The following is a 142,621-nucleotide window of genomic DNA, read 5'->3' as shown; positions in this document are numbered from 1 at the left end:
ACAGCCTGCATTTTAAGTTTCTTTTTCTTTAAAACTCTTCCTTTTAATAATAGGAGAGAAATTTCAGCTACAGGAGTGAGACAAGTTCATCTAAATCACAGACTTGAGCTGTCACTCAATGAAATCCAAAACTCCCTCCAGGGTCCAGCAACATCAGTGCTGCAAGGCTCTGACTTTATCAAGTATTTAGCCAGGGACATGGACACACACACAAACACACACGTGCACACAAAGGGCCATTTCATCAAATGCCAGCCATACTGAGAGTCTGTCTCTTGCAGCACATGGCAATTCCTCGCCTGTCTGTGTCCACAATCAATGACTGACACCTCCATCACAAGTCCTCCAAACAACCCACGGGACAAATGCAACATTAATATGGACTGAAGCTGATATTAATGTTGACATTTTTATAACCTCAATTGTTTCAGAGATGTTAAGCCTCTTTTTTTCTTTTGATTATGCTTGAATTTTTAGCCCCTAGGACTGAAAAGATTCAAAACCAATAGACTGTAATGGCAAACTCTCTAGAAATTTACTTACACATAAAAAAAAAATATATGATCAAGCGCTTTTCAGTGGAGACAATATGTCAGCTCATGAGACTTTAATAACAGGTTCTTTAAGTTGGAACTGCGCCTCAGGTCATACCTGCTGACGGCTCTGATCTAGACACTTCTGAAGTACAACGTACACAAATATAATGCAACGCTTTTTCTAAAGATTTCCTGTATTTATGGTTTCGAAATACAAACAATATGCAACAAATGTGATTTAAATAATGTCTACAAGAGAACCAGCAACAGTTAGTGAGAGACAGGCCATTGGTGTGTGAAAAAAAACGACAACCTTTCAATAGTGTGTGGAACCGCCATTTGCATTCCTTGATGCACTGCATCTCCTCCACATAGAATGAATGAGATTACTGATTGAGGCTGCTGGAATGTTTGGCTGGTTGCTTGACTGTTGCTGTCCTCTTAGGTGACCCGCAGCTGTGCGTGCTGTCCGTGAGATCTGTCACACGAGACACACAACTCTGCAGGCTTCATCGACTTCAGCAAAGGACTTACTAACCACTACCACCACCACCACCACCACCACCACCACGCCTGATACGTCACCTACCATCTGCATGAAGTCCATTGTTTAAGTCCGTCCTACACCACTGAGGTGAAGAACTCCTGCTGCTCTAACAGCACACTTCATCAGCTGTGGTACTAGCTTGTCTTAGTCTGTCCCACAGATGCACGTTCTAATCCTGAACTGATGTTATGACATGTTTTCTACAGGCATCTGGAACTGACTTCTAAGACTTCTGATGTTGAAATATGACCATTTGCAGCGGCAGCAATTCGCAGCTTCCTCCACCATTGGGAACACCTTTTTAATTGGCGTCTTGCCATTACACAACGTGTGCAAGAGATGGATGATTGTGGAAAATAAGAAATAAGACCTTTGAAGAAAATCTTACATTCCTTAGTTACACTGAAAATGTCTACAAAAATATAAAAAAAAAAGAGTCTAGTGTTTATATTTTCTTTAGTGTGCATGGGAAAGGAGTTTTCCCAGGAAGCCAGCCCCTTTTCAGACCATTCTTGACCCAGTGACACGGACAGGTCGTCCAGTGTCAGCTCACCCACCAGCAGCCTGGCACAGCCTCAGCTCAGCTGCAAGCTCATCACACCGGTAGAATAAAGACTGAGCAAGAGCGGTCAGCTAGCCGTCTCTAATTCTCAGTGTTGGGGTACGAAGTCTTTTAGTTGCCAATTATTTCTATTAAGTTTGTATTTCTAGACATGTACCCTCTACTCTCAAAAAGCAAATGTTAAAAGTATGTGTCTGCAATGAGAAATGACATGTTGTAATTTTGAAATAAATATTTATATTCTAAAAGAGGGCAAATAACAGCTTGGATGGCTTACCATCTCCCAATTTGAATCAAGTTTCAAGTAGAACAGCTGTCAGGTTTTCTTTCTCCAGGGACTTTCTTTCCTGCCTGGTGATCAAGTCCGTTCACGTCTGCTGGTAACTCGGAGTGAATGATCATTCCACAAACACTCTGGGTTGGATCTACTTGCCAATGGACAGCATAACTGCAGCTAAAAATGTACTCAGATTTTTGTTTTTATCTTTCTCATGGTCTCCCCTGCTGGTCTACAGGCGGGCTGGAACAAGTTGAGTTTTCTCGAGTAGAGTTGTTTCAAGAAGTGTGATATCGTTCGTATTTTTTGAGGGATCACAATTTTGTTAAATTGTTTCTTAACCCATTATCTAATCACCCCAGTCCTATTTCAACCAACACCGGTGGCAGTTCTTTTCCATCAACACCAATTCATGAGTAAACAATCAGGGGTTCCTACTAAAGCTGCAGACAGCAATAACCCTGGGCAAACTGCTTTTTTTGCATATTTGGTGACCCATTTTAGCTTTTTTTTTTTTTCATCTAAGAGCACAGTGCCAACCATGAGCCATGATTAACTTGTGGAGAATTTCCCCTCGCTCACCATCTTCTATCATTGCAACGATGCAATCCAGGAGGGAAAAATTTCACGCTGATTTAACTCATAATGTGGAGAGCTTTGAGTAACCAGCAGAGGAGAGCAACATATCTAGGGTACATCCAATCTGCTGAAAATTAAGAGATTTTGGCCTCTCAAATGTATCTTGTTGATAATTTCTCACCAAATTCACTAAGTATTAAAAATGTTTGACACTTATTTTTAAAAAGCCAAATAGCCGCTGATGACGAACTGATATCCCGCATGGCTTGTCATTCATTTAAATTACAACCACTCGTAACTAACAATTAATGTTTTTATTCAACGTATAGCCTTTGTTTTTATCCATCCGTAAGAAAGCACATCTTTCCTGATCAGGCGTCTGGAATCTCCCCTAACTACATCATTGACAAATACATATTCTTTTCTACTTTTTACCCAAATTATCATCAACTCATGTGAAATATAACTCCACCCTTAGTCAAACACAAAAAGAAGACAGAGAATCTGGTTCAGCAATGGCAACTCACAATAGGTTTTCTTTTTATTTGGCTACATTGAAAAATCATATATCACCGTCCAAAAAACGTGAGAACTACAAGGATACCCTGCCTTCAGACAACCATGTTAACTACCAGCCTGGTAGAAGACAGTTAGAAGGATCTCCAATATTACTTTCATCCAGCTGAATCTAAATTATGTAATAACACATGTCCATATCAGTGGCCTTTGTTTCATGCTGACAGGTTACACACCAATAGCCATCTGTCAAGCTAGCAAAAGCGCCACCGCAGGAGTCTTTTCAGACAATGCACAGGCTGCTTGGCATAACCCCAATCAATACTGAGGGAAGCACAGGCTGCCTGCCTGCACAGCTGAGCAATAAGAACAGGAGTCAGTCAGTCCCACATGCAGCGTCATCATATATCATCCATCCAGGTTTTTCTTCATGTCTCGCTGCCTTTGACAAACTGCCAAGAAGAAATGTTACAGTCCCTTCGCCGTAATTGTCACGGAGGTCCACGCTTTGATCAGGTCATGTGTTTACTACAAAGATCTGTCAAGTCAAACCAAGCGTGCTACTGTCAACCAACCAAGAAACCAATCACATGAAAGGGTAGGGGGCAACATGGAGTGTTAATATGACAACATACTCGTTTAAAGTAAGGGGTTCCTCAAAGGAATACTACATTTTTATGCGGCTTGTGAAGCAGAGAAATGTCTTGGAATAACACAAAGCCTGAGAGAAAAACTGCATACTAAATACTGAAAAATGACATTTGTCAGCAGAACCAACAAGCCTCTTCAGTTACAGTATGAACAGAAACAGCTGAGACCAAGAGTGAGGACAAGAAAGTCCCACATTTGCAGTAATATTGTCCAAAAAAAAAAAAAAAATTAACCAGCGTTGCAAGCAAATGTATTTCTATGTGTTACCCAATCAAATGCGAGCAAGCCAGATTTACTTGCCGCTTCATTTCCCAACCACTCTACTCAATCTTGGGGATGACAGCGACACTTAAAACAAGATGTAGAAGTGTTCCTGCTTTTCCTCAGTGGTGAGCCAAGAAGGAATAATGTGGAACCACTTAGCTATGCACTGATTAAATAGGCCAGCTGTCATTCTCACAGTGAACCATTGGGAGCTGTACTATTAGAACTGCCTCACCAAGCAGCTTGGCCTATAGTTAATATATAATTCCCTTTCAGAACGAACAATGGCAAAGTCATACTGACCTCCAAAACAGAGAGAGAGAGAGAGAGATGAGCAGGATGATGGCCAAAGTTCTGACAAAGACTAAAATAATGAGGAGTAAATGATCAATGCATTTTTATCTCCAGAGATTTTTATGCAAAAACTTGATCAGTTTAAGTGGCAAAAGTTTGCAGATCGCTAACTAAAACTGTGATTTTAAATCAAAAAGGTACGGATGTTTAATGCAGAGAAGTAAAAAGACCTTTAGTTTATAGTTGCATTAAATGAAGCTGGGGACCAAAGCTCCCGAGTGGAAAGTGTATTCATGTGCTCAGACAAAAATAAATCTAAAACCAGCGGTGCAGAAACACATAAACGTGGAAATAATGGTGTTAGCTTAGCTTAGAGTCTCCGGGTGATCGCTCAGGAGAGTTGCACACTCTGACCACCTCTCTCTTACTGCTGCTAACAGGCAAGCAATTTCCGTTTGTGCACTTTTATTTATGAGCAAAGGTGCCCGGGCTGATCATAAACACCACCTGCCCCTAACAGAGAGAGAGACCAAAGAGAGAGATGAAACTCTTTGTTATCCTCCTGATAAAAAAAAAAACTCTCTTCTTTTGCCCATCTCCACAGTATTTCCTTCTTTCTCTTGGCTCTTTCCTATTAACCATCTGCTTTATTTCACTCTAGTAAAGATGCTCAGTCTCCAGTTTTGTCAGCTCAGCTGAGTTGTTTTGCTTTTTTTTTTTTTCTCCTTTTGGTTGGGGGGGGGGGGGGGCAAGCTGAGAAATCAGCTGTTAAATGTGAGGTTAATATCGCCAAATGTTTTATGCCAGAATGAAGAGTGACAACATCTTGCTTGGATGTGCAGCAGTGACAAGAACCACACTTTTTCCTTGTCATATACATTCATTCAAACAGAGATGAGACAAGGCAGTTTTGTTTCTGTTTTTTAAATGCAATGAAAAATACAACGCCCTGCATATAAAACTAAGAAATAAACTGATAAAAGTAAAAAACTTGCCAGGGCCATTAGAGAAGGGTAAAATAAAAGGCAGAGAATTTAAGACACATGGTAAGACTTTATGTAGAAACCTAGACTGCATTTTAATTAGAACCATATTTGTTAGCTTACTGCACTTCAGATGTTTTTCTTGGGTGGAGACTTCGCAAATTACTTGTAGCATGAGTCAAGAGACAAAGTGAAGTGCCTGTATATTTTTGAGGTACCACTGTACAATAAGTCTCCCCTTATAAAGATGAGTAACCATGTGTATTAGCTTGTAATGTGCATGAAATAATGGAATTATACATGATTATGTTTGTTGTTTTGTTTGTTTTTTCCCAGATCAGCAATTTGGTTTCTCATCATTATTTTCTAAATTGTATTTTATCAAATACAAAAGAAAAAAAAACAGCTTACAATCATCATTAAATACAAAACCCCTAGCAGTCGACTTATTTTGCTCTTTAAAAAAGCATTAATAAAACATACCTTCAACTTTCCAAATAGTAACTCTGCATTGAAAGCCAATTAGGGAAAAATCATTTACAATTGTTAATTAATGGTTTAAAAAGTGTTTAAATTGTAATTAATAATGCATTTACGACCCTTAATTAATCCTTTATAAGTGGAGCCATCTTTACTACGACAGACACATGGGCTCCATGAGCTCAATGCATCACTCACTGCTAGCCTGCCCTAAATGTGAGTTGTCAGTCCTGTTGGCGGAGTTCAACACACACCAGTTTAAAAATATGAACCATACACACCCGAGGTTTAGAGCAAAGTGTGTATGCACGTGTGTGTCCTCTCTTCTTGACCTTCAAGAGAAGAAGAAGAAGAATTTCCAACCAAAGCTAGGATGACCAGTCGCTAAAAACATTGTCCAAATGCATTCTGAATCCAACTTTGATTATGAAAGGAAAAGTGCATTGACGAATGGAAAACATTTCTCACGACAGCACATGCTCTCAAGGGTAATTTGCTCGGAAGTCTCAACAGTGATGTGTAGTTTTCAGTAAACAGTCCCGTTTCTTAGTGTTCCCTCGCTTGCGCTCTAGAACCAACACGCTCTGAAATCTCTTTTAAGGAACAGCAACATTCTGATGAAACAGAATTAATGAGACAACACTTGAAATTAGCATTATAAAGTATTTTCTGGTGAGTTCATCACAGAACCCAGGAGAAAGCTAAAAAAAAAAAAAAAAAAACATGTCCCCCAGGCCCTGTTAAATCACTTTTGAGATGCTACAAGAATATCTAAGCTTCAAAACCCCTGATGCTTTTGATTTATGCCTGGCCAGTTGGTTTTTGACAAGAAAAGAAGTGTATAATGAAATAAGCTCAAGAGAGGTCAAGATAGATTCGATTTTAACATTTCTTGGACTAATGGATTGCTTTATTTTGGTTTTATGACGTGAACAAAGGCCATAGACAGAGTGAGGCCTTGAACCCAAACCTTAACTTCCATTTAAAGTTAGTCAATAGTCTTTTCAGTATGTGAATACCAATGTATTCTGTCAATTCACCAGAAGAGCTGACACACATCCATGCTGACAGGCAGCATTCTGAAAATGCCAGCAACACTTCTTCTGGGAGGGAGGCAGTTAAGCCAACGCCTCGGGGTAACAATTATCTTTAGAAATAATGTAAAGGTAATAAAGTTTGTTGCCTGTCGTGGGATAAAAAGGATTCCTGAGCAGGGACATGAGTTGATTTGTATCAAAATATTAATATAAAAGTAATACCACCGAGATCCAACGACAACCAACCAGATGGCTTCCCCGAGGAGCTCATCTGCTCCTGCAGAGGCTAATTTGGCTGGTGCACATCTTCAGGTGCTTTCTGATGAAAGGGTCTTTTCAAGTTGTATTAAACATTAAAGGAAGCGGCACTAAAGGAAGAAGCAATGACTGTATTTTTCATAACTACATTTTTGAGGATCATCTTTCACTCCTACTTCAGGGTGGGTGCTTACTTTACAAGCAGAAGAGGAAACCTGAGTGAGGAATTAAGTTGGTTGGTTGGTGAATAACATGTTCCATTTATTAGTTAAGTTTCTCTATCTTACCCTCTATTTTACAGCAAGAGCTTGGAAATTAACCAAAATGTATCAAAAAGATGTTTTGAACTGCTCACCGATTGAGTTTAGCACATTTGATTCAGTTATTATCCTCCCTTTATTAGTCAAGCGTTGACTGTGAGTACACAGTAAAACACAAAGTAATTGCTAATTTATTGTAATTGATGCTAGAAATACTTTGTCTTTTTCCCCTAAAACATTAGGAACGGAACTACATATTTACGGCAATTTTTCTGTATGATTAACGACAGATGATGAGCAAAGATGAAGAGATTTGAGCAAAACCGGGCCAATGTAAATATCAGCCCGATACCGATATATTTTCAAAACATACCAATGTATGCTAATATTATCTTCCCTGGTTTATGTGCATTTTTGATTCTTTTTTTCTTTTTTTTAATTTATGCATCAAGTTTAACTTCTATGAGGTTTTCGGAGACTTGACTTGCCGTGGAAAAGAACAGCACAGAATATTTTCTAGCAGCAGCAGAAAATAACATAACACAGGAACTATTCGTTTCTCTAATTAGTATTTTCTCACATCTTCCTGTGATGGGTTTTATATCAAATTTTACTGCGTTGGAGTGAACTAATGCAAAGCCTTGATTCCATATCCTGAATATAAAGTGATGTGAGAATCCATTGGTAGGATAACAAAGCCCTTTTATTACCCTGGCTATTCTCTGTGTAAGAGGACAGCGGCATTTATTATTAATACTGTTATGAAACGACTAAAGGAGACGTTTTTCCTACTCTCACTAATAAAGCTGTGGGGCCATTATTAGGCTAGTAAATGGTATGACAAAAGTTTTTGCTGAGGCAGAAATGAGCACACAGTGACCGCTGCCAGTATACAGTCTCGCAGAGTGCTCGTTAGTGCTACTTGGTCAACACAGAAGTATTAAAATTGCGATGACTGTTGCACCCCACCAATCCTGTGCCATCGTGATGTGGCAGCTGCCTCTTTTTTTGCTCTAATGACTCATTCCCTCTTGAATTCAATGAGCCCTATGAGAATTTCTAGCTGAGGTTTTTTTTTTTTAAGAAGAAGAAGAAGAAGAAAATCCAGGCAATGTAAGCTAACCATGATAAACAAGAGACAAAAGGCTCATATAGCATTTGGATTGAAAACAGCATAGCTCATCTAGAAGCTGCAGACACCAATCAAAGCGTTGGTGAAACCTGCTGAAATCATCCATCAGTCAGCATCAGCATCCCTCCGAGCTGCCAGCACTCTGTCCCGCTAATGGAAACAGCTAAAAGGGACACGGTATGTATTTAGTGGGGCACCCTACACATTAAACACAACAATCCAAAGCAGATTCTACTAGAAAATATATGTAATTTACGACATCGCTGACTGAACAGGACTAGGCTGTTCCAGGGGATCCTGAGAAAAATATGTGAATTACCTCCACTGCACTATTATTTTAGGCAGTCAAGTGTGTAACACAGGGAGAGTGTTTAACCATGACTTTATAACTCCCACATTTCACACCATTCTAGTCCATCACAATGAAATATCTCACGCAACTCTCCTGGCTCATCATCGGGGTAGGTTATGAGGTCATTTCCAGTCTTTTATGAGCAACATATCAAAAAGCCCTCTCCACGTTGGGAGTTTCCTGCCTGAATCTGACATGAAACACTCATGTCACTTTGATATCTTTCGAGTGTTTTCTTGCCCAAAAGGCAAAACTGTCCTTAGAGCCAAGTTAGTAACCCTAGAAAGGTAAAAGCAGTCTGATGCCTCTAAGAGTCACATAAAACACCGGTGAACGTCATAGTGATATTAAGGTGTAAACATGCCTTCAGCGCTTGAGATGAATTTTTCTTCCCAAATTCTCATTTTTTGGTGACCTGATGATACCAATTGTTGCCAATCCCCATTTTCTGACTTACAACTACACTTGACGGAATAAAGAAACATTAAAAAAAAAAAAAAAAACTTTTCGTCAATGGAAACATTTCTTATCATTATTAAATCACACGTTGCTCTTCCAGTTTCCCCCAAATTGTACGAAGTTACTGGCTCTTTTCCTACTTCAAAAACAAAAACATCAAAATTAAACTCGCCGTCATGCCCGGGGAAGCAGCGCGCGGTAGCAAGCGACTGGTTAAGAATCGCGAACACAACACTGACCAGCCGTTTATTGTTGATTAAAAATAACTATTTTCAAGTTTAATTTCTGAAAAAAATGATAAAAACTTTCACATAAACACAAACACTGGTCACCAGCCAATACCAGCTGATACCAATACATGGGATACATGGCCGATATCTTGGTGCATCCCTGGAGAAAAGGCTTATGAGTCACATAACAACAATTTACCAGTGGACAATAAGTGGTCTTAAAATCAGTCAATAATTCAATAAAAAATGTAAAATAATTTCAAATGTTTTCTTCTATAATTTAGCTAAATGGCATATTACTTTAAGGTTGCATGATAACATTGACACATCCTCAGTATTGGCTGATATTGGTTACATGTGACATAATGGATATTTAAATCGGCCCAGTTTTTGCTCAACTTTCTTCCGCTTTGATGATGAAACAATAAGATTTCCAAAGGTTTTGTAAATAGAGGGAAAAAAGAGGAAAAAACACACTTTCTTGATAGTTACTCCTTTTTACAAAATGAGAGTTTTTATACATGAAATATCAATAGTGCTCGATATCAGCTTTCAGCCAATTCAGTTGTAAAATATCAGTGTGTTAGATATCAGCAAAAAATACAATACAGGGCATTTACACATAATTGTAAGAAATATTTCATATGTACTCGTTTTAGGCCACTAGTCATGTCAGTTTTACAGGTAGGTAGTCCACGTATTAGCCTGGTTTATTTCCCCCAAAATTAACCCACCATTTCCAGATACTTTCTTCAACTGGACAGATTCGATACTGTTCTCAGGCCTGCGTTTCAACAATTAGGGTAAGTGACGATGTATAAGAAACAACAACAACAACAACAACAACAACAAAAAGAGTTTCCCCATCAACAGACACCTCAATAAACCGTTACAACTGCGTAGCTTACTAGCTAGTTAGTTAGTCGCAGAGAGGCCCAATAACACAGGAAACAGCTCTGTGACTAGGCGCGCCTCTAACAATTCCCAATCCACACACACACACACACACGCACACACGGTCCTCTTCCTCACAAAAGACATGTCACGTAAACTAGCTGGCAACTTCCCTACACACCACATTAGAATAAGTTAAAGCAAAAATTTGACCCAGAAAATGACAAAGAGACACGGCGCGGAGGGGGGAGAGACAACAAGAGCCGGCTAGCTTTCAAATCACAATCCTTCCCAAACTTGTGCAATCTGAGAGCTAGGAGCTAGCGATGGAGCGTGCAAGTTTTCTTACGTACCAACACCATATTTTTCCTTTTTCGTGGGCACCCAGCGAGACATTCTCAGTGTCGGGTCTTCCCAAAGTTGTTGTTCGGCCCGTTAGATAAAGGTCCAGGTGCGACCTGTTGTTACAAAGCGTAGAGTTTTTCTCAGTTTTCTCGGAGCATTGGAGAGCTACTCCGAGCAGCCATTTTCCATCAGTGACAGGACGCTCCGCAAGGGGGAGGAAGGGAACAAGGTTAACTTTTTCCCCCTGCAGGCGTTGACACAGTTAAACTTTCGCTGGTGGTTATAAACACTCATGCGGAATAAACTCTGTATGACTGATTAAACATGTTATATATTTGTTGACTGCAGGGTATTTCACATGTTGAAATGAGACAGGGGATGAGCTAAAGTTGTGAATTTCACATGGCGTCTAATATAACCACTTTTATCGCAAGTTTACTCAAACATTTTTCTTTCATTATTTTATCAAAATTGCACAATTTTGCAGAAATTGCTTTTCTTGCATGTGATATTAAAACGTTATTTTTAAACATACTGCTAAATGTTTATATTTTGTATGCTACTTTACGTTTGTGTTTTTGACTTGAAAAATACGCCTTTCAAAAAATGATCAGTAATTTGAGAGGGTTTTTCTTGATACCCCCCAGCAAGCGGACTCATGATACTTACTTGTTTATCATGTTGCAATATTCTACACAATAATTAGCAATCAGACTTCTTTTTGTTTTGTTTTGTTTTTTCAAATTTTGCAACCAGGCACAAGTAACAGTCATGAACTGGGGAAAAGTTGAGGAATTTGAAAATCATGATATCCTTAAAAACAAACAAACAAACAAACAAAGCCAAAAAATTGGGAGGAAATTATGAAAACTACATATAAATGTGGTTGAATTGATTTAAGCTCACCTCATTAAGCATGTTTTGGTCAATATTGATTTGCTATGTGTTGTATCGAACTGTCTTGTCACTAACTCAATACTCATAGCCGCAGGTAAGGCTGTACCTGTTTATTGAACAGATCTGATGTGTGTGGTTAAGAATATTTTCTCCAAAGTCATTGAAAATTCATGGAACACATGTGAATCTTGAAAGAATTTTCAATTAAAATACACCTGGATCATTTGTGTGTGTGTGTGTGTGTGTGTGTGTGTGTGTGTGTGTGTGTGTGTGTGTATATGCTTTATTTTGTCATATACCAAGCTTGATCCACACTTGCAAAAAAGACACACACAAAACAAATAATAGGAATTCAGTTTAATAGGAATTAAGCATGGAAGTCTACTTATACACAGCACTATGTGATGCCTAGAGGTATGAGGCAATGGCAACATGAAACAAAGACATTAAAAGAGTCAGTAAGAACATGAAGCAACACTAAACTGCTTAAAGTGTAAACAGAAGTTTAGTTTATTGGAAGGTAGTAAACAATGTGTTTTTGGCCTGAGTGCTCATGTAGTTTGTGCCACAGGTGAGGAACATAAAAACTGCATTACCTTGTTGAGTTTTGACCCAAAGAGGTCTTTGTTGAATTTGTTATAATTTTTGAAATATTTTATAGGAAATATGTGTCTTAAAATGAAATAAATTTGCACAAATGCTGTCTCGATGTATTCAACCGTGCACAATATAAATGAGACATCAGTGAAGTAACTTATTTTTGAATGAATATGTGATGTCTTTTGTGGTATGAGCACATCCTGCCTGCTTCAAAACACAGAAGTGATGAGGTCAGCACCAAACGTTCCCTCATTCCTGCCTCAGACTCCTTCAAAGCTGCACTTAAAGGCTCCACCTGGTGAATATTTTTATCTACCTTACTTTATGTATATTGCACTTTTATATGTTTTAAATGCTTCAGCTGTTCCTTTTTCTTTCTTCTATATTGCGCTGTTGTGTTGTGTGTCCTATTTATGGGACAATATTAATCTTTTATAAATGTTACAGTGACCTCCTGGCCTTTGCTCTTACTGACAATTGTTGTATTTAAAGAAGGCCAGCAGAGGGTGCTACTGATTCAAAATATCACAAACACAAACATATCACTCTCAGAAGACCTAACTAGTTTGAACTAATTGTGAAGTTAATATCCAAAACAGCACAGGCAAATGCTGCAGATTGCTTTTACGTCATTTCATGTTCATTCCGCAACACCTCAGCATCTCTTTCTTACCTGTTTAAATTTTTAAAAAAATGTTGGGAATCTTTATATTATAAAATGTTTCAGGGATGGTTAATCCAACGAGAAATACATGAATTAAGTATTAAATCCCCTCCCAGTTTTTGTTTGAAAGTATTTTTGCTGTTTAAATGACTTAAAACATTCAGATAGAAGCCAAGTCTTCTTGATAATATCAATCATGCATTCTGGGACATCATGTGGATTTTACTCGCTTCCTCTAAGAGGACACCACCCTATGTTTTTTTTTTGTTTTTGTTTTTTTAGAAAGTCTTGCAGAAGTCACATGGCTGGAAAAGAAGCTTGAGGATATTCAGGCCTCATCATCAGCCACCAACCACGGGATCTCAGGGACCAGCAACAAGAGGGGGAATTCAGCCACGGGGGGGATTTCAGACGTCACGGCATTAACATGGATAATTTGTTTATTAGCGATGACGTTACTTGTTTGGATGACTAAATCGTGTAATCTTGATTTGCATAGCCCCTAAACAACACATGTACACAGTTTTATCATTAAAAATGTGTAAGATGATTCAGTTTATATCTTGTCAGCATCAACAAGTGTGTGTTTTATTCATCTTCCTCCCTCCATCCCATCTCAGCAACCCCCCCCCCCCTTTATCTTCCCATCACTCTCTCTGCTGCATTGGATGATCAGCCCTTGTGCTCAGTAACGCCTTTGTTTTGCTAAAGCATCCCTCACATTGCTACATGCCTGACTGGAGACAGTACCCGCTAGCACTTAGTTTATTTCAAGACTGAATTTTTCCTTCCAACGGATGTCTGTGGAAAGTCAGCGATGATTTTGTTTCAGAAGATTTATTTTTTGGTGAGTAATGAGTATAAGAGAGTGTCTTTTATCTTGTATTCTTCCCTAGATTATGAGTATTCTTATTAACCTCTCTCCTCCTTGCAGATATTCGGCTGAACAATATTGTCATTAATAAGTCGACTTTAAAGATCATCTATTGTGGTGTGAAACTGGAGAGCTGTGTGTGGTTACCTGAGCTGCAGAGTGATGTCTCTCCGAAGGCCAGCTGCTCACCTACGTAGGCCTCCGAGCTGGAGGAGATCAGGGGACGAGTCATACTGGGAGAACTTAAAACTAGAAGGGGAGAGCGCGTCCCATGTGTCTCGCCCCGCGCGCACACCCCGGCCTCAGAGTGCCATCGAGGGACGCCAGCTGGACAGGTGGTTGGAACACCTGCACGGGATGGAGAGTGACCTACTCAGAGCTCCAGCTCGGGATCAGGTTCCAGTGTTCAGTGATCGGATGTCAGTTTCTGACAAAGAACCAAGTGGACGTGCTTGGAGGGGGACTCCCACCTTCAGTGGATACTCATCTACATGTGGGAGTCCAAGTCAGTGTGAAAGTTCACTAGGCAGTCAGGAGTCCATTCAAACTGGGTTATATTCACCTCCGGAGCGCAGAGAGAGCTGGGAGAGAGCTCATATCATGCAGGCCCCGAGGAAGGAACAGGCACAAATCAGTTGTCTTGCTCCAGTGAAAATTGGTTGGCTGCCAGTTCAGAGAAGAGTGATGATGGTCAATCAGCCTTCAAACCCTAACCAAACATTTCAGGATCACTCTGCAAGCCAGGTAAGACACAAAACACCAGGGGGGCAACACATTCTTTGGTGCTACATCTGATATTTGTCATGAAATCCAGTTAAATCTCTCTGATTTGTTTGGTTGTTTCTCTTTACTCTTATGGGGAATTTATTTTGGAGCACAGAGAATTCTTTTCCCTGAAAACCTTGTACAACAAGCTTGCTCTTTGGTGGTGTTTGGTGATGCTTCATTTTCATTTTATTTATTTTTTTGGAAACTTGCCTTTCGCTTGGATTTTTTTTTTTTTTTGACTCTAAAATCCTCTCCGGGCTGTGTAATTCTTACATGCTACAAAGACAGAGTGAAGACTGCAAGTCTGAACATAAAATGCTGTGTAATGGAGGTGATGGTGCGTGGTGCCGAGCCTGGCTGACTAAAACACGCAGCGCCACAGAGAACCATTTGTAGTCAAGTCTCAGTAACCCAGGGAGAAGGCAAAGTTCCAGCATCCTTTGAAAATAGCTTACTCTGCAGGAACTCCTCACATTCTTCAAAAGGTTTACGACTCATTTGGAACCGCGGCTGCCGAGATTGAGCTTTACGCCTCGAGAGGAAGCAAGTCAATGTATAACAAATTCATTGGGAGTGTTATCCAGTGAAGTGATAATAAGACTTCAAAATCGATTGCTGTGCAACTTGATTCCATTGAAACAGACTAGATTGATTTTCCCCCCATCCTTAAATACTTGTTAAAGACATAATTTAAACATAGAAGATTTTAATGCTGGTTTAAATGGATAAACGTTTCCTTTTTCATTCTAAAACCGCATTTAATTTTTCTTTCAGGTGAAACTGAAACAACCCATCACTCCAACCTTTCAAAAGGGACCGGCGACACTCAATAGGCTCCACGGTTTGTAAAAAAAAAAAAAATCAATAAATAAATAAAAAATTGCAGATCATAAAGTGAGCGATGAATCTAAGAGTAAGCAAATTTAAAAGCATTAAGTAACTGTCTAAGACAGCAGAAACAGTCTTTCTTCAATTGATGTGTGATCAGTGCAAGAACAAACATGGCCACAGGGTAACTGCAGGAGCTGGTTAGCCAGAGGCAGAACAAGAGCTTATTTCAAGGCTGACTTACCACACGCTTTACCTGCTTCTAATCAGGTCCTTGCAGCATTGTTGTCCTTGTCTTCCTTCAAATGCTCTAAACTGACTGATTGGATGATCACCCCCTCCCACACACAAACACACAAACACACACACACACACACACACACACACACGTACACAACACCCCCCCCCCCCAAAAAAAAGAAAAAGCTGGTGGTTACTGCTGTGCCTGTAGGATTGTAGGTGAAAAGAATTGGCTCTATTAGCTTTGAAAATCTGACAGAATGAGATAGAGGGGAGGGAAAAGAGAAAGGTAAAAGGCAGACAGATAAGAAGAGATGCAGACTGATTGGGGGGGGGGGGTGAGGGGGGGCATGATAATCTTTGAACATGACAGTCCAACACTCTGGGGTTTATCAGGAGGTTTGATCCCTCAACCTTGTCCTTGTTTATACATAGATAATCCCAGTAAGACTCAGGCTGCTTGCAGAAATCAAAGTAATCCATTCACAACTGCAAGAACCTCTGATAGGAAGTCCAGGTGTTTAAAGAACCATAATCCGTATTGAGATCATTTGTAGGGCTGGGCAATGCAATCACAACTATTTCAGACTATTATCTCGTCTATGATTAATTTTCAACAGTATATTACACTGTTCTCATAGCTCTCCAACAAGGTTTGCACTGTACGTACTGAACTATCAAAGGCAAAGCAATTACAATAACATTCAATAGTCCACAAGAGGTTCAGAAGTGGTCAGTTTTGGCCAAAATCATTCTCTTCTCTATGGTTAATCTTGATAGTGCTAATTTGTGATTAAAGGGACACATCCCCCAAAAAGTATTTTTCTTTTCAAAAGCTCAGAAAAGGGTATCATGAGCCAACAAAGATGTTTTTTTTCACTGCGTCATCGCTTTGTGTGTGTGTGTGTGTGTGTGTGTGTGTGTGTGTGTGTGTGTGTGACTCCAGAATGCACAAAGAGCCAGCCATGAAGATTTAGCTCGAAGCTAATGTTGACCTTTGTGTGCGCAAGATGTTTATTTGTGACTTAAAAAAAACAAAATCCATTTTTTAGGTAAGTATAAATTTAGTATATGATTTAATAATTGCCCAGCCCTACTCATTTGGACTGTAAGATGGGGCTAACTGCTAGCATTTACCACCCATTACCATTCACTGTGCTAAGCTAACAAGCAGTCAGTTAAAATAGCTGCATTTCCCAACACAATACATTCTGCATCAGCAACCAAATAAATTAGAAAGTCCAACTACAATCATTTTGTAAAAATAATTAACTCCAGCTTTTACTCTATCAAGTTATAACCCCTATTTTTCTATTTTCTCATTTTCTTTTTTCTTTTTTTTAGCAGAACTTTTAATGAGACTTGCTGCAGACACACTTTGCCCTTTCTTACCATAAAAATCTCATTTACAAAAATTTAAACGGCCTTATATTAATGAGCAAATCATGCTAAAAAAAAATGGATATTGTGCTCTGAGGGCCTCCTTGTTTGGACATGCAGGCTAATTTTGTCCCTGCTCACGCTAAGTATTTAGATAAAACTCATGAGGTCATGAGGAGGAGGAAGAGATTGGGAGGGTGGAGACTTCAGAGGGTATGGACTTGTTTCTTTATCTTCCTCTGAGATATTAGGCTCAACTGTTGTTTCACAGAAAATTTGAGTGCAGGCTTGAGTGCAGAAGCACTGCCAGAGGAGATGTAAGTCTTTCAGAAGTGGGGGCACAGGCCAGTCTGGGGCAATTTATCGAAAAAGCAACGAGACATTTAGTGAGTCTGGGAATGGAGCACAATCTTTTGAGGACTAGAATCCCCTCTGAGGACACTTTCTCCCTCCTGCCGTAATCACATTTGCAACGTGAAGCAGTTTTGTCCATTTTCTCCGTTAAAATGGAAAACACTATGAATTATTTCTACAGCATTCAGGGGTTATCCCAAAATGAGAGGCCGTCGCTATGGTAACAGAAGCAGGTGAAAATACAGCCAGGCAGGTAGCCGTAGTTGCAATAGAGTCTGAGTCAGAAGCAGTCAGGGCTGAGAGGCAGACAAGACTCCTGAGGAAGAGAAGTGCCTCTGCGGGTGGGGGGTGGGGGTGGGGGGTAGATTCACTTTACTATGCCACCATCAATTATTGACAGTGACAATATTGCCACAGAGTCCAGACGTGTGTGTGTGTGTGTACATGTGGAAAAGAGAGGGTGTGGGGTATGCGGATCATTTGTTTTGCCTTGATACACAGATGGAGAGGTGGAGAGAAGTCACACCGGTCCGAGCGCTGCAGGTGCGAGGACGTGGCACACACCGGATCAAGGCTCTCCCATTATTAAGCAGGTAACTATGAACATTTCTTGTTGATTTCTATGTGGAATAATAAAATGAAGATGACAATATAACATCAATAGATTGAAATATCATCAGGTTTATGCTCACCGAGGGGAGGGGATCTGGATACTGAGAGCATGCTTAAGATGCTCGTGGGTCACAATAATGAACAAACAAGGGATCTAGTTAGTCAGCAGTGAGAAGAAAAGCCACCCCCCCCCCCCCACTCAAAATCTATTTGCTTATTGTGAATTCTCATGGATGTCTGAGCCTCATTTTGCAGAATGAGTTGTGCTCGTTATGTTCAGGGGACTTAAGATTAGCCAAGCAGCGCCATGATGGCCGGTGTCTGACATAATTGTTGTTGTTGTTGTTGTTGTTGTTGTTTACATCAATCTGATCCATTTTAAAACCCGCAAAAACAGAAACTACTCATCAGAGTCAAACTTTAAAGGGAAGTTAGATTCAGGTGGATTGGTCTCAAGTTTTTGGTTCAGGTAAATCAAACCGCTGCCCCCCTCCCTCCACCGCAGTTGAGATCGCTCAGTCAGAGTGATGATGGAAATAGAGTTGTCTGATCATACGTTATTTTATCTGCTCAAAAGATGAGCAGGATGTGGAACTATAGCATGTTATCTAAACCTGCTACAACACGCAGCTGGAGCGTGTGACGTGGAAATCTGAAGCCTAATTTAAGCTTTTGAAATGAACCATACCTGCACACTCATAGGCGGTGGATTATTCAAGAGTGGGGTGTTATTTAAGTGGAAATTTAGACTTTTTATTTGAACTTCAAACATACCTAGAGGGGATGTTTGTACTCAACCCACAGAAAAAGTCTTTGTCCTTCTGTACACATGACCTCCACCACGGACACATGACCATGTATGTGAAGTGAAATTTAAATCAGTTTTGTTAATTAAAATCAAACAAGCCACTGTATCATTTAACAAGCCATTCCATAAAAGGTTTCATATAATAGAATATGAGGCTGTTGATGTAAAATATGACTTTAACAAGATTCAAACTATTTAATTGCATGCTTGAAGCAACAGTGACAACTGAAGTATCAGGGCAGTTGTCTGTCACATCACAAACTCTGCAGCTTTTCCAACAAGGACATTCTCCAAACACCATCAGAATCCTTTAAAGACGAGAATCCTGCATTTTCTTTTTCCTCTTCACCCTCTCAGTTTCTACTGGGGATAGAGTTTCATTGTTATTCTGTGAGGGATAAATCTCACAGTGTGAAGGATTTGTCTGCTGCTGCATCCATTGCTACTGGGGCATTCACTGTGTGGAGCATGGGGAGAGTCATCTGACTGAAGAACAAACAGCAAGCCCCTGAAGAAAAACGAGGCAGCTGACCCGCTGTTGAAATTAGAAAGGTGTCATGCTGTCAATTAACGTCATCCCCTCTTGAATCTCCTTTATATAGGTGCAAGAAAAACAAGGCTCTCCTGCTTACGAAGCAGACAAGCCTGTATGTTGGCAAGCTCTGAGGAGAACCTGGAACACCAACAGGCTGTCAGCTCACCCTCAGTCCAGTGAACACCCCACAGGGATCTGCTCAGAACCTTACAGGAAGTCCCTGCCCATGAAAACACCCAGCGCACAACCCCATACTCCTCTGCATCGAACAACCTCTGCCGAACCCTGCAGATCTCTGCTCCACGGGAGTACCGAGTCATTCAAATCTCCTCTGCATAGGACAAGTAGTGGCTTAGCGTCGTCACACACAAGCTCGGCTGTGACTACACTCGTCCCTCAGAACAAAGTCGGTTTCTCCTCCATCACTATTTCTTCCAGGAAAGTGAACAGATCTTCCAGTCTGCCCAGTTCAGAAGGGCCTCCCTGTAGCCATTCTACAAAATTCAGGGAATCCCACACTCATGAGACCATGGATCAAAACTCCAGGGGGGTCACAGTGCAGAGGAAAGCCACCATAGTAAAAGTGACAGAGCAAAGGATGATGCCCAGTTCTGGCCAGAGTATAAACAGAGCAGAGACACCGCAGAGCAGCCATGCTTTAGACACAGTTGTCCACAGAAGAAAGGCGACTATTATCAAAGTGACGGAGCAGAGGGAGAGCTATAGTCCATCCAAGGTAAGATCTGGGACAAGACACCCAGAGTACAGACACAGCTATACAGAGGGAGCGTACAAGGAAAACAGCATGTGGAGTCATGGAAACCATTCAGAACACAACACAGTGCCTTCATATCCCCGCTTGAATTCAACAGAAAGGCCAAGTTCTGTCTCAGCGCCAAACGCATCCACTTCAGATCCAGTAAAAAACAGTGGCACACTACACACATCCACACTCAGGCTTTTTGTCAACAACCCCCCTGCTATAGCTGCAGCAGCTCCCTCGGAGCTTTCACCGAAGGCTTTTGGACAAAGATCGAACAGGCCGAACCGACCGTTGAGCTGTTATGGCAATGTGTTTGCACACAGCGAGCCAAGCAAGGAGAATGTGACACCACCAACTGTCAGGAAATGGAGCTGTGGGCTTCCACAGGAGACCACTATCAACCCCATGAACTCGTTGGGTAGTCTCATCAGGCCTGGGACGGCAGTGAAAGAAGCAGGTCAGCAAGTGGCAGACACTGTTAAGCCGAACAGACGCGCGAAAGGAGTGTCGCCCGAGCCAGAGGACACAGCGAAGAGATCACCTCCTTGTCTAACGCTCATCAAAGGTACGTCTGTCTGTCCCACTCCTCTTGTCAGAACACAAGCTCCCTTTGTGTCTCTCACCTCCAATTTTAGTTTTTTTAAAATGGCTTGCAATGTCTAAATATACAATCTTGATCCTTGCGGAGCTCAGGTTTGATATTGTGCTTCATCCTTTCTCTCTCATTGATAAGCGTAATTAGAGTGGCATTGAGGTGATGCTTTATCAGCCGTGAGTGGAATTGACACACCCGATATCTGTGCCAGTGACAAATGGCATCACCGAGATACCTCACGAGCAACTATATCCTCATTTTCACCTTCTTTCACCCCCCCCCATGCATCCCTTTGTATGTTTAATCTATTCCAGGCATCCTTTTCACTGGGAGCACAGGGGAGGAGGAGAAGGGGGAATCACACTCTGCTAAAAATGGGTGAAAATTAAGTATTAGGATGTGTTAGAATCAATTTTGGCATCCGGATACTGCATTGCAGCTGTTTTGTCTTTCACAATATGTTGTTGGGACAATACATGCAGTCACATTTCGGGGAGTTTTTGGAGGGTAAATTCTGGAGCCTGAAATCTTGCTCTTAAAAGTTTAGAACTTCGAGTTGGATTTAAGCTTGCAGTGATTATCTTTATTTTGTAACTGAAGAAGCCTCGGTTTAGCATATAGACTGGAAGGACACAGCCAGCCCGAGTCTTTTCAAAGGTTCTGTTTTTCATTCTGTTGAATGATTTTGCTTCTATCTCGGTTCTAAAGGCAGTCACATCTAAAGGCCTTACTTTAATAGAGCAGGTATGGCTCAAGTCTCCAGTGAATAGCATGACTTCGATAGTTAAAGGTATCGACTGAATTGCTTCAGTACTATTGCAAGACGCTGCATCCATCAGTACCAAGTTTCAGGACCTACATAGTAAATGTCCGAGTTACCCCCCCCACCCCAACCCGTGGCCCTTAACGGATAAGCGGCGTAGAAAATGGATGGACAGATGTTGTAAAATGGGCTTTGAGTGGAAAATGCAGAGGAGCCGAAAACATAAAACTGAGACTTTGAAAACTACGTAAATTGAATCACATTTGGGTAAATTGGTTTAAACTTTTATTATATGAAACAGTTTTTATATTTGTATGTGGATATACCAAGGAGCTGAAAATTAAATTGAGATTTGTGTCAAGAAAAAACAAATCATGATGTAATGTAATTTTCATTGCGTGAATGTGTATTTTAAATAACATTGAAAATTGTATTGTTTGGGAACCAATACCAAGGTAATGGTAAAAGAAAATAAGAAAGTTAAAAAATAAGAAAATTTCTGAGACAACACTGAGCCCTGGTTGTAGGTTAGCGCAATTTTTAGCTTGATTTACACTTTCTCACTGACTAAATGACATACCAAAGTTGCCTTTTGATGTATGTATATATATGTGTGTGTGTGTGTGTGTGTATTTATTTCTTTTACATGATAACTTTTCAATAACTAGCAGTATGTAATAACAAATTTAATGCAAGTCATTTGTGTGTTACAATAACCCTGTTAGCGGGAGGCTATTTATCTCCCTGGTTATGAATCTTAGCATAGTTTAAAAATGAATAAATAAATACAATACAATTCTTTCCTTTTTTATTTTTGACCCCCAAACACAGCCCCCAATCTTGAATCCATGATAAATGCTAGCTAGCACACATACTAGCCAACAACATCTATATTAGCATGTTCATTTTTAAGAGGAGATAAAACTGCTATCTGTTAAAGTTTGCAGTCATTTAAGCTCCATACAGAAGAAAAAACAAAACATCATGATACCAGAAAAACAAACAAACTCTGAATTATAATTTTTGTTTTGTTGAAAACGTCTGTTCAGTGGCAGTAATCCTGCTACTCGAATCCTACTGAGCATGTGCAGAGTAAGTGCCATTCCCCTTGCTTGTTTCTGATTGGAGGAGTTAAACAGTTTACAATGGCCCCTGGTTTCCCCTATTCTCAAGTTTAATTATGTAAAATAGCAGAAACCCTCAAGTTTCAAGTGATTGTTTAGGTTAAACATGAACGTGAGGAGGGAGTTTTCTGCTGAGCCGGAGTGTATCTTCATTCATGATGGCTTTTCTCTGTGTGAAATGATTAATTATTCTTTAATCACTTTCATTAACAGTGTCATCAATTAATTACTGAGGCTCCAGGCAACATCATTTAAATTCAGTATTTAATGCAGTCAACCTCCAAATGAAGCAGGACATTATGAAATGTGATTAAAGTCTGCCTGTGGTGTTCACCTGCCAAAATGGTTACAGTTGTACTCAGTTACACCCAAACCTGTTCCAGATCCTCAGTCTCATCAGTCTCCAGAGGAAGTGCTTGCACTCAACGCGGCCGCCATCATAGCCAACATCAAGCTCCAACGACAGCTAAGCGCAAAGAAAACACCAAACGGCAAAGCTGAGAAGGACTCCACTGCATCGCTGAGGGGAAATACTGGTATTATTACATGTCTCAAATACTGTGATTGTTGAGGACAAAGAAATCATTTTATGGCAGGCACTATACAGGGCAGCTATACAAGTCACGTCAGGCGTAAATGACTAATTTCTCTGCCTTGGTAGTGACAGATGAGGGGAAATGCACGCAGAAGCCACCTCCGGATCGAGCCCAGTGCCACAGCCAGCCTCAAGCTGCATTTATTCCGTTGAGTCTTGACCCCCAAAGGTCAGGTCAGACAGTCTCTCTCCAGGTGAGTTCACATCTTTCTTTCTGTCTTTCTTTTTTAGTTAAAGATTGATAAAAGGTTGGCTGTTCCAGACAAGATTATACATGCCAATTTAGGGGGCATATACTTATTTCTATTATTTTTAGTGCCAGACAAGCAGATAGATTCCCCTCTCTTTATTGAGCCCCAGGCACCCACAGGATGCCTGATTGCTAGTAAGCTTGGCTGTAATAAATGCTAGCAGCTTCTCAAATGTCACCTCTCTCCAAACGCTCGTTACAATCGTGCCTTAACCAATTTTAAAGTTACTGGATGTTTTTAAGGTACATACTTGGAACTACTTTGGCTGCTTCCAAAGCCTGGAGTTCCTCCTCTGCGTGTATTCTGGTTCAAATGGATCAGGAAAAGTCGGTAATGATTAGTTGCAGCAGTCGCTCAAATATTTAGTTTTGTTGCCCCAACTTACACTTGAAGCTTTTGAGGTACAGTGTCAAATCACTACGCCTGGTCAAGAAAGTAGTTCCGTGTGTGTATCTGACTAAAATAACATGCTTGCGTGATTTTCAGCAGTTACAGTCACTCGAACATGCCCTATTAGAAGAGACGAGCACCTAGCTTAGCTAAAGCTAGTAACACACATTTAAAAGTTTCTGATTTATGTCAGGCTTTATTTCTTGGAGAGAAAGAAAATCTAAGTTTACTTAAATCAGAAATTTGGAAGTCAGACTTAAATTTGAAACCAGATTTGGTCAAACAATTGGCAATCAGCACAGAATATAAACTCATTTGCATAACATTTACTGATGTAATAATAAATCAAGTTTCTTAAAGCTTTTGTCTCCCCCTGCTGCCTATAAATAAAAATCCTGGTTCAGGGCACTTCTGCATTGGCTTCACTTTGCAGATGCAGAAAGTCTGTCCTAGATTTACAGAAAGCAAGCTCCAGCAAATATTCTACCAAAAAATATAACTACATTTTTTGTGAGTCGTGTTTAAATTTCCATGTCCTTATAAAATCTGAGGGAGGAAATGATTGACAAGAGGTTGGTTTTTAGTCTCCTCAAGAGATTTGTTGACAAATATATAGAACATCACCCTCATATTCCTGAGATTAGTGTAATCCTGTATGACAATGCTACTTGTGAACTTTTCACAGGCGGCGTGCATTGTTGCGGTGTGCATTTTGTGTCTTTCGAGTGCGTTTTAGAGACTTGGAGAGGATTGAATGAAATAGCAAAGATTAGGAAACTTATTGTGTTGCGGAAATTCAGTTTTGCTTCATTTCCTCATTATTAATTAGCTCTGATCCTCCAAATGCAATGCAGAGTGGTGGTTCTGGCCTTGGGAGTTCTCAACGGGATACCTCAGGGTTATGTTTCGGCAGTGCAGAGATGTTAGGAGTGGGGTTTAAATATTTTGTCAAGCGGAGGAATATTGTCATGTTTTTGGCAGGAAGCACTGCAGAGATCCAGACCACACTTCATCGCTCGTTCCCAGGACAGAGTGCAAAAGCTGGAGCAAAGGGCGCAGGAGAGGAGGGAGCTGGCTAATTCCACCAAGCTGCAGTTGGATGCCGCTCGTAGGCAGAGGAGAGGCCACGGTGGCCGGATTAGGAGCTGTATGAATGGTAACTCCACCAGCAGTCATAGCTATCAGCGGTCATGGTGACCATGCATTTATTAACTCGACCACAGCAGGTCCATATATCTTAATCAAAGTCTGACATATATATGCACAGCGTATATAATCAGGACTTCTGGCTGTAAGCTTAAGCAGGAAAACATGAACAAGAACTAGGGAATATGATGCGAGAGAGGATGTGAGTATAATGTGAAGCACACTGGGCCAAGCTGTGAAGTGAAAGTTACTCAAGGCAGGTAATGAAACAAATGATATTGTTCCTTGTTATAAGCAAGTGCTTTTCTATTGAATAACAAGGTTTCAGAATGATTGCCAGCGATGGACTTTAACGGAAACACTCCTGTGACCTTCAAACGTCACGAGGCTGTGAATGCTCTGAGGAGATTTCATGGGGATTTCAAGTTTTGCAAGAAAGATTTTGTAGTTCTCTCTGCCCTCTACTGGTCATAAGTGGAAGATATACCAGGGGGTTGACAGACTCAGATCACTTTTTAAAAACATGATCATATATCTGTTTTTTCGTTGTTGTTGTTGTTTCTTAAGTAAACTGTGCATGGGAAAGAAAAAAATAGAGATTGAGGGTCTGATTGAAGCAGATTTTTCAAGATTGCACAATCGTTTATTAGCTCAGTAAAACAAAAAAGGGAAAGGATGAAAACAATGATTTACTAGCACTCTTCTGAGTCCTAAACTCCATCCATCCATCTGTTTTCTACCTCTTATCCTGTTAAGGGTCACGGGGGGTGGAGCCTATCCCAGCAGCCTCTGGGGGAGAGGTGGGGTTCACCCTGGACAGGTCACCAGTTCATCACAGGGCCAACACATAGAGACAGACAACCATTCACACTCACAGTCACACCTACGGTCAATTTAGAGTATCAATCAGCCTCGTCCCCTCTTGATGTCTTTGGACTGTGGGAGGAAGCTGGAGAACCAGAGAGAACCCAAGCAGGGACAGGGAGAACATGCAGACCACACAGAAAGACCCTGTGCTGGAGCCAGGGCTTGAACCCAGAACCTTCTTGCTGTGAGGCGACAGTGCTGACCACTGCACCACCGTGCCATCCCTATACATATTGTTAAGCTTCAATTTGCTGTTGTTGTTGTTTTTTTTAATCAATCTTTGGTGTCAATAAAAAAAAATGTATCTGTGTGTTTCCAGATAACCTTTTTAAATCCAGAGACGCGGCCGTCCGAGGGAAAGAGCTCCGATCGAAGCAGTAAGTTCCATGGCGCTCTGTCAGATGATTTGTCTTTGTTGGCAGATTCATTCTTATCTCGTGGATCAGGTCTGCATGTGCAGATAGAAAAGAAAAGAAAAGAAGACATTTTGGTTCAAAATTAGCCGCTGCAGTATCTTTCCAAATGTGCTTCACCATCATATGTGAGGAATCCCAGGGAACATTTGAAAGAACAGGAGGCAATGTGATTACACTCTTAAGTCAAATGACAGAGGTAAATGACTCAGAAGGATCATTATTTCCACATTATTGCAGCTCGCTTGCAGACCTGAAAAAGAAAAAAGAGGAGGAGAAGAAGAAGGAGGTCTGTTTGGGCAACAGACAGCGTGTAGAGCTTTTCAAAAAGGTAAATCCTTAATATCTTTTTTCCCTAAAGAGGAACAAAACATGCACTATTTTTCAAAACCACATAATTTCATCTCTGCACTTTTATCTTTACATTTCCATCGTCCGAGGGCCCGATTTTATTCTATTTATTGTATTTTTTCCATTTATTTTCATTTTATTCTATTTTGAATCATTCGTTTTATTTATAAGCATTTTACTGAATTTGAGAAAGTGCACATTAATCAACTTAACGGCGTCACATCGATGTAAATATACTGAAATGAGCACAATCCCTACATTACATCCGTAAACTTAAGGCAGGCAATTTGTGGGGGAAGAAAACTATCAAATACTGCAAAGACACAAAGAAACATCTATGATGAGATAATAAGCTGATGAGGGAATCCATCTCACATTGGTACGGACACTCTTATGCTCTGTCGGTCTTAACTCCTAAGCACCAGACTTAAATGTAATAAAATGCCCCCCCCCCCAAAAAAAAAGCTCACCGTATTGTTAACAAACACTTGCCTGAGACACTGAGCACATCATTAATTGTGTTTATGACCCACAGGCAATTGAGCAAGTAATAGCACACCTTTCTCCTACAAGCTCAATTAAACTCTGCAAAGGGTGATACGTTTTGCAGTAATGGCCAACGTTAAAAGAGCCTGTAATCATAATAATGCAGCGTTTTCTGTCTTCGCTGCACTGCAGCTGTTTGAGAATAATAGCTTTAAATTATACGCCAACTCCATTAGGGTTAATTGAAAAGACTGGCATTGAGTGGGATGCGCTCGAACTTAAAGGACATTCATACAAAAGCGATAGAAACACACAGTCAGGTGCATCAATGGGACTTCAGAAGTACATAAATCCGCCTGGACGTATTTGGAGGACTTGGGTAGAAAAATAAGTACACAGCAAGAGAAAGGAGGGATACATATTCATCAGCCGACTCAATGGGGTCTTCATCACCTTTACTAAGCCAGTTTGTACAGAGAAATGATCATTTATCCATAAAAAAAACTTGCCGTGACTCTTTCTATCATGTATTATCATATAAATATGTTGTTCTAAATATAAATTAATCGACCGCTTCAGGTGTTTTTTTTTAAATCAGATACTCTACTTAAGGTGTTGTCATTCAAGATAAGGACGTCTGACGATAATAATGATTATTGTCATGTTACAGGAGTTACATCTGTTGCCATTATGACTTTCCTTGTATTCAAGTTAAATATTATTTTGATTTTCACCCAGCTTTTGTTTTTTTTTTAATGTAAAACTGATGAAAAATGCTGATAAAATACATGAATTTGGAGATTTGTGTGAGCAATATCCTCCACTAGAGGGTGCTACTACCAAACATTTGCTATTTCTTCCACTGCATTAACTCCCCTAAAGCTGATCTTAAACACACTCTTTACTCTCAACAAGTGTCACTGTCTTGTTTAACGGTGTGGTCAGTAATAGTGAAGAACAGAGTTAGATTTGCTGTAGTCTCCCTCCAGCTCACCCTCCACCTCCCTTCTCTGACTCTGGAGTGAAACTGTGAAGAGTCTCCTTGTGCCGGGTGTGTGACGCCACTGTTCCTGCTGGAACAAAAGCCCCCTTCAGTGGCAGAGATAGCTACAGTGCAGTGCCACCATTCAGCCGAAATGCAGACGGAGTGGGTGCTCGCACACAGCTGCTCGGCCCACACTGCTGCTGAGGCAGATAACACAAGGAAGAGGGGCCATGACAGGAATCCAGCAGGCCCTGAAATCGGAGCTGGAAACCTGGACAGCAGCAAGCAGGATTTACTTGTTGTTTGATTTGGAGGCTGCAGGAGCGTGTGTGTGATGTCTGTTGTACCTGAACTGCAAAGACTTTAGTGGCTCCTGATCTATAGACATGTGTTTTAGTAATACGAGCGTTTGTTTTCTTGTTGCAGAAGCTGTTGGATCAGATTCTTCAAAGAGGCAACAAGTGAATGATTGAAAACACATGAAATAATGAAAACTGTCACGTAACTGACCGGAAAGGAGAACCTAATCATTAGAATCTTAGTCTTTCTCTCCTCAACCTGTCTTTTATCCCTAATTTGTTTCTCTTATGTACCATCTTGACTTTTTTTTGTGTGTTGTTGACATGATTCAGAACAAAACATCTGTTTTTTCTTAAAAGAGAAATCCATTGGCAAGCTTTCAAAAACCATCAACATTATTTAACATCACTTACTGCACTTTTGAAGGTTCCTCAAAGACCCTTCCTCTCAACTGGACAAAAATTATTGGACAATAAAAAAGTATGTTAACCTGTTTGTGACTCTGCTCTATTTCATAATCCAACAAAAGTGAAGGTCTCCTTTGCTTATTAAACAGGAACAAGGAAAATATAACATTCTGTCCAGTCGAACATTTAATTGATGTGTTGTATGAACCCAGGAAGGAGTGATGTCTTGGTTTCTTTTGGCAGACAGAATAAGACTAACAGGGCCAAATCATGAAAAACGCATTAATTCAACACTTGTACTTCTATATTGTGATATTTGGTGTGCTAATACACAAACTGTGAAATAAGAAAACTAATTCATGCTGATGAGGGCTTGCTTTCTCTGTAAATGTGTGTGTGTGTGTGTGTGTGTGTGTGTGTGTGTGTGTGTGTGTGTGTGTGTGTGTGTGTAAATGTCTGATGACATATGACATATATACTGTATATATATATATATATATATATATATATATGTGTGTGTGTGTTTGTGTGTGTGTGTGTGTGTCTCTTATGTGTCTAGCAACACACAAACTGTGAAGTAACAAAGCCCACTCGTGTTGTATGTGGCCTAGCGTGCTTTGTAATATTGTGATTTGACATGCTGTTCAGATTTTGATGCCCCTCAACGCATCACAAGGAATTGTGTCTGCCCCTCCATTGCGTGCTGGCCTACAGGAGTGTTTTTGTTGCAGGCTGCCTCCGGAAGCGAACTCAGATTCTTATTAAGGGTCGCGACATTTCAACCTGCAAGCCGATCACAACAGTTTCCTTCTGTCATCAGAGACTAACAGAGTTAGCTTCCAGAGCTGTAACTAGATGCTATTTTATCATAAATCCATGCTTATGTTGTGAAATCCGCTATCACCATGCCAATATGAATTTGGTTACAGGGGCATATCATGGACCCTTTAATACATAGAAGTTCTTTGCAACCGATTTAATGTTTCTGGATTCCGATGGTCTTCTGTTTTTTTAATTCAAAGCAAAGGCAAATATTGTTAAATGACCTTGAAGGGTTTGAAAGATAGCCACAGATATGCCGGAGGAAAACAGATGCTTACCTCTGTGATTGGGACTGCAACGTCCCTTCTGTCCTTGTGCTATTCCAAGCCAAGGTGACCATTTGAAATTCCACATTCTGTTTTGTTTGAAAGTGAAAATCGGTTTCATCCTCACACGCACGTACAGAGCGACTGCTTCACATCATTCTAAACCCAGTAATGTATTCTGGGTTATCTTGTTTCACTTGATTGCATGTGCAAGATAAATCACAGATATCCACATGCAGTCACTTTAACATGATGTCATGTGATGTGAAGCCGTGATATAAGACAAGGATCATTCATTATTTCTTTGCACAGTCCCCCATCCAGGACTGTCTTCCTCATTATACCACCGCTAAGCAAAAAGAAGCCTCACAAGGGCTGCCATCATCTAGTGCCAGCTATTAGTTGTAAGATGGAGGAATGTGACCTCTTCTCTCTGGAAATGCCACGTTAATGGACAGTGGCGAATTGAATGGAGTCTTTGTCTCATGACAGACTGGAGCCTGCCATTACAGATTTAGAGCGGTGTGTTTTGATCCGAAGTGAACGTGCTACCCAACAACGATGATGGAACAGGGTATAAATCAAAAGTGAGATGTGTGAATATTTAGTTTTGGAGTGAAGAATCAGCTCTCATGATCGTAATTGCTACACTTCTCATTGTCCTTTGGTGCGCCTCCATCATCCATCTAAATCTACACTGCCAACTCAGATGATTTTTATTGACTTGTAACCTGATTTCGCGTCGATGCATGAGGATGGCGGGAGTATAATATCACATGTGGTTGATCAGTGTTTCTATAATTTGTAATTTCATTAAAATAATACAATTATGAAGCATAATGTATAGCGGGAGAAGTTAATTCCTGTGTCTCTTGTTTTTTTTTTTTAAACTCAGCTTTTTCCCATGTGCAGCGTGAATAGGCCCATAAACATGAATTATTCAGTTAATGTGTCTTAAATTTGAATTTAATGATATGCATTTTATATTTAAGGCGTTCAAAGATCTTATTCATAATCTGGGGAGAAAAAAAAAAGTGTGTGTTTTTCCCCCTCACCAAATTGCACTCTAGTGGTTGCAAAGGTGAGAACTTCCATAAAGTTGTGATTTATTATTGAGCACTATCTGTCCTTGCACAATAACAGAAAGTCCTCTTATACTGCCTGCTCCTTATCGTCTTTCCTCAAGCATCCACTGGTTCTGAGAAAGAGCAAAAGATCAGCTCTTTGTACTATCGGATTTTGTGTTCCAGTCAAATCAGCATGCAGGGAAACACTCCTCTGTCTTTTTTTTCTTCCTTTTATTATTTTTCATTTATATTTGAGCCCGCAAGAAGAGTTTGGAATGGGGGGTGGGGTGTGTGTGGGGGTGGGGGGCTTTTGAGCATCGTGACACAAGGCTGCACTCTGTAGTCTCCAATTCTAAAGGTGCAAGGCAACAATAGGTTTTGCTCCAGCTCCTGTGACTTTAACATAAGCTGTTATATTGAGAGCTTATTATACCTGAAATGCTATTCTTTAATTTCCTACTGTTTGGGGAGGAAGAAAAAAAAATGTGCACAAAGCCGGAATCTCCGCCTGCTTCTCCCTGCACCTTCTTCCAAAACAGAGAACCTACAGCATTCGTGCAGAGCTGTATTGTTAGAGCAGATGGTGTCTTCTAATCTAAATGTGCATGCACAGAGCTGATTGAGAGGCTGACATTTTAAAACGTGAAGAAGGACATTTTTGGTGCAGAGCCAAGTTGAATTAGCCCATTATCTTTTAAACATTTATTATCTCAGTCTTGCTGAATAATAAAATGTCCTTTCTGCAAATGAAGCTTGTTATTGTCCAAGTCTGACTTTGCCGAGTGTTGGAGCATGTGTGCCCCCTGTGAAATAAATTAGTCAAGTTATGCAAAGTACAACAAGAGTAATGCAGGAAATGAAGAGGACGATCTTCAAAACACACCTCGCATCTTTAAAAATTCCTTTAAAATCCCAAAGGTCGCAAAGGTCATCTCGGCTACCCTAATTATTGATAAAACAGCCAACATTCTGAAAATATATAGTTGTAAAAGTTTATTCTTACATTTCTTTTGTGGCTTTATCCTCATTTTATTTAATCTTGTGTTGTCCATGGATGGTGATGGGTAATTTACAACTGATGATCCTCATTAATGAAATCCCAGATAAGCAGGAGTATTTAGCCTGAACACGGATGGCATTAGTGCCACAGCAGAGCCTGAAATGTTCCAGATCAGCCCCAAATGTGGTGTTAGTCTGGTTCTTGCATTTAATCAGATTTCTTTTTAGATCTTCCATTTAGACTGCCTGTAAGACTAACCTGAGGGCTACAAACAAAAATCCCTGCTTTAAGAAAAAACAAACAAGAAAGCATTTGAACATTTGGTGACGTTTTTACTGTGTCCCTGCAGGGCCATTGGTGCTTTATTTTGAAAGGTACTACCGGAAGTTGTATTTCATTCAGCGGTATGACAGGACGCTGCTCGCTGTGTGTGTGGACGGCAGCCAGCCCGTGGTGCCTCTAGGACCCCGCGGAGCGCGTCATTGAAGCACATGGTCCTCGCTCATAAGACAACACTTCTCGCCAGTAATTGCTCGGGAATTGCTGTCATTCTAGCGAGCGACGAAGACAGCAGCAGCTTGTGTGTTTCTCTAGATTTTCACCGCTTGCTCATCATTTCCTTTCACATTCTCACTTTTTTTTTGGGGGAGGGGTGGAAAAAAGAAAGATAGAAAGAAACCCAACTATCTCTGAATGGGGGGAAGTAAAAGGGGCGGAATCAGCTGTTGTCCTCTGGATCTCCTAAAGCTCCTCCGCTTATATACTTGATCATATTTCAGGAAGTCGTGTGTTTCTGGGGGTGTGTGCGTGTGGGGGGGTGTTTGGGGTGGGGGGTGGCGGTGATGGTGGGGTTCATCAGCTGTTGTTGCGGGATGGTTGCGCTGCAGTGAAACAGTTGGCCGGTTCGTCCACGCTTCAGCCGTGCATCATGAACCCCTGGAGCCGGAGTCTGAAGTTTGTGATTTTGACAACACTTCAGGCGTTATACCTGTCTGTATCTACACCTGATCATGTGCTCTCCAGATCTGCTGAAGGTAAGAGGTCAAGATATATTCGACTGGTTCTTTAAATCACTGGATGAAGGTCACATTTTTAATAATATCTGAGGAAAAAGCTTTTATTTTCTAGTAAAAACAGTCAATGCATGTGCCATTTAGCAAAATCTCCTTCATTTAGAGCGCAGCAGACTTTCATCTCCTAAATATTTCCTGCAGATCATCAATATTTCCTGCACAATGAAACATATCCATAGTGAAAAAGGCGCTCTATGATATGATATAAGGTTCCCACTCCTGATCCCCAGAAGTGTGCCTGGTAGATTATGCCTCAAAAGAGAGGAAGCACTTTATAATTGATAAAGATGAGATTCTCTTTGGTAATCAGTTGTAGCACTTCAGGCATTTCTCTGAGCTTTAAGCAATTAAAAGGCTCTTCAGTATTTTAATTATGCATGATTTCAAGGGTTACTTGGGTTTGAACTTTAGCATTACATTTATATCTCCTTATTTTTTTTCCTTCTTTTAAAACTCTGTTTGTGACATTTTGGGAGCAAATGAGAAAGAGTTGCCTCTCAGCTGTCAATGAGGTTGCAACCCTTTGGGCTGGGGCTCACGACATCTCAGTCACCGGTGCCCTGTAGGTGTGATTCAGCAAGGGTAGTGTTTGCAGCAGCAGCAGCAGCAGCAGGAGCAGGAGCAGCGGCGGAGGCGGTGTGCGTGTTCTGCAGGAAACTTTCAACACACTGCCAGTCATCAATGTGCAATCCTGGGAATTAATTAACAGCAAGGTCAAATGTGTGTAAGTGAAACATGAGAAGGCTGTTCATTTATTCATCAACTGTTCGTCGTCATCAGAAGTTTTTGCCTTGGTGCATCTTCTCTCCTGTGGGTTCAGACTTAGTAAAGCCCTGTTGAGCTTGTGTGTGTGTGTGTGTGTGTGTGTGTGTGTGTGAGAGTGAGTGAGAGAGAGAGAGAGAGCCTGATTTGATCTATATTGCAGGGATATTTACCTGCTTCGGGGTGATTTGGGCTGCCTGAGATAAATAAATGGTGAAAGATGCAATATTAATGAAATGCTGCAAAAGTGTTATGCCTGTCTTTATAAATGCTGATTTGTCAGTCGATACGTATGAAGTTGATCAGTGCGGCTAATTTATGATTTTTTTCTCAAGCTTTCTTAGTAAAGAGAATGACAGAAAACGCACAGTTTTCTGTTTTATAGACGCTCGCTGCTATTTTATCTGTACGATGTAGTGCGATCCAGTACAACAATTCTGCTTTTCGTTGTGTTGATGCGACTGTAGACGGATAATAACTCTTTGTCAATGATTGCTGTCGTGGTGCGTGTCGAAGGTTTTTCTAATATTCTGTTCCTGGCCAAAATATTAGAAACATCTGTGGATTTCAACTCTTCTGCAACGCTGAATAATAAACATATTGTTGAATGAATATTTCTCAACACAGAGGTGTTTTTGGGACAAGGATAAGACAAAAAAATAAAAAAATAAATAGAGGATGATTTTATGTCATGGGGGGGGGGGGGGGGGGGCTCCATATCAAGAATTAGGTGTAAATGCGGTAAAGCCAATGTAAATTGTTCAAATTATACCTCAGGATCCTATCAAGGAGTTGCTCCTCTTCTAATTCAGCCAGAAGCAGACAACTTCATTGCTATTGTAGTCAGTTTAATGTAGCAGTATGTTTTTGTCTGGGTCCCTGCACTTCATACATGGAAAGATAAAGGCAGGGAGAGCAGCAGCGGCAGAGACCTCCATACGGTCCTTTGAGAGTCAGCAACTGAAGTGACAGTTGAGTCATGGAAAGGAGGAGCTGGGCAGCAGGATCACGCAGAGGAAGCAGGAAATGTAGGCAGCGTATATGAGGCGACTTGAATGTCATTGGCCACTAGGGGGCATGGAAGTAGAAATCTGGGTCTCCTGAGGTGAGCTATGGAACATCTGATTGTAAGCTAATAAAGCAGGGAGGCTAGCAGAGCTTGACTTCATGGCTTGCCAGGGAGTATTTCGTCTTTGGAAGGAGAGGACAGAACGACACTGGAGGCTTTTCTTGATTGAAAAGATGCCCCCCCCACTGACCGGCCTCTATGTCAATTCATCGATCCGATTGGTTGAAGTTCATCCAATCGGGCGCCTGTTTTTACAGGCGACTTGTTAAACTGTTCTGTAAATCAAACCGTCTGATGCATCAGTTTAATGGGGGATCACATCAAATAGTAGGAATGTAACTAACGAAGAGTCAGATGTCTTTTCCCAACTGGATGATTTATAGACTACAGGAGTCCTTCCTGCACTTCTAGCGCGGGCTTTCATGAGCTTAGTACTCCGTCTCCAGTCACACGGCGCTTTTGTGACTGCTGTCAGGAATCTGAGCAAGCTAAGAAAAGATGGAGCTCCGATGCAACGTCATGTTTGCTTACATATTTCATGACATCGCTCCTTGAGCTTTGTCTTCACTTTTCCTCTCCCTGTCTGTCTTTGTACATGTTTCTGTCCTGGCTGCGGGATCATTTGTGAGTGATTTCCTCTAATGGTTAACACACATCGTGTCAGCCAGTATTTACTAGCCAGCTGCACTGCTTCAGACATGACTCCCTCTGCCTGGAGTGCTGCATGCAGCTTGCGTGCCGCATGCTTAGACAAATGAAAGTTGAGCTGAGAATATATTTTTGGACTGTAGTAAAACATTCCTTTAGCAAACAGTGTCCTCCCCCAGAGAGAAATTATCACCATAATGTGACCCATCTGAAGTCAGAAGCATTTCGAGTCTTTTCAGTATGGATGGATTCAGATCTTCCACGTGAGTCGTTCTGGGTATTTGAGACCCAGGAGGCTGCGAAGAAAAGCTGGCGGATGTGTGTTTCTACGTCAGAATAGATTGATCAACCATTTGCTTTTTCACATCGGGAATATCAATACTAGATGGGGGGGAATAGTTGGACTCACCCTACATGTGTTGCAATCATTTCTTCCAAGCTTGCTTTGGACTCATTTGACCCCCCCCCCCCCCCCCCAACAAAAGTTTAACTCACCAGATGAAACTTGATCTTGGCTCTGGACTTTCTCATTGGACTTTCACACCCCGACAGGTCAGAGTTGAGCTCAGCACGCCTCTCCCACTGGGTCCTCCTTTCATCTGCTCTGAGGGCCCACTTGGCTTAGATATCTCCCTCCTGTGTCAATTCTATCTGGGTTAGTTCATGTTCACCCCATCACCGAAAAATCATTGGAGAGTTCTGAGCGCAGTGTTACTCAGGCTTTTTGCAGTACTTTATGGCTGCGGATAATGAATATCCCGGCTATCACGTGGTTGGACGTACTTAAAAAAAAAAAAATTAAATTTATTGGGTTGGATTTTGAAAAATGCCCTGTTTGTAGCCGTTTGAGGATAGAAGATCTCTGCACGATTTTCAGTTGTAATTAGACATTTGGAGTTGTTTCCCTGGACACTCCTATCTATTTGAATCTCTCCACCTACTCATGAAGGAAATATCATAGATCATAAGAGAAGTGGACTGTGAGCGACCGTGACAACGTCTATCGGTTTGTTGACCAGCATCTTAGAGTTTTGTGTCTTTTGGAGCCGGTAGTGAGCGTGTTTGAGGTAACGGGGGGAGCAAACCTAGGCCACTATGATTGCATTTCAAAGTAGACACACCCTAAAACATACCTTCCTTTATTTGCTGTCTTTTTTTTTTTTTGTACTCTAAATGGGATCAGAATTTAGAAAGTTGAACATTATACTGAGAGCCAGTGTCCTGCAGTTCCTCACAGTTGAGGAGGGGCAGGACAGAGACCAACATCAAGTCCTTCACGTAGGAGTCGTGACCAGCAACAATGGAGGAGCTCTTGGGACGCAGACGAACCTTCTGGTCAAGACATTTCTTTGCCAAAGAAAATCTCATGAACCCATACATTTTGACTTCCGCTGACATTCCGTATTATAGATACTGCGCTGAGCTTTCAAAGTGCTTTTACACACACATGCACACGCACACACATACACACACACACACACACACCCTAACCCCCCTTGGGAACTTTCAGGAGAGCATATGTCGGTTTTTAGCTGGAAAAAAAATGCTTATGTGGGCACACACCTTGGACTTGAAACTAGCAATTAAAGCTAAAGGTTGTTTTCTCTGAATTTTTATAGAATTCTGCTAAAGCTGGTGGGTATCCAGTCCGAGACTTCCTCTTCCTCTTGTCTGTTAGAGTTTGTAACCCGAGGCATGAGAAAGGAGATGAGGCACAATGTGCACAACTTTATTATTTAAAACTATCATGAACAACTACAGTGAAACACTGAATTGTCATTCGAGGATATAGGAGACTACTCAGGATCAGGCTCTGCATTTATCTGCAAATGTCTTCACGAAGTTTAATCAGACCTCACACATAATCCATTTTTTTGTCAAGTGAACATCAATGAGTGGAGTTTGAATGTTGCTAGAATGCTGATTATAATGATTTTCTTGGTCAGGATGTCATAAATCAACTTGACAGTGATTCAAATTTGCAGAGTTAAACAGAAACGAACATTGTTGCTGCGTAGAGATGTTGCCACTTAGTGTGTTCAGATCTCTGACCACCTGATGAATGAAATCCAGTAATCATCTGCTTCTTCCTCTGACACGGTTTCTACCGTCTCATTTAGGAAACATTTGGCACTGCGTTTTCTTAATTGTCTGCAACAACAGTATAAACAGTTGTTCAGTATATACAGGGTCTACACTTCAGCTATTTGTCCGAACACAACACAGATGAGAGTGTGAATCTGCTTTGCAACTTGCGAATTTTATCAGCCCTCACCTTTTATGTAATGATGCCTGCTTTGAGTATCGGTTTAAGATAGAGTTTCAAAAGAACAAGAACCACATGTATTTCAGAATTACTGAATATGCCCTCAATTTCACTCTTCTACTGAGATTTAAAGTATTGAATAATAGGTTTTAGCTCCAGATAATCCATCTTCCACTCTGTCATACAGCATCCGCCCAGATTTCACCTTCCATTTCTGCAAAGAGAAGGGCCGAGCTGCAATATGCTTGGTAATAGGCGGACGTGTGAACTGGGACAAGACAGGTCACCTCCTCCTAACAAATTGGTGCTAAGATGTTCTGCTGCTACAATTGACAGACCTATGATGTAATTTTTTTTTAAGGGAGGCGGAACAAGCAGCACTATAAAAAGAAGCGATTTAAATAGAAATGTAGCAAGATTATTGTGAAATGGTTGCTTTTAGGTTTTCAAATATCGAGTGAAAAAAAGAATCAATTCTTAAAAGTAAAGTCTGCAGTATTGCTAAAGTCTGCAGAAGCTAAGTCCATCCATCCATTTTCTACCACTTATCCTGTTAAGGGTCATGGGGGGGCTGGAGCCTATCCCAGCTGCCTTCGGGGGGGTTCCCCCTGGACAGGTCACCAGTCCATCACAGGGCCAACACATAGAGACAGACAACCATTCACAGTCACAGCCACACCTACGGTCAATTTAGAGTCTGGATTATCCTCGTCCTCTCTTGATGTCTTTGGACTGTGGGAGGAAGCTGGAATACCAGAGAGAACCCACACAGGAACAGGGAGAACATGCAAACTCCACACAGGAAGGTCCCGTGCCCGAGTCAGGGCTCGAACCCGGAACCTTCTTGCTGTGAGGCGACAGTGCTGACCACTGCACCACCGTGCCGCCCCAGAAGTAAAGTCTACAGAATAAAATATAGATTGAGAGTATGTTAATCTTGCTCAATCATCATTTACAGGCCTGTAAACATGTGTGGTGGTGACTTTGTCTGCAGAGATGCTGCCCTTCACCCGTAGTAACAAGTGAATAGCTTGTCCTAGCCACCATGTAGCGTGGCCCAGCCTTCATGTAGCTTGTGCTAACCAGTGGTTAGTTTGTCTTTGCCTGTGTTGCACTGTTAGCGTTTGCCAACTGGCGGTTAGCTTGAAGGTGATTGCTGGGCTTGGCGGGGGTGTCAATGTCTTCAGGGACAGAGGGTTTCTGGTGCCTCTGAGTCTAGGAGGAGAGCCCTTGTTTGAACAAATGTTGCGTTACGAGATACAGTTATTCTAACAACTGTACAGTTAATGTGTGTGTCTTTTGTAGACGTCATTACACCTGCTCAGGGACTACAGATGAAATTAGCCAAGATAGCAACGCTAGCACATTAACAGAAATGTCTTTGCACTTTGATCCACATCGATGAATAATCGAATACAATGCATCACGACAGTTGCTAAACAAGATAAAGCCTATGTTTAGTAATTTTGCATACGGATCATTAAAGATTGAGAGAATCTTGATATTGTTCAATTTGTAATAGGACATTTCAAGAGTCTCTATTTACTGTCACAATGACACACTTTCTTTGGCGTACTGTACATTACTCACTGCAGCAGAAACCTCTGTTTATTTTCCTTTTCTTTTTTACTGCTGTAAATGTATGACAGTCATGTGCTTGCTGTGACAACAGTAACTTCCAGGACACTGTATAGCAAACCCATCATCAGGACAATACGAACAGTTTTTTACTCAGTCGTTCTCCAGAAGCTTCCAGACGTTGACCTTTGCTGAAAAGGCACACAGGCTCCATTCCAAGCGGCGCGTACAGTCCTCACGGCGGGGGAGATTTAACCGTGTCACCCGCCAGCGGCGTAACAACGCTGGTTTCTCGGACGACATTAACCCCCTGCTGAGGCAAGAGGAATTTTTTGCTGCAGGACCATCTATTTCCCATCATGTAATTATGTGCTGACATCCCCATAGTGTGACAGTAAATGAGTTCAGTTTACGTGGTGGGAGAGAGAGAGGGAGAGAGAGTGAGAGAGAGAGAGAGAGAGCACAAAGAGCCATTTACCAGTAGAGGGAGCCTGGTGTTAAATGGTTCGTTTATGACCTTAAATATGCAGCAAAAATAATTAGCCAATAAATTCACCCATTAATAAATCTCATTGCTGTGACTTTGGACACACTGCTACCTTGTTGAGTAGACCTCTCCAGTTTGTGCTGACTCCTATTACCATGATGTCACCTATATTTTCGAAGTGTGTGTTGATTTAATGTCCCCCAACTGGGCGAGATGTTTAATCTGGAGTCAAGCCAAGATTAGCAGGCACTTTTCAACTTTGCTCTGTAATCCCTGCACTCTGCACTGCAGCTCCAGTAACAAACGACAGGGAACAAGGTGAAGATTTGTTGACTAGTTAATTAGCACAACATTAAACCCTGCTTCTCAGATCATTTGTTTTTCTTTCTACTCCTTGTTTCCAATATTTCAGAACTTGTCGCAGAATGGTTTCCAGATCTGGAGGTTGTGAGCTAGAGTTGCTTCTTTTGTCCGACCAACAGCTCCAAGGAATGTTAGCGTTTTACAATCGTCTGACAGCTAGAAAAGGCAATCTATTTAATAATGCTTCTTTATTGAAGCGAGTCTTCTTGGAGGAGTTCTGCGGCCTCTCCTTCACTGATGGAAATCCCGCTCAGAAATTTGTATTCTTGTTTTTTTTTTACTATTCTGGCTACGACCTGCGCGATTGACCTCCAGTTGACCTCATCGGAACCTTGGCTACTAAATCAGTAAATTATTTACATTACATTTAACCATTGTTAACTATGAGATTAACTGTTTGGGGGATTGGATCAAACAATTTATATACCACCATGGGTGTTTGGGATACGAGAACAACAATATTCAAGGTTGGTTTTGTTTTCGATTGATCAATTTATGTGGGGAACCAGAGGGGACAAAAATTCCTTAAACTGCAATTATTCATACGGATGAAAAGTAATCACTTGTGCAGAGCATAGAAGTTATGAAGGGCACTTGTAAAACTATTGTTTGTTTGAATCGTACATTATAAATTGAAATTAATGCATTTGATTTGTCTTCTGTTTAATGTAGTTATATTTCCCACTGTCCTCTCCATCTGTTTAATCACACCCGAACAAATGCCGCGCACACACAACCCACTCTCCTCTGTGTTTTGATTCACCTCCTGCAAGGGAGTGGCGTCAGATTCAGATTATGTTCTCTCTGCAATCAAACTGCGCTAGTTTTTGCTCGGAAATGGACCGAAACTGCCTGGGAAAGGTGGTTTCGATCAGAGCGGTTGTTTTGGTCCAAATCGGACTACGATTGCTGCTATCACAAGCACACGAATGCATCACGCCAGGGATTGATTAAAATGGACTTGATGCTGCATTGTGAAAGCACTCTAAGTTTATTTTCACAGAAACAGTGTGTTCAAGGGATGAAAAAAAACATCTATCAAATCTGTTAACACTCATTTGGTGTAAGTTTATCCCTCTGTTGTAGGATCCAGAATGAAAACCATTTCTCCAAATATATTTGGTTTTACCCTGGGCCAAGATACATCCTTGGTTTAAAAAAAAAAAAGAAAAGAAAAGAAAAGAAAAGAAACGTTGTTTTTTTTTGTAAAGAAAATCTGTGCATAACATTTTTGCATAATCCATCAGACAGACAAACAAACCAAACATAACCTTTTGTCTGAATCAATAATGAAGCAGAGGATAATGACAGATGCAATGAAGGAAAGTCACTTAAGTGCATTGCTTTTGTCTCCAAGGTCACTTCTAAGAATGTCTTCTCGATGGGTGTTTCTAACAATATGTCATTCATCATTCTATTTCCAATCGCCATTCTGTTTAAATTAGTATAATTTGCCTGCTCTGATTGGGGGAGAAATTGAGTTCGTGATATGCCTGTCAATCGCCTTTTATTAAATGAACAATAGCCATAATCATTAACCAAGTTTTCTCTAATGAGCCGATGTTAGAAGCAACTTTTTGGCTCAGAAATATTCCTGGATTGAGTCTGATTAATGCATTCACCAGGGACATAACAAATCTGGACCGCATGCTTTTATCACAAGCCCATTTCCTTTTTGAGGTTTCACTTGTAACTTAAGAGTGTTCACACGTGTCAAACAATACTGGAGTGATCTCAAGTGTGTCCCGTCCGCACTTATTTCTCGCACCATGCAAATGAGTTTGCTTGTCTCCTTCAAGCTGCCAGAGGTGCTGTTTCTCATCTTAAATCTGACGTAGTTTCAATACTCGGGCAAGTTTCAGTTAAAATGTGTCCTCGTATGACTTTGAGGAGCTGGTGTTCACATACGTGTGCGTCCCATTTCCAAGTGCACTTGTTGGGGGGGGGGGGGGCACGGCCTCATCAAGAGCGTAGATGAAAAGAACAGCATAAGCAAAGATGGAATACATTACTGCATAGATACCTGTCAATAGGTGTGTTGTGGTTGTGGGGTTTAATAGAGCTGCTGATTTGTATTGGTGGAACCAAATGGGTTAGAGGGAGGCTGTAATCATGAAAGGGCAGTGAGAAAGGATTTTTTTTTTTTTTTTTTTTTTGGATACCTGAAGCATTTGGGAGGGCCATACGTTTCTCAGGGCCAGCAGATTGCAGGTTGGGAGAAGGAATTAATGTGGCAGTGCTGATAAAACCAGGAAATGATTCTCTGTAAATACCATCAAGAGCTGCAGCACTGATACAGGGTTCTAGGGAGAAGGATGGCGAGGGGGTCTCGTGTTGAAAACTGGCAGAGTTTGGCTCTAAAGTGAATGAAATTTGTCCTGCTGCTGTTGAACCAACTATCATCTCTTCCTTGTCCTCTCGACTCACCATAATTTGTGGGGATATTCCTCTGATTGGTTGTTTAGAAATGTGACACATATGTTCTTCTCGAGGTGGCGTGGCTCAGAGGTAAAAATGTCATGAAAACCGACATTTGGAACCTCTCATTGAATCTCACTGAGAACGGCTGGATTGTTTCATCCTTTCCCTTTTAACAGTTCAGCGTATTTATGTACAGTACGGAGCTAATCAGAGTACCAGCCAGTGTAAAAAGGTGTTCAAAATAAAAGTTCATGAACTATAATGGAGGTAGAAGTTTGAAATAATTATGATACTGATTTGAAGTGGTATCACTCAGCTCTGCTGTGTAATGGCGCCTCAGAGTGTGTTCCTAGATGGCCTGCCAGCGTCCCAGTGTGAGCTATGATGAGCATGTAGCTCGAGGAGTCGTTGTGTCTCTCTATGTAACATTTTCACAGAGACGCTAGATGACTGTTAATTTTGTTTCGGATGCTTTTCCAATCTTCCTTTTTTTTCTGTACAGCTGGATCATGCTGCCTCTTCAGGTTTGGGGGGGGGGGGGGGGGGGGGGTGGCGGGATCGAATGGAAAAATCCTCCTTAGTTGACCATCTCATATAACCGCTGGCCCCAAGAGGACTTTGTTTTATGAATTAGCTGCAACCAAAAAAGGCAACCATAGACCTAGTTTTTCTTTCCTGTCTCAAAAATCATAACTCGGATCTTATGACTCCCTAGGCAGGCTGACCCATGTGTCCACACTGGTCTGGCACAGTGACAGGCCATGCGCCCGCCCCCCCCCCCCCCCCCCCCCCCCACTTAAACTTGACCCAAATACAGCCAAGAATCATGGTCCACACAGGTGATCCTGAGAAAGCCAGAGGGTTACAGTTGGATTAATGGGGCAAAATACATTTTGGTAACCCTGCTGGTGCGAGATTAGTTGCATGCCGACTGTGTGGGCACTGAAATGTCTTTTTGGCTCATTAATCCACCTCCTATCCCTTTGGCTACTGAATCTGGACCACCTGCGGGCTATAATTCATTTGCTGCATTTGGGTCAATTCTATGTGTGCACCGGGCCAGACAAGAACCTTTCACTCAAATGTCAGTTTTGACGCCGAAGAAGATGAACTTTAACTGTTAAATCAGCTACTTAAAGCATTGAGTTAACACACCTCAGGGTCCAGCCGGCCAGACTGAGACTTAAGAGTACGTAATTGATTATTTATGTCTCTTAACAAGGCTACTAACGAACGGCACGTTTATTGCCTCATTCGGTGACGATTCCGTATCACATTTCATCCACCGACACATGAATGCCCACATTTCCCCAAACACTCCCCCCTCCACCTCACGCTACCATAAATGGCACAAGTTCTCCTTGTGTACACCGGAACATAAAGGGAGCTGATCGCGGCCAGAACTCCTGCTTTATTAAGACCACTGTTTACACTCTCCTTTATTGAACCTATAAATAAGGCTTTGGGTCCTGGTGCCACTTTTACCGCTCCCTTAATGCCTTCTGGTGGCTCTTTGTAATGCACAAAAGCCACTTACATACTCCGCACACCACAGCCCTGCTACGATCCAACTTTACCAAATGTCATGCAGCCAAGCCCATGGAAAAATCTTGAGCCCGCAGGCTATTTCCACTAATATAATTCCATTTATAAGCAAGAATTAAACCTCATAGAAGATCACATTAAAAATATGGTTATTCACTGGCAGACTTTGAAGTAAGGGAACCAAATGGTGTATTGGTTGTGAACCTTGCCTTCAAAATTGATGTGGAGCACGCCACCGAAACGGCGATGACTGTTCCATCTGTGTGTCTGCTAGGCTCATAAACCAGCTAACCACAATGTGGACTTGACCTCTCCCTGTCAAAACTTCTCTCGGCTTTCCTCTCATCTGTTGTGTTTATCCATTTTCTCAGAGGTTGTCATGTGTTCCCTTACTCAGCATGCCCACCTCCCCCACACGGTGCAGTTTTCTCGGACTAATGATGCTTCTCCTGCTGTTGTGTGTGTGTGTGTGTGTGTGTGTGTGTGTGTGTGTGTGTGTGTGTGTGTGTGTGCGTGCGTGCGTGCGTGCGTGCGTGCGTGCGCGTAACGTCGTCCTGTCCTTGCCGGAGCCTGCTTCTCATCATCAGCCTGAAGCTGGATGAGGACTGCTGAGCTGGTCACCTCTGTCTCTCTCTGCTATCAGCTGGAGTGGCTCTCTGATGAACTCCAGAGTGGTGGTTTCCTCAGAGGAGAACCAGAACAAAGCTCAGCTGGGGAGCGCTCTGTTTGACCTGCGTTATTAATGCTGGATCATAAGCAGACTCAGCAATTAAGCTGTGCGAGTCATGCGCACAGAAAGGATGTGAACCACAAAGGAAGAACCTTGAATCTGCTGGTAATAATAATAATCTGTGACGAGTTCCCATGAGTGTGTTTATAAGTGTTTGAAATGTCTGAAAATTAGGAGGGTGGGGGGCAAAGTTTCAAGTTAAAAACATACCATAAATTATGCCAAGAGACCACACGCTTAACTTCTGACATCGCCCTCAAACTGGATTTATTTCCCTGCTGTTTGGAAATGCTCAATGGAGCATCGTCGCAAGAAAAAATAAGCAAACGGCTGATTTAGGTTGTGTGCACAGAAACAAACGGCGTTAACAGCCCCTGCTGTTTTAGTAAGAGATCCAAGCTCCAAAATAGCTTCCCTGCTGTGAGAAGCTGATTACTGCAGGAACCCCCATCTTCTAGTAGCTCAGTCTTATGACTTTCTGTGTGTTCATGATGTACTTTTTGAGAGAGATTTGAGTTTCTGTCTTAGTGTCAAGTAGGACAGCGTTCGTTTTTTTTCCCCCCTTATTTCTTTCTTTCCGCTTTTATCCCCCGGTGGCATGCTTCAGGATGACATTATTGGATTTAGGGACGAATATATTCTTAAATGACTGGCGACACGGCAGGGTTCCAAGAACTGTAGCCGTTCGGAAGCCCAGTTAACACCCTGTAAGAACAGGAGAGAGGAGATAAATGCATGCTGGGAACAATGCCCCAAAGCTACGTCTAATCCCTGCATTGCATCCTGGACACCGCTGGCCCTGTGTTAGTTATCGCAGCAGCAGCAGCGGCAGCAGCAGCAGCAGCGGTAGCAGCAGCAGCAGTAGCAGTAGCAGCAGCCTCCTCTCTGCTCCAACCTCTCCATTCCTGAAAAATTCATGCTACTTGAGTGGCAGAGGAGGTGGTTACAGTTAACGGCTGCTTGATGTCTGATAGTACTAATTAGCGCTGGTGTATTCATGTCTTTACGGTGGAGGAGCTCCATTGTACTGACAGCCTATAAAAGGAGGTGAACATATGTTTAGGAAGGGCGAGCTTGTACTGGAGATGGCATTTTGGCAGCGTAGGTAATTGTTGTTAAACACAACATTCTGAGCGTTTTATTTGTGTTCTGTGACACAGTGAAGCCATCAGATACAAATACTGTTATTCTGTGATGCTTTATATCGCAATGCAGCTGTACTGTCCGGTCATGTTTCACGAGCTTTAATGGCCGGTAAGAAATCATTGTCAGTGGAAAATCAGTTCAGAGATGCATCCACAAAGAAGTGGACGTTGTTCAGTTGTACAGATGCCACGAGAATTAAAGATAGAGGCTGAGGCTCGCTCACATTTACGTTCCTTCTCACAGGGAATACTCGGAGCAGTACTGTTCACCGCAGACCGACGGCGAAGCAGAAACACTACGGGATGACAGTACCGCTACAGCTGGTTGGACAAGGCTGGAAACCAATCAGCAAGCTCAAATTTCAGGTGAAGACTCTTACTGTATAAATGATGTAAATATCTGGTCTGTACATTTATTGACTTGCTCGTGCTACGAAGACACTTGTTGCTTTTTTTAAAAAAAAATTCTCAGCGCTGCCCTCTAGCACGACTAGAACTGTGACATTTCCACTTGCTTGTACGATGTATCTAAATGTAAGGAGCACATTCCTATATTGATATACTGCACCACATATCCCATAATCCCATGAAACTCATCGCACAATATCAGGACAGATATGTATTTTTCACCATATGGATAAAAAAAATTGAGTTTGTTTAATATGTTTTTAGCGAGTAAATCTTAAAGTTAAGGTTAAATTTAAATTCAAATTTTGCAGTTGAAACTGCAATGCGGTTTACTTCACTAAGTTCATGTGAAATAACACGATAGTGCACTCTGAATTTTAGTTGAATTGACCAATGAAATCAAATTTCCTCAATGACTTTAACAGAAAGACCTCCTCAGTACCAATTCACACAGTTTATTCCCATAACCCCTCCCCCATCAATAAAGTTTCAAAATAAATTAATCGTGGACTAAATGAATGATCTTGGATTTGTAACGTGGCGCCTGCCTCTGATAGTGATGCCTGACTTCCTCCTGTTAACATAATTTGGCATTTTTATCAAGGTATTTGCTGTTACTGGTGGGTGGGGGCCTTCCATGCTCTTAAGGCATATGTCTTTTTCTGTATTTTCTGTCCTGTAAATTAAGTTAGGAAATGGTTTAAAATAACCTCTTCCAGAAAAAAAAACAACTGCAGAACGAGATTTCTATGTCATACTGGATTGGTTTGGATGTACGCTTCTGCACTGCATTTAATTTCATTGTCCGCCTCTGTGTCCAAATTACGATATTTTATGAGGCTGCTTGAAACTTGAAATCACATAAGAATCCAGCTCTGACTTGTTACATACGGTTCCCCAAGTATAGCTCCCGCAGTGGAAATTGTATTAACCCCGTCTCTACTGCTGGACACATTTCCAACATCCCTTGATATACACCATCATACCCAGCTCTGCTTGATATTAATGAGTGCTCAGAGCGTGCCAGGACTAAGAGCCTGCTATAAGTCATGGCTTGTGTGTGTGTGTGTGTGTGTGTGTGTGTGTGTGTGTGTGTGTGTCTGTCTGTGTGTTGTTTCATTTGCATTTCAAGCACACACAGCTGTCCAGCATCTATATTTTAGAGAGGAAGCAAACACTTCAGTACATCCACTGTTATGTGGGCTTGCATTTCGAAACCTTGACTTTAGATTTTGAGCTGTCGCAATATTGGTTTTTGGAAGCCAGATGGGACCATATGGATGACACTGGAGAGATGGGAAGGAATAAGGTTATCAGCTAAGGCTAGCACTGGCTATAGCTTGGTTAGAAAGACGCCCCCCAATACCTGACACTTATAGCGGATCCCTCTGTGTCTCTTTTAGTACAACCGTAAAACATAATTTATGAATACCAAAATGCTAAAATGTATTTTCTTGAAATGAAGATATACTTTTAAAAGGTCAAAGTTGGAAGATTAAAACACAGATGACACCTAAAATCAAGTTCAGGCCTATTTCAGTACATAGTGATACAGAATTGGAGTACTAAACCTCTATCTAGGTTCACTGGTCGCCATAGTAGCAACTATAAATAAACTGAATGCAATATTGAAGAAGACTAAGTGAAGAACCAGCGTTCGAACAGGAATTTTTATTGAGGTATTGCGGTCATCATGTAGTCGCATGGTACAGTGGTTAGCAATGTTGGCTCTGGGTTTGAATCCAGCGCTTGGTTTTTCTCCGGTTTTAATATTTAACTGACATTGTCACCTGTGTGCCAACGAATGTGTTAACCCAGAGGTGGCACCAAAACAGTGCCCATGTTTCTATGGTTCAGGTAAGATAGTTTCTTGCATAGACTCCTGATGTCAAGGTCACCTCGGTCCCTGTATCAACTGGATAAATTGCTTTTGAGAGGCAGCGTATCCCTGCCACATCAGTCACTGAGTGTCGTTATATCAGAACCTGAAGAGGAAAACAGCATGTAAAGCTTTTCTAGGTAGAAAAAGATCTTCTGCTGACTGATAATATCGGTTTATGCACCTTTATAGTGATACATTGTTCAACCAATCACCTCACAAGAACTTTTCGAAGCGTCTGCCCTTTCCCAAAAGGGCCCTGTTGGCAACTTCTCAGATGGTTCTGAGAATTGAATTATCTGATGCATCAGGCTATTAAACCAGAAGTGTTATTTTCTCATAGACATCTCTACACTCGACTTAATTTTTTTTTTTAACAGCCAGTGGAGTCGCCCCCTGCTGGTTGTTAGAAAAAAAAAAACCCCAATGGGTTCTGCACTGGCTTGACTTTTCAAACCTGAAGGCTATATTTAATTGTTTAGAACAGCCTGTCCACAGGACCGACTGTAGCATTAATGAAACGTTCGAAATCTGAGCTCTTGACTCCGTATGGTGTAATATTCCCAGACTTTATAAAGAAAATATACACGGCCGCCAGGCAAACTTTAGAACACAGCCTTCATTTTCGGGTTGTGTTCTTTAGTGAATTCATTTGTGAATTAATTTGCTGTGGCTTAACCAAACAGACAAGGTGCCACAAGGTTTCTGTGGGACGTTATTAGCTTTAAAACAAAACCGGTCCTCAGATCAGCAAATTAAGGAACAGCCACAATGAGGTGGAGATAAGTCCTAATTTGAATATATTACCCCTTAGACCAAACATACAGTGTATTGTCTTTCCTGAAGTTATACTATATATTTGCACTGTGAGGGAGGTCAAACATGTTAAATAAAATTGGCGTGAACAGAAAATGTCAGGAAGTTCAGTCTTATATAGCTTGTGCAATGATACTGTCTAAAACTCCTAAGTGTTCTGCTTCCTTATCCTCTCATGATCCACTAGACATTCTTGTCTATGGGGGGTGATGGATGACTTCACCAGCAAGCTTTGCCACAGTTGACCCAGATTGAACTACGTGTGTGATATGTATTTGTGTGTGTGGTTGCTCAGCGATATGAAGAATGTGAGGCAGAGGATTTTTATTTTTTTTTTTGCGCCTGAACAACACAGAAGTGTTGACAAGTACATGAGTGTGTGTGTGTGTGTGTGTGTGTGTGTAAGAGCCGCCCCGTTTGTTGCACAGCGTGACTGACAGAAATGATATACGACTCGGTGCCACTTCAACTGACACTAACGGAGACACACGGTCTCTCTCAGTGTTGTGACTCAGGGTTCGCGAAGACTCGTGGCTTTCTGTGGGATTAATGTCAAATGGAATAGAAACATAAAGCTAATCCTCTCAGCTCTTGTTCTAAGATACAAAGTAGCTTCATAAGGATTTCCGACTGCTCTCATCAATTGAAAACAGTTGTCTCGCATGTTTTCTCACAGCACTGGGTGGCTCAAAATTTCATCAGAACTGCTATACAAGAGATTTTCGCAGCTTTTTATTTAATTTCCACACATGGTAACAATTAGATTTTTCTGAAAGTGAGAAACTCATGCATCTTTTTTTTTTTCCTTTGGTGGCAATAAGACAGCTTAGTGTGTGTTTTTTTTTTTTTTTATTTCTCAGAGATCAAACTATGTTGCATTTCTGATGTCAATAAATTGCCTTTTGGTAATTCGTAGCCATCAATCTTTTCTTTGTATGTTTGGCCATCACATGCACTGGTAGCAGGGACGGGAAAAAACAGTTTTCGCTCTTAACCGAAGGGCGAGTCTGGAATGTTAACTCAGCCTTCTAATAAAGCAACTAAACAACTAAACTAACCCTAACCCTAGTGGTCAACACCAGAGATGGATTGACGATTCCCAGTCTACTGAAACCTGCACACTTGCTGTTAGTTACTCTGCATGCCTGTCTTTTACTTTGAAGTGTACAGTATACCGACTGGCTGATTGCTAGCTAGCTTAGTGCAAGGAATGGTAGTGAATGGGCAGGTTAGCATACCCCTTCACGCTCAAATGTAATTTTCAATTTCTATTTCATTGCGAATGGTATGCACAACCCTAGTTATAATAATGCAAGCAGACTTTTGGAAAAAAGTGTATTTGATGACTTTTAAGGGAAGTATGCTAATCCGCCCACACACACACACACACACACACACACACACTCAAACTCCCATTCATTCAGCTCCCTACTGCACGCACAGAGGAGAGAAGTGTATCTGTCTTCTTGTCTGGCTCTGGGGAGTGTAGCAAATAAGCATATTCCCCCCCCCCCCCAAAAAAGTTGGTGCCTTCTTTGAAATGAAAATCTCATTACTGTCGGTGCAAACCTTTCTAACTAAGGCTGCAGCTCTCTGACTCCAAAGCTAATGGTTCTCATCTCTCCTCCTGTCCGTTGTCTCCTTAGAGTCCCCCTCCATCATTGAAGCTCCTGATTGAAGCGGAAGGTGAGCAGCTGCTCTTGGCTCTGGAGAAAAATGAGTAAGTATTCCCTCCGTTCATAGTTGGCCTTTAGATCGGAACTGAGTGCTTTCTGGACCACAAATGGGTGACATATGCAGTGCCCAGAGGCTACAGTGGGGCTGAAGCCAAGTTGTGTCACATGTAAAAGCCATGGAGGGGGTGGGGGGGTGGGGAGGAAGACAGGATGTCTGTCGGTCTTGCTCTTCTAGTGCGGGCATGGTGACTGTTTTTTCACGTGCTGAAACAAAGACTGGAACGGCAGAAGCTCCTGACTACATATCACCAGACGTGGAGGAAAAGAGACACCGCTCTCCTTCTTCTTCCTCTATCTTTTCATTTGATCTGTTGACACAACACAGGGGAGAAGCCAGCTTTGTTTGAACGCAGCACACACTGCACTCTGGGTATTAAGATACCGTCAACACAGTGTCAGTCAAGAGAACGGCAAAGAGCGGGAACCTCATTTGAAAGAGATCACACAATAGGTGGAGTTTGACAGAGATTTAGCTCTGGATCTTTTCACAGGAATATTTGTCAGCGTTGCATTTTTCCTTTCTTTTTTTTTTTTTTTGCACAAGAGCTGAGTGAACGTGGCCTCGGTTTGAGACAGCCCTGAGAAGAATAGGATTTGATTGATGGAGCAATATGTTTTCCATCCAACCCGTCTGCCACACATGACCAACCAAGAACAAGAAGAGCCGTCTTTGTGATGGAGTGAATGGGGAAAGAGGGAAGGAAAGGAGGAGAGGATTGGTTTTTATGCCAATGAATCTCACTTGTTTTCCATAGTTAATATATGTAAATTCCACCTGCAGACTGTGGGACAAAGCTTTCAACACCCGCGACCGCAATTTTATGGCTTACCTACCTAAATATTTTGATGGGAAATCACACTCAGTCTCTCTGTCGAATAACATTCCTGCATTGCACAGCTGGGGATTTTACAAAGCTGACTTGCAGGTTGTCAAATTTTCACTGGCTCCATTTAGAGCAAGGAAACACATTCTCTTACAGTAAAAACATTTCATTTAGAAACCTGAGTTTTCCTGCGTGATCGGCTGCAGTTAGAAAACACCCTGCATTCCCGTGCATCACTCGCCTCCAGCGGGGGCTGTCGCCGTTGTCCAGGAGCTTTAAATATAAACTTGAATTCAGTGCCAATAGAAACCACGCAGAGGCGCAGTCTTGATCTTTCTAATGAGCTCGAGCCTGTTGGGAAGACTTAAGTCAAACAAACCTTCATATATTGCAAATACCAGTCTGTCAAAATGTTACTCTCACCAGCGCTTGAACCACATCTGGAGAAGAAGCTTTCATTACTGGCACGGGCTAAATTTTAATCACCTGTGGAATCCATTTCACGATAAGTTAAAATACAATAATAGAAAACAAAAGCTACTTCGGGTAAAAAAAAAAAAAACTGGATCAGAAAGGTAATGTTTTATTTTTGTTTTTTTTTTCAGTTGAATGTGTTAAATGGATCACTGTAACGCAGCCAGAACCGAACCTGTTGCACTGACATGAAGTGAAGGTTCTTGTCTGATGAAATCCAGATGCTGAAACTCAGGCAGCATCTGTAGTTGAAGAGAAAATCGGACCCGGAGTGAAATTATTTGAGTGAATTGTTTGTGTTCTCCTGGTTTTGGGGTTTTTTTTGGGGGGGGAGGGGGGTTATAAATATTGCTGGCAACAAAAACAAGAGAGAAGCAGGGCGCTGCACAGCTGAACGCCATCATTTAACTTGTGCAGGGTGAACATACTCAGGGTGTGAACTCATATCACCCCTGCAGCGCTACAGAGGTTGCCTTGGAAAGCTGGGATGTGTGAGCCTCACCACATTTCCATATCACACAGCAGTGAGACGATGTTTTGGTTCTGTGTTCATAAGAGCCTGTTGCCATTTCGGTATTTTGGTTCTAAAAGCAGCCACAATCTAACTCCCATAGCATTGCTCTTGAGCTTCTATTGTTGCTAGGATACAAAATGGTCCTCTATTGCTTCTGCAATTTTTTTTTTTTTGGAACATCAAGTTTATTTTCTGAAAAAGACGACTGTGACTCACCTGATTTTGTGACATAGAAAGATGTGGCATCGTCCCTCCGTGCCCTTGATTTCAATTTCGAATCGCGGTCACCCTTCAGTCTTAGATTGTAAATAAGTTTTGCAGAATCTTTGCGCTCCATCAGTCTCCGAAACCTCCGTCTACATCTGATGACGGCCTCTGGGAACAGGGGCCAGTATTTTGTGTTTTCCTGTGTAGCCAGCGGGTATCTGGTCCACTGCTTCCATGTTCCGTATGCTGCTCATTGTTAACAGCCTCTACAGCACTTGGAGGCTATTCTCTTCTTCTATACAGTTTCTGTATTTATATTAAGAATCTGTTTTTTAGAGACTAGTGATGCTGTCAAACTGCTTTACGACCCTTTGCGTAGCTTGAAATGCTATTCCATCATGTATATTATGTAATATGGCAGAAGAAGAAGGACAAAAGAATCCTAAGAATCCACCTAGTGATTTAAAAAAAACAACTGAGTAATTACTCATGATTATTATTCATCATGTTGAATGCCCAATTTGATGTAGATGTAGGAAGGAGAAGTCTAAGCAACTCTGAGAAGCTATCGACAACTTTTAATAAGACTTCTGATCATTTATGATAAATCTGTGAATTTAACACTGACAAATAAAGCAGGCAATGGACTCCGTAATTTTCTGCGACCTCGGTGAAGAAGATGTAAACTTGTGGCAACCACCGCCGTCACTGTCCAGCGTGGTTTGTTTCGCGTCGGCCCGCAGCTTCTTTGGCTCGGTCTCAGTTAGCATTTCCTTGTCCGGGTGATGACGTTTTGGGTGGGCTTGCAGGTTGGTGGTATTTCCAGAGTACTTAACGTTTGTGTGACAGTTTGCAAACCGCCGTACTTCTGCCTCAATCCTCGCTTTCCTTTTTGTTTTTGAACCCAAAACGCCCCCACACATCTGCGTTTAAGCATGCAGGCGCTGGATTTACACTCGCCGCCATTCTCTTGAATCTCTCAGCTCTCACCGCATGAGAAAGGCGTCGGCGTCTGGGTAACTAGAAATGCTCTACAGCGACACTAGCGGCTGGCAGACCGAATCGCTCTTCCTGCAAAGTGCGGGACACGGAGAATTTGAATGGGGTTGAATGTATCGATACTCGCGGCTGAAAAATCGATCCTCTCTAGGGAAACAAGATATCGATGTATATCGCAGAATCAATAAAGTTGCTCAGCCCTAATGTATAAATCTTGATATGTAAGTATATGCACACAGATATGGTATAAAATGATATATACAGTAGCATAGGCATATGAATAAATACTTGACTGTACAGGATATACATACAATAGGTAATATGGGTATAAGAATATGAAATTAGATTGTGCAAAAGACTGTGAAAGGTAGAGTGATTCTTGAAAGTCTGCTCCTCATGTTGAGCTGTTGTGTCAGTGGCACAGATGACATTTTGAAAACCAGCAACAGAATAGAAGCAGTTCTTGATAGTTCAGCTTTTGTGTGTTGGGGTTTGTCTGCCTTTTGACATTAAAGATTGCAGACGTGTGAGGCTGAGCTTTCAGATATTCAACAGCAACCTCCGACACACTTCAAGCAGTCTGTTTTAAGGGTGTGGAAAGGGCGCACACTGCCTGGAGGAGCATGTCAACTGATGCTCAAAAATCACAGCTCAAAAGATGGCTGCCTTAAAGAGCAAGACCGGATGTGGAATTTTTTTTTCCCCTCCGATTTATGTATCATCAGATTTAAAAAAAAAAAAAAAATCAAATAAAAAAAAAACTGCTTAGTTTTGGACTATAATTCATTGTCTTTTGGTTAGAATCTTTAACCTCAGCCAGGGAGGTCAGCGCCAGCATTTGTCAGTTTGTTTGTTTGTTGGCGGGATATCTCAGACACAAATACATGGATAGTAATAGAATAGAAATAGGAAAAACATACGAGGAGTTTTTGTTGGTGATCTTCAAGTTGTAGATCGTGAACACTGTCTGAGACCGCTGACAGGATAAAGTCATCAGTGCTATGGATGTGATCTCTCGGGGCCTTTTCCAATGTGGAGAAAATCAAATGATAATGTTTTGCATGACTAATGTTTCCTGGATTTGATTGTTTTTCACAACCACACAAGATTCTTCTTTTCAAAACTGAGAACACTGGGCTGTAGCTGTTTGTTTTCCTTGCATAGAACTTACCGGATGAGACAACCGGTCACCAAACTGGCAGCATAATGCGGTGTTTCAAGTCTTCCTCCTCTGGTTGTGTATATGAAGTGTGCAACCAGCAGGTAAATATCTAACCTCAGACAATTTGGGTAATTTGCAGACAAGATTTTAAGAGACATTTTATTCAGCAAGACACAATAATAGAATAAATGCATTTGTTCGAAGTACGAAGTTAATTTTGTGCTACAAACGAACTACGCCGTGGACGCATGACATCAACATCACCATTACCGGCTCTGCACTTCATCATATTGACATTTAATGTCCGCAATCTCTCTGCAAGCTCTGTTTTGCTGTTTGATAGCAGGTGTCTTTTTGAGAGACATAAATGCTTCAAAATTCAGGAGTTTGGCATTTCCCACCACATTTTAGGCCTCTGATTCATCTTAAGCCTAAGCGACCTGCAAACATTTTTCAGGTATTCAGAAGGAAACCCTTTCAAAAGTCACATCGAAAAGGTTTAATCGGCATTTTTTTTCCAAGTAAAAGATTACAGTTTACATGGATATTTATCGGCATGAGTGGGAACACAGAACCCAGGTGAATGTGGTATTCTGCGAATGACGTTCTGTGCTTTCAGTCTCAGACCTACATATGACAAGCAATCAGAGCCCCTCTCTCCAAAATGTACATGGATACAATGAAAGCTTGTTGCTTCCGTGGTAACTTCAGCAAATATGATCTCAGCTAAATTCGGCTTATCTGGGTTCAGTTGGGGTTACGTTTGGAAAAACAGCCAGGGGCAAAAGCACAACAGGAACACTGTCACTGTTCTCCACGCTGCTTTCACAGCAGCTACCGAAGACATAGCCGAGCCCAAGACACTACACTCTGACTGCATTTGTGACGTCAAATGTGACGCACCAAAAAAAAAGAAAAGAAAAGAAAAGGAAAAAAAAAAGAGCAGCTGTAGACGTCTTGTCTGTTCACCCTGGGAACAGGATGAATCAGCTTTTTGAAGCAGGTCTAACCAGGTTTGAAAACCCACAAATAGCCAGGTGTGTGCAGTGAGAAAGGGGTATAAGAGGTGCTTTGTCCTGCTTAGGTAGAATCTGACTGGAAAAGCAGACTGTTTAGCTCTTTTACAGAAACACTGAGACTTGTGTCCATCCAGTTGTTGAGCTTTGACCACAGGGTATGTAAGTACTCCTGGCCAAGCTGTTCTAGGAACTCTTGCTGCTTTGTGCTTTGAATGTGAGGCCTCCAGGCATATCAAGATCAGTCCCAAGCTGAGCAGGCAGCATGTTCTCCATCCGTGTTTCCCTCTCTAATGGACTGCGGGATCAGTGAATGGAGGCCTGGGGCTCATCATCTGGGTGGAGGATGTTCCTGCTTGCCTGCACTTGAGGTTTCTCTCTGTTCATCATGATGTTAGGCCTGAAGCATCAGGGGCCTGGAGGGTTGGCTATCCATCTTTTCTGAGGCTTTTTGTGCTGTGAGATAAAGAGACACAAAAGAGTGCACACACACACACACACACACACACACACACACACACACACACACACACAATTTAATCTGGTCATTTCCCTGGACGGAGAGGGCAGGCAGAGGATATGTTTCCTGAGTGACAGGCCTGGTTGCAAAGGTCTTTTATCTTGTGTTTGGAAGAACAATACAATTCAGGACAGGATCCAGACACAATTTGTCCAAGTTTGCATCTTGTGTTTTGGGGATGTTGTTTCACTCCATATCTCATGGCTGGATTGCTGCTGGCCTGTGACTTGTTGCTTCTCTCAATTAAGATATCCCTTTGTCTCACTGAAAACATGGACAGGAAACCGCCTCTCCTGGGGAACACCAGGCCCAAGATGCACAAACAACCAACCTGGAAAAAGAGATGTAATCGTAGAGTCATTGTCTTCTTCTTCTGAGCCACACACAGATTGTTTAAGCAACACCAGAGGTCTACGTCTGTAAAAACCTTCCTTCAAGGACTGAGACAAGGAGTGAAAGGATCAAATTTCTCAAAGCCATTACATCAGAAGGAAGCAAGATGAAATATCTTAGTTTTCTCATGAAATCATTTGTACAATGTCCAGTTGAACAGGTTGATATGACCATTGACTACTACACCAGTTCTTTGTATCAGATTGAAATGTGTTTCCCTTGAGCGCATGCGATGGGTCGACCAGTTGCGGCAACATCATGTTTGGTGTGTGACATTTCCTGTCCAACCCACCATCTTGATGCGATGACACAACAATGTTTACACCGTACCGCAACGCTCATGTTAACAGAATCTGTATTTGTTTATTTTGTCATTTCAACTGCTGCCACAAAAAAAGAATAATTGGAAGATTTGGAATCTAGTCATGTAGAATGAAAGCCAGTGGACCTAAATGCAGAAGTCAGTACTTACGTTTTTGAGCATGGATTTTTTATTTCTGAAGTAAAAAACAAAAACAAAAAACAAAACAAACAAAAAAAAACAGGATCATGCAACAGGATGCAAACTAGCAGAAAAATGGTCCCAACAGAAGAGCTGACAAAGACAGTAACAAATGCTGCATTCATGTGATCTTGGAATAATAACAAGTTTCCAACTGGGAAAGTTCTCAGGAATGGCTCCTCCGTGCAGGAAAGAAAACTCGGCAAGCAGAAAGATCACTTTAAAACAACATGCAAATTGGTGTCATGTATAGCGATGGTGGGCAACAGTCGATGTTGGGTAAATGCCAAGTAAACTGATTAATTCATGTGTTGAATATTATTTGGTGATCACATATGGTGTGTAATATGGCATTCATCAACTGGAAACAGCTGTCTGTGATGAGTGAGCTGGATTGGCTACAAATGTTATTATCATGGCTCGCTTGATCCTTTTCCTTCGCTTTTCGTTGTCACAAAAAACTGGAAAGAGCTGTGAATGTCGTGTCCACGTTCTCACGTTACGACTTACAAGCTTATAATCAATGCAAAGTCAGGAGAATGATCTCACTACTTGAAACTCTGACTGCAGAAAAACACGATGGACGATTTTACTGTCAGACACCTGGAATTGGGAACATTTCCGTCTGAGACCAACCCCATGTCTTTGTTGTGAGTGTTGATATGATGACAAAGAACAGTTGATCATTGGACAAGTAGAACATTACACTAGCCACTCCGAAACTAGCCACATGGTGCAGGTACATTTACAGAAGCGTGAAATGTAATTGAACTTGATCACTTGCTATAATCAGTGCGACCAAAATGAATTTTTAGGTGAGAAATAATTTTTTCAGCACAAACATTGAAATCTGAAGCAACATCAGACCTACGATTTAGAAAAAAAAAAAGAAAACCTTTTTAATCCTGTTTGAAATGCACTTCGTGTTTCCCTTCAGATGTTCCCACTTTCCACTTTCTCATGAATGCATAATAAAGTACTACATAGCTAATAATACTTAAAAAAAAAAAAAACAGGTGGTAAGAGATGAAGACAGGCAGGAAGCTAATTGGTTAGAGGAACAATGGGAAGAGGTCAGAGCTGGTGAGGACTGATGCAGGGCAGGCTAATGGAAAATACACAGTCCAAAGGGAAGAAAAGTCCAAAACTGAAACAGTCCAGGCTAGACTGTAACAAATCTAAATCATTAGGAGAGAAAGAGAGCTCAACTTAGAAGTATGTGAATGGTGGGAAGAAAATTTTAAGGAAGGAATGAGCGTTGAAGACAAATACGGCGATTTGATGTCTCCATCTCCTGAGGCAATAAGGGTTGCAGCTTTTGCAGTTTCTCTTCCTGCCATCGCTGATCAGATTACAAAGACTATGTTTACAACCGCCCTGATTATCTTATCTGTAGGAGACTGTTGATAGCTCACTCCTATCAGACCGTAATCAGCTCATCCACTGACCCATTAGTCAAGTACTTCAAGATAAAGTGACACAGATAGATAATTGGCTAATAAGTCAATAGCAGGCATGTACTGTAGGCCACATATCGTACTTCATCTAAAGCAACTCAGAAGGTTATCAGAAGGGTATTTACTGTTACACCAGGAAACTGGACCAGCAGCCCGTTAAGCGTCACACTCAAAGACGATAACCCTTTGAATATGACCACTGCTGTCCAGCGTGCTTAATGGAAATACAAAAGGGCTGTTATGCAAATGTTTGGGGCTCGTGCTTGTCAACAAGAAGAGAAAGAATCGCTCGGGAAATTTTGCACAAAAACACTCCTTCCATTCTCGCTCCCGCTGAGAAACATACAAACTTTGATCCTCATCAGCAAGATTGAAATGCACATGCCAGCACACTAAACTTCATTCAGAACCCAGCGAAGGATACACGCCGAGGTTAACTCTAGCCTTTGTACCTTTTCTTGTTCCCCTTCTGGCTACAAGGCCATGATATACTGTGATTCATTAGTTTCAAAGGCAAGTCTTGGAAATGTGTTCGTCTCTGTCCAGAGCCTGCTCCTTTTAACTACTTCCTTCAAAAGGGAATTTTGTGGAAGAAACTTCCCTCTTTTGAATTACCTTCTCAGAAGCTCCAATTATTTTCAAGCTTAGAGCAGTAATTAATAAGGTGGACTCGCCACTCCATGTTCCTAATTAATTAGGAGGCACCCGGCAACACTGGAAAGCTATTAGAATGGTTTTGGCTCCTTTCTGTGAGGAGACCAGTGAGAGCTCACGGGTGGTGTCCTTTAAAGTGAAGTCTTTTTTGATGTTGTTGTTGTTGTATGAGTATTTTTTCACTGTTCCATCAAACCTCGCCTTCAAAGTCCAGAAAATATAAATCACCAGCTTTTACTTTGCCTCTTAGTAGCTTTACAGTTCCACGACTTAGCCGTACTCCATCAAAGGCAACCTACAGATTGAGCCCCAAAACTGTGAATGAGTAGACCCTATCTGTCTGTCCATCTAGCCATCAATTCAGTTCCTCACGCTGGCTGCAGGTTAATCTGATGTCCTTGTCCTCAGCAACCTCCTCCTGAGGGACCCCAAAGCATTCCCTGGCCAGATGAGATATGCAATCCCTCCAGCATAGTCTTGACATACCATGTGACCTAAAACCATCTCCAGTGACTCGATGCGAAGGAGCAGCAGCTCTATTCAGACTGCAACGCTGTGTGCCATTGTAGGTTTGGAACTACCTGGGCTATTTCAGCGCTTAAGAGTGCACCAAAACACTCATTTGACACATAGAATTGAAAATACACTTAAAGTTTGGAGATGAAATCACGGACCACACCCAAAAACAAGTAGTAGTGAACAGTGCGCCGCTGCGTGCTACCGGCTCTCGTGATTCATCAAGCTCGCTGCAGTAGTGAGGGTAGGAACCATTTTCAAAAGAAACCTGTGTTTGACTGAATTTGAAATGAAATGCAATTTCATCCCCTTCGCACACTCCACTTTTATTTCAAGATTTTCCAATCTTGCAAGACATAATTCCATTTATGTACATACATTCGAAATGGAAAAAGGTCAAATTAATATGTTTTGTGTGCATATTAGAATGGGAAATGGGGAAAAAAAAAAACCTTCAGTTCAGATCTAATTGGAGGTGCATGGCTGAAACACGTTGCTGGGAAGACGAAATGGGTTTTATTTCCACAGCTGGAGGCCATTGGAAATGAGCTATACTGGGTGCTCCAGGTAGCACTCCGATTCTTTTTTTTTTTTTTTTCCCTTTTAAGTAAATGACCTATTTTATGTCTTGGGTGATGTGACAGCATCTTGAACATGAGTCAACCTTCTCTTGTACTACCCTGGACCTGGTAAATGTTAACATGGGTTATTAGTCAGCCTCTGATTGGAACCAAAGACGAAGAGTAATTTTACCCACAGGTGACCGTCATTTTTTTTTGTTTTTTTTTTAGCATGATATGACATTTTAAAGTAACAGTGAGATGAGTTGTAAGGGGATTTTAAATGGAAGAGTAGGCCATGTGTTCCATTTTCAGACCTTTATGTAAGTGTCTAATATTAGAGAGAGAGCATGATGATGGGCTTGATCTGCAAGAACATTTATTCCAAGAATTTTTCAATATTTTCCTTGTGGCTGATAACATGTAAGCATTTATTCTTTCACTTATTTCCGACTCTGAATCCATCTCGTGAATATGTTCAGAGAGACGACTTACCCTCCATGTTTGTGTGACCTAATTTTTTACCCACATATCTGTCTGCTCTTGACTCGACGCAATCAGACGTCTGAGCAGCGTTCGGGACTGTCAGTGGAATTGGATTCTGTTTTTTTTTTGTGTGTGACTGAAATCACAAACTTCAAAAATTAATACTGTTTTAGGGGTTGAATAAATGAAGTTAAATGTAAAAAAGGCACCAGCAGGATGAGCTATGACGCACAAGGCCAATAGAAAGTGACTGGTTTCGTCTTTTATGTATTTAATTGTGTAAAACCTAGCTAGTCACTTTCACGCTTGACTTTTTTATGGACCTCTTTTTTTTTTTTTAGAGATAATCCCTGAAAAAAATCTATATTTATGTTGATATCTAGATTATTTCCAATTGAAAAGTTTTTGTCGATCTTTGTACTGCAAAGTTTTTCAAAAGTGGATGTTGTAGTGAAGAAGTCTGCAACGACTGGGCCGTGGATTGTTTTGAACCAGGCTGCTAAAACCCAGTTGGAAGCGATATAGGACGGATATACACATACAAGGAGTGTATGGGAGAGAGGAGGGGACCACCTGTGCGCCCCCTCGGCAGAGTTTGAGTGATACTTCCCCTCTGCGGATACCCCAGAGGGTGGGAAGGAATAGATACATGATCCCTGTATTCCCGAGCTATCAATACTTGTGTGGACCAAATTTTCAGCCCTGAGTGCCTCAAGAAGTCTCCACAGCAGATTGAATGTTTGAAACACTTGCGCCTGTCATTCATACTCAACACCGCACACCGCTATGACCACTGTGTCTCTGATAAAACAGGCTCAGCGCTCACAGGGTCTGATTTTCATGCGTCTTGTACAGTTGTCCAGGTTGCATCATGCTCATACATGCAATTATACCCCCCACGCGGTCTGTCAGGAATATGACAGCTGCAGTCTGGTTCGTGCACTCAAAAAAGGTTGGGAACCCCCATTCTGCCATTCCAACGGTCAACACTTTTGACCGTTAGTGAATTACAGCAGTAACCAAAATAGGAGCCTCCAATCATCTTAGTAGGAGTAAACGTGTCAGCTACTACAATCGTATGTAGACATGGAGGAAACAGAGGCTGGCTAAATATAATGGCCGCCTCAAGGGGGCTCAGGTGTTGCAGAAATGGTGTTGAAAATAGAACATTAAACTTAAAGTGTTTCACAGACAGACGTTAAAGGACTGACACACTAAGAAGTGAGAAAGAATTAATCGTTATTACTAGAAAAGAAACTGGGGCCACAACCATTTCTTTACCAGAAAATTGACCAATTTGGTATGCATTATTTGTCCAGTACCTCAGTGTAAATGTAGCTTTAGCACCCTTTAGCTGAACTCCTTGTCTTAGCAATCTTGCTATTGTGTTCTCAGTCAGTCAGTTTGCCTGTTTGTTTTTATTCTGGTTCACGTTCTCTCCCTTTCACCCATTTAACCAAACGCCATCCATAAATTCAAGTGAAATCTCACTTGCTCAAGGCTCTGTGGTGCTAAAGGGAATAAACAAGAGCAGCCAAAGATTTTGAACTGTGTAGCTGCCGACTGTAAAGATAATCAGTCCTGGCTTCCATTCTCTCCCCTTTGACACAGACAAACAGACTGTCCAGAGTTACAGTGAGAGTTAATGTCAGCAAAAGTGTGTGTGTGTGTGTGTGTCTGCCTGCTTGCTCTACTTGTTCTCCATCCTGTTCTCTCCCTTTTCACAGTCCACTAACCTTCCTGTGACCAGCACTCCCTGCACATGGGGATCACTGACCGAGCAATGAAGCGGCACATGGTCGTCAGTAAGACGTTAGCCTGTCTCTCTCAGCTGATCCTGGAGTTTTTCCTCTTCTCATTTATTTCCAATTTCCACACCAATCAGTGCCCTTGTGAAAAATGAATGCTGGATAGAAAACAAAAACAGTATCAGTGTCACAGCAAATAACTGGTGCAGCAGTTTTCGCTCTTTTTTTTTTGTTGCCCTAAAAGATAACATCTCTGCTCATGAACCTCTCCAAAGGGGAATACATCCTCATTTTTTTTCCTTTTGTGTTCCGGCTTTTGACTCATCCAAAACTTTAAATCCACTCAAGACTCAATGGGAAACCTGCGTAGGAGTTTGAGTTCAGACGTCTCTTTCATTGCTAAATTTAGCTTGGTGTTAAAAGGAAATGGTGCAGAGAAAGTCAGGGACCTGGAGCACTGAGTCTTCTACCATCTCCATGTCATGCAGAAAGCAGATGCTTCACTTTCCCTTCCTGCCCGTCATTTTGAGTCGGAGGCCTCATGGTGCTGAGATATGGACACACAGGGAGCAGAAAGAGGAAAGGGAAATACGTGTGATTACTGGAGTGGAGGTTTCTGGTGTTTTGCTTTGTCAGATGAGGTGTGAAGGCAGTCCCACTTGACTTCTGTCTACCTGCTTCTGTCTCCGTCCTCTCTGACTTTTTCCCCCATCAGCAATTTCTAATAACTCCATGGGAGTTATTAGAAGAGACATGGCAGGGTTTCCTTTGGTTGGCCTCCTTTCTTCTCACTCACTCTCACCTAATTCCTCCAGTGTGGAGGACAGGAGTGAGCTGCCAACAACAATAGGAGCTGCCAGGTTTTGATAAAGTGGCTGCGGACTCTTTCGGGGTGCCGGGACCCCATGGAATCAAGGTCAGAGTCCGTGACACGGTTCTCTGTAATATCATCAGCAAAGTTTCAGAGTAAAGGGGTCAGAGACTGGTTGTAAATTCAGAGGGTTAAATGGGAAGTGCATTAGGTGACACATGAGTTGAGAGGTAGAGAAGTGTGTTTTACAAATAGCAAACACCTTCAAGGAATAACCCGGTGCCTAGGCTCTGTGCATAGTGGGAGAGTTTGTATGAATTTAGCGGTAATGTCATAACTATGATTGCAGCAGCACCAGGTATGTGCCACTTAGACTGTTTGTTGGCGAATAAATGCTACAACGCCTGAAGACTCGAGCAAAGTCCCTGTTTCTTGCTTGCTTATCTCAGCCTTCCTTGAGAATGAGAGTAGATGTGATGGAATTCTCTTTTTTTTTTGGGGGGGGGGGGTGTACTAGCCCTTTTAAGGTGGAGCATCCCTTATAGTTGGACTGACCTTCAAGGTGGACCAGCAGTAATCCCGTCCTTTTTGCCTCAGCAAATCTGGGGGGTTTAGAAACTAGCAGGAAGGAATAAATTGACATTTTGGGAATTTCACTCTTTGACAAGAATAGGTTCCTACGACTTTCGTGTCTTTCTGTTCAGTGTGAAATTCAACATTAGATTCTTTTTGATCGCGTCAACCAAATGTCACTTCACGGAGCTAAGAAAGAAACAGACTTCCTCATTTTTTTTTTTGCCTCCAGTTTTTATTCTTAGCTTCAGGTTTACATTAAATAGACAAATATGAAACAGTTACCGATATTCCCATGACAAGAAACATTTTTATTATCCAAACTGGCAACTTTTTATTACATCCCTTGAATGTCTGTTAAATTTGATCGGCTGATTTGAATAAATCTCATGGGAATATGATATTTTCATGAAGAGATCCGTGAAGAATACCTTCAAAATATCACAGCAAGAGACAAGTAAAAGTCCAAACTAGGTATCTGAGACAACACGAAGAAGTCATAAATTGAAGATACATTCAGAAAACTTGAAAAATCCAAACCAAAGTTAAACATTTTGGAGGCCTTTCATCTTTTAAAAAAACATCGTCTGAAGGGTTTTATGGCATTGCTCAGTCGGGGTGAGTGGTTGGGACAAAGGACCTTCGAAATGGTATCTAAAATTTTTGGCAATGGCCCAGTTTGCTGATTGCTTTTGTTCAAAATGCCAATGACAATTAATAAATGAATGTGGCTGCAAATCACCCCCTGCTCACCTTGCCTTTATGCTCGATAGATCAGCAGTGCAGTGAAATGAACGGGTCCCAGCTGCCTCTTGAAGTAGAGGTTTGCAATCGTTTCGAGACAGGACAATAATGTTCACTTCCTGGCCGCATTAGCTGAAAATTCTGTGCCATATTCCTCCCAGGGATCAATAGACCAAGGATGATCGATGAGCTACTAGTGCCTTATTGGGAAATCAATCACCAGCTTTTGCAACAAAGGTGATGTGATGTTAAGAGCTGATTGAAAGAACTGTGACATAACAGGGCCTTTTGTCAGCAGCTCTGCAGAAATCCATTTTAATAAAAGCTGTCAAGATTAATGAATGCTTGAGGGTTGAGAATCACCAATAAATTGGAATTCCTTAACAATCAACTCCTGATGTAAATGCATGAGGATTCTAACCTTGCAAGATTCGCTGAAAATTTGTTTCGATTTTGAATTATTCCGCTGTTTTTCTTCTTTCTTTTCCAACTCTAATCTTGTCGCGTTGTCCTGCACATTCGTAGATGTCAGTTATCTCCTAAGAGGACACTTGGCCAGGGAGCACAACGTAACCCACCTAATACATCAAAATCAGGCTTTTACTAGAAAGAGGGAGGACATCTACCCCAATGACACAATCAGAGGGGTGAAAGACACAAAGGGAGGGAGAGTACATTTGTATGCAGCCTTTAATTGTTTGATTTCCCTGAGGGCATGTGAGGCGGGGGAGAAGGGCGGGGGGGGGGGGAGGCGTAGAAGTACAGACAGGTTTAATTAATTGAAATGCTGCTTTTTTGTGTGTGTGCATTCATTTACCTTGCGAGGAGAATGATTGGCTGGATTGTTTGAAGTTCCCTAGTCGCTCATTAGGGCAAGCACAATGTTGCAATGAATATAGATGCATGAGCTTCGGGCCTTGAGCCAGTTCTTTGCAAAGCATTTGAATTAATGGCAAAACCATATTAGCATGACCCGTCCTGAAAATGACTTTGCATTCACCCCACCTAGGTTCCTCCTCCCAGTCTCAGTTTTAACCCACATTGTAGTAATTAAAATAACAAAATATGTAGAGCTGTTCTGATGCAATTTATTGTTTTGTAGTCGTATGTAAAGCTTATTGTTTCCACTTGGTTTGCAGCCACAGAAAGCAAGTGGATTTCCATCTGTGTGATTTTAATATTTGCTGATTTTGCTGCAGGCTAGAAGACATGAATATCAAAATATGTCTAAAGGGTTAATACACTCAAATTATTAAAAGTAAATTTTCCTCTGTGTGTCTTCTTGCTCATGCAGAGCACGCTTCATCTATGGAAGTGAATTTAACTTTAAACTGAGGAATAGTGAATTGCGTTTGTGAGGGAGCCTCACAGTGACCTTTGACCAGCAAAAATCTCGAGTCTTTATTGGTGTTTACGGGAAATTTGAAGAAATACCCTCAAGGCTTTTCTGAAATATCGTGGTCATGTGAGCTTACAATGACCTCAACCTTTGACCGCTAAAACCACTTGACCACTGTTTAACTCCATTCCTGCCCAGACACAAAGTCCTTGTTACTCGGGATCGCCCGCAGACCTCCAGACTTCCGTTGAAGTTGTTTGAGAACCAGTCCTTTATTTTTTGTGCATCACAATTCTCTCATGCCTTCCCGATTTTCCAGTGTTACACTGATGTTTGAATAAGTGGGATATGCAATCCGACAGGCAGTGTTGTGGTTTTCTGATAGTGTCGAAAGAAAAGCATGTGTTGCATGATCTGCTGTAAGCCATCAACCCGCCGTTTGTGGAACACACACACACACACACACACACACACACACACACACAGGCTCACACACACAATCTGCAACGTGGGAACAGCACATTTGTATGTACGAATGCACACACACAAGCTGCCATACAAACATGAGTAAATCATGCCAAGCCACTGCACTTCTACGGCACATTTTCTCCTTCGCTCTCTCCCAGAACCTTGTGCACAGACGCACACTGGAGCTTATCCTGAGGGAGTAAAGAAGCATGCTCTCTGCTTCTGAGAATCAGAAGCCCCGGGGGCAGATAGGAGTAGAAAGCAGTACGAAGGATCTCCCCTCCAGTGATCCACAGCAACAAAGGCGATTTTGAAGATGGCTGCTTTAGCATTCGGCATAATTAGTTTCAGATAACAATGTCACTGGGCCATACCATGAAAAAAAGAAGGGGTGAACAATATCCCCCCTTTGACAAACTGCTTTCATTTGTCTTGTTTTTCCTCAATTTAGATTTGTGTTGAAGCTTCATATTTCACTTGACCTTAAATGGAGCAGGTTTACGCTCATCCTCATCCTTTGATTAGTCACATGTGATCACTTTTCGCTGTCCCCTGGGCATCAGTGATATCATACATTAAAAAAGAAATAAGAGAGGCCTGTCTGCAGTAACCCATGAGTGATTATTGGGGAAGGGGGGGGGGTTGTTGTCATAGACACCATTTATCCAATTTTGCATGCCTTTGGGAGACTTTGTGGTGAAAGAAAAACACATGAGAGCTAAATGCGACGTCCACAAATGGAAAGAAAATTATGCGTAAAACCACCAGTCGACAGCTGAGTCAAAGTTAGAGACTTTTGCAGTTTGACTCCTTCAACTCATTAGTCTTTTTTTTTTTTTACCTGAAATGATATGACGATGTATGAAGATGATCTGGACTGTTGTGATTCCATACTCGTATTACACAATTGTTTCTTGACTCATTTCCCATCGCTACTATGCTGTCAAATAGTTCTATAGGTACTGACAGACTCGAGCTGTGTATCATCAGCATCATGATCTTCACGCGTGATCAAAAACGGTGTTGCATTTCTGTCCTAATTATAATCATCCATTGTTGAGGTGGTATTCATCATCCTGTCTCCGTAATTAGGATCCTGTGGAGTCATCCATCTCAAAGACAGAGCACAGAGATGACACATAAATGATTTCACGGGGCATGCCTGGGCTCAACCACATCAATCTGGAGGTGACAGTCATTGCAATAATTGTGTGCCACAGCTGTTAACGGCTATTCTGTTTGACCATCTCACCGACTACTCTGGGATTCGTTACAGGAGCTGAAAAGTAAAGGGGCTGTCGTGATGCTTTCTCTCAAATAAATACGAGAGCTTGTCATTCTTGACATCAGCCACAAAATCCTTTTTTTTTTTTCATGATTGACCTGTTGCTCCTGGAGTGTGGGTTCTAGAGAGAGCGGCGCCACTGACCTGCACGTCAGCTCTCCTGAACATGGCAGCCTTTATAAATAAAGTCAAAAACATCTGCCTTTTTGCTCTTGCCCCCACGCCCCCCCCCCCCCCCCCCGTACAGAAATAATTGGCTGACCTTCTGTAATGGCTGTGTTCATGACATGCCTCGTGGAAGACTGGGAGTTGCATTGAGATCAGGGTAAGCAGGGGGATTTCTGCCGCTCTGCTCTACTTGGCACTGGCCTGCAACACCGCCTGATGTCAGACAGATCACAGCCAGGAAGACTGGCCCTCTTCCCTTGCTCTTGGAAAAATGTTTCAAACACAGACACAAGTTTTTTTTTTTGTTTTTTTTTTTCCGGCTTTGGCTTTATTCCACTTTTTCCAAGTGAAGCTGGGTTATTGCCATTTGCCACATAAAAGCTGAGACCCAGTGCTATTACCACATTGCCTCACTAGTCACTCCACTGAAATCTTATATACTAATCGGCTTTATGGGCAAAGCATCTCTCTGATTGTTCCATGTTTTTATTTACATCTGGTCTAAATAAATCGTGGATCAGGATTTCTAAGGGCTCCGGAGCTACTTGTTCCCTCGAGGCCTAATGTTTTCACATTTATCATAGTTACCTCAAGCATTTTGTCCACAACCCCTTGATTAGCTCGCCTTGAGTCTAATGAGACATGGCGGAGCGTGTGACTGGGAAATCACTGCACATTGATCCAACTTGTATTTCAACAGTTGTAAGGAAGTCTATAGTGTCAATGTAATAGCCAAAAAGGAAGTTGATGTAATTAACCCTCCCAAGGAGGTTCTATGATTGGCTTGTGTCTCTTGACGTGCAACGACATGAAAAATTATGGATGGATTCTTGTAAAAATCTCAAGAGGTGTGTGTTTGGCTCAGAAAGAACCCATTATCCGGTGCAGATCCAAATCAAAGGGCAGATCAGGCAATTTGCTCACTTTCTTGATTATATGATTCATGTATTGCTCAGGAATTGTTGCACGGACTTTATGAAAACATTCAAGCATAGTTCTAATACTTTTGGAAATATTTCCAGACACATATATGGTTTCAGTCGCAGATTTGCATGTAATAGAAGGGTGGGCTGTTGGCCTTGGCGGATGGTCGGGCAGTCTGTCTGTCTGTGTGTTTGTGTGTTAGTAGGATTATGCAAAAAAGTTATGGGTGGATTTTCGCTAAAACTTTGCCAGAACTTTGTCTTGGCTCAAAAGGAAACCGTTAAATTTGATCCAGATATGGATGCAGTTTTCTTTTGTAGGATTCTTCACCATGATGAGACGGGGGGAAAAAAACAGAGATAGGGTTACCGATCCGAGACAAGATAGTTGTGAATTAACTCGTTTTTTTTAAATATGAAAATTTCAGTCCACTGGTGTGATATCAAGACACAAGTTGGTTGCCTGTGTTGCTCTTGGCTTGGTGGGTTGGATGAAGGTATGTGTCCTGGTTACGGTACTAGTGCCTCCTCTGGTTGTTCAGGGCACCTGTTTGTGGAGGATGGACATTTGGAGAATCATGTCAATCCCCACGCACCAGTCTCATCCTTCTGGTGAAAAAGGATGCAGCAAATGTGACTCCGCATGTGACAGAGGGAGCATGTGGGTGTTCCCCAGACCAGCAGAGGGGGGCGGAGCAACAACAAGGACATCTATGTGATTCGGCAATGTGTAATTAGGGAGAAAAATGGGTCAAGGAGCCAGCCCAACCCCCCAAAAGTAACATAAAATAAATTAAGTTTCAGCTATTTCTCATGACATAATACAGGGACCTTTGTGATGATGTCAAGTCATGTTTGTAATACTCTTGCTTATGAATTTAGGTGTGTTTTAATTGTTTCAGTTGTGGTTTTGCACACATTAGAAGAGTGGGATATTAGCTTTGGTGGCGGTTGGTGTCAGAATATGCATACCCTAAACTATGTGTTTTTTCGCCCAATTATAACTTCCGGTGTGTTCGGACACCTTATCAAGAGAAGGAGATTTGTGCAGGGCTCAAAGTTGAAAACCCATTTGTGACCAATGACTGAAACGTGGTGGATTTTGTATTTTTCCCCCAAAAAAGGTAATTCTGTAATTTTCCCCGAGGGTCTTACGCCAACTTTAAACTACCTTTAACAGGGAACATTTTCCTTCTCACAAATGTTTCCCTTTGGCTTCTTGGCTTATAGTCATGACGCTGTTTTGTTGTTTCTCCAAGAGTTGATCAAAAGTGTCCCATGCAGTTTGAACTCTTCTTTCTCCCACCGAGAATTGGACATTTTTTTCACGGCCCGTGCGTGACTTCGGCTTTGCTCTCCTTACTTCTGAATGCCTCAACGCTTGCAATAATCACATCACCCTTTGCGCAGCACTATACGCAGCGACGTGTGTCATAATCAATAAGAGAGATGTTGCATTAGTCGAGGAAAAACTGACGAATCCTCCCTCCAACATGATTCTTCAAAATTCGAGGCATTTCTATCTCAGCCGCGTCAGCTCTCACCTGCAAATTAGAACTCCCCTTAGCTGCTGACTGATGATACATTAACTCCCATTCATCAAGCATGTCGCAATTAAAATATAGTACACACTTCTCCATTTCCTGTCCTCACATAGCAGCAGAACAAACACCAGCAATCGAGGCCATTAGTATAGGGGGAAAAAAAAAATTGTTCTCATTGATAAATCACCATGGAGATGAATTTTCTAGGGAGTATTCTCAATTAAAACATTTACAACAGTGATTGAACGCTGAAGTTGTGGCAGCTATTTCTTTCGGTGAGTCAATTTTTTATTTTAAGGAGACAGACATAGCATAAATCCTGTTGTGCTTCTCCACATGAAGAAAAACAGGATTACAAGCTAGAAGAACAGAAACAAGTGTTGTTCACAGATGGCTCGACTGGAATTTTCACCTCACCTCACCTACTTTCTTTTTTTCAGTCTGGAGACGGATAGAAACATAAGAATTCTTTGCGCAGCGGCAGCACAAACATCAGTGACATCTCCTGGCATTTACCAGCTGTTTGGCTGTGATATAAACCCCCTACATCCTGATTGATAAGCAATGAGCTGCTGCTACCATGACGGATGGCAGAACGAGGGAGTTGGTTGGTTCGGCGCTCAGGTGGCTGTGTGACGTCTTGTGCGTCACGTTGCTCAATTATTGTTACAAATGGTAGACTTGGGACCTGGTATGCATAAAACTATAGGTTCCTGACAAAAGGTAAATGTGAGTAGAGCAGTGCTGCGACCCACTTGATTTGGCCCCAAAACTTCAAAGATTATGTTGTAAATAACTATTTTTGGAGGTAAAAATGTTCTTTAAACACGAGTGAGATCTTTAGATCTCAAGGTTTTTTGTTTTTTTCCCCGTAATTTGTGAGAATGAAGAGTGAAACTTTGCTCTGTACATTTGTGTTAGTTGGTCATTACTGGATGACTAACGTCTTATTTTACATTACATTTGTGTTCTCCTGATTCTAAATGTTTCAAAGAATTATCTGCGCTTGAAAAATTGGCCTGCAGTGTAAATACAAGGCACCTGATGAAAATATATTTTACTGTGACTGAAATGTGGGGCTGTCAGTCAGCGCTTGTTTGATGAGGGCTCAACAGCATCCACTCACAAGATTGCGGTATCAGCTGGGGGGGGGGGGGGGGGGGGAGCCTTTTTTGTGCTTCTAATTTCCTTTAAGTAAATTTAGGCCAGCTAATCTAATGTATCGTAGCCTAAAGACATACGTAATGGTTAAAGTTAAAGAGTCGTATTTTGCCAAACAGGATGAGAAAATGAGGATTTTGATATAAAAATACAAAAAAGTCGTCTTTTTTTTTTTTGGCCTTATTTTGTCGAAAAGGTGAACGATCAAGGAAATGCATTTTTCATTTTAGTTTGACTTTTATCCATAAATGGACGTAAACGCTAAGAAACAAATTAATCATTTGCATGTACAATAGCAGTGGTGTTTACAACGCAGTGAACACAGCATTGAAAACAATAATAAAGAGAAAGTACGATCCCAAATGTGAAATTGAGACTTTCATTGGAGAGGTTGAAAGAACAAATGTGTTTCATTTGACGGTCTCAGACCTGGAATTGGAATGAAAACTACTGAACGAGGAAAAACTATCAACTTTGTTGGCAGAGGTTTTAAAAAAGCAACCGACTGCAAATGAGAGGCAAAAACAAAGCGCATCGATTAACGCGAGGAAAACATTACCATTACCATTATACACAGCTGCAGCTATTCATAGCATACAGAGTGAAGATAATACTTTCAGATGACCTGTTGAAGAGGGAGCACATGCTGATGTAAACAGGAAAAAAAAAAAAAAATCACGGCGATAAGAAATGCAAAGTCTGTTAAGCTGTTGATACGTTCCTCTACACCATATCAGTCCTGACACGCGAAAAATATATGTGTGCAGTCCGAAGTGTGCATCTCCTCACCTCGCATTCTCCCGTTATAAACATCTGTTTTGTGTGTGTGTGTGTGGGGGGGTGTTGTTTGGTGCATGCACACTCTTTATACATCCGGGCCCCCTGTGCGACTCGGTATATTTGCTTGGTGAAAGCTCATCAGTGGTCGTTCATGAATTTCCTACCTTCCAGGAAGCCAGTAGTCCTGTTTATTTGAGTGAACATCACCTCTGTCTGTCAGGGTTTGTTGGTTTGAGTTCCCCTAACTTGGGCTGGTTTGCTATTACACAAAGCAGCCGTCACTTTTGTTTGTCTCTTTATGTCTTTTTCACTTCTGCTCCCTGAGTTGGGTGTGTTATCGCTGCGAAAATAGTTTTGTTTTTGTTTTTTTGTGGTATGGTACAACTGGCCTGTAATATATATCAGTTTGACATGACTTTACCAGCCACTTCCTGATTGGATTGAATTCATTTTGAACCAGAAATGTTAGATTATTTCCAGCATGTCTGAATGATGTTTCTGTTAGCAACCGCTGTTGCAAAGACTGATCACTTTTCTCTTTTTCTTCGTACTTCATCAAGGAAAAAATCAAACAAAGGCTTTTTGGTGTCACCACAAGCCACCAGAACAGCTGACTTATATTTTCTGGAATTTTACTGGAGGGATTAAATGCACGTCCTCCAAAAGATATTCCATTATTTTTTATTTCAAAAATGGTGGCACGTCCACCGAAAATCTTTCACCAGCTTTCAAAAACGAGTGTATACCTACGGTAAACGCCTGTCACTGGGAAGATACTCTTTTACAATTGTGTGTGTGTCCTTTTTATTAGTCAAAAGGTGTACTTCTTGCCACCTGAAGACCAATATTGTACTTCTGAGGTAGCAAATATGTCTTTGAGGGAACTATGCCTGTGAGTACAGAACTGCTCTTGTCTCCATTTTTGCTTGTATGAGTGTTGACCCTTCTTCCGGTTCTGACAAATCAAAATGCCTGCCATGAAAACACAGGTGAAAATAACAACAACAACAAAAAGTTGGCTGCATATAATTTTAGTCGAGCAAGTCGAGGGTTTAGCTATTATGCACGCTCACTTATGGCTGACAGTGACAGTTAAATGAATAGAAACCATCATTAATGTTCATGTTGTGGTTTTCGTGTTTTGACAAGTCAAAAATAACTGCAGTGAAAAGGGCCTACTGGATTAAAATCTGAGTGCCAGGGCCAGAGCAGCATCCAGTGCGTGTCCTCTATGGAAGGATCTACAAATACCTTCCACAGTCATTTTATTTGTCACCTGCGTGTTTCGAACAAGCGACTGAGTACAAGAGGAGTTGTGGGAGCAGGGAAAACAGGAAGAGGACAAGTATGTGTTCACGCATTTGACTTTGTTTTGGAGACGTGACAGTGAACTGGGTTGGAGGGTAATTTATGGAAATCAACTGACAGAATATGTGATCAACTGTCCGGATGGCAGGACTGTATTTCTTTGTGTTGTAAATGGAGCCTTCATGTTCAAACTTGGCAAAAGGCAGAATTGTGTAGTGAGAGCAAGCTTACATGGAATCGATGGTGTTCTGTAGCCCTTGTAGAAAGTTAAACCATAAAACTTATTTATTACCACCCTAATGTTGATTCCATGATTCCATTCAATTGCTCCTGTGAAATGATGAGTCCATTCAGTTGTGGGTGTCACAAACTTTGGTTAGAGGGCAGTCGCATGCACTAATCATCTCCTGACATGAAGTACATCCAGTATAAAAGGGAGAAGGCACTGTGTGTGCTTTCTGCAGACTTGGCTAAGTTGTGTCTTGGACAAGACACTAAACCCCACACACTCACTCATTTAAAGTCACAAAAAACATCCTAAATGTTACATATGGAAGACACATGGGTGTCTGATACCCACACACTCCCCCAGACTCAAGACACCACAAAGCAATTGTCTGTTGTGGGCAGATGTTGAGGTTGTGTGTCCGACTAAGAGCACAGACCTAATTATGACTGAAGAAACACATCATTTTATTTGGCTCTCTTTACTCTCTGGCCTTGCTTTGATCCAATGATTATTACCAGCTCTTTGGCTCAGTGGAGAAGTAGAGGGTGGGGAAGCATGGCTCCCAAACACAATAACCCCCATCCCCGACTTGTTACAGCTGACACTCCCAGCTGGGTTGTCAGCGGTGAGGTCAGTAAGAGAATCCAGCTGCCTGCTGAGGTTTGTTCATCTGCCACAGTTTAGCATTTAAACCAGCCAACCATCTGCTGGTGTCCTGTAGTGTAATACTGTACATGCGATTGTGGTTTCGACGCATAAAGGCACAGACACGCTCATCCTCGCTGCCACAAATCAAAAACACAAATACATGTTTATGCTGTAATAATCAAACCAGGAGGGGGTTTTGGATTACAGCTTGTTTGTTGATCCCTCCGCTATTTATCATTCACCCCCCTGCTGAGTGTCCTTCCTCACGCCTGAGACAGAACGAGTCCTCAATAACCCCGACAAAGGTGACAAGACGGTCAGCCAACATTGTACTGGGGCTGTGACAGCGATAGCTTGCTGTTGTCATGTCTGTGGTGACTGAAGAATATATAATCGCTGAGAAAGGAAAATCAGCTACTTGAATCCCTGGACAGTTTGCAGCAAGTCGTTCCTGCAGTGCACTCTGCTTATTGTGCATTCAGGCAGCTGAAAATTGGGGAAGTCAAATATCCAATTTGAGAGCACTAACATGCCAACAGGCAAGGTGGTCGCGCCCAGGATATCTGCTTTATTTCTGCTGTCAGAAAATAGAAAAGTGACACCCTTGTGTTATGAGCCAGGGGGATGTGACCCTCTTCTTGCCCCGTAGAACAGTCGCATTACAACAAAGTGTATTTTTGTGTGTGAGAAGAGCCTTTGTGAGCCGAGTCAAGTGTGGTTGTTGTCTGGTAACTGCCAACCAGTTGTGCACCATGTTTAAATACTGTTCCTCTGAATAAAGTGACGGTTCAGGTTTCCAAAATTGAATTGCAATTAACTGCACTGACGAGTTTGACCTAATTTGACAATAAAATCGCATCTTCCCTTTGACCAGAAACTTAGATGGATGTCATTTAAGTGCCCAAAACAGCCAGTTATGACACTTTCCTATGATTTGTAGATGAGAAACAGCCTTCACAAAATTCAAAAGCTATCGCCAGTCCTCTACCTATTTTCCAAGCTGCCACGGTGGTAGCTCCGCCCCCTTCGGCCTCTCTCTGTAGACCACATCAGGCTTCCTCTTTCACCTTGTGAGTTGTCCGCTGCAACTTTTCACTGGGCAAGCGGAGTGACCAGGATGTTTCCCACCCAAAGACACATCCAACTGCATCTGTACAGACGCCCAATCAACTGAAGGCGAGCCAGCAGCCCCCACGTTTGTAGACGCAGGTGCTGTAGACCGGTACATTATCTGTGCACCCAATAGTGGAGTATTGTACAGTTTTACCGGGGACTCAGACACCCGGCTTGAAACCAAGACAGTGTTTATTACTCTGTTTGATTGGATCCACATTAGTAGGTACCGAGGTAGCAACTATTATTCCTGGGGTCCACATATAAAAACAGTAAAATACAAGAAAAGATCAATACATAACTATACTTTACAAAAATACTCTCCAAGAAACACGTGTAAACTTACACCGCAAGCCCCTCCCACCAGTGTCAGAACAAACCGGTACAATGTTGGACAAACCGGGATCTCTCTCTTCCTCTCTTAGATTTACTCCTTAGTTTGCTCAAAGGTCCATAACTTCAGGAGGACATGTTTTTCATGTCATGGAGTTCATAACTGATGCTTAGGGGAAGCTGCTGCTTATGATATTGACCCTCCATGTGTCCCTGCAGCAGTTGTTGATTTATGTGGTTTCTAGATATAAACTGTAAATGCATCACTCGATTGCCTCAGAGTTACTTTATTGATCATAACCCGTAACGATTTCTTCAGTTTTCACACATGTTGAATCAAATCACATTATTATGACCATCTGCTCATTACTTTCACCTATTTATAAGAAAATCATCTCTATCACAATGAGTGATGCCTTTATGTGTCTGGATAGAGTATGTCACAACACCCTATTTTCTTTTCCTTTTTTTTTTTTTTTCTTTTTTACAGCTGCTCGATTCAATTTATGCCCTCCTAAAGCGAGGATACATTTTAAATCACATCAGACTATTTATCTTCCATGGCGGTGCAGCAGTGGTAGAGCTTTTTAAGACATTGTGATTGATTTTTTTTGAATGAAGCCCCTATGGGTCACTTCTAAGCATTTGTTGTCTTTTTTTTTATCCTTTTTAGGGGGCTGTTTGCAAGAAACTATAGAGAAACCCATTACCTGGAAGATGGCAGTGCGGTCACAGGCTCACACAATGCCACGGTATGTTTTTAACCACTTTTTATTTTTGCTGTTTTATATTCTTCAAGCTGTCACAATAAACTTGTGCTCATGAATCTGGGATGTTTTCTTGCCTCTACCCAGCAGCTCTCATGCAAGGTTGGCCTTTTGTAGAACTATTTTTCTTTGTCAGCCTCTTAAGGTGGCCCCGAGGGTCGAAACACATCAACATTTCAAAAAACACAATGACATTTCAGAAAACAACAACATTTCAGAAAACATGATGACATATTAGATTACAGAAAAGGTAGGACAGCACTATTTTTTAACTCACTACCTTGGTCCCTCTGTGGACAGAATTCTTTCAGGCTTTTATTGTGAAAAATTTCAATTAAACCGATATATTGTGCTTGTTTTAGGAAATAGAGTTGGAGAGAACCCACATATATTAAAAGGTTTACATGACATCGGGTGGCCGGTAGTATTTTTCCATTCACGCACGCCACCAAACAAATTAGATACGTTGATTTAGGGTGGACATTTTAGGTTAATGCTTAAAAATCAGCACGAATCCCAAAGCAACACCAAACCACATGAACACATGCACTGAATAAACTCTGTGCAAGCTCAAACAACACATCGCCTCACCCTTCCCTTATAGCGTGAAATGTCTGTGTGTTTTCTGACGTATCACTGTGTTTAGTGAAATGTTATTGCAAAAAGGGTCAGGGAGGGTACAAAATAACATTTATGCAAAAAAATCAGAATCACATCTAAACCAGATATTGAGCAACCCAGCGCGATACAGAAGTGTGCTGAGGTGAGAGGAACCATTTCCAGAGTCAGATTTATATTTGATGAAATAAAAGAGCGGACAGAGGTCAGAGAACAGACTCTTTTTTTAAGAAACAGCTCAAGTCTTTCATAATGAATACGCTTAAAACCATCTAAGAAAAGTGCGCCTCAGACAGAAACACCTCACATCACTGCATTTGAAACCCTGTGTACCTTTTAAATTGAGGTGAGGTTCAAATATGTCCATGAATGTTATCAAATAACTTCTTTCTCTCATATTTTTCTCTAAAATCGATCCAGGTTTATGGGCTTTACACAGAGACACAAATTGAATCGGTCTCCATGTATCGTACTGTGGCTGGGAATATTTCTTTACATGGTATTTGACAAATACATCCACAAATATAATTCTAGTTTGTGCGTTGTTGTTGTTCTTGTTTTCTTTTTCATATATATAAATAATTGATGTCTCTACACTGCTGTGAAAAATCTTCAGTCTTCCTAAACCTTTGCGAAGATTTCCTTAGCAAAATACATTCTGCTTTCCGCTATTTTAAACGAATCCACAAATATCCCTGTGTGAAACGGTATTTATTCTCAGGTTCAGAGATGTCACGACAGTGGTGAATTAGTGTAATGACGCTGGACCACGTGGAAGTGTTTCTGTGCCTCACAGCTTCCACCTGCTTGCTGATTTCGAGGATTTGATCATGCAGTCTGAGAGGCAATTACATTTGTAATTTGTGTTCCAATATCCTGAATGCATAATAATAGACATCAGCCTGTGAGGTCCGTGTTTAAAATGCCTGGCCCACTTAAAGCTGAAATCCACAAAAAAGAGGAGATTACCGTAATTCAATAATGTACAACCCACACACGCTACAATGAGCAATGTGTATCTCTGCTGCGACTTGACCAGACTTGGCCGACATTTTAGGAAAGCATGAAGAGCATGATAATGGGTCAGTGGGCTCCTGAGACGCTGATGGCTAACAGGAAGTCCAGTGGAGGGGTTTTTGCTAGGTTTGTAACTTTTGTTTCACTCCCAGTGTGCTGACAGGTGTGCTGGTCCTACGATGAGGTGCATTGTTGGACCAGCACACCAACAGAACTTCAGTCTAAAGCTGGTAGGCCCCGTATTTTTTTCTGCTATTTAAAGAATGCATTATTCAGACAGCGAAAGGTGCCCACACTCACATGGACATAAAGCTTCTAGTCCCTCAAAAAAAAAAAAAAAAAAAAAAATCACAACTACAACAATGTGAACAATATGGTATGTCATGGTTAGCACTGTGTTCCAGCCTAACAGCCAGTATAAGGTTTGCATGTTCTCCCAGTGCCAGCGTGGGTGTTCTCTCTGTGCTTCAACTTCCTCCCACAGGCAAAAATCGTTCAAGTAAGGCTAATTGACACTAAATTGTCCATACATTGTCTGCACATGTCAGCCTTGTGATTGACCGGTCGTGGGTCGACCACACCTCTCACCCGAGGGCAGCAATGATTGGTTCAAGCTTCCTATGACCCCTGCAGGATAGATTCTGGATGGATGGAAGATTATTTGTATTCGGTGGCTTCCAGCTGCTCCTGTGGACGGTCATCCAAAGCTACGTGTGACAACAGGATAAACAAATGTGCATCTCATTTTCATAAAACATCTGCAGCGGTCCTTCTGCAGCAGATACATATGTTTCCTTGTTAAGATATGTACATGAAGAACAGCGCGGGATGTGTTCTTTTATTTTGTATGTAGAGGTATTGTTTCATTACTTGAAATATGAGAGAGGCTGCTTGGTGGTTGTAAAAGTTCCCTGGCACATCGTACTGTAATGTCCTTGACATTTAAGCAACAAAACAAAAATACTGTAGTCCAGTTATAAGCATTACATTTTTGGTCATTGATGTAATGATTCATTTATGACTTCATAAAACATTTGAGAGTAGTGGGAAATCCTCATTATTGTGTCCTTATTTCTTGTATCGTGAGACCAACTGTCCAATACATTCCAAATTTTAAAAAAAGCAACCAAACTCTGCATCTTACATGCAGAAATCAGCAGATTTGAAGGATTTTTGCTACATACCTACTTCACCTGCCCTTTTTTTTTTTTTTTTGGTGTCACTTCATCTCCGTGTGGATTTAAAGTTGTGTGAACGATCAGTGTACCTGCTCTCTGTGTTACCAGCTTGTGGAACATGGATACCCTTCAAAACCCATCCCTGTTCTCATTCCTCTCTCATGACCACAACTAGGGGAGGGTCTTTTTACTGGAAGCAACCAGATCTTGTGAGACTGATCCGTAGTTAATTTATTTGTCCCACCGGCAGGGAGGAGACTGATAGAATGATCTGGGCAAAAGGATCTAGAGGGTTCAGTTGTGAGTCAAAGGCAAGGTGTTGCTGCTATGAATGACTTTAGCGTGAGTGGACCCTCCTTCGGTTTCCTCCTTCTGTTTTAAGTCCTCTCCTTTTCACATTAAATCCAACCCTAGTCCGTATGTGATATAATAAACGAGTGCCATTTGTTGTAACAAAAGCCATCTATTGGGAATATGAATCACTGGCATGGATATTCAAGAGTTAACCTTGAATAATAAATGCATAGTTATGATAAACAATGTATTGTCCACACCCACAATAATGGAGGGGTATTAGTTATTAATCTCCCTGATTTCAAGTATGAAGCACTTTACTCTCATTTCTTATAGCAGGGGGGGAAAAAAAGTCTATTCATATCCCTCACATCGATACATCACCGTCATGATCTCATCAAAGAAATATGAGGCAATAGCATTAACTCAGTGAACTAAATCCAGCCCTGCTCCTCCCCACTACACTAAAATTTCATATTTCATCTAATGGGCTGTCTAGTCATTGCACCTTTTTACCTCGCTTTAATGGATTGTTCTCTTTCAGTACCCTTCTAGCTAGAGATATGGAAAGTGGCCAAGTCGGAGGAGGCTTTCCAATACGTTCCACATTTTCGCCGTTCTCTGAATGAGTTATTTTGTTTTCAGGAGGTTATCCATTTTAACCCCAATTGCCCGAAAACTGTGTTTTCCAGTTAGGAATGCTGTAGTCAAAAGAGACTTGAGTAATTTGCAGTAGGCTTATTTGGCGCTCTGCTCTAGGGATCTCCCTGCCCTTCCACGTAGTCAAGTCAGTTTTATTTGTATGGCGCCAAATCACAAATGGAGTTCTCTCATGACACTTTGCAAGTAGAGCAGGTCCAGTACCACACTCCTTCAATGAATTTACACCCAACAATTCTCCGTGAGCAAGCACATCCTGCAACAGCGGCGACGAAAACCTTCCTTTTAACAGTCAGGAACGTCAAGCAGATCCAGGCTCAGTGGGGACGGACGCCCGCTTTGACAGGTTGGGGGAAAGAGAGCAGGAGAGCGGGGCAGAGACAAAGATGGATCATAGCAGCTGTACAGAAGGAAAGAGAGGGACAGAGATAAGGAGGGAGAGAAAGAGAAGAGACTGATGGACAGACGGGGACGTGTGCAGGTGATGCTACGGGTGGCAGCTTGAGCCTCTTCAGGTCTGTAGCTTCCTCCAGCAGCAACAGCAGTCAGGGATGTGGGAAGTAGGGAAGCACAAAGGCTCCAGAAAAGAAGACGAGTTAGTAACACATATGAGTATAGGAGGATAGAGAGGAGGAGAGGGGCCCAGTGCATCATGGGAGATCCCCCAGCAGTATAAGCCTATAGCAGCATATCTAAAGGCTAGCCTAAGCAGCCCCAACTATAAGCATTATCAAAAAGGAAGGTCTTAAGTCTGCGCTTAAAGATAGAGAGGGTGTCGGCCTCCTGGACTGAAACTGGGAGACGGTTCCACAGGAGGGGAGCCTGAATGCTGAAGGCTCTGGCTCCCATTCTACTTTTAGAGACTCTAGGAACCACAAGTAACCCTGCATCCAGGGAGCGAAGGGTTCTAGCTGGATACACAAGGAGCGCTGAAGGCAGGGGGAAAAGCAGCAAAGATCCCCACTGGGAGTAGAACAGAGTTGACAACATACACAGGAGTGATATTGTTTAAGTCAGGTTCAGCACAACATGCCATAGGGACCTAGTTAAGGCTCCTGTGGAAGTTAGCATCACCAGTGGCTCTCCACCAAAGAGCCTGCGTGGTTTTTACATCAGAATTTGGATCATTTTATTTTTGAGACTTACAGGTTTGCTTCACAACACAATCTTCATTAATGAACTCCACTTTTATGATTTTTGAAGTGTAAATGCGATGGCTACAAGCAAGAAGCTAACACCATGCTATGAATCATCTACACCACTCGTGCATGACTGCAGCGTCACCACAATTATTCTCATGCCTCTTCTGTTTTTGGCCTTGATGGGTTATATGGTCCAATATGACTCCTGTAGCCTTGTAGTGTGATGTTGACTGACTTTTTTATGCCATAGGGAAAAAAAAAAACATTAAACATTAAACATCAGAATGTTAAGCTAATAAAAATATCTTAAGCTGTGTTGACCGCAAACCTTAACTCTGAAATGCTGGTAAAAATTTGGCAGGACGTAAAAGTGATTTTATTTTTATTTATTTTATTTTTTTTAGGAGCAAGAGTTCTTTCCAACTGCTAATTATACATCAACAGAGCAGCATTAACCTTTGGCGCCATGTTTCTCACCACCAAATACTTTGCTTTTCTTTTTTTTTTTTTTTTACTGTTTTTTAGCGGTAAAACAACAGTAGAGTTTGGGGACGAAAACAGCTGCTGAGTAAGGAGCTGAAAAGCTATTACGTTGTTTAGTTGAGAACAAAAATAATCGGCGCTCTTGACCCAACGCCGGTTTAAAGTACGATCATTTTATGTGAAAGATCATCCTGAAATCAGCTACATATTAGAGACTTACTGTGATTTAAGGATCCCCTTAAAAACTAGACGCTCATTCAAACCCTCAACATGCTAGCAGCCGCTAACTACCTTGAAGGGAGTCAAACATTTAAATTTACTGCCTGCAATCTATATTTAGAGGCTGGAAAACTCACATTTCCTTGTTTTCCAGAACAGGGGCATGTCTGTCAGACCTCACCTGAACGAGGCCGCTCAGCTGTGGCTGACGGACTGTTTTCACAATAAACCAGACACTTCCTCCCCCACCCTCTCACTGCCAAGGCTGGTTCAATAAACATGGTCTTAATTCACTTTCTTTACTCCCCATTGCCGCTTGACAGGTGGTCCATGAAAGTAGGTAACCAGGGAAGCAGCAGCACGCAAAGACTGTGATATGAAATAGGAATCACTGCATTTAGATTTCAGTGTATTAGCCTGTGGTGATGAGGGGGAAATGCTCCTGCAAAAGACTATTCCCCCGGGTTAATTTGCTCATATTTCACAGATATCATCTGGGACCTGCGTTGCTGAATTGTGTTTAAACCTGAACAAATTGCTTTTGCACTGATTGTTCTCCTTCTGCCATGGATTTTAAATCTAGATATTGTTTGTGCTCCCCCAGGCAAACTGCTACTACCACGGTGAGGTAGAGCATCACGTCAACTCAGATGTCAGCATCAGTACCTGCGCCGGCGTCAGGTGAATGTGCCAGAATTGGTTTCAGTTTCATGACAGTCATTCCACTGCTCTTAATCAAATACCTTTATAGTCAAATACAGAATCGTACCTTTAAATAGCTCTTCTACACGTCTCTGCTCTGTAAATCATTTGTCAGAGAGTAATATTTGTTTCCCCTAGTTTAACTCAATCAAATACAGTTCTGAGAATAATACCTGGACCCTACTGCCCGGTCTTTCCTTCTCACATTTTTTGCTCGCAACGTGTCGGTCTGTGACTTTTACCTTCGGCGTTTTGTTTTTCTCCCCTCGGTGTGACATCATCACATCCTTCCAGCCAGCTGAGGCCAAAACATATTTCCCTAAAGTCCCTTTGTCTCCTTTTTATTAATACAAAACTATCAGCAATATCTGTAAAACACTTGCAAATGGAATGATTAAATGGGATTTTAATAGGCAAGTAAAAGGGTCTACTAACACTGGGCCATCTCAACACAAGCACTTTTGTCCTCTAAAGACCAGTTTGTTTCACCGGTGTGAGCACTCCGTACCACACCCAGGTACTGTAAGCTTTTTAGCACCGGCGCAGTTGGACGAGGCAGACCTCCATACCATGCATGGAACATGGAAACATTGTCCACATTGCTGAACATAACAGGGAATTTAAGATCTGTTGTGCTGATTTCATGATTGAAATTTCAAAAAAACATAACCGTATCTATCTTTCCATGCACCTTTTCCTCTCCCTGCAGAGGTTTAATATCTCTAGAAGGCAGATCCTACGTACTGGAACCATCTACTGATCACGCTGATGGAACTCACTGGATCTACAAAACGGAACATCTCAGTTTTGCTCCTGGCACCTGTGGCCATGATTTGAACATATCCTACCCCGTGGAACATGCAGACGCCAGCCTCTTTAAGACTGTCAGCGCACGGGTAAGAACTGTTCTACAGCACACTTGCAGCTACAAATACTGAGAGGAAAGATTAGTAATTAGTCGAGTCAAGTTTTATTCTGTTTTTTCTTATTTTGCTTTTTATAGACAGCAGAGAAATGCCAGTAACAAGGGAAGGGGTCTCCCGAGTCACTTGAGCCGGGCTCAGGGTGATCTTTACCTTGACCCGTGGAGTCTTTAAGGAGGCTTAGAGATGCGCACCACTTTCACTTGGGTCTGGAAAAGGCCATATGATTAAAACCCAGTTTACTTACCATCTACTCGAGTGAATCTATAAACCGTATTTCTACAAACTCTTTAGGGGTCATAATCAATAAACCTTTTTTACAAACATTGCTCATGAGTGTATCGATTGATGGGGTTGCCCTGCAAAGCCTGATTTGTGTCGTCATTATCTTCAGCCACGGAAGTGTCTTGGCTGCTGTGTGCTGTTGGGATGGCTGGTCCAGACTGAGATAGATCATTAATTGTATATTGAATCTTCTTCGTCGCTTTTCATCGCTCTGTCATACTTTTACGGGCTTTCTAACTGAAGAATTTCCCTCCGGGGGATTAACAGAATAATTCTGATTCTGATTCTGATTCTGACTCTCCGGGATTTTCGTGAAATTAAAATTAAAATTATAAGAATAATTTCCAAATATTGCCAACCTTTTCCTTTAGTGCCGCTATAAAGTTTATATTTTTGGATTGCTGTATAATGATGCTCTGGATTAGCATGGAATTTTGGTTCAGATAGATGAAGGATTTGATTCAGGTCTGGACCTGATGAGATTAGATCTTGGTGGAAGTACGCGCTCAAACCAGGAAACTATTATTTTTCGTTTGTTTGAGGGTTTTTTTTTTATTTCCCAAGCAACTTCATGTTTGCTGAATTCACTGTATTTAGAGTTGTTTAAACTCTTGGTTTCAGCTTCTCTATCTGTTTCCCATTTGAATATTTATGTATTTTGAGTATACTGCGAGTGAGAGTTATTTTCTTATCATTACAGTGCAATCAAGTACGATAGTTTGGCAATAAAAACTGGTTTTGACACTGCAGTGTAAAATGAAATATTTCAAGTTGAGTCTTTGTGTGATGAAAAGATCACTCCGATTGCGTAAGAGAAAGCAAAGGAATGTTTTGAATTTGCATATTTGAATTGCAATGAAACATCTTTTTAATTGCACTGCCAATTCTCTTAAACCACATGACTGATTACAAACCTTTTCTGTTTCATTGCACGGCAAAGATTGCATTTTCACTCCATAACTCAAGGCGCTTCAAGGTGAATGTGTGATATTTATGTATTTTGCAGCTGTCATTTTGACCATCAGAGCACAGGATTTAAGATATAAAGACTACTGGAACCGTTTTAAAAGTTTGCAATTTGGATATTGCAACTTCTGCAAGAGCCTTGCGATGTATATTAAATGAATGATTCACTCATCTGATCTAATGGTGGTCCATTTGGAGTGTATAGAGAAGAGAGCTGGGCTTGATAAACGTCTTTGGAAAGTACACCGACTGTTAAATGGCAACATTTGCTCTGAAGACGAAGGCGTGCTCATACATTAAGCCTCTAGCAGGACCTGTCCATCCAGAATTAAGCACTGCTTTTTAGACCCCCCCCCCCCATCCCCATCTCTCCATCCTCGTACTCTGGTTCTCCTCTAAGCAGAAAGATAAATCAAAAGTGTGTGTGTGTGTGTGTGTGGGGGGGGGGGGTATGATCCTGGAGAGTGTCTATCCTGAGAGTTGAATCGGGCTTTAAAGATGATCAGAGCTGATAAGTGGAAAACACAGACGCTAGTGATCTCTATCAGACTGCTGAAGGATGGCAGGAGTGGATGATTTATCTGCTCAGACACTTGGAGGAGTGGAAGAAATGAAACCCACAGAAGAAGGAAAGCAAACCAAACCAGGGACTTTCCATTTCCCCAAAAACTGATTTTTAATTTTTATGTTTTAATTTCATTATGTTGACATTGGGGTGTGTTTTAGAGGAAGAAGGCCAAACATATGGCTGCGCTGGCTAGAACATGCACCGCGTTGTCATTCAAGCAATAGATGTTTATTAAAGCATGTTTCTTTAAAAAAAAAAAAGTTAATTAAAGTGCTGGCTTGGTTACCAACTATTGTATTCGGTGTCAAGAGGTCTATGAAAAGACTCAGCACAAGCTAACACATCCCGACAACAGCACAATGCAAATGTGTTGTGCTGAAAGTAACAAAGGGAATAATACGACTAAGAGAAAGGCTCATACTGATGATTTCTCCAGCGCAAGAACATATTTTAATATGCTTTATCTGATCACGATGGCCCGTTTTCATTTATTTAAGATGGCAAGTCACTGCGCCTCCTCACACAGCAAGAGATGTCAGAGTCAAAGGAGAAAACATCGACTAAATCAAGACAGATGCAGTGTGCAATGCAGGAAATGCAATAGTTTCTCGTGTGATTAATGCATTGAAGGATGTCAGTGGTGAGAGGTCCAGCCAGAAGGCAGATATGCTGGAAGGAAGTCCTTCAGCGTGCTACACAGAGGCGTCGAGGTGCACCGCTGCTGCTTTGATAAGCTGTGAGGTGTCCTGCTTGAGGGTCTCAAGATAAGGAGTGGTGCTGGCAGAGTGCCCCCCGCCCAGGATGATGAGAGTCGGACGTGTAAAAAGATATGATAGCCAAGTGACAGGGGCTGCCAATCTCCATCATCGGCACCACATGGAAATGTGGCTGTCCAAGATTTGAACAGACTTGAAGACAACATGCAAATGTACTTGGAGATAGTTGACATAGAATATTGAGGGCAGAACACAACATTTGGACGGATGCATTCTGAAGTGGACTGTAACGAATATGGATGAAACAGAACTCAGACAAATCCAGTTTTCTTCCAGCATGTAAGTTTAGCATGATAATTGGAAGGCACCCCACATTCTTACTAGATTTTGATTATATCTCTGTATGGATATGGGTTTGGGTTTTTTTTGCTGAATGAAGATACAGCTGCTATATAATCAGAGTTTAACTACACGATTGTTGTGACCAAAACAATTCCAGAATATATTTCCTACATTCATCAATACATAGAATCATTACGAAATGTAAGAGTGCTACCATCGTTTATTTTTGTCGCTTGGAAGCAAATGAATTACACTCAAAATATGGATGTAGTGAAGAGAAAAGCCTGTGAACGGTGTTAAAGTTGAGCTGAAAGGAAGAACTTCCATCTAAACCTGTTAAGTTCACAATGGTAACATTGCTCACCTACTCAACAACATATGGAAAAGATATTGCAAAAAAAAAAAAAGAATGTTTTTATATCAAAATCTCATAGTTTTCCTTCCATTAACCAAATATCAATATGTTGTTATATACTGGAGAGTAATATTGTACAAACCAATTTCAGCTGCTAATATCATGACATCCGCCTGTCAATCAAATCTGAACTTTTAGCCGCGTGTGTGTTTATGAGCTGAAACACCGTAGTTCGGGAGCAAGCTAACAAAAATGTGGCTGGTCTCCAGCGCAGATTCTGTTTTCTTTCCCTTAAATATCACGGTTATGGGACTCGCAGGCTGGAGTGGTTCATTTAGAAGGAGGTGGGATGTGTGACGGAGGACTGCTTCAGCAACTACGTGGAGCGCTACCATCTCATCAGCGAATGTAGTCCGGGCCTAACGTTGGGTTTTGTTCTGAAACGCTCCAGGCACGCCCGCTGTCCCCTGCATTTCCAAGCTGTTTCATTCAGAGACACGTCGCGATACTGCGGATAGACTCTGTTAATGCAGTTCTAGTCGAGGTTTAAGGAGTAAAACCTCTCCCCGCCATGTTTGAGTGTGAACCAGATAGTTACTGATGCTGCATTATTTACGGGGTGATCAGGACACCCCACTGTGAAATATGGTTGAAAGCACTGAGAGTGGATGTTCATTATTACAGCGGCACAAACAATAGCTCTCATTAGTATCCTGATTTAATCAGTACTGAAACAGCGTGTGGTGTATAGAACATGACCTCCTGTGTATAAATCCACGAGACTTGCAGACACTTGTAGTTTCTAAAGTGGTACGTATTTTATGAGCATAATAAATTGCATGAGTGATAAGCAAAATTTTATGCAAAGCTGTGTCTTTAGCTGTAACTCATTTGATTGTATTCAAGAACAGGTATCCTCTTTATAAAGTTCATTGAACATAGTGTTCCTCTCCCACCTCCTAGAGACTTGGTAATCACCATGGGGTGCATTTGGAGCACACTTGCCCATTCTGGCTTATCTATGGAGGAGGCAGATAAGAGCAGAGAGGATCCTGGCTGCCAGGCCAGCACGGATAAAGAGGCTCAGGTTGAAAGAGGGCCATGGTGTGAAGGCAGAACACTTAGCCAGCAGGGTACTATAGGATATGCTTGTGTGTGTGTGTGTGTGTGTGTGTGTGTGTGTGTGTGTGTGTGGCAAGCGGCGAGCGAGCCCGTGTGTAAATAGAACCTTGCTATGAAGTGCTGAAAAAGTGGTTTGAAACCTGAGTTTCTGCCCACACGCAGCATGTGAGCAGTTGGCTGCGAGCTGCTCTGTGGATGTGGGCCAAATTCATCGCTCATTCGGAACTGCCCCAAATTCTAGATCCCTATACTTGCTCCTTTTTCAAACCATATCTGTAAACAATGTGTAGATAGTAATTTAACCCCCATCCCCCATCCCATGCACTAATTTTCATGTTATTTATTACCTCTACCAAAGAGGCTACTGTATGTAAATTTGTTTGTGGGGGGATCCCACAACAATACCAGGCTGATTTTGGGGCACATCTCTGATCATTTGGGAGCAGTTTTTGAGATATAATGATTTGAAACAGTTGAACATGACGTATTCATTTCCAGAAATATTCTAAAAATACACTTTTATTGGTTTCTAAGGACATAGAGATTAGATAAATATAATAGGGACTGAGCAATGTTATTTTTTTCAAGGATGACAGCAATTTTTAGGAAGTGATAGAGGCTGATAACTGATACTTGAGGTTCTTCAGTGCTAGATCTCGCAATACGAAGGCTGCCTTTGAAATAACATTTTTAATGGAAAGTCGCTTCATGGAAAAAAAAAAGTGCAAGAGTAAACTTTGATCAGACAGAAAGTACAGATAAACATGTCAGAATTACTCTTAAAAGAACGTTTTTTGGAATGAACAATGAAGCATACAATGCTTGTACAATGTTTTAAGTGTTGTTGTTTTTTTTCTCTTGTGGTAAATTACTGATGGAAAAAAAAAGAGAATATGCCGATAGACTACTGTAATATAGAAATAACAAATATCAAAGTTTAGAATTGGCCAAAGAGATCATCAGTCGAGAGAGATTAAAACCCTCAATTCTGAGAGCCATTTGGACATTTTATACCACCTTGTTCCCAACAGTGTCAAAAATTCTGAGGTTTATGTACTGGCACGGTTCAGGAAGCATTTTCAAAACTGTATGAATAGGCCGTTTCCTGTGGAGTGTTCTTTGGGGTCTGTGTGACCTCAGGCGCTCGTATCAGGTCAGACCTGAAGTGTAGTTGATTGCTCAGAGCTGATTCCTATTTCTGGCTACCTGCTAAATTTAGGGTTCTCTTACCTGCAAGCTGTGGTTAAATGGGTCCTCCTAATGTTCTTTTTTCATCTCTCTCCCTCCATTCCATCTCCCATTTTCCACCCTTTCTTGCCCTTGTGTCACCCCCCCCCCCCATGTCATATTTTCTCCTTCGTGTTCTCACTTTTCGTCCTCGCCCGGTAGCATAAACGCCACGCCCAGACTACAACCAAGTACGTGGAGCTGATCATCGTGGCGGACAACAGAGAGGTAGGCAGGCCATGGCAACTGAAGGAATCTCGCGGGTCTACTTGTTCTTTTCTTTTTTTTTTTTTCCTTTTTTGCCCTTTTCATTATATTATTCATAACACATACAAATGAGACAATTCCTTTATGTGTGCTCTGAATAACCTCAAATTTGAGACTTTAGATCTTAAAGAGGGCCAAGCGGAGAAAAGTGTTCCACGCTGACTTGAGACATAGAGGTCAATGTCACATTCCATTCCCAGAGAGCTGCGGATGGAGACAGAAGAAACGCGGGGTATAAGCCAAGGTGGCTGAGGTTATCTCTTTAGCCTCTGGAGCTCTTTGATGAGAGCAGCTACAGCAGTGGCTTTAACATGAAAGTGATTGTAGTATAACTCCAGGACACCCTGCGAAGACGTCTCTTCAGCTATGTTAATACGTCCCAAAATGATGATAGATTAACAGTGGGTCATCACTTCTTTCTTTCTCTCCTTTGCGCCCTTCTGCCTTCACAGTTTCAGAAGCAAGGCAAGGACGTAGAGAAGGTCAAGCAGCGGCTGGCTGAGATCGCCAATTACGTGGACAAGGTAACAATCAAATCAATGGAGGGAATGTGGTGTTGGAAAGTGATTTATTAGAGGTCACGTCAAGCCTGGCGAAAATTAACCGACCTCCTGAGAAAAAGCTGATTGGATTATGAATGGATGATCAATTCCATAACTCGGCTGAGAAATGTTGTGAGGAGGTCGATGTAATAAATTGTGGTGCGGGAGGGGATGCTTAAATAAAACAATAGCAAAAGATGGTTTATTCATTTGGAAATTCATACATTGATTGATGTTTCTGCATTTGTTCAGCGCCATTTAAAAGCGATTACTTAATGTAATCTGTCTTCTGACAGGTGGCGAAGAGAAAGAACTCGAACATTTAGGACAGACAGGCTGGCCATTAACGTGACACCACGTCTCTCCTTCAGTTCTACAGGGCTCTGAATATTCGTGTGGCTCTGGTGGGTCTGGAGGTATGGAGTGATATAGACAAGTGTCCCATCACCCAGGACCCCTTCACCACTTTGCACGAGTTCCTGGACTGGAGGAAAGTTAAGCTGCTGCCTCAGAAGCCTCATGACAACGCCCAGCTCATCAGGTAGACAGAAGAAGGACACGCTCACTACTCTTAGTTGGTCTCTCACCACGTTGTTATGTACGATGACTGCTATTTCCTGTTCTTTTGGCCAATTTAACAAAGGACCAGTTACATGTGATGGGATCTTTTGGCAGAAATTAAATACAGTATTCACAAGTACGCACCAAAAACCTCAATCTTACCCTAAAACCAAATCAAGTGTCTTCCTGCCCAAACCTAAACAGACCTTCACAATAGTTGACATTCCATGATTTTGATGATTTTATGCTCATGATATCTGTACAATACCGATTTTTTTTTTTTCAAATGTGGCATAATTGTCCATTGGGACTTGAGGATGAGCTGGAAATATACATGTACGCAATATATCCGTCCCATTCTCATGAAGGCAACATGTCAGGAGTGCCTCGGGGGAATTTCTTCAAATTTGGCACGAAAGCCCACTGGGATTTTTGTGGCCAAAGATCCAAGTCCCTGTGACACATCAACGCATCATGGAAGCATACAACTGAAAAATGAGTTACTAGTTACTAGATACTTTGTGTTCTGTCAGCATCTCTCCCTGTTTATTGATATATTTAATTGTAAGATCATAGATTCACATAGCTTTGATTTATGTAACAAAAACCACAAAAAAACCCACAAACAAACCCAACAACCTACAACTGCCGCCTAATTTAATTGCTATCACGCGTGACACCAACTGCACTGATGCTCCCGTACACTTAAAAAAGGAAGGACGGGGGAGTCGGTTGCCACTAAATCCCACACACTGCTCCTTTAAAGGTGCCCTGCTGTGCAAATTTGTCACAATGAGGACACGGTGTCGTTTCACTCCAAAACTGAATTAAACATCTGCTCAAAATGTTAGAATCCCTGTTTAGTCACTGGCCTGCTCTAAAAGCCTCATTGAGATGCCAAGAAAATGCTGATGGCTGACTCATCATTTGAATGTTAAATGAGCCAATTAGATATTTCCAATGTGTTAAATAGCATTCTGTTGCCATCAGGATGTTTCTCTATAGTGTGATCAAAAGCTGTCAGGATGCATTAAACAGAGGTGGATTAAGTACACGCATTTATTGCTCCAGTAGAAGTACAGACAGGAGACAGGCTGGTGAAAGTAGAGGTACGGATTCAGCTGTGTACTCAAGTAAAACTGAAGAAGTACAAGTTCTGAAATGTAGTCAGCGATATACGTTGACCATGACCTCCGTTTCCTCCCTCTCAGTGGGGTGTATTTCCAGGGCACCACCATTGGTATGGCGCCCATCATGAGTATGTGCACAGCAGAACAGTCGGGAGGAATCGTCATGGTACGTTACTCGCTGAAGAATTACACACACTCAGGTTTCTTCCTCCTCTTCCTACTCTTGGCCACCACCTCCCTCCTGTCCAGCATGATTCTCTTTAATATCTTGGGAAAGGCTTGAGGATTTATGATAACGTGATTAACAACATCACGTGGTATTTCTTTTTTGTCCAAGTGGAGGCTGTGCTTAGCATCATCCCCTTTGTGCTTATCAATCGGAGCTTGTATCGATTACATGGTTGGAAACCCTTAGCTTCCTAATGAGCTGCAACAAATGAGTGACTTTGAGAGTGTACGTATGGGAGCTGAATTGAACCACGGGTCTTAAACGATCGGCTTTTACAGAACTGCAACCTTAGATGACGTGCACGTCATTTATATTAGCACAGACCTCGCTATTATTTTACACTCTGTGTCTGAGTAGCTGTTTGTCTTGGAGTCTGACTGGCTGGTGGTAAGATTTACAGCGACTAGACCCCAGATAGTTGCTCACTCTTGTCTTCCCAGATGGCAAAAGAAGGGACCTTGTCATAATGATGGAGCTCTATATACACACATACATCAGGTAGAAGACATGAAGACTTTGTTTCCAACCACAGACTGGTTGTTCGTTTACAGAATACCTTTGAACTCATTAGCCGACCTCTCCTATTAGTCTTACTGTTGTTTCTCTAGGCAGTTAAATCTTCCACCTCCAACCATCTGGAGTCTCCATTTACCAGCCCTGAGTGTTACATTAATTTTATTAGTGTGGGGAAACAGAACACAGACAATAGCAATGCCCTCTTAAACACTTCAGTCTCATCAGTCAGTGGAGGTGTCTTGTTCTTTTCCAGGATTTTCTTCTTTTTAAAAAAACAAAACAAAACAAAAAAAGAGAAGCATGAATCCAGTTAAAGTGCAGCATGCGCTGACAGCTGATGACCGTTACTTTGAAAAGCCCCCAGCAGAGCAGTTCGTCAGTCTGAGCTCGTGTTGCACAGCACTGCTGAATAATGTACAGGGATGGAAGACTCCAGAGGCAAGGTGCTCTGACACACAGCTTTGCATCCATGAAGAGCTGATAGATAACTGCAGCTGCATTATTTATACCGCCTCTTTATTTGCTACACACCTTTGCAGGAAATCTCAGCAGCTTTCACACCGTGTAGCTCAATCTGTATCTAGCATTCATTTCTCATGTTTCTGTCATGTTCGCCCGGTCGTCTTGTGCGTCCTCGCCAACAAATTGCCTAGTTTTGCTCTTGTTTGTGCGATTATATAGAGCAACACATCTGGCTCGGTTCAAGATTGTCGAGCAAGCATAAGGTGACAGCCCGCCGTCTGCTGTTTCATTTCTCAGTGCGGCGCAACGTCGAGTGGTGGAAATGCTCTGATAAGCACAGATCCAGCAGCATTGTTTGTTTAATCTAGCCAATATGCAATTATACTCACTTGTTTTGAGCGATGTTTCTCTAGTGGGTCATTTGGGGAACAACAATTTGGCCAGTATTAGATTTTATATTATTTGTTATTTTCCTCTGAGGGTGTAATCAGAAAGGTCTGCTTTTGATTAGCTATTGTTTGCTGCAACAAAGCCTGTAAATCATTTTAGGACATGGCTTTTTTTGTGTGTGTCATGTTTAGTTGAGGAATATACTAATGTAAAGATTTGATGAAACAGAAAATTATTATTATTATTATTATTATTTTTGTGCTTTCCTTTAAGGATCATTCTGATAACCCTCTGGGTGCTGCAGTCACTCTGGCCCACGAGCTTGGACACAACTTTGGAATGAACCATGACACACCAGAACGGGGGTGTGGCTGCAGAGTGACAGTGGATCGAGGCGGCTGCATCATGACTCCCTCCACAGGGTGAGTCCCAACATCTGTCTTGGCAATGAAAAGTCAATAGATCTGCGAGATAGCAGACCGTTTATCCTAGCATCCAAGTGGGAGTTATTCAGCTAGTTAACATGAGGACATACGCTCTTATTCGCTGATTCATTGCTCTCCAGAGGCCTCCCCTTTTGCTTCCAAACAATCCCAAATACATTATCATGATGTCAAGCTATTTTGCATTAATTCACTTTCGCACGTTGAGTGTCACACAAAAACCCCAGATTGTGAGGAAATGTAACTACTATTCCGTCTGTTTGGTGTTCTGTAATTGAATATCTGTTGAGTGTTAAGTGAATTATGCCAATGAACTGCTTTTGCCATTGGGTTTATGGTGGATCCAACAGCTGTGCCAATGCCCTGCAGCAACATGACTCATTCTGAATGGGAAGCCAATTGGTTCAGTTACAGTACATGACCAAGACAGTGCAGCTTTTCTTTTCCCTGACTCAACGTTGTCCTTTCCTTTCCTTTTCAGTAAATAACAGTGGACTTTTTTGCTGAAAATGCTGTGCATATACAGGATATACAGCGCACAAAAGATGCTGTGGTCCGAGTTTGTGTTTGAAAGACGCCTGGTGTATTTGAATGCATCATAATAATGGGGGGTCGCATCTAAAAATTGATTAAGATGTGCTCTCGATGGCTTGCCATGCCCTTAAATCTTGAAGTAGACCACGCAGATGGTCAGGAATGTTCAGGGTGGAAACATTCAGTATCAGTTCCAGCCAAGGTCTAGTGTTCTGTGGGAGCTCCAGACTCGTGTTTGTGCTGGAAAGATCCCTCTGTATTTAGTTTGGACTGAACCCATGAAAAACAAGGTAACACTATTCTTGATAGGCTTTATAGGCTTTACATTAAGTCCTAATTGAGGATATTCCTGATCAAGGATTGTTCGATACTCCCATTAATTTACACACATAGAGAATTGTTTTGTGAAGAAGAAACGAGATATCTTTTTTCCCCTCTTCGTCTTTCTCTCTCTCATGCTTTCCCTCCATATTCGCAGCCAGTTTGAGAGATTCTATTCTTTGACATATATGCAACTTTAATGTTGGGAAATCTCTCTGCAGCGCCGAATAAATAGTTAACCACCCCTGAAAACTCTCTATTAAACACTTTCTTATGTAGGAAGAACTTATCACCTCTCTCTTAAAATATTTAAATCTTGGTACGTAGCTGTGACAGACCTCACTAGATATGAAAAAGTGTTGAGACCAAGTGAGAAATTTGAAAAATGAAGAAGAAGAAGAAAAAAAAAAGGCATGAATATTTAGTTGTTTGCTCTGCTCTCCACAGAAATTGTGTTCTTTCACTAGTGTTGACAAAAGAAAAAAATGATCTTGGCTTCAAGATAATCCTCTTTACACCTCCTATTGCACTGTACTGCTACTCTACTGGTAAATCTGGTATTAGGGAAGTGATGTATTAACAAAAAGAAGATGTTTAGGAACTCTATATTACCTCATTCTTCCACCTCTAGTGATTCCAGACTCTGCCTCGGGGCACTTATATGTCTCTCGTGGGTCCAGCTCGAGCCCTTCTCATCTTTAAAGTGTCATATGGCCACACACATGGCTCCGGTGCACCACCAAGCAACATTTATAGCGCCGACTGACATGTTTTTCTAGGTAGGCAACAACTCTTTTCGAAAGAACAATGCAAACACATTCAATGCTTCTTCACAAGGCCAGGATCTGAATGAGCTTTTACAAAAGCTCTAATAATTATCAGCCCTTTCATTCAGTGATTAAAAGTCGAAGCCAAAACCACCCACTCTCTGTCAGTGAGGACTACCTATTGTGTTTTTATAGTTGTATTATTTGATCTCTCATTTCAATCAAACTGAATAGAAGAAATGCCTCAGATAAGTGCAGACACATCCTCTTTACTGTGGCTTTGGGAAAAGCATAGCAGATAATGAGATCCAGTTCATCATTACTATGTTGGAGGGGTTTGGGTTGGTGGTTGGGGGGCAGTAAAACTACAAGCTGTACCACAGCCAGCTGCACATCTGCTTCGAGAGGAGCTTGCTTCCTGCTTTCACTGGTCACGACGAACAGTCCCGCTCTTCATCCATCTTCTTATCGCCCACGTTAGCGCACATAAAGCAACTGCTAGCTCCTCCGTGGTCACACGTCCTGGATGCGCATACAAAAAAGACCCTATTTTCTCAGAGATTAAAACACATTTTGTGGGATTACGATGGACATTTGGTGGAAAGATTTGGTGAAAAGAAACAAGTTGTTAACTTTTGGAGGCAATCTGGATCAAATTGTAAGTCCTGGATCCTGTAGATTGTTGTAGGCCTTTGGCAGGGTAGAGCTATTAGTGGTAGCAGCGGATCTTATTTTGGTTGTTACAAAAAAATTTATGAACGTATTTTAATGATACTGTGTTAAAAATTTGCGAATTGCTTCCTGGTTCTTAAGTTTTATGATGAGGCAATTTACTATTATCTTTTGACCTTTATCCTCGTGCACCCTCACGAATGAAAAAGGCATGAAACAGTTGCGTTATGAAGCAGGTTTTCACATTTATGCCACTGACATTGTTCTTCATGACACGATAATGTTATGAGATTGTTGAAGCATTGGTAATTAATAACAGTTTGAAATGAAACTTTACATATTCTTACATTTTAGCAAAAAAAAAGTTGTGGTCACAGCATTCATTTTTATCCCGTCATCTAACCCTAACCAGCCAAGTTGCTATGTAAGCAGGTAAATGCATGAAAAGTCATGTTTGACTATTTTTGACCACATATGCAGATGAGAGAAGAAACGTTGACGTGCAGTATCAGTAACTGATTACGATGGGATTCCTGAATTTAGGAAAGTATCATCCATCCATCCATCCATCCGTCCGTCCATCCATCCATTTTCTTCCGCCTATCCTGTTAAGGGTCACGGGGGCTGGAGCCTATCCCAGCAGCCTTCAGGTGAGAGGCAGGGTTCCCCCTGGACAGGTCACCAGTCCATCAGGACCAACACATAGAGACAGACAACCATTCACACTCACAGTCACACCTACAGTCAATTTAGAGTATCAATCAGCCTCGTCCTCTCTTGATGTCTTTGGACTGTGGGAGGAAGCTGGAGTACCAGAGAGAACCCATACAGGAACAGGGAGAACATGCAGACTCCACACAGAAAGACCCCGTGCTCCAGCCAGGGCTCAAACCCGGAACCTTCTTGTTGTGAGGCGACAGCGCTGACCACTGCGCCAGCATGCCACGCCCTACAGACAAATGTAATATGATTAATTTGTTCTTTGTAAATCGTTAAATTAAACTCTGGTTATAAACTTACACACACAGGTAGTATAGTATAAGTAGCAAGTTTGATGATACATGGTGTGTATCGTATCAGATGCACATGTTCTTATTAGAATGATTATAGATGAATGACATCTACGTCACTCACACAAACTGCAATGGTGGTTGATGGACTTTCTCCAGGATGCTTATGCGGGGAAGGTTCATTCACTCACCATGTAAGATGAGGACTGGTGGGGTGGGGTGGGGGGGGGGGGGGCGCTATGGTCAGACTGAGATTGATGCATCTTTACTGCCATTAAACAAACAGGAATCACTGAAAGCGAGTTCAAGACAAGCCGTGAAATTGTGACCTGTGCCCCACCGAAGAGCAGGAAGAGGAACCTTCTTTAATTGGGCCCATAGGGAAATCAATGTGAAAATGCTCTTCACGATCTTCAACACAGGCCAGACTGCCTGGCACCAAAGGCCACAACAGATCATATCACCAAATGTCATGGCCCAGGGCTCAGGCTTGCACAGAGGAAGCTGTAAAACTATTAATAGATGTCTACTAAAACTAAAGTGGTTTTGCATGTTGAAAACCATTGTTGCTGTTGATGTAGTTTGAAATAGCTGTGGTTTTTCTTTTTTTCAGTCATGCATGAAGATCATGGTCTTCCAAAATGTAATAAAACTAAAAGATTGAAACCAGGTTGGTAAAAAAAACAATATTTGCACAATTCGCTCTGCGCAAATAAATAATGTTGTCAAGGAGAATGGGTGAACCAACTAGGGCTGAGCAACTTTATTGATTCTGCGATATACATCGATATCTTGTTTCCCCAGAGAGTATAGCTTTTTCAGCCGCGAGTGTCGATACATTACGACCCGTTCAAATTCCCCATGTCCGCACTCTGCAGGAAGAGCGATTCGGTCTGCCAGCCGCTAGTGTCGCTGTAGAGCATTTCTAGTTACTCAGATTGCCACACGCAGATGTGTGGGGGCATTTTGGGTTCAAAAACAAAAAGGAAAGCGAGGATTGAGGCAGAAGTACGGCGGTTTGCAAACTGTCACACAAACGTTAAGTACTCTGGAAATACCACCAACCTGCAAGCCCACCTAAAACATCATCACCCGGACAAGGAAATGCTAACTGAGACCGAGCCAAAGAAGCTGCGGGGCGACGCGAAACAAACCACGCTGGACAGTGACGGCGGTGGTTGCCACAAGTTTACATCTTCTTCACCGAGGTCGCAGAAAATTCCGGAGTCCATTGCCTACTTTATTTGTCAGGATTTGAGACCTTATTCGGTGGTGGAAAACACCTGCTTTAGGCGCATGGTGACTGTGATGGAGCCCCGCTATGCTATAGTCACCCGCGAATTGAATTATTGGCTGCCATGGTTTATTTTTAGTTAACCTGGAGGCTAGACTGGCTAGTAGCTACTTCATGTTCAGTATCAAGCTAAAAAAGCTACCAAAGAAGGCCACTGGCTGCACTTTAACTCTCCATTGCTCACTTTACTTTTCAAAAGCGTGCAAGCTACAATTTGCACTCAGTTTCAGTAAATGAAACTAATTTCCTGACCACATCTTTAATTCATTTTGTCCAGCATTTTGTCCTGATTCGTGCTTGTGTACCCAGTGCTACACAACCAACGTTGTCTTTAGCCTGATCAGTGATATGAAATGGCTCTGCAAGAAGTTCTGGATGAGTTCTCCATATTTTCTCTGATCCATAATGTAGGAGGAGGCCCTGGTTTGCTAGGGTTGAAGAGTTCTGTGCTTACATAAACATTTTGCCTCCAGGATTATGCTCAAGGACAGAATCATGTTAGAATTCCTGCTTATAGTCTGCAGGGCAGGTAACATTTTTAATAAGTGCATAATTTGATTAATCATTGAGCACAGACATATTTAATATAGTTACATTTTGATCCGACCTGTAAAGACTTTGAATGTAAAAAGAAACTCAAGTTGTTAACAGCTCATATATCTGTCGACTGGAACAGACCAGGTGATATATCAGTGTTAAACTGTGTTGAAAGATAACGCTACAAAGCTTACACAAAGCACCTTTGCTGACATCCTGGAATTCTCTGTATTGTTTAGCACTCGCAACCAGAATAAAATTATTTTATCACACTCATCTACTTGGACGGCACTCAGAGCTTTACAACTTTGTCTCATTCACCCATTCACACACTGATGGAGGAGGCCGCTGTGAAAGGGCTCCACTTACGCACCAGGAGCAATTAAGGGTTTCGGGTTTTTTTGCGCGGGGGACACTCCAACATCGTGGGAGGCGGGATTTGAACCTGTGACACTTCGGTTATTAGATGGCCACTCAAACTCCTGAACAGTGCAGCCACGAGTGTAAATGGGATTTTGTATGAGTTATGAGAACCATTGGAAGTGTTGGTCAGAACAGCTCATTCCTTGTAGCCTCTAAATGTGGGCCACTGCAGTACCAAAAAACACAGGAAGTATTAAATTCCCCAAATTTGCTGTGATCAAACAATCTTTCTGCTTCTCTGGATCTCAAAGAATTTCTGTCCTGAATACAAAACAAGGAACAAGTAGCAAGTATGTGCTCAGTTTTTCTCCTGTGCAGGCAGTTGATTTGATGTATTTTTTTGTATTTATTGATCAGTTTTGCCTTCTTCTGGGAATGATTCCATAACATTAGACCTCCTATCCATCAGCCTCATCTGAATACTGCGCAGCTTCGATTGATTGAGCTTGATTACTTTGTCCACTTTACCGGCCACCATCTGTCGTACAAAATGAGAGATGAACAAAAATGAGATGAAGCAGTTTAAAATAGAGCTCTTAGCTTAAATCCGTCATTGTTTCTAAAGCCGGCGCTGGGTAAGAACAAGGCCGGAGGTCGGAGTCATGCCGCTTCTTTTCCTTTGAGTTGGTGGCCCAGACTCCCATGAGGCGGTTGCTTGTCTGGAGAGTTTTTAATTCGCCTCTAGCCCCCCAGATGTGCACACCACCACTGTCCCTGGCACCATTCTACTCTCCCTGGAGACTGCAGCTGCTAAACGCTATCTACTGTAATTCATCGGTGCTTTTTCACAGCCATTATTTCTCCTTCCAGCTGCAGACCGTTGCAGGGTAGACCAGTTATTTCTGGATTGCTGCTCATAAAGAACAGCTGGATCCTGAGCCACTCGTGTATCTCAAAGTTAGAGGAGAAAAAAAAACTGTGTTTGTCATGCATGACTCGGTAACTGAGCGGTGCTGAGTTCATGGAAAGTGAATGACTGCATGAAAAGAAGGGGATGTATATTAGCAGTAGGTTTGGCTAAGGCTGCGGGGGTAAAGAGGAAATCAACAGCAGTCGCTAAGGAAGTTGATCAGGAATGTTGACAGCTGCTCATCATAGCGGGATTCCCCCTGAGGCATTTGGAGATGTTACAGATTTCCTTATTGCTCGTTTACTTTCACCGATTCATTCCATCACTCTGATCTTTTGCTTTAATCCAACATAACTAAAGAAACACTCAGAGGTACAATCTCTTCAAACTCTTTCACCTGTCGCAACCTCTGGATAGTGTTAACATTAGGGAGCAGCGTATTTTCGGAGGGGGTTGGAGGTTAAGCAGCAGGAGTTGAAGCAAACTGCGTGCGCACATGCACACACACACACACACACACACACACTCTCACACAGAAATCAAAGGCAATGAGAGAATGAGGCCATGTCAAAGTATTCTAGACATTTTTACAGCCGTATGAGATATAGAACCTAATCAGAGCAAAACACAGTTTCCAAAAAAAAAAAAAAAAAAATTGTTGTCATTGTGCTTCATAGAAAATGTCTTGGAAATGAAAATATTCATCTGGAGAAGAGGGAGATGTTTTATAGGTCAGTCCGTCCCAGTCAATCAGAATTCAAGGCTACAACAGATTGAAAACGGCATCGCATTTCTACGCATGTAGCGCTCGTAAAAACACTAGTGAACAGTATTTATCACGATGTCAAGGATGAAACTGTTCAGGCTGCACATTATTTCGCCTCTTTTCTCTTCATTATTTTGGCTTGAAACGTGCTCATTGAGAGATTTATTGATACTGGGCTGCAGCCATGTCTTGTTTGCTTCATTTTCAAGCCTCATCATTCTCCTGAGCAGGAATAGTTCTCGCAAACCAAGTGCCCTTGCTATCATTTAGCATTATGGATTTAAATGCAAATTTTATTGCAAGGGTGGAGGTATTAAAAACCTCATAAGGTACTTCTTTATCTATTGGAGACACGGAGAGGATAGATAGATAGAATCAACACACTTCACACACATACATCATCTGAGACACAGTATTATCACAGAAGAACTCAATAAAGCCACGTGAGGTCTGTAACTAAGATTTTGGCTGTGTGCTGTGTTCTTTCCCCGTGGAGCAGACCACCCTCCCTGTCCACTCCAAAAACAATATTAAAAACACTCGGTCCCCCGGATTTTTCCAAATGTTGGGGTGTTGCAAGTCTTGTTTTGGTGTGACTCACAGATGATCTCCTGTCTCATGAAGTATATATATACTGTATATATTACCAGATTTTCCTCTGAGAATGGAAGCAGATGTCGCTGGGGCTCTGCTCTTCGCATGCACGGAGACATGTTCTGATAAATTAATGTATTTTGTGTTGATTGGCAGTAATTAGCGCTGATTACTTGTTACCGGAGAGTTGAGAGTCAATCATCTACGTCTCTATTTGTGTCACTCGCTAAATGTCCTTTTTTTTTTCACCCGCAGGTATCCGTTTCCGACGGTTTTTAGCAGCTGCAGCAAAAAAGACCTGACTGCCAGTTTTGAAAAAGGCGTTGGGATGTGTCTGTTCAACATGCCCGAGGTCAAAGTGCTCTACGGTGGGCAGAAATGTGGCAACGGCTACGTGGAGGAGGGAGAAGAGTGTGACTGCGGAGAACTGGAGGTGAGAGTGCTAAAGGTTCTGAAGGTTCTGATCTCTATGCCAAAATTCAAACGCTATCCTCAGCTGTTGCACATAAATCAATGTTACTCAACGAGATGTAGCTACTGTTTACATCATAAGGTAAAATGGCAGTTCTGCGTTTTGTTTTTGTGTGTGTGTGTGTGTGTGTGTGTGTGTGTGTGTGTGTGTTGTAATACAACCTTTTAATCAGCTTTTTAAGCCACAGTGCATCATATTTTCATATAAATTAATGTCTCTTACATAAAAGTCCTTACAAAATCAGTTCAATGCCTAGAAAGGTCACGGTAACAAGGTACATCTCTCTTCTTTTCACACTAGGTGGCGCTGATGTACATGATGACATTCCTGCACTGCCAGGGGGAGGCATACTGAGTTAGCCCTCCAGTTAGCCTTAGACCGAACGGACCACGTAGTGACGTGCCGTTGTACAACCGCCTCGGCACCTGATAGTGTCAGAAACTGACAGAGTTACTGGCAGCTGTTGACCATAAACGCATGTCTATTATACTGTGTGTGCACATTTGAGAGATCGAGAAAACATAAATGCAAGTGGTTCTTTGAATTTCCCCGTGGCCCCAAACCAACATTTCCCAAACTGCAAACAAGCAGTTCACCTCACTTTCAAAAGGTCACAGAGCTCTCTCTCTATAATGCAAACAGAGTCTTAAGAAAATGAGCTTAGCCTTAGAATTTATTCATTTTGTGCAGTGAAGAGTCTCACTGTGATACAATTCACCGAGAAGTAACATCAGTGACAGCTTCATTGTGTCAGCTAGTGAATTATTCAAATCAATCTGCAGTAGCATGCACATATCGTGGCACACGTCGCTAACTGCTGCGAATGTAGGATGATAAGCCAATTAATCATGATCCAGCTGACAGTCAACAGACGGAGGAGATTTATGAAATATGAAGGAGACATCTATTATGACTCTTTGAGGGATATTTTTAATTACATCATTGCCTACGTGAGAGAGAACGTTCTGCTGTTTGTTTACACATTCCTACCCAGCAGGTCTTTTGTGAGCTATTCAGCATGTTGAAGCTACAGCCAGGATCAGGCTGACAATGGTCTTGTCCTTCAAAACAAAGAACTGACATAAGCCCCAAAGGCCTGAGCCAGAAGTGATAATAAAGCTCTCCACAGAGTTGAGCGGCGTCATGCCAACCCAGACCAGATTAGACTGCTCCAACAGCACTTCTCTCCACCATTAAACAGCCTCATTAAAAACCCTGAATCCTATTCCTCACAATCACAGGTTACTTCTTTTCAGAGCAACCCTGCTACCTCCTTTGGCCCCGGGGACCATGGGAAAGGCCTTAATGGTTTTCAGGCTGAGGGAAGTTCTGGAAGGCCCATCATGTCAGCTGTGTCCCCTGCCAGCTCCATCCATCTACTTCCCCCCACCGTCTCGTACTGCTGTACAATGTGTTCAGCCTGTGGCTTAATGGCGAAAGAGCGAGAGCTGATCCTCGGGGTCTTGTCAGCTTGCCTCTGTGTGAGATCATACATGCGCACGCAGACACACATGAACATCTTATATTCTAAGCCTTGTGGATGCAGCATTCCATCTGTATCAGGAGGCAGGGGGCTGCTGATTGGTGCGGTGCATGGCTCATGATAAAGCCTAACATGAAACAGATGGGCCTCCGTGGTGAGAGGGGAGATGTGAGAGTCATGATAGGGTTGAGGGGCTTTCAGTCTCTCTGTTCACTGCAGGAAAGGTCATTCAAGAATTCGGGTTCAATAGATTGACTGGGAACAGTTATTTCATGGGTTGTGTTTTGGTTAGAGATGACGAGACACAAAATTATATTAAACACTTTGAAAAACGATAATGGCTTTGATTAGTCAAGGAATCAGTCCATGGATATGAAAGTGTGCGGAAAACAACAACACCGCAAAGTATATATTCTCCAAAGAATATTTGAACCATGCTGAACGTTTTTACATGTATAATCCCACAAATGGTCGGCAGCGTGCAATCTATGTGCCTGCAAAACCCTGCTGTCTGAACCCCAAGCAAAATACAGCACATTCATTTTGTTTTAAATTACGAAGGTATTTGAAGTGGTTGTGGTTAAGGTCTGGTTAGGGTTAGGCACAAAAACCAAATATGAATCAATAAAAACAGCTACAAATGTCCTGAGCTTTTCAAAAACACCCAGTCTTGTCAGTAGAAGACCAGCTGTAAATATCCCAATGTCTCGGAAACTTCACATGTTCCAACGTTTCACTAACAACATGGTTTTGTCGCCAGAACAACGGCTCCAAATGTCCCGATGTCTCGATAAAACACCCAGTCTTGATGCCCAAACAGTGGCTGCAAATGTCCTGACATTTTGTTGAAAACACCCAACTTTGTTGACAGGACATCTCTAAATGCCCCCACGTCTCATTAGAGGCATCTGGTTGTCTTGAACAAAGGCTTAAAATGTCCCGTTCTCTCGCTAAAAGCCCTCGGTTTTGTCGCCAGAACACGTTCGAACACCCCCAACTTCTACTGAGTGAACACAATTTTGCCACCAGAACAATGAATCCTGTAACATGTTTTTGCCACTATCAAACCAGAAACTGCTGCTTTCTGCAAATATCTTGGTTTTATTTTCTCTGTCCTTCTTTTAATAATTTGAATCATTAAAGGTGGAGTCTCATTCCGGAGAGGCATGTTGACACTCAGCAGCCAAATGTACACACCCCTTCCTTTGGAGCTCTGTCCAAAGCTCCGTCCCCTGTAGCCGTGGTCATGGATGTGCACTGCCAAAGCAATGACGCCAGCGACTGGGCTTGCTGACCAAAAGAGCAATATGGTGGAATGCCATTAACAGTGTACTGTGGTTTAATTCTGCAGACTGAAGGTCAAAAAAACCCTCGTTGCCTTATAATATATATATATTGTACATAAAGCTAGTTTTAAGATTCTGGTGTTGTAGCTTGATTATATAGTTGTGGAAAAAGTGTTGGGCAGAATGTTTTGTGTGAGATTGATGTATCCAGAGGACACAATACTTAAATTGTTTGTACCAAAGTTGTTGTTGTTGTTTTATTATTATTACAGTGTGTCCTTTTTCTTGTTCCCCTCTCCTCATGTTTCTATTCTCTCCACGTTCTAGTAAATAGTTCCAGGCGTCTGAGCTTGTAGTGTCAGATGGGCATACAGTTTTTATAGAACCGCTGTCTTCCTCCTCCATGCCAGGGTTTTAGTTTAGTTCTTTTGAGGGCTTTATCCCATCTGATTGCAGTCTTAGAGATGAAATATGACGTCTTCCTTCTTTCACTTTTGCTCTCCGGCACTTACACTGCCCTTTCTCTGCTTTTTTTTCCCTATTTTTTGAAGGAGTGTTTGAATCCCTGCTGCAACGCTACCACCTGCACTCTGAAGGGGGATGCTGTCTGTGCTCATGGACAGTGCTGCCAGGACTGTCAGGTATGACAAAATATAACACATGAATGATATTTTGTAGAAAGATTTCTCTCCGTTTGTCTTCTCTGGGTCCTTATGTATCTTACTTGCTGTCTATATTTGAGAGTAGCTGAAGCCAGCAGGCACTCCATGCCGTGAATCCAGTAACTCTTGTGATCTGCCAGAGTTCTGCACTGGTACCAACCCTCACTGCCCCTCTAACGTCTACCTGCACGACGGCCACGCCTGCCACAATGTCGACGGCTACTGTTACAATGGCATCTGCCAAACCCACGAGCAGCAATGTATCACACTGTGGGGCCAAGGTAGATGGAAAGCCTTGTTGCTGGTATCCTGCCCGCGGTTTAACAACGGAGGCCAGCTTTTCAATGTGTTTCATTGTGTGTTGTAGGAGCCAAGGCAGCTCCAGGCATCTGCTTTGAAAGGGTCAATTCAGCAGGAGACCCCTATGGCAACTGTGGAAAGGACTCCAAAGGCTCTTTTGCCAAATGTGAAGCACGGTATGCTCTCACAGAAAACCTGTGAATGCATGTAGCTGTTTGCCACTAGTGGAATGCTGTGACAACAAGGGATATTCTGTAGTTGCAGGAGCATAACTGAACTCCCCTACACAACAGGACTGTTGATTGGATGATGATGATTCTTAATCTGTGCCGTAGAGATGATGCATTTTTTGCAGGCCTGTCTAAAACTTGTATGACGCTTGTACCAAGACTTGTGCGTGTTTGGCGTGATGATGAGTAGTGTACATGGTAACTTCTGTCAGCCACTTGTTAGCATCCACCTTTTTAAAGACACATAAAAGCTTTGAAACCGTCAGATGTGCTATTTACTGATGGTTTTATGGTAAAGAACAAAACAATAAAATTTCTTAAACTTGTTTTAACCACAGACCTTATTTCAGGCATTTAATTAAATATACTTGGAAAAAAAACCAAAAAACAATACAAACCCCACTGACTTCCAGATGAGGGAAGTGGACGTTTCTTCATTGCGTTCTTGTGCTGCACTTTTGTCATTAATTAAGTAAATTAACAAAAAAAAAAGTAATTTGTTCCACCTTCTCTGTGCTCTATTTCATTTCATCAAAAACTTCATAACTTTGCATTTGTGACTGTTGGATGGATAAAACAGGCAGTTTGATTTAACACCGAGTTTGAACGACTCGGGGTATTTTTTTTCACTATTTCCCATCATTCGAAACACTTACCTGTTCGTCAATAGAATAAATGACCAAACCATGGAAATAAACAACAATAATGAAGCAATTACCTGAAATATTGCAGCAAGTTACAAAATCTGTAGTTGGAGAACAGCACAAACAAGGTGCCCATTCCCCTAATTGGTGAGCAAGAGTGAGAGGAACAGCAATAGCACATATACGTGTGTGTGTGTGTGTGTGTGTGTGTGTTGTGTATTCTTTCGCGAAACAAGTTATTCAATTATCACATTGCTTTTCTCCTTGTTGTCACTTCTGTTTACAGTGATGCTAAATGTGGTAAAATCCAGTGCCAAGGAGGAGCTAACCGCCCAGTAATTGGCACCAACGCTGTTTCCATAGAAACAAACATTCCTTTGCAGGAAGGGGGAAGGATACTGTGCCGAGGTACACATGTCTACTTGGGCGACGACATGCCGGACCCGGGCCTGGTCCTGACGGGGACAAAGTGTGGAAATGGAATGGTGAGAGCAGCGTGATCCAACCCATGAGCAGCTTTCTTCATTTACTCATCTTCTACATTCAGTTGTGTTTTTAAAGAGTCAAGTCCCCTCGAAAAATAAGTTATTGAAAGTTTTAGTAATTGAATACCCAGCTATGCTAACCCATCTGTTGGACTACGTCAGAACAGTGTAAAGATATTATTTGAATACTGAGAATTTAAGAGTGGAACAAGTGATGTTGAGTGACTGACCATGACTAAGACCTTTTCATCAGGGTGTGTCTTTGTCATTTCCATTTTGCAAAACACATTTTCGATGTTCCTGACAGCACAACTTAGCCATGGGTCACATCGATGATACATTTACTCCATTTAGTTTAATTCACTTCTCTAGCCTCCACCCTTAAGGAGGATCCAGCCTCCACCCTCATCTGTCATCTGCGCCCACTGGTGCCAAGCTCATCTCCAGATGCAGCTCGGCTATTTTTGGGCGGGGCGCCTTTCACAAACCCAAAGTCCAAACTCTTGACTTTTAATATCCTTGTCCACTTCAGATGTGCCTGAATCGTCAGTGCCAGAACGTCAGTGTTTTTGGTGTGCATGAGTGCGCCGCCAAGTGCAGCGGTCGAGGGGTGAGTACAGAAGCTGCCATCCAATTTCCGCCCCTAAAAACATTGTGATAAAAATCATTCTCCATCAAGTTTAGTGGTTTGCTTAAAATTCCATTCCTCATACGGAGGGTAGGGAGCCATTACAATGCCTGGCAATCAATCATTCAGGGTGCTGAAAGCTTCAATCAATTAGGTATAATGACTTCATTTATGTTTAGTTTCAAGTGCCATTCGTCAAACTCTCATGCAGCCATCCTTGACCCAAAAAAATGTTTTGAATCCCAAAGTCTAGACTTTATTTTGCCAAACTGGGGGAGCAGTAACACAGTTAGATTTTCAGCTCATGTAGACTGACCACCCATCGGTCTTCTATGGGTGTTCCTGCTTAAAATTGAGCACGTGGCTTTTTTTGGTATAAGTCTTAGATTCACACACAGGTATGTCCCAAACGCCTGAAAGCTACATCTAAGCTACAATGGAAGCGACTGTCCCAAAAATGAAAGATTGCAAGTTGTAATGTAGTCATATTGTTGCCCTAGTTTCAATCAAGTTTAAAGCTCTTAGGACTGTTTGACTTGGACAAAATAAGAGGATGTTGCTCCTCTAGGACGGAGGGCACCCCTTCATGCACATGATTAGATCAAGATGTTGCCTTGGAAAGACGCCCTCACCTGCTCCTTATTACCCTGCTGGGGAATCCTCTTAGACTTTCCATTCCACCACTCTGCATAACAGGAGGACCACGAGAGACAGAGAGAGATTATAAAAATGTGGTACAAGGCAAAGGGTTTGCTCTGGTTTTTATCTTTGCCATGTGGATCTTAGATGTGGCGGCTTGTGGTCGACTAGACTGAAATGTCAACAGTTTTCATCAACTAAACCCTAGACTGAAATAGTGACAGTCCTCTAAGAATAAAATGCTAGCACACTAAATAAAACAGGGTAAGGATGATGAAATATGATGAAAATTAACAAGCCGCCACAATGAACAGTGGTGTGTCATGAGCAATCATTGACGCTCGCATTGAATTATCTGACAGAAAATTGCGTGACAGAAACTCCAACCGGTACTTCCAGTTTCTGCCTCTCCCGGTTTCTCTTCCTGTGTCATGAGGTACTGCCAAGACAAACTGGGCCACTTCGGACTCCTGGAAACTCTGCTCGTTATTTTCAGCTAGTAGTTCATAAACTGTTAGACAGCGAACCCTCTTAAATATCCGCTGCCTGCGCGAGCATTGTTGTGCAAGCTATAATCCCAGAGCTGACGTAAAAAGAAAAAAAACTATATTTGAATCCATTATTTGTCACCATTACTAGCCAGTTATAAAAAAAAAAAAAAACAGGAGTTCATACTTGCGATCTTCTCAAGCGCTAAAGGCTGGATACATAACACATGTAGTATCAGTTCAACATATTTAAGAAAGATCGTGGTTATAGGAGGTATCGATTTGGATGGATCATTCATAAATAACATCACATCATCTTTATATAATGATGTATATTTGTGATGACATTTGTTTGAATGTCCTTTTCCTGATCAGTAGCTTTTCCAACTTCAGCTAGAGGCTCTATAATCGAAGTAAAACAAATAGGAGACGGGAGCCAGCTGTGTTTGTGCATCTGGGGATGCATTAAATGTCAAATCATGAACAGATACAGACGCTTTTAGAGGCGCAAAAAAGGCAATTTGACCCAATCAGTAGAAGCATCATCAAAAAGTAAATCCGTGAAGTGTCTTGAATAAATACTTACATCCTACTTGGTCAGCTACACCTAAGGTGACTCTTCCTGCGTTGTCCTTGTAATGCTCTTAATTGCAAAAGCAGTAATTGTATATTTTGAGGGTAACTGGGACTGGACAACAATACAGTAAAGATATGTCACCAAGTCATCGGCTAATGTTTTTTTTTTTTTTTCTATATCAAATTGACGAAGAAATGTCGGGGTCTTTGTGATCTCTGCAGGTGTGCAACAACAACAAGAACTGTCACTGCGAGGCTCACAGGGCTCCTCCATTCTGTGACAAAGCAGGTTTTGGAGGGAGTGTTGACAGTGGCCCCATCAGGTTAGCAGGTAACGCAACATTACATCGACCGGTTGACTTACTGCAGCAAAGGTCTATGGAATGATGACCGCTTTAATAGAAATAGCCATGCAACAGCTACATGTGAGAAACTGTGCAGAAAAGCTTCTCTTTTTTCAATGTGGGAAATGCAGCGTTCGAAGAATCCTAAGAATGCGCACTGTTTGGAGAGGATTTTCGACAACAAGACAGAAACTGAATGACAAGTGTGCAGTCATGTTAATAGGTGGAGGCAGGCAAGCAGTCAGGCAGCACTGGAGGAGACTTCTTCTCATCTCCATGTGTGTTTCTGAGCAGACAGTGGGAATCTGACCATGGGGGTCCTGGTGGCTCTCCTCACTGTCCTGGGAGCTGCTTTGATCATCTGCATCAAGAGGAAAACACTTCTGGGCATGCTCTCTGCCAGTAAAAAGAACCCAATTGAGAAGCTCAGGTACGTGTTTTCATGATCATTAAATCATTTGTTCACAAATAAATAAACTGCACCAGAGTTTGTTCAAATCAAGAGTTACGAAAGGTCACACCGTCAAGCTAATTACAGTGTAGACTTTGTTTTGATTCATAAATTTGAATGAGTTCCCTTTTTTAACTGGTGTGTGATTAGAGGTTTGTCGTGGTTTTTTCCTTGCATTTCAGATCAGTAAGCACTGCAATCAGCAGACCGTCCACTCCTCACCAGCCTCAATCAGCGAGCACAGCGTCTCCGTCTCGGCCAGCCCCTCCTCTGCCTCACAGCGCTGCCATCTTCAAGGTCACTTGATCATTTGTCTGTACTTGACCAAAGTCTTAATTTTTCACAGATTTTAATGCAATGCATCATTTCTCCTGGTAGACTGTAGCCGTTGCACCAGTACGGATCATTCTCTGTTGGATTGACATGTTATTTTCACACAAATGGAAGCTCATTCAAATCCAATTAAATCATCCCTGTCTACATGGACATGTGGAGGAGTTTCTGATAATGGGATATGTGGTGAGCAATGTGTTCATGACACTTGAATACATTTCCTATCATTAACAGCTGCCTGTTAAGAAAGATCTTTCTGCGTGTTCTCCCATGAAGTGGCTGCTTCCTTGAAATATACAGTATATGACCGGCTCCAAAGGAACACTGCAGGAATTGTTAGTGTGTGTACGTCCTTTGTACATGGCAGCCTTGACATGCTCTGTCAGGGAAAGTAACCCACGATGGATTGAAATTGTCAGAAGTGACTTTTGTGCTGCAGGGTGGCGCTAGATTGGTGTTTTTAGTTAGCAGCATGTGGTTTTCATTGGGATTCAACGGTAAGAAGAGAAAGGTTGCCAGGCTGTTTGATGTAAGCACAGTGCAGGTGAGGTCATTTTCCAGTTGTCAGGAGCTGTGTTAAACTGCCACATGAGCTCATGTGTGCCTGCCTTTGTGTTTGGACCCTGCACATCTGGCCAGGTTTAAATACCAGGTACTCATATTTTGGCCCTATTCTTGGTCTGATCTGTCTAATTGGGAGTGTGTGTGGGCGATTCAGCTGTGCCACCTTTGAATGAGGCCAGATGGATGCTGGCTTATGGCTCAGACTGACTCTTTGATGGGGTACCTGAAAGCAGGGTGGGGGCTAGTAAGCAGGTCGGTGGGAGCAATTGATTTATACAAGAGGAGGATGAGGAGGAGGTTAATGTGACTCTATCAAATAATAGTCAACTCACTCTTCGGGCTCTGTCTTTCATCTTCCTGCAGCCTCCTCTCCGGGGGCCAGAGGCAGTGCTCCCACCAGGCCCCTACCCCTCTCACAGCCTTCGCAGATTGCCCCAGTGCCCTCCAGTTCACCTCAACCACCCCGTCCCTGTGTCTCTCACTCTGTCCCTCTCCCCGCGTCCTGGCCAGCCCAGAGCCTCCCCAGCGCCTCCACCTCACAGAGCCCCTCCACCTCACATTCACATCACAACCAGGGGGGCTTCATCTCGCGGCGCTTCACGCCATAACTCCTGTAGGATGGTCATGGTGGGTGAGAAACATTTCATTTTATGATGTTGCTGACTGTAATTTCTCATTACTGTGGCCTTTAATACCTAACCAGGGAAATAATGTTGTCACTGCACCTTCACAGCGGTGTTGTGATGCTAACCGTTTTCATGGTTCTTTTGTGGCCCATAAATGTATATGCATGTTGACAGTTATGCGCAGTCTCATAAAATAACGAGGTTAACCCGGGAGCTAGCGTCATCCAAGCGAGACTTCAATTCTACAATACAAACCACCTCATAAATAATGAAAATGTAGCCAGCCTTAAAGGGGTGAGTGGGGCACAGACGATGAAACGCCACATAGAATGAGCAAGTTTCTCCTAGTATCACAGCGTGGTGAAGTTGCTGCCACTACTAGTTTAGTTATGGCACTGCAGGCTGTCAAAGTTGAGGCGAAGAGAAAGCCAGAGGTTCTTGGTATTAAATCCTTCTCACTCAATGATTCTCAAAGACTCTTATTTGCCTTTAATCCGATTTGACTTGTAGCCTGTGAGCAAGCGAGGGAGAGAAAGGGCGAACCAGAGAAGGAAATGTGAAGAAATAGACTGAGGGAGTCTGAGATTATGAATGAAAGAACCTAATAATTGAAGAAAATATATTCATATTTTAAGACATAAACTGAGAGTCTTCGCTGGCTCCAGCATTTACGGCTTTTTGGGGGGGGGGGGTTAGTGTTGGTGGTTTCTTTATCATTTAATGGTTTAGTTTTAGACTGTTTGTTGCACAAAATAAGCAATTTCAGGACATTACCTCAACCCCTGCAGGGATATATTTCTTTAAATAAATAGAACATTTGAGGTTAATAAAGAGTACAGTTAGTGGTGAACCACCAGATTCAAAATACCAGAACTAACTATGAGCTACACGTACTAGGACACCTCAAGAAGATCAGGAACCACTTTGAGGCTGGAATGATCCCTGAGTCGACTGTAATTTGTATCGCCAGAGGGGAGATGAGGTAAAAGCAATGCTATACAAGTATTAGGCTAATTATAGGTGCCTCAAATAGATAATGACATCTTGTCCACATTGGTGTGTGTGTGTGTGTGTGTGTGTGTGTGTGTGTGTGTGTGTGTGTGTGTGTGTGTGTGTGTGTGTGTGTGTGTGTGTGTGTGTGTGTGTGTGCGCGCTTCACCTGCCTGAGCCGTTGGGGTTTCCAGGAAGACTTGTGAGATACGGGCTCAATTTATTCCCAGATTAGTCATGGTGTCAGGCATGTTTCCTTTCATTGGTATGCACTAGCCGCAGCAGTCCCGTGAGATTTTCGGATGTATCACTTGTTTAATGCAGCTTGTGTTGATACTCACACATGCAAGCAGGAGACGTAACTAAAAAACTGCAGGTTCGGGTCGAAGCAGGGATGCTGTGGTTCGCTATTTGACTCCCTCCTCTCTGATGTTTGAGCCTTCCCTCCAACTGAGGAGAGGAGGAGGAAGCTAATGGAGACCAGCTGGGAAGTGGGTAGCAGGTCTTTATCATGACCTCAGTCTTCCAGAGAGGATTAAAACCACATGACAGCTCGTCTCATCAGGGGCAAGGCTGCCCTGAGACAAGGACAAAACAAGCATGCTAGGGGTTCTAATTGTCTGACTGTGAGTGCCACCTAGTGGAGACTGCTAGTTGTTTTTTTGTTTTTTTTACATCTGCATAGGAATTGGAGAAGCCCAGTCCTCCTCAGAAGCCCCTTCCTGCTGATCCAAGGAGTTCTCGCCCGGGGAGGAGTCGCACTGCCGTCCAGGGGCCCTCTGTTGTGTGTGGCCCCTCATCCGTACCTGGTGTACCCAGACCTGTGCGCCCTGTCCCCCACCCAGAGAGGTGATTCCTCTTCACCAGCCTCATTTGAAAACCAGACCTAAATATGTACCATTCACTTATCTTTTCCTTTCCTCCCTCTTTCAGACCCAGTCCCAAGCATCCTCCAACGCTACCAAAGCCTTGTATCATTGCCAACGTCAAATACAGCAGATGAGACTTTGACCAGCAAGGGACATTGTCTTGATAAGACACTTAAAAAAAAAAGTTTTGCACTATGGAAACTCTGAAAACCTTAAAAAGATGGTGGCTTCTCTGAGTTTGATTCAGGAGATCTGCCGTGTCCCCGTCGGTGCTCTGTCTCTCTGAATGGTGCTATGAGTCTGAGCTCAGGTACTTGTAAAGTATTTATATTGTGTATTTATTGCCACACATACAGTGCACTGTGCCAGACACTTTTTTTTTTCTACACAGTAGCAGTTTAGAATTTTTAAATTTGTCATCAATAATCACAAGTTGATATCTCAAGCGATGGGAAGTTGGTTTTTTTTTGTTTGTTTTGTTTTAGCTTTATTTGTTTTTAAAGCCGATCTGTGAAACTGCAATGATTTAATGCAGGTTGAAAAAAAAAGAATATTGTGCAATGAGTAAATTTAAGGTGCATTTAAGAGTTGTTGTTGTTTTTTTTTTGTTTTTGTTTTCTCTCTCTGAGTTTTGAGCCAGTCTGGGAAAAAGAAACATTACCGCAAAGTTCTATTGTGAAATGTCACCGACTTACACCGACCCAGCCAAGATGAAGGAGGCGTTCAGCAACAGGACATTCTCTTATAGGACGCCACGTTTGCTCCACGTGCAAGCAGCCGGCGTGGCTCCACTCTTCACGTGTGGCTTCTGACTCCACACGCATGTTGTTGTTTTTTTTTTCTTTCTACAAGTGAAAAGGAACGATACTCTTTGAAAGGAGACATTTCTAGATCTCTTTCTAGCCACCGATCATTAAAAACTGTGTAGGCAACTGCAGTGATTATTCATTTTCTATTATTTGGTACCTTTTTTTTTCTTTTTTCTAATTTTGGCTTTTGGGCTTAGTAGTTCAATCAATCAGAGTGATGGTAACAGTATTTTTTATTCTTTTGCTGAACTGTAACATGTACATTCACACTGCGCAGCATTTCCTTTAAGCACAGCTCTGACACGGACTGAACTTTTGTTACTTTTGATACTGTTCTCTCTTTAATAATGCACTAGTTTTTAAACTCATTGCTTCGACCAGTTTGCTTTTTGTGAGTGCGTGCACGCGCGTGCGTGTGTTTTTTAACGCATCTATGTGTTCATGTGCTAAATAGACTGTGTTTGACATGTCTTTATGTTCCTTGTATTGTTGTGTTACAGGTGAACACATCTTAATGGAGAATGCTTGTTTTTGTTTTTTTTTAATGACAAACGTTTGATATGTAAAGTAAACACTTCAAGTGTCTGTGCCTGGTCGTCATGGTGTTTTGAGCCCTCAAGCAGTGGAAGTAAAACTGTCCTCCGACTGCAGGAGAGCATTTTGCTGCAGAACAATCATGTTTGCATGTTTTAAGTAGGTCGTGTTTTTAGTAACTCTGGATCAGATCAGCTGTATGAGTGTAACAATTTCAGCTTCTACACTGAAACCAGAAAGTATCAAAGACAAAACACGGCCATTTTAAGTGCCGCGGGGGTTCTAGTTAGCGCATGTACTCCAGTACATAATTACAGAATCCAATTTTAAAACCACCATTGCTGAATATCTCTAATGTCAGAATGTTGTGTACATGAAAGACTGTAATTTATATTATTTCAATTATCTTCTTGTTTCCTCTAAATTAAGCTAATATGGTTAAATACAGGTGGTGTTGTGTTCAAGGCCTGTGGGGGAGGAAAAAAATCAATATTCCAGGTTGAAGAAACACAGATACACAGCCTGGGGTCATCATGCTAATGTGTGCTATTATCTTTCAAACAAACACACACACACACACAAATGTTTACATGTCAAGGTTTTGTGAATAAGGATAAAAGAAATTCAGAGTTGTAGACGCATTGCACAGGTAACTTATTAATAGATGCATTTTAAAAAACCAAACATGGGAAAATGGGAAGTGCTTAAATCACCATTGCAGCCCTCTGACTTTTGCAGATGAAAGTTGCAGTTATGTCATTATTACAAATCCAATTTTAAGAACAAGCCAGCAACTTTTTTTTGTTGTCCTCTAAGCTGAAAAAGAAGAAGAAAAAAAGAATCCAACACCTAATTGTTTGAAGTTTTTTCCCCCTCATAATTTGTGAAGTCTCATAATCTTGAGTTCACCTGTGAAATTATAAAGTCGTCAATAATAATTAGGGTAATGATCTTAATAATTATTGCTATAAAACTTAAGTGTGTAATTTTATTCCGGGGACAGAAAAGGGCTTCCCTACACATAATGTCCAACTGACTGTGACTCACCTAATTACCTTTTCTTTTTTTTTCTTTTTTTTTTTTGGAATTAATGAGAATTTCATTGATTGGGATATCTTGAAGAAGAGTAATACCCTCACCCACCACCCCCTTAGTTTAAAACTCTTGATCCGGATCCAGCTCTCTCTTCACTAGCTTCCACGTGACTGCGTGGCTAATCAGGTGATTATGACAAGCTTGTACGCGAATGAAAAAGCTCTTTGCTAATCAAAACACGTGTGATGCCATGCCGGCGAGAAATGACGCGCCGGTGCGCACAACGCGCCGAGCCGCGGCGTCAAAACTTCAGTCTTTAGTAGCGGACCCCTGAAGTGAGAGGATGACGCGGGTGTTAGGATGCGTACGGACGCGAGTTTTGGAGAACTGAGTGGACATTAACGTTTGGCTTACGAGCTAGTGGCGTCATGACGGAAGAAATCAACCCAATCGAGCTGGACAAAGACCCCGCAGGTGAAGACGGCACCGGGGAGGAGGAGGACTCGTTCGGTTTCGGAGATGATCTGGAGTTAAACCAGTTCGATGGTTTGCCCTTCTCCTCTCGCTACTACAGCTTACTAAAAGAAAGGAAGAACCTTCCTGTGTGGAGGGTGAGGTGTGAGTTTGAGGACGCCCTGGTTAACAACCAGCTGGTTGTTGTATCCGGGACTGCAAAAACAGGGAGGAGTACTCAGGTGAGTGTGCACCTGGAGGGGAGGGGAGGCGGGCTGGAGGACCCGCACGTGCCTGAGACTAGACTGAAGTCTCGAGTCTAACTGAATGTGTATTTGTAGAGACTTTTTGGGCTAGAAATTAAGATTTGACTGAATATTTACTCCAGTGTTTGACCTCGCTAAGATTTCAGAGTCCAACATTTTCATCTTGAGCATATACAAACCCCTGACCCCCCCCCCCCACACACACACACACGCACCCCCCCCCCCCCCCCATATTGTAACACGCATGGATGAAGGAGTCTAGCGTCACGCAGCCACTATTCACTATTATGCGTCCAGGCTTGCGCCAGCTCAGCAGATGCTGTTGTGTTGCTGCTCTGACTATCCAAGCTCCATCCTGTCGGCCTGCCTGACACTCAGACTTTGCACAAAAGCTCGCAACAAGAGCAGCGGACCTCCTGCTGCTAAACCCTGATCCGCTGGAGCCGCCACATGCTGCCAAAGCAATTTTTCATAATGAGCTATAATACCATAGGATATCTGCTGTCGCTGTTTGTTTTTACTGTGTGCTTTGACTAAGAAGAAAGAAAGCTGCTATGACTCATACAAGGGAGTTGGAGAAGAATCTGTTGTCATGTTGACATGTGTGTTTGTTTGTTTTCAGATCCCTCAGTGGTGTGCAGAGTTCTGCCTGTCTGCTCGGTACCAGCACGGCGTGGTGGTGTGCACGCAGACCAGCAGGCAGCAGGCTGTAGATCTGGCCTTACACGTGGCCGACGAAATGGACGTCAACATAGGTCACGAAGTGGGTTACAGCATCTGCCTGGAGACGTGCTGCTCCTCAGACACTGTTCTGAGGTCAGTTGAAGAGCTCATCCATCTGTTTCGCGGCACTTTGTTCTTCCACCATACGAATCTAGACTAAATGTTACACAATTCCGATCATTGGGAGAGGACTGGATAAGCATTCCCTCCATCTCAGATTTCTTTGCATGTTTGTTTACTTGGAAATCTTATGTTTAAGTATTCTTTCTTTACATTTTTTTTTTTTGTAATTTATTGTTTGAGGTAAAGGTTGTTGTTGTTTTTTTTTTAAAGAAAAGCATCTCAAATGTAATCCAAATCACCCCCAGATCCCTTGTTTCTTTGTAATATCACCCAACTTTCTGCCTAATTTCACCAAAATCTGTCAGTTTTTAGAGATGTCCAAACAGAGAAACCACCAGATGATCGGATCACCTAGTGAGCCCCTTTTTTAAATTCACCTTTTGCAGATTTCCCGTCGTAAACAACGTCACTTGTGCGCAGTATTTTCCCAGCGCGGTCTTGACTCAGTCATGTGAGAGAATAAACACACAAAAATGATCTTTTTATTCAACATCGATGAAGCTCACGAGGCAGCTCGACTCAAATTCGTCCACACTCACGCTTCTGTTTTTCTAGGCAAAGTTGCCAGATCTTTACAATCGTATTCCTCTTTTTATCATCCAGATACTGCACGGATGACGTCCTGCTGAGAGAGATGATGTCGGACCCTTTTCTGGAGCGCTACGGGGTCATTATCATCGACCAGGCCCACGAGAGGACGGTTAGCACTGACGTATTACTGGGTCTCCTGAAGGACATCTTGCTGCAGAGACCTGAGCTCCGCGTTGTGGTCCTGGCTGTCCCTCCCTTTACCGACAAGCTGTTGAGCCACTACTCGGGAGTCCCGCTCATCAGCCTCGGGCCCCCATGTCCTGCAGAGGCGGTCCACAGCAGCAACAAGGACTACTTCTACTCAGCACTGAGACTGGTGCTGGAGATCCATCGTACCAAAGAGGAAGGCGACATTGTTGGGCTTTTTGCCTCCGCTGAGGTGAATGATTGCTTATTCTATGAGGACCAGATGTCGAAGACTGGAAGAAGAAACTTCTCATGCTTGTATTTCACTTCTGCAGGAGGTTCACTGTGCCCACAGCATCCTCCAGAAAGAGGGAACCAGGTTGGGAGCAGAGCTGGGCCAGATGGTTCCGCTAGTTCTGTCTCCAGGCCAGGGAGGGCTTCTACGCGAGCCAGCAGAAGGTTCCCAAAGATCCAGGAGGGTTTTTCTCGCCACCCAGCAGGTGGAGGACATGTGGTGGGCGCCAGAGTCCGTCAAGTTTGTCATTGACACAGGCGTCCAGAAAAGAATGGTACTGCAACATTTGGGTGCCCGAATTTCCTCAGGCACAGGACAGCTAATCTTCATGAGCAATATTTGATTTAGATGCGGTTGTGACTTTCTTAGGTGTACAATCCAAGAATAAGGGCGAACTCGGAGGTGCTTCAGACCATCAGCCAGTGTCAGGCCGACGTACGCAAGCAGCTCTCAGGACCGACGGGTACGTCTGATAACTGGTCCCTGGCTGTTCCGCCTGTAACCTGAGACATGAGGGTGTCTGAGTGAGGGAACATGTCTGGTTTGCGCGGTCAGCCGTTCTCTGATCAAGAGAAGCACGCACATAGAAAAAAAGAAAATCCACACCTCTGTGTCCAAAGGGGGGCAAGGAAAGAAGAGATAAGGCAGATAAGGAAGCACCCAACAGCGGTTAGCTGCTCCGTAGCTGTTAGCTGCTTGCTCTGATTGAACTTCGTTAAGCCGCTATCTTTCTTTCCCAGGTAAATGTTTCTGTTTGTACGCCGAGGAGAGCGAGCTTCCTGCAGAGACGTCACCACGGATCCTAGAATCCAACCTCACCTCAACTGTCCTTTTCTTAAAAAGGATGGAGATCGGAGGCCTTGGGCAGTGTGATTTCATCGACAGACCAGGTGAAAATAGACTGCTCAAGCATGACTACAAATTAAAAGTATTGTAGGTGTCCTTGTTCCCACGGACAGCATCCCTTTTCTTTTCTTTTTTTTTTTTTTTTTGGCTAGAGCCAGTAGAAATGAACTTGCTCTGTGTAGCTGTTTGGACTCATTGAGCCATGAAGTAGATGAGCTGACAGGACCATGCTGCTAACCATTGTTTGAACTTTAACCCACCCCAACATGGACAGCACAGAATGGGCTAAAAGAGGGCCAGCTCATTAATGATTACACAACATGTCTTGTTAGTGCAGCAGCAGCAGCAGACCGGTGCGGTAAAGAGGAAGTACAAGCCAAATGTGCCAAGTAGCTCGACATGCCTGGATGACCCGGCATGATCGTGATCTTACATCTACTGTGCAGGTTCATGTGGAATGTGTTCAGGGTGAAACCTTTTTTTTTTTTTTTTGGTTTCTTTTTTGAAATTCTCCTTCCTTGGTGCAGATCCAGAGGGTCTCATGCAGGCCTTGGAGGAGCTGGATTACCTCGCAGCTTTAGACGACGACGGCAATTTATCAGAGATCGGGATCATAATGTCTGAAATCCCCTTGGACCCTCAAATGGCCAAAGCTTTGCTAGCGTCCTGCGAGTTTGACTGCGTGAGCGAGATGTTGACCATCGCAGCCATGCTCTCAGGTACCGCCATATGGACTGTGTTGTTCTCGCAGACGCTGAAACCAGATGGTCTCAGCTAAGAGTGGCTTGTTTCACCCGTTCTTGTCTCTTGTTTTTTGTAGCGCCGAGCTGTTTCCTGGAGCCGCCTGCTGGCCCGAGCCACGAAGCAGCCCAGTGTTACAGGAAGTTCCAGCACCCGGACGGCGATCACTTCACCCTCATAAACATCTACAACGCCTTCAAACGAAGTCAGAGGGAACCATGTAAGACGCGGAACCGCAGAACATGGTGTGACTGATGTGTCCTCACTACAGTTCTTCAGTCTGCCCTTTTTAGTCCCGCTTCAACACAACAAACGGAACCGAGCACCATCACACCAAGGCGTGTGCTATCAATTGAGCATCAGACGCTTAACAGCGAAGGATTTAAAGAGATTACAAGAGGAGTAAATACTTAAATTGAATGATCTCTATGAATTTGTGAGAGTATTTGATAATACTTGAGGAATCCTTGATATGAAAGAACTGTCATAAAACTCCCGCATGAAGTCCAACTGTGTATTTTAGCATGACAATTAAAACCAAACTACATTTATTCATCCAGAGGCCACTAAGTTTATCAGTAGACAAACCGCATGTCCAGAGCAGAACAAAACCTCAACGCTGGTAAGACACTACTGACTTTATCCCGGCAACTATTTAGTGAGAGTTGGACTGGAGTTTTGTGATATTTAATGGGAATAATCCTAAATCCTATCCTCTTGATTTTATTTTTTTAGTCTGTTTTGGGCAGAGGTGCAAAATTCTTAGGGGGGGGGGGGGCGGTGTTCTGGACAAGGTTAGGAGTCATCACCTGGTCAAATTAAAAGGATGGTATTTTAGCCTGATTTGGTAACTTTCCATTCCTCAAATCATTTCACAACATGCAAATCATCTTGCTCGTAGTTGCAAACACGAGTTCCTGCATGACACTAAAATCTGATCTCAAAACGAACGCCACGTCCTGTCTCCCCCCCCCCCCCCCCCCCCCCAGACGTCAGCGCTGAAAGGTGGTGCCAGGACTACCTCCTGGATCATTCCGCGCTGAAGACAGCCGAGGCCATAAGATCAGAACTGATTGACACCCTGAGGAGGATCGAGCTCCCCATCTCCGAGCCCTCCTTTGGAACCAAGACCAACATGTACAACCTCAAAAGAGCCCTGCTGGCTGGCTTCTTCATGCAGGTATGTAGAACCAGACAAGCTATGCGAAGCAATTTCCTCTCCTCCGCCTTTTGTATCCAAGCGTCGACCTCTCTGCTGCAGATTGCTCGAGATGTGGACGGATCAGGAAATTATTTCATCCTGACGCATAAACACATGGCCCAGGTGCACCCGCTCTCCGGCTACGGGGCTCAGTCTCACAAACTGGGACTGCCCGAGTGGGTTGTGTTCCACGAGTACACGCTATCAGAGAACAACTGCATGAGAACCGTCTCTGAAATTTCCCCTCAAGTGTAAGTTGATCAGATATTCCATGCTTACTCACACCAGGAGGCTCTGAACTCAGGGGTCACAAGCTCAGTGCTGTGGGGGACGCCACGATTGTGCGAAAAACAAACGTAGATGTAGAATGTTTAATCTTTTTACACTCTGCTGCTAATTGATGATTACACTTAAACTAAAGCCTGCAGATCTCCATTTTCACTTTTTTATTTTTACATGAATAAAGTAATTTTTTATTTTTTTTAATTCAGCTTAAATTATTCAATTTATGGGGGGGGGGGTGCAAGAGGTTCACTCACAGGAACTGTTTATCCTACGGGAATCCACCATCCAGAATCTTTCTTATACTGTATCAATAAAGCAAACATGTTATATTTTAGTAATTTCAGGGAAACGGATCTTTTTAATTGAAGAATTATCAACCATTTACAATTTCTGTGACACTGAGTATTCAATTCTGTTTATGGGTTTAAAGGTTCATTCAAATGGCACCGCTGTATTTCTTCTACAATCTGCCTCCGAGTGAAAGCAAAGACATCCTGCAGGACGTCCTGGACCCAGATGGCTCCAGACGGGGCGAAGATGAGAAAACCTCTGAAGCCGGCAGCGACTGTGGCGTGGAGGAGCCGCAGCAGCCGCCATATGACAGATGTGTCATTCAGTGAACCCAAATTATAATCAATCGTCAGGTTTTATACGCTCGTAGAATGTTTATAGTCGATGTAAACTCGGTCGCATGTTCACCAGCGATCAACTTATGCAGAGTGAGTCGTGTTGACCTTTTCAGAAAGTCAAGATGTCGTCTGGGGAGGTAAAATGTTTTTTTTGTTTTTCCTTCCTTGTCTACTTTCTCGGCTCTCCCTGTCATAAGAGACTCTGGAAATTGCTACTTTGCTGACAGATGTTTAGGTTGTTAGATGAACAGCAGAGGGCCTGTTCTGTTGATTTAGGCGCAGAGAAAAACAACCCCTCGACCACCTGCACAGACAATCAGATAAACATGCTGCCAGAAAAGCCATTTTTCACTCGTTTATTTATGCAAAACCTGTCCGTCAAAGAGGTGTTTCCTTTCTCTTCAGGTTGGGCTGATTGTAGAATCGAGACCAAACTGAACAAGAGGGCTCAGCAGTGTATCGATATCATGATTCTGGATATTCTTGTGAAGCTCAAGTGTTGTGCTTGACAGTTTTAAAGGCTACACTAGCAGATGTCCATATTTATCAAAAATAATATTTCCATATTTTGTGGGCGAGTCTAATTATCCTTGCAATATGGAGATCCAGGTTTTTGGACAAAAGTATTTTGATCTGTCAGCCACGATGGACCACTATTGTTCACAGAAAAGGCAAGTGTCATGTATTTTTGATAAACGGTGCTGGACCAGAGCGGAACTTTGTCATCAGTACAAAATGTCAACTTGAACCGTTTGTTCCTATTCTTTACACCTCTGTAGAAACATGTTGTATATCTATCAATATTCACATGGTATAAAACGGTTCTTGAATGGGTATTAAATGTTAAGTATACAACACTGGTGCGAGGGCAAGTAACAGTGCCAGAAAAGCTACTCTGAAACATTTCCATGAGCTCTTATGCTCTTGGCGGGGACAATAGCGTCTTATTTCATTGTGAGCTTCACACAGTCAGGTATTCTTTCAGTTTGTCCATGATGGCGGGAATCTTGTCTGCCGGGATCAACATCACTGTCCTGAAGGGCTTCATGGGAACGTCATCGAAAGACCACCTTCCACTCAAACAGGAGTCGGTTTCATCCTGGACTGAGTAGTGGAACTTCACTATGGCTTGCTGTAAGAGAAAACGGGATTAAATTGTGTACTGCAAAAAAAAAAAAACATGATACAACTGTTTTCTTAATAGGAAAAACCCCACTGGGGCTGTTTTCAGGTTTGTTAGATACCTATTTAAAAAGGGACATGCTTACATTTTAGGAAGTATCTATCAACATCCCCAGATCCTGACAAGAAGACAAAAGATCCTCCTCTTTGCTTGCATTAGGGAGCTAGGAGCCACAGAGGCTAGTTAGCTTAGCAAAATGAAAGGTAGTGGATGGGAAGATTAGCAAAGCTTCATGAAACATCACCATATATACCCTTTTTCTCCAAAAGCAGGCTTCGCCTGCAACAAACATTAACTGTGAAATAACTTGAAGTTGTAATTTTAGACGAATCGCCTGAACTGCGTTCCCGAGCGGGCGCGGTGAGTCGACTGCTGCTGGTTGAGTATGAAGACTTCCTCACAAATCAAGATCCTGATCTTTATTTATTAGAGCCAGAATACACAAGAGGAGGAACTAGAGGTTTGGGAAGCTGAGCAGGCTATGCTATCTCCCCATCCACTTCCATTCATTGTGCTAAGCTAACTAGCTGGTCAGTGTATCTTGTCTGGCTCTTGAGAGGATGGCAAATAAGTCTATTTCCCCAAAAGATGTTAAGTTCCTCCAGCACTGTTCCAACAGTTCCTTAACACTTGACTTCACCTCATAGAAGAATTCCTCCTCTGCATTGACAAACATGTATTCCTCCTTGGGGGGTCCTCCCCTGGCTGGGATGCTCTTGGTTGCCTCTTTGCACGTCTTGCTGATCATCAGACAGTAGTGACACCTCCCGCTGGGCTTATTTGTCCTCTGCGCTTCAGAGATCTCGTCCCTGAGGAAAAGAATGACACTTCACATTTCTGCCATACAGTCAAGTTTAGTTGTTGAGTTACATTTTTCTGATCCGTGTATAAAGACGAAGAAACTCCTGAAGCCCTTGGACTCATCAATGCCAAAGAAAAAATTTTTTTTTTCTTTACAAAAAAACATACCAACCATAAATCGTTACAACAATCACCACAGTTCAAATGCAACAAGGACTAATCTACCTAATCAAAATGGTTCATCCCATAAAACTGTGGGTAAACGTGTGAAGTGCGCCTCCTAGTGTTCAGATAGTTTGGCTTCTCTGGACATAACCTCGGGGATGCTGCAGCTCAGGTGTGAACCTCTCTGCATTGTTGAGTCCAGATTAAAGTAATTAGTTGTTTAATTTGGGTAGATGTGAACACGGCGATGATGATCGGCTGCGGACCAAAAGATGAGAAATGAGATTGTTTCCTCAAAGCAGCCCCATCTTTTACCACTGCAAACCACTTCTGGAGGACCGAGCTAGAAGGCAAACTTTACAAATGCCAGCCGAAAGGGCTGCCGAGTGCGCTTTGCATACTGAGATGCAGATAAGCAAAATGAAAAGCTCCCAGCAACCAGCCAAAGAGTGACTCACTACAACTTTGGAAAAATGCTCTTAAGTATACTAGAAGAGGACGCTAGTTAGGCAGGGCCAACTCACTGGAGCTGTTTGTGCAGCGGCAGGGCGATCTGTGGAGGTACGTTGATGAAGCGCTCACTCAGAAGCAACCCCACGGGTTTGCTGGTGTCACTGAGGATCTCCTCCAGCTGTTCAAAAACCCCTTGAGCTGAGTTCTTCTCACAATGATCCATGACCAGCTCCTTCACCTGCTCCACACACTGCACACCCTGCAGAGAGCATCACACACACATGAATTAGCTCGTCTCACATGTCTTATATTGTCAGATCTTTTGTGCTATATGTGTGTGTGTGTGTGTACCTTTCTCTCAGTGAGGTTGAGCATCGTGATGAAACCAAACACTTCATCTGGATCATCGTCATCGCTGTCCTCGGGCACCTCTGCTTGCTGGAGCAGGGAAAAAATTGCTGGAGTTAAAATGTTTGAGAAATTTGCCTGCGATAAAAAGAGGGTTAGGGTATTCATCGTCTCACCCTGATGACGCTGCCCACGTGATTCTGTTGGACGATAATATCCGTCATCTCCGATGTGTTTACGTGAGCCTTGAGGAAGAGCTGCAGCCAAACAAAGCAGAGGAGGCATTAGCTGACGCACAACATGTGAGGAGGAAACAGATGTTGATGTGAAAATCCAGAGACGCAGTCCCACACCTGTTGAAGGAGCTTCTTGATCCCGTTGTGGTCGTTGTCTGAAATTGTGTGAGCTTCAAAGTCCACAACTACCTCCTGAGTATGACACAATAACACACAAACGAAAAATGTTATTAATTTTTAAAAATATATTTAAACAGTATATAATGGACCAGAAATTCTGGTTGACATACAGTTGTGCTAATTAGTTAGCATTTAAGTAAATAGACAACACCAGCGTTGGTCAATATCGCCTCACCTTTAAAATTACCATTCGAAAGTAATTACACTCAATCAGATCTGATAAAAACAATTTATGCTGCTCGTCTGACAGCAGCTGGGTTCATTTTAGCTAACAACAGTTAGCAAGCTAGCAAGGCCAAGCAAACAAACGAGTGCATTTGTTCTTGTACCTCATTAATTTCCTCCTCTGATGCTTCACTGTCCTCCCCGCCAGAATCGTCATCCTCCTCCGGACTCTCATCGGAGCTGTTGTCACTCTCCTCCGGATTTTCACCCAAACCCACGGCTCTCCTCTTAGCAGACGAAGCCATGCCGTAAACGTGCGCTGAGCGTGTCACTGAGTGGGCGAGGCTAGAGGTAAATACGTCACTTCCGCCGGTAGAGAGGCTAGGAAACTAAGCCACTGACGACGCCATTACGGCTCCGCAGGCTCTACAAAGTCTACCGGGCGCAACGAGGGGAGAGCCACAATGTCGGCGATTTTCCTGAAGAGCGAAATGGGTTAAACCAATTGTGGAAGAGGGGTGGAAGTTATTTAGACTGTGATAAGACTTCGGTTTTTCCGGCACAAGTTGTTAAGTTAACAGTAAAATATCTAAATAAATAATAATTTATGTTCATATACGAAGGTTTCGGTGAGGCATTTTTTTAGGGGGGGCAATTTGGTGAAATTCACACCCCCCTTGAGCATAAAGTAAGTCGCCATGCTTAAAGCTCAAAGCGCAACTCAAGGTAGATGAATTTATCTAAATTATTTTGCCACATTTTATTATTTTTTTTGTCCGTCTTTTGTAGTTCGTAGCACTTTACAGTACCAGCAACATAAGAGAAGTCCCTTCTTGTCATTGAGCTTTAAAGCTTTATTTCAGCGTAGCTACGTTGTGCTGTCTGTTCTCAGCACGTCTTGCTAATGTAAACAATAACATGCGAGACTCGAGCTACAGTGAGTTTCAACACTACTGCTACTGAATTTTTGCTTCATATTCAAGTCCTGTCCAGGAACCCTTCTTGTCTACTGCCCTTTTATCAGCAGACGGCACATGACAGTTTTTAGGGTGTAGCTTTGCTCGCTGTGCATTCACACCCTCCTTCCTCCCTCTGTTTTTTGTTCTTTTTATTTCCAGGCTGATTTCATTTTGACAGCAACATTAATATTCCAGTCTGGTTCTTGGTCTTGTATTCTTATCAATTTGATTTCCTCCAGCGTTGTAGCAAAATGCAAGTTCTGCTTCTGAAGGAGCCTAGAGATGGAGATTCAGGGCCTGATCCTTACATCAAGGTACATCATATTTAATTGTACTCATCTAATCTAGCTGTTTTAAGGCTTTGTGTGTGACCTCAAATGTGTTTTTGCAACCTCCCCAGGAGCTGGCATCACATGGTCATAAAGGAACCCTCCTGCCAGTGCTCTCTTTTAAATTTGTTTCATCAAACACCTTGTCAGATAAGGTAATTTCATTTATTGCGGTAGTAGCTTTGTTCATCTTATTGCTCATGTCTTCTGTGGTTTAATTGCTTTTTCTGTTTTAGCTTTTTCAGCCAGAAAAACAGGGGGGTCTGATATTTACCAGTCCGAGAGCAGTGGAAGCTGTGAAGAAGTGCTTAGAAGCAGGCGAGCGACAAGAAGGTTAAAAAATACATCATGGCTTACAGTAATCTATGTCTTAGATATTTCCTTTTGCTAAGATCCCCCCCCCCCCCCAACTGTTAATGCAGAATGGAAGAACTCTGTGAAAGACAAATGGAATACCAAGTCCATCTATGTGGTTGGGAAGGCAACTGCTGCTTTAGGTATGTGATCGCCACCTATGAAAAGACTCCTAAAGGGAAGAAACAGCCATGCTTTTGTTTCCGCTCCGTCGATGATAATTATAACAGAGTGTGTCAGGCACCTGCTGCTCACACAAATGTGCGAAGTGTTGTTGGTTCCCCCGGTAATTTAGAAAAAGCTGGTGCACAAGTGACAGTTTGCTGTGACACGCAATTAAATTGTTGGAGCGAGCAGGTGCAGCACCCTCCTGAAACGTGCGTCACCCTCTTACTTTAACAGCTGAAACCATTTATTGCCTGCTTTTATTAGACTGGATTTTTGACCAATATCCCAATATTTTACAACCGTTTCGGCCGATGGCTGTTACTCACGGGTGTCGACTTTACACGTGTAAAAACAAGTTTATATGATACTGAAAAACACTTATAAACATTGTGAATGTTAATAGTAGCTTTTTTTTTTAATTTCCAAAACATTTGAAAAAAAAAAAGATTAACTGAATTGTTTCCTCATCGTAAATGACAGATGACGAGCAAAGATGAAGATATTTGAGCAGACTTTGCCGATGAATACTGATACATATGTTTAAATCGCCAATATCTGCCGATACCGATAAGTGCCGATAATATCGGTGTGCAGCATAATCAAAACAGCAGACGAGCGCAATGGTTTTTATCCTCAGTCGTGTATCGATGTATTGCGCTATACTAGTATCAGGTGATTAAATCGTACCATGTCTCATTCAGTATTTTAGCGCGTGTGCAACTTTGTGAAGATGGTAGTAAATTGACTGCAGCACGTTGTATTTTCAGCTGTACTGTGAAATTCATCAATGTTGTGTTCCACAGTACGAAATCTTGGTCTGAACCCGATCGGCGAGGACACCGGGACGGCAGAGGTTCTGTCTCGTGTTATCATTGAACGTACGTCCCGATTTTGAACGATGACATTCTTCATAGTTGTATTTTAAGAAATATTAAAGCTGGTAGCTAATATGACCTTATATTTAATTCTCAATATAGGAGAAGACACAAATATTCCACCACTTTTCTTCCCCTGTGGCTCAATTAAAAGGGAAGTCTTGCCCACGGCTTTAAGGGAAAATGGTAAGCTTGTTGTGCCTCAAGATTAAAACTCAGGGTGATAAAATTCCCTCTGGGGTTACACTAATTATAAAATAGTAATTGAACAACCATCGTGACTGCAGGGATCTTTGTTTCCAGGAGTGCCTCTAGAGACGCTGACTGTCTATCAAACAGCTGAGCATCCAGAACTGGAGAAAAATTTAACAAACTATTTTACAGAACAGGTAAAGTTCCGCTCTTATGAAAGTTCACATTTATATCTTTTATACCTTTACCTATGTTTTTTAAATTTTTTTTATTTCTACTGACAGGGAACTCCGGCGAGTGTAGCTTTCTTCAGCCCGTCAGGAGTGAAGTTTTGCCTGGATGTGATACGGAGGCTGTCAGATGAAAAGCTGACTCAAATAAAGGTATGAATTCCCAAATAAATAGATTTAAAGTGCCTCTCAGAGTTATTTAGACCTCTTTTTTTGTTTCCAGTTTGCAGCCATAGGACCCACTACACAAGATGCTATGGAAGCAGAGGGTCTGTGCGTCAGCTGCACTGCAGAGAAACCCACGGCTGAAGACTTAGCAGCAGCGATAGCTAAAGCGCTACAGTAACCTTGCACAAATCTGAAACTTGTCCGCTTTGTCCTTGTTTTGTTTTTTTGTTGGTATATGTTGTCATCCGTCAGTGTGCTGCTTTTTCTAACTTGTATGTAAAGTTATATTGCACTGAGAAAAGGAACATTTGTGCCACCAAAGCCATAAAAGTGAATATATTTATTAAGTTTGCTGAATGTAGTGAAACTGGATACCGACTAATGTATTAAAGCTCAGTGGTTATTCACTGTAAAACACTCAAGTGTGTATGTGTGTGTGTGTCTTATTCAAAGCAGGTGTTGACTGAGGTTATTACTACCCTAGACCACCATTCACCTCCACATGAAAGTGAATGTTTTTACTTGTTTCCGCAGGTCAACGCCATTCGATTGAAAAGCAGTGGAGCATGCGTAGCACGTGCATTCAATGCAAGCGCTTCCAAACAGTAGAGTCAGGTTTACGCTTCACACCTTCAACTGGGCGTGGAGAGACTCAGGATTTGCCTATAAAGCTGAAGTGGTTTCATCTGTATGTAGTCTGAGCAGTAATCCGACGCCACGATGCTGACTTCTATCCAGCTGATCATTTTGTTTTTTTGGACAAGCATCAGCAGTTTAACTGACACAGAGAAACTTTTCCATAATCGGGATCATTCTGATGTACGGACGCTTGATTCCCATCAAGCTGAGCTCATAAAAGACAAGTACACTGCTCAGGTAAAACTGCTTCTTGCTCTTTTACATGTCAGCATCCATTCCAAATGTTCTTATTCTATGTCTTGTTTAGCTCTTCCTCTCTAGATATGGCTTCACTAAACCAGTGAACTGGGAGGCGATCCAGTACGACTTCCTTGATGATCTCCCAGCCGCCATCCAGGAGGGGACCTCGGAGGTCCGCTCGAGGGATCCTCCTCCAGATGATGATCGCAACAGTCCAACTGCATTTATTTCAGCACTTAAAGAGTTCCAGAGGGTCTCGGGCCTGCCTGTCACTGGGGTGTTTGACGAGGCCACCAAGTTAGCCATGAACAAACCGAGGTGTGGAGTCCCCGATAAGGAGGTAGACCTGAACCCTGCAGACGCACCTGAGGAACACAGTCCAAGTGACACTTTTAATGAGACTGACATCAACAACACAGCAAGTAATCTAAGTGGTGACAGTTATTTTGTGACTAATTCGTCTGAAAATGATTTGAATGACACAGAAAGTGTTCTCACAGGCGTTTCTAATGACACAGAAGATTTCTTTTTAACTAAAACCTCCATAAACACCACACGCGACATCAAGAGGGAAGCAAACAGCGAAGTGGCGCCACGCAGGAAACGTCACCTGGCCTCTCTGGTATCCGAGAGCAGGCGTAAGAGAGACGTGAGTGAAACAGGTTACATGGCCTTTTCTAAGAAGGTGTTGAAGTGGAGGCTGATGGGTGAAGGCTACAGCAGTCAACTGTCCATAGAGGATCAGAGGTACATCTTCAGGCTGGCCTTCAGGATGTGGAGCGAGGTGTCTCCCCTGGACTTCCTGGAGGACACGCGCTCCCCGCTGGAGGATATTGATATCAGGCTCGGCTTTGGCACCGGTAGGTCAGCTCATATGGCACTGGCACACATTTCTGCTCCCACAAGAACTGAGACTTTTTACATGCTCACTGAAAGTGAGGCAAATCTAGAGGACGGATGTGTTGAATATGTCTGTTAGGGGCTGGGGTTCAGTCTGAAATGTTTGAATCTTTGACTGCGGTATCTTTTCCTGACCGCTACCTTTTTTTCCCCCCGATAATATTTTTTTTGAAATGACACCGCATATTGACATCACAAATCTCTGGCTTTAATTTGCTGCTCCTCTGTATTCTCACGCGCTAAAACAGGTTCATAACATGAAAATGAAAATCAATTTACAAAAGTGTGTTTGAACTTGTCTTGGAGATTTACGCGTTAGGTGTTAACAAATTGGTCTTGAATGACACATCTAGAATTTGTCCTGAAAATTAATACGATGTGCAACATTCTTGAACTGTAAAATTAGTATCGTTTCATTCAAGGCCGCAGAGAAATCACTGCATCGTTTATATTTCTATACCGCTCAGGAAGACACCTGGGATGCACCCAGAGATTTGATGGAACTGGTCAAGAATTCGCCCACGCCTGGTTCCTAGGTGACATTCACTTTGACGACGATGAACATTTCACTGCTCCCAATGCAGGCAGTGGCATCAGCCTCCTGAAAGTAAGAACGCCATGAAAGTGAATGTCAGGTGACAAAAAAAAACAAAACTAAAACAACCCTCTTCGATTTGGTTCATGTAATTTGAATTCTACATGTGTTTAGGTGGCAGTTCATGAGATTGGCCATGTCTTAGGCCTGCCCCACATCTACAGACCTGGATCTATAATGCAGCCCAGCTATCTGCCTCAGGAGTCTGGCTTCGAGATGGACTGGATGGACAGGAAAGCCATTCAGCATCTCTATGGTATGTGATTACAGCACCATCTAGTGGACGTCACTCATAAAACCACACCTGATACACTTAACGCATACACAGGATCAATATCATGTTAACTATGTATTTATTTACACCAAATACATCAAATATATAAGTTTCTCACTCTTGAAAAGTAGTAATATTCTAAGCCTCCATTTACATCTTCCCTGAAACTGCCTGAAGCTCCCCCAGGGAGGCCCACCTCACACTTCCAAAAACCTCTGCTGTCAAGGTTCAAGTTAAAACAAACTGGGGAAAAAAATTGTGTGTGTGTGTGTGTGTGTGTGTGTGTGTGTGTGTGTGTGTGTATCTCCAGGGGGCTGTCAAGGTCGATTCAACACAGTGTTTGATTGGATCCGAAGAGAGAAGACACCCTATGGAGAGGTGGTCATCCGCTTTAACACCTACTTCATGAGAGACAGCTGGTACTGGCTGTATGAGAACAGAAATAACAGAACGCGCTACGGAGATCCGGTGGCTCTGCAGATCGGCTGGCGTGGAATTCCTAAAGATGGAGTAGATGCACATGTGCACGTGTGGTCCAGAAAAAGAGATGCAGTTTATTTCTTTAAAGGTAAACCTGCAGATAAATCACATAATGATTCCTACTGTGTCTCAGAGGAGAGATACATGATGAGTTTTGTGTGTGTTGGCAGGTACTCAGTTCTGGAGGTACGATAACGATAACGATCGGGTTTTCCCACGGGACCCGGAAGGTCACAGCTATCCGAGGTTAATCTCCAAAGGTTTCCCAGGGATCTCCGGTCCGATTGACACGGCGGTTTACGATAGGAAAGACTCCCACATCTACTTCTTCAAAAACACTCTCGTAAGAATAATATCTTCTCATTAACTCTGGCGCTGAGACAAAGGAGGCGTTTTAATAGGTTAACACACTTGATTTAGGGATTATCTGGTTTGAGGAGGATTAAATTGGTGATGGCTTACCAAGAAGGCTACAGGGAGCCATTCTCACAGGCACCATAAGCAACATCACTATGTTAGATTTGAAGGTTCTGGTCCTACTGGGGCCTCCTCAGAGTCAGAGGAACCTCATCTACTAACGTGGGTTCCTGGTAGTAAGGTGTCATATTTGTTTCCATGTTCTGTTCCAACAGGTTTACGCATTCGATGTAGAAGCCAACAACTTGGCGAAGGGCTACCCAAAAAACCTCCGAGACGTTTTCCCTCCTGTGGCGAGCGGCGATCATCCAGGCGGCGGCATCGATGCAGCCTACTTCTCCTACACCCACAGCGCCATCTTTCTTCTCAAGGGGACGCGCTTCTGGCAGGTGGTGGGCAGCCGCAATCGCAGGCGCCGGCCCTTTCTACCACAGAATGGCCTGCTGCCCCATAAGGAGGTGGATCAACACTGGTTCGACATCTGTAACGTTCATCCTACCGCTCTCAGACTAACCAGGTAAAGGTGCTGAAGCAAGGGCACTGCTTACAATGTGTGTATTTGTACTCGGAAACCCCATACTTGTTCAACACAAGGTGACATACCGAGACCCAGACCTTATTCACACTGCCAGTCAGATTTTCTGGCATATTCAGAAAGTATATAACATCGCCAAAACCTGTGTTTAACCATTTAGTGTGTTTAACTTCATTCCAACTCATTACTGCAAATTTGATATTAAATTTGGCATAAAAAAAAACTGATTTCCATGAAAATACACCTCATCTTAGTAATGTGCTTCTGCGCTTGTCTACAAGTTCTGGTGACTATGAATTGGAAGATCATGGTGTATTTGTGTTTACACACCTGTAGCTTTGACGTGTGTGTGTTCACACGCAGAATATGATAAAAAGGATAATAAACTATTTATAGAGCACTTTTCCTTCAAAACAGTGCTTTGTAAGATTTAAAAGTACAAAAACACATTCAAAAAGGATATAAAAGGTCAAAAAACACAGTTGAAAATGATCTAAACAGAGAAAATGATGCAGATGATACTTAAAGTGCAGTAGAATATTCGGATGATAATCAAAAATAATCCGACCTTTTGTCCTATGCCTTGTCATTTCTGAACCAGGAGGACAGCAAATGCTGTAAATTAAAAAAAAAAAAAAAGAACAAATGTCAACATTTGGACACAAATCCGATCTTGTCGTTTGCAAATAACGGTGCGGACGGAAAAAAGATTAGATTAGAGAAACAAATCCAATTTGTCTGCCAGTCTGAACGAGCGCCTTTATTTAGCTCGCAACAACTGGGATTAATTTATAGACAAAGAAGGTCAGAGGTCAGCAACACAATGGACCACAGCACCAACGCGTCCCCTCCTAACCAAACTGACAAAAACAGCTATATCAGTATTATGTTGGCTATTTTTTTTTTGTTAAACAATGCGTGTTATTGATTGCTTCTGTTTCTCATTTAGGGGTGCAAACTCAATCTTCTATAGCACGATCGTGACTAAACATGTTCGTTGAATGTTTCCCGTGTGTTATTGCTGTTCTGTGTCGAGCTGCTCGGTGTGTAAGTGTGAATCGCTTTTACATGATAACCTTAAAAAGAAGAAGTGCGTACAAAAGGAATAAAGCATCAGCCGCAGTGTGCTTCTTTATAATTATGGAGCGACGTGTCATAGCAGCATTGGGCTTTTACATGTGCTAGAATACATGTATAAAAACGATTACGAGTTGTTACCGATGAGAAGCGTTTTTGTATATGACAGAAAAGACTCTCCTGTCGTACATAATTATCTGAAGGGCGTCGCACTCACACTCCTGCGGTGGTTTTATGATCCTTTCTTATTTTCACAGTATGTTGCAGGGCAGAATAATACACTGTTACTACTTTTCTGATGATAATAGTGTAGGTGCAGACCGCAAAAATTGCAGACCCACAAAATTGCCGTCAACAACATTACAAACAGAAACATGATGTTTCTGTGTTAACTTGTAAAGAAGGCAGCTCTGTCAATTTAAAAAAAAACCCAAAACCTGGAGGTGGGGAAACGTATATTTACTGATCTGCGTCATTAAGGAAAAATATATGTACTATTAATCAACCCCCCCCCCCCTCCCCATAATCAAATAAAAAAATCAAGTCTTATTACTTAACGCTGTTCCATTTTATCCTAATCATTCCAGCATGGTGTAAAGAAACAGAACATTGATTCTGTAATCAATATGTAACTTGAAGACTCTTATTAATTCAGCTCATTTGAGGAGATTAAGCTCCTGGTGGGATCCAGATAACTAGCGTTGTGCTCCAGGCACTCCATAGGCTATATTAATAAATTGAAGTAGAAATCAATTATAAGCAAAGGAACAAAATGTCAGGGTAAGGGTATGAGACAGATTTCATGAGATGATGAGTCTGTTCGTACAGTTACAGAGGGAGCGCCCCCCCCCCCCCTCCCCCTCGAGTGGCATTAACAGCATACTAATAAATGTCCTTGTTCATCTTTCACTGCAGGTTTTTGCTTTTTTTTTTTTTTTTCTTTTTTTCTTGAGTGTTTTGCTTCAGCTATATATCTGGGCTATTACTGACAAAGAAATGTTTTCTGGGTTAATTAAAATGGTAATTAGAGGTAATTATACGATATACAGACATATTTTATCACTTTAATAAACATTATACTTCATAATGGAGTGTGTGCATGTTTGTTGCTGCAGTATAATGTGCAGTTTCCTCAACAGGAAGTATTGATGGACTAATATTTAATGTAAGCTGATGTAGTGCAGTGGAGGTTTCTTTATCCTGTGTATCATACATCTGCACCCCGGAGTTCCCCGAACAGACGAATCATTAATGCAAACTGTTATTCAAATTTGCAAACTACTTGGCAGCCGTACTGCACAGCTCAATGATCTGTGCTTCTGCAGCGGCAACAGTGCCGCTATTGAAGCACTCTTTTCCTACACCGCGGGCCTCTTTGGATGTGATTAAGATAAATGAAATCAGTCATGCCGATGGAACCCGAGCTGTAGCAGCGGCGGCGGTGGCGGCGGCAGCAGCAAAAGCCCCGCAGAGATACAAAAACCTGTGTCATGGCATGGAGGAAGCACAGAAATAGGAGAAAGGAAGAAAAGACCCTCAGCATTGGTTATGTATAAATCCACCAAACTTCTGCTGGAGCTGCTGCCTCAAAGCTGAGCCTGAGAGTCCTTGGTAGCCTTCATCATCTTTATTTCTTCTCGCCCTGCTGTTATGAAACATTTTTTTCTTATCTTGGTCAAAGAAAACCCAAACTATGTTTGTCTAGTTGTAGTTGATGAAAAGTGAACCTTGACTCCTTGCTCACTTCTGGGTTTTTTTGGATGCTGTTTTGGACTTGGTCTCATAGTGTTTTGATCATTTTGGCATTTTAGTTGTGATTATTTGCTCTATAATGTTTTTTTGTAATGATTTAGTCTACGAAATGTGGAAAAAGGAACGCTTTTAGTCAACTTTTTCTCAGTGAAATCTGAAAAAGTCACTGACCAAAGTTTTTCAGTCTGGTTTTTGTCTGTGAATATTTTCAGTCCAGTTTTTGTTGAAATCTGAAAAAGGAGTTGACGACAATTTTAGTTGACAAAAACAACAACAACAAAACAGTGGTTCATGCACATTTTTGGGCTGTTTTTTTGTAACTTAAATCTTGATAGAACAAGAAGGCGGTTGAAGAGCAATTTTAGTCTCGTTTTCATCAACAGAATCTGAAAACGAGTTGTAACGAAGAAGTTCTTTATGCTGGCTTTTGTTCACAAAATCTGACAAAAGGGTTAGTTGGAGGTGAAATCTGAATAACGCTAATTGCACTTTTTCTGTCTCGTAATCTAAATCGAATCTAAATAACTCGTCCTGTTGTGTCGTCTCTTGTGTTTCCATCGAGTGTTCATATAGATTTGTATTGCGAGAGCACATCAATGTCCAGTGGGGACTTTGCTGTCTGCTGTCCTGTCTCTCTCAAGAATATTATTGATAGAAACGTCCGTGGAAGTAAAGCATTTAGAAGTAATCCACTTCCTGGATCTCTCTTGGGAATTTTCTGTCAGTTGCACCTTGTTGGCAGATTGTTAAATAGTTACAATTGATTATGTGTTTACACCTTTTATTACGTGTTCTCTCAATCTGTCGTTAGCTGTCCGCCGCCTGCCCGCGCAGAAATAGAGCGAGTGGTGACCTCATCGTCAGGGGGAAAAAAAAAAAGGGAATAAACAATTCCATTTCTTTAGGAATATATTGATCAGCAGCCTTGGAGGGAATGTGGAGGATGTTTCCTGCATCCTGTTCCTCAGTTGCACCTCGGCGTCGGCCAACTGGATTTCAAATCCATTTACTGTCTTGTTATCATTAAAAAAAAAAAAAAGTAACAGTTTCGGTAGCAAATATATGAAAAGTAATCACGTAAACCTCTTTGACCTCAGGTAACTTTGCTCTTCCGTGAATCGTTAGAGCATCATGTCATCTTGACATGTACTGTATAACTATAACTGTATATGTGCAAATATGTCCCTATATTTTTAAGATGAAGCTGTCACGGTATAAAATACATAAGCAGCAGGGAGTTGTGCACATTGTAGCAGCGTCTCAGCGTGTTAGAGAAGATAGTAACCAGTAGAGGGAAACCTCCACACACAGAAGTAATCCCCACGGTAACCACTCACTCCCTCACTGGCACTGAGTCTTACTATTGATTTGCTATTGTTCCTCACGAGCTGATCAAATGATCACGCGCAAACCCCGTCAGAGCAGAGAGCACAATCGCACGTTTGATATCAGAACACGTTCAGACAGATGCTGAGTGACGAAACAGATTAGTAGATGACACAAATAAAGGAAAACCCTGAGCATATTTTAGGACCGTTTGTGTATGAATTCAGTGATATGTATCTTTTTACTTCTCACATTTTATTTAATTTTCTATAATATTTGGGGAATATCTTTGCCAAAGATGTCAGTTGGTGAATGTGAGGGTGTATTTTGAGCGCAGAGGAAGAAAACAGAGGATTTTTTTTTTTTTTGGACCGAGCTGTATATGTCCTGTGCGTGTGTGTGTGTGTGTATTATTGAAATGACAGGTTATGGAAATACATTTTCCAGGGGTATGTGCAGTGTTATATTTGATAGGTAATTTGTAGGAGCTGCCAGAGATTCTAAGGCAGAGTGCGGATCACCATTTTATTCCGACTTAACCTGAAAAGCGGATTGTGAGTTGAAAGTTGTTTTTGCACATTAACTCTTGAGTGACGTCGTTAACAAGACTTGTTTGCAGTGGTCCCCCCCACCCCCACCCCCCAAAAAAACCACAACAAAAACGCAGAACAACCATCTTAGCTCTGTCAACAGCACATAAAGCAAAACATGTTAGACGCGTTCTCAAAGATGCGTCCACGTATGTAAATGCACGTGTGCACCTTCACACTGTCCTCCTGCTTTTCTTCTAGCCCCCCCCCCCCCCCAACAGATAAAGAAGTTCGGATTAAAAGAGAAAAACACTGACTGATGCCTTCACAACTGCCTCTCAATTTCACATTCAAATCAATATTTCAAAAGCTTTATCATCAAATAGTTTCCAGCAAAGTGCTCCTCGAATCTTTAATGCCGAGAAGAGGTAAATAGGATTTTGAATTCACAAACCCCAAGCTTTCATGCAGTCATTATACCGTGAAGAGAAGGAAACTCTTTGTGTGACTAAGAACTGTGTTAAGTCTGCAGTAAAAGCATTTTTTTTTTTAAGTGACAACAAGTATCTCTGACTTTTTTTTTTTTCCTTCCATGGCTACATGTGAGCAGGCGTCGCTGTATGCCAAATGGAAATAGTACAGTAATTACACATCTCCTCTTGAGAATACTATCAAACAGACTAATTTGAATGCGGTATCCAAATCATGCAAGTGTAATTAAGTATTGTATAGCCTCATGCATTATGCAGCATTTAGGAATTTACTAAATACCTGATAAACAAATAGCGTGGGTGTGAATAGAATATGTTACCACCGGCTATCAGCCTACTAATACGTCGCCATATTTTGCGCTGGAATCTCGTCATATATTGAACCTTGACCTTTGGCTACAGAGGAGCGGCGGAGACAAAACAAGGGTCTTTTCTGATGATGTCAGTCTGAGTGGCAGTTGCAGGTCAGGGGGGAGGGACAAGGCTGTCCCACGCATGGTCACACAGGGGTGGCCGCCACCGCTAGCCTGGGAAAGTGACAGGAAGAGGACGTGCCATGGCAGGCTTTGTCCGCCTGGACGGGCAGGTGGACGTGACAGATGAAAAACAATGAACATTGAGACAACCTTTAATCTTTATTTCTTACTTTTGTTGTTTGGGCTTGCTTTTTAAAGGGCCAGTCGATGAAATTCCGTTCAGTGGCCTTTGATAAGCCGCCACAGAAACACATGGAAGAGCTTTTCTGCCAGTAAATGATAGACTAAGACCAAATATAGCCTTAATAATACAAATAATGCCATGGTAAGTCATAATTATGACATAAAAAGTTAAAATATAAGATAAAATTTAATAATTTGGAGATACAAAAAGTGATAATGTGAGGATCAAAAGTCACATGTCATGATTATGAAATGGTATGTCTTAAATTGTATGGAAAATCATAAATGTGAGACTAAAAACCCTACATTTCTGAGAGAAAAGTCATAATTTTGAGTTAAAAAGGTGAAATTATAAGATTAAAAAGTCAGATCTCATAAATACAATTTTGTTTTCAACCACAGAGTTTTGACTTCTTCAGTCGTTATTTCTCAGTTGTTTTCGCTCCCATTTTAAAAGGTCACTTCACCGAGTAATAATTTTGCCTTTTTAATCTCCATTTTATCACGCTTGGGATGTTTCTGCTTTATTTCCTTGAACTGGCAGAAATAAGCTTCCGTAGGAGCACCCCTGGAGCATCAAGTAATAATGTCAAGTGGCGGACTTAGGGGGTCTCGTCTTTCCTCCTCCGCCTCCTCTCTCTGATCCCGCTCTCACCAACCGCCGCCGCCATCATCCCTCTCCAACTCTCCCCTGTGGCTGTTTCCAGATCCCACCCTGATTTTGCCCGCTCACCTCAGCATCCCCCCCTTCTTTCTTCTCTTCTCTGCTCTCTCTCTTCCTGTTTGTAGCAGTGGAACAGATGGGGCTGAACTCGAGAGGCAGGGGCGAGAGCGGGAGGGGGGTTCTTTCGTTAATGGGGGGACGGTGTGTGTGTGTTTGTGTGTGTGGGGGGGGGTGTCACACTTTGTGTTCCATGCCAGTCTGTGTGTGTTCAGACCAAATTGGGTCTGGAAGGTGTACAATAAGTCTTTCAGATACTCCTTCAACTCATGTGGGACTTGTAGTCACTCTCTGAACCAAAATAATAAAAAAAAAGGTGGATGAGAGAATTTTTGTTTCAGCATCTTTGTAAAAGATTTTTAGATTTTATTTACTGTAACTCTATTTTCGCTCGAGCATAGATTTTTTGAGCTTTTGTTCCCTCTCTCAGCCTCTCGTGGATCCTGCAGCAAACCTCCACCAGCAGTTCCTCGGTACGTTATACAGAAATGTACTCTAAGATCTGTGAAGGAACACGAGCTGGCCTGCAGATGCAGGTTCCAAACTGTCGGATCCAAACTTCTAGAAGAGCTCAGCTACAGCTGTGTTGGATGAAACGTGGTACCTGTACTTGCGCGGCACACGGTTTTCCCTCTGCAGTCTGGAGGTTAGCACAAACATCTTTGGTGCACACTTGAAAGTAAAAACCATCCATAAGCCCACACACTCAAAAATAGAGGTACTTTGTCGGCCATTTGAAACAGGATTGTGTACTGTACCGACAGTTCTCTTGGTCGTAAGATACACGTTTGACCTCTTGAAGACCAATGTTGTTCTGTGGAGGTAACAACTCTGACTGGAACGTTCTGCAGACGGATACAAATAGCATGGAACTTTTCTCATCTCAGAGTGTGTAGGTTGTGTCACAGAGGGAGACAGGTTGTAACTGACAGAGAATGTGATGTGCAGTTGGATCCCGCTACTGTTACTGATGCCGCATGATGTAATGTGATGTAATGAAAATCAGGTGTTGTAAATTAAAAAAAAAAAAACAACTTTTGAAGTGTCTGGTACAGTGCATACTGGTTAAAAGAACACTCTATGAATTATTATTATTACCTCTGATTTTACCAAAGTGTCTATAATAAACTGTCATTCTCAAAGTTATTTTTATAAATTGATTCTAATCACAATACTTACTGGTCATAAAGAGAGAAAAATAGCCACAGGTCAGGGATCAAAATATATATTTTTCTCTTTCTGTGGCCAGTCAGGGGTTCTGTACCGTTATGTGAAAAAGAGCTGATTTATTATCCACCCTTGGTCTTCTGAGGGTCACGTCTGTCTCTGAACTGCCTGCCTGAGTTCTCTACAGGCTGGCCACCCTTCAGAAGGCCCCCCAGCCCACACAGAAAACAGGCTAACCTCCCACATTCACAGTGGACCAGTGACTGACTGTCACTTTCACCCCGGTTTCTATTCTGAGGTAGCGTAACAAAAGTTTGACACATTTCCTCTGGAATATAAAACTATCGCGTCCATCCTGTGATACATGATGAGACCGAGCTGCAACGCGAGGTATCCGATTCTCTATTTGTCTCTTAAGTGTGCTGCCAAATTATCATCTGACTGAAACTGCTCTTCCTTCCTTCCTGTTGTTGTTGATTTTTTTCAACAGAATTTACAGTTTCTTGAAAGTTGCATTATCACACACACACATCCGTCCGTTCACTCAGCACAAACAGTTGTTTAGCAGCTACATGGAGATCTGAGTTCTCCAAACAGATGCCTTTTCTTTTTTTTTTCTTTTTTTAAATGAATGTCAGCCAAGGAATGTATTTTGCACATCAGTGTCAAGGAGGTTATTTTATGTTACAACCTCTGGCTGGTGTTGGTAAGTGTTTTTATCAGTGTACCAAACGGCGCGTAACGTAAAATGAGTATCACATGCTTTTCACCTTGAAGGAAGTGGTGTGTATTCTAGCCGCTGCTCTTGGAAGTGCTGTGTGTCAGCCATGAGAGATTTATGTCTTCAGAGAGGAACTTCTCTCCTCCTAATGTTCATGCATTACATTTTGGAAGACTCAGTAGGCAGGATTCTAGCTGGGAGCTGCTGGGGTTTGAGCTTTGGCTCCCTCCCATGTAGGTCACACCTTATTATGGCAAATTTAAAAGTTCTTGCCATGACTCTCTGTTTAGAAAATGAGAAGGAGGTCCCTTGTGTGCATGTGTGTCACAGATTTAAATGGTACCGTTTCACCTCCTTTCTGGAGTGTTTTGTTTGATCTAAATGAGAATTCGGAGAAAGTGGAACAGCTTGTGAAGGAGCAGTGAGAAATTGAGACTGACGTTGCCACCTCATAGCCCTGAAATTGTGCGGAGTAGTTGT

The 142,621-nt window shown here is 42.1% G+C and overlaps 7 protein-coding genes and 1 long non-coding RNA gene across 14 annotated transcripts in view; 5 read left to right on the top strand and 3 right to left on the bottom strand.

Moving 5' to 3' along the window:
• dock1 (dedicator of cytokinesis 1) overlaps positions 1-10,907 on the bottom strand; it is a 175,307-nt gene extending 164,400 nt beyond the window's left edge. The window contains exon 1 of the mRNA XM_086194482.1: positions 10,665-10,907. Coding sequence (XP_086050608.1) covers positions 10,665-10,707 — 43 coding nt within the window. The 5' untranslated portion in view covers positions 10,708-10,907. The remainder of the gene's footprint in view (positions 1-10,664) is intronic.
• Positions 10,908-13,540: 2,633 nt separating this feature from the next.
• c23h10orf90 (chromosome 23 C10orf90 homolog) lies at positions 13,541-28,738 on the top strand. The gene is made up of 11 exons (XM_086195146.1): positions 13,541-13,664; positions 13,752-14,435; positions 15,234-15,300; positions 17,763-17,854; positions 19,284-20,544; positions 22,845-22,997; positions 23,123-23,250; positions 24,679-24,853; positions 26,030-26,087; positions 26,364-26,454; positions 28,372-28,738. Exons 2-11 carry the CDS (start codon positions 13,854-13,856, stop codon positions 28,408-28,410), a joined length of 2,646 nt encoding a protein of 881 aa, XP_086051272.1. The 5' UTR covers positions 13,541-13,664; positions 13,752-13,853; the 3' UTR covers positions 28,411-28,738.
• Positions 28,739-32,670: 3,932 nt separating this feature from the next.
• adam12a (ADAM metallopeptidase domain 12a) lies at positions 32,671-115,509 on the top strand. Of its 3 annotated transcripts, none has more exons than XR_015111680.1 (23): positions 32,671-32,841; positions 46,139-46,260; positions 50,644-50,717; positions 76,866-76,944; positions 83,175-83,251; positions 83,982-84,168; positions 89,939-90,004; positions 90,496-90,567; positions 90,957-91,126; positions 92,358-92,442; positions 94,147-94,295; positions 102,340-102,517; positions 105,877-105,966; positions 106,073-106,268; positions 106,355-106,463; positions 107,448-107,646; positions 108,179-108,256; positions 110,200-110,308; positions 110,616-110,751; positions 110,955-111,069; positions 112,033-112,300; positions 113,971-114,134; positions 114,219-115,509. XR_015111680.1 is itself a non-coding variant. In XM_086196419.1 (23 exons), exons 1-23 carry the CDS (start codon positions 32,736-32,738, stop codon positions 114,286-114,288), a joined length of 2,895 nt encoding a protein of 964 aa, XP_086052545.1. In that variant the 5' UTR covers positions 32,671-32,735; the 3' UTR covers positions 114,289-115,509. The 3 variants fall into 3 exon arrangements, 2 of the variants coding, with proteins under 2 accessions (XP_086052545.1, XP_086052546.1); XM_086196419.1 differs by having other exon boundaries at positions 112,033-112,296; XM_086196420.1 differs by lacking the exons at positions 112,033-112,300; positions 113,971-114,134; positions 114,219-115,509 and having other exon boundaries at positions 110,200-110,300.
• On the bottom strand, positions 62,887-65,328 carry LOC147239804 (uncharacterized). The gene is made up of 3 exons (XR_015111661.1): positions 65,315-65,328; positions 63,215-63,312; positions 62,887-62,923 (listed from the first exon to the last, which is right to left on the bottom strand). It is a non-coding gene; the product is annotated as an uncharacterized LOC147239804 (long non-coding RNA).
• A 1,244-nt stretch (positions 115,510-116,753) lies between the features above and the next one.
• On the top strand, positions 116,754-123,992 carry dhx32a (DEAH (Asp-Glu-Ala-His) box polypeptide 32a). Of its 2 annotated transcripts, XM_086196423.1 has the most exons (11): positions 116,756-117,227; positions 117,874-118,067; positions 118,701-119,067; positions 119,150-119,383; positions 119,479-119,572; positions 119,850-119,999; positions 120,483-120,674; positions 120,776-120,916; positions 121,686-121,876; positions 121,958-122,148; positions 122,613-123,991. In XM_086196423.1, the coding sequence occupies exons 1-11, from the start codon at positions 116,961-116,963 to the stop codon at positions 122,800-122,802; spliced, it is 2,211 nt and encodes a 736-aa protein (XP_086052549.1). In that variant the 5' UTR covers positions 116,756-116,960; the 3' UTR covers positions 122,803-123,991. The 2 variants fall into 2 exon arrangements, with proteins under 2 accessions (XP_086052548.1, XP_086052549.1); XM_086196422.1 differs by having other exon boundaries at positions 116,754-117,227; positions 121,686-122,148; positions 122,613-123,992.
• Positions 122,566-126,674, bottom strand: bccip (BRCA2 and CDKN1A interacting protein). The gene is made up of 7 exons (XM_086196428.1): positions 126,507-126,674; positions 126,115-126,189; positions 125,938-126,018; positions 125,765-125,851; positions 125,485-125,672; positions 124,635-124,803; positions 122,566-123,943 (listed from the first exon to the last, which is right to left on the bottom strand). Exons 1-7 carry the CDS (start codon positions 126,645-126,647, stop codon positions 123,773-123,775), a joined length of 912 nt encoding a protein of 303 aa, XP_086052554.1. The 5' UTR covers positions 126,648-126,674; the 3' UTR covers positions 122,566-123,772.
• uros (uroporphyrinogen III synthase) lies at positions 126,651-130,027 on the top strand. 4 transcript variants are annotated; one of them, XM_086196426.1, is made up of 10 exons: positions 126,651-126,693; positions 127,541-127,615; positions 127,702-127,785; positions 127,867-127,963; positions 128,053-128,127; positions 128,956-129,030; positions 129,130-129,213; positions 129,331-129,416; positions 129,504-129,602; positions 129,673-130,027. In XM_086196426.1, the coding sequence occupies exons 2-10, from the start codon at positions 127,553-127,555 to the stop codon at positions 129,793-129,795; spliced, it is 786 nt and encodes a 261-aa protein (XP_086052552.1). In that variant the 5' UTR covers positions 126,651-126,693; positions 127,541-127,552; the 3' UTR covers positions 129,796-130,027. The 4 variants fall into 4 exon arrangements, with proteins under 4 accessions (XP_086052552.1, XP_086052551.1, XP_086052550.1 ...); XM_086196425.1 differs by lacking the exon at positions 126,651-126,693 and adding an exon at positions 126,767-127,030; XM_086196424.1 differs by lacking the exon at positions 126,651-126,693 and adding an exon at positions 126,768-127,068.
• Positions 130,028-130,183: 156 nt separating this feature from the next.
• Positions 130,184-135,534, top strand: mmp21 (matrix metallopeptidase 21). Its single transcript, XM_086196374.1, has 7 exons — positions 130,184-130,305; positions 130,578-131,356; positions 131,864-132,003; positions 132,106-132,247; positions 132,576-132,833; positions 132,916-133,088; positions 133,378-135,534. Exons 1-7 carry the CDS (start codon positions 130,184-130,186, stop codon positions 133,681-133,683), a joined length of 1,920 nt encoding a protein of 639 aa, XP_086052500.1. The 3' UTR covers positions 133,684-135,534.
• The last annotated feature ends 7,087 nt before the right edge of the window (positions 135,535-142,621 follow it).

The sequence above is a fragment of the Aulostomus chinensis genome, chromosome 23, assembly GCF_037954235.1.
Source record: "Aulostomus chinensis isolate RoL2024-O1b breed Wild chromosome 23, RoL_Achi_v1.0, whole genome shotgun sequence".
Classification (NCBI taxonomy): domain Eukaryota; kingdom Metazoa; phylum Chordata; class Actinopteri; order Syngnathiformes; family Aulostomidae; genus Aulostomus; species Aulostomus chinensis.
This window is presented reverse-complemented; position numbering and strand designations above follow the sequence as displayed.

What these genes read in the sequence shown, in the direction of transcription:
- c23h10orf90 (XM_086195146.1), top strand. Translation starts at nt 13,854, where the DNA reads ATGTCTCTCCGAAGGCCAGCTGCTCACCTACGTAGGCCTCCGAGCTGG. An exon ending in TTGTCTAACGCTCATCAAAG is followed by an intron (nt 20,545 to 22,844) that starts GTACGTCTGTCT and finishes AACCTGTTCCAG; the next exon opens with ATCCTCAGTCTCATCAGTCT. An exon ending in GATTAGGAGCTGTATGAATG is followed by an intron (nt 24,854 to 26,029) that starts GTAACTCCACCA and finishes GTGTGTTTCCAG; the next exon opens with ATAACCTTTTTAAATCCAGA.
- adam12a (XM_086196419.1), top strand. Translation starts at nt 32,736, where the DNA reads ATGAACCCCTGGAGCCGGAGTCTGAAGTTTGTGATTTTGACAACACTT. An exon ending in AGTGCTGCCAGGACTGTCAG is followed by an intron (nt 105,967 to 106,072) that starts GTATGACAAAAT and finishes ATTTGAGAGTAG; the next exon opens with CTGAAGCCAGCAGGCACTCC. An exon ending in CCTGTCCCCCACCCAGAGAG is followed by an intron (nt 114,135 to 114,218) that starts GTGATTCCTCTT and finishes TCCCTCTTTCAG; the next exon opens with ACCCAGTCCCAAGCATCCTC.
- dhx32a (XM_086196422.1), top strand. Translation starts at nt 116,961, where the DNA reads ATGACGGAAGAAATCAACCCAATCGAGCTGGACAAAGACCCCGCAGGT. An exon ending in GGCTTTTTGCCTCCGCTGAG is followed by an intron (nt 119,068 to 119,149) that starts GTGAATGATTGC and finishes TCACTTCTGCAG; the next exon opens with GAGGTTCACTGTGCCCACAG. An exon ending in CAGGCGTCCAGAAAAGAATG is followed by an intron (nt 119,384 to 119,478) that starts GTACTGCAACAT and finishes TGACTTTCTTAG; the next exon opens with GTGTACAATCCAAGAATAAG.
- bccip (XM_086196428.1), bottom strand. Translation starts at nt 126,647, where the DNA reads ATGGCTTCGTCTGCTAAGAGGAGAGCCGTGGGTTTGGGTGAAAATCCG. An exon ending in CCGCTGCACAAACAGCTCCA is followed by an intron (nt 124,804 to 125,484) that starts GTGAGTTGGCCC and finishes TCTTTTCCTCAG; the next exon opens with GGACGAGATCTCTGAAGCGC. An exon ending in AGGAGGAATTCTTCTATGAG is followed by an intron (nt 123,944 to 124,634) that starts GTGAAGTCAAGT and finishes TTTCTCTTACAG; the next exon opens with CAAGCCATAGTGAAGTTCCA.
- uros (XM_086196426.1), top strand. Translation starts at nt 127,553, where the DNA reads ATGCAAGTTCTGCTTCTGAAGGAGCCTAGAGATGGAGATTCAGGGCCT. An exon ending in CACGGCTTTAAGGGAAAATG is followed by an intron (nt 129,214 to 129,330) that starts GTAAGCTTGTTG and finishes CTTTGTTTCCAG; the next exon opens with GAGTGCCTCTAGAGACGCTG. An exon ending in CAAACTATTTTACAGAACAG is followed by an intron (nt 129,417 to 129,503) that starts GTAAAGTTCCGC and finishes TTCTACTGACAG; the next exon opens with GGAACTCCGGCGAGTGTAGC.
- mmp21 (XM_086196374.1), top strand. Translation starts at nt 130,184, where the DNA reads ATGCGTAGCACGTGCATTCAATGCAAGCGCTTCCAAACAGTAGAGTCA. An exon ending in AAGCTGAAGTGGTTTCATCT is followed by an intron (nt 130,306 to 130,577) that starts GTATGTAGTCTG and finishes CTTCCTCTCTAG; the next exon opens with ATATGGCTTCACTAAACCAG. An exon ending in AGCCATTCAGCATCTCTATG is followed by an intron (nt 132,248 to 132,575) that starts GTATGTGATTAC and finishes GTGTATCTCCAG; the next exon opens with GGGGCTGTCAAGGTCGATTC.